The sequence below is a fragment of the Podarcis muralis genome, chromosome 2, assembly GCF_964188315.1.
Source record: "Podarcis muralis chromosome 2, rPodMur119.hap1.1, whole genome shotgun sequence".
NCBI lineage: Eukaryota > Metazoa > Chordata > Lepidosauria > Squamata > Lacertidae > Podarcis > Podarcis muralis.
The window spans coordinates 82,953,758-83,079,482 of NC_135656.1; the positions used below are offsets into that span (position 1 = coordinate 82,953,758).

General features: G+C 43.9%; 1 protein-coding gene across 3 annotated transcripts; it reads left to right on the forward strand.

Annotated features, from left to right (window-relative positions):
- Positions 1–27,478: 27,478 nt before the first annotated feature.
- Positions 27,479–114,319, forward strand: NCKIPSD (NCK interacting protein with SH3 domain). Of its 3 annotated transcripts, XM_028719153.2 has the most exons (14): positions 27,480–27,777; positions 65,150–65,262; positions 67,243–67,438; positions 71,321–71,350; positions 75,105–75,192; positions 79,927–80,525; positions 90,344–90,514; positions 91,987–92,073; positions 94,384–94,522; positions 102,733–102,813; positions 103,935–104,063; positions 108,855–108,947; positions 110,732–110,904; positions 112,619–114,319. In XM_028719153.2, exons 1-14 carry the CDS (start codon positions 27,607–27,609, stop codon positions 112,820–112,822), a joined length of 2,274 nt encoding a protein of 757 aa, XP_028574986.2. In that variant the 5' UTR covers positions 27,480–27,606; the 3' UTR covers positions 112,823–114,319. The 3 variants fall into 3 exon arrangements, with proteins under 3 accessions (XP_028574988.2, XP_028574986.2, XP_028574987.2); XM_028719155.2 differs by lacking the exon at positions 108,855–108,947 and having other exon boundaries at positions 27,479–27,777; XM_028719154.2 differs by lacking the exon at positions 71,321–71,350 and having other exon boundaries at positions 27,481–27,777.
- Positions 114,320–125,725: the final 11,406 nt, after the last annotated feature.

The following is a 125,725-nucleotide window of genomic DNA, read 5'->3' on the forward strand; positions in this document are numbered from 1 at the left end:
GCGTCATCGCAAGCCTCACAAGCTGGGAGCTCCCATGAAACTGTATCGCCGCAAAGGGCTGCGGGAGGCTCCTGGGTCTTCTTAATGGAACTGAGGTAACTAATGGGACCTGAGGTTTCTCGTACGGAACCTCCCAGTTACGAAACCCAAGTTGTTATTATGTTCCACTTGACAGGTCATCCTAGGGAGGAAAAGATCCAGGCTGCTCTGTCAAAACAAAAAGGAGCCAAGAAAGCCTTGCCTCTGAGGATTAATTATACAGACCGTAAAGCACAGATGCAAAAAGAAAAGAATCGGCACTGAGATCCTAAGCACAACGCACTTTCTTGGAATCAGAAAATTGAGAGCAGATTCTCAAATAAGCCTAAGCAGGGTTGTGTTTTCAGACAGCATTGGAAATTGGTAAACAAATTAAAAATGCACCTTCTTACTACCATGGTGCCAAGGGCTGCTCCAGACAGTGGCGGAGCTTCATGCTCTGGCACCGGGAAGGGGGGGGGGCTAGAGCAGGTGTGGACGTGGCTGACGCACATCCCGGGGGCACATCCCAGCGCGGGCAGGGGGGCAGCCATGATGGCACTTCACTGGGACCATAATGCCGGGGACAATGCGCCCCCCCTGCACTCCTCTTCCACTGCCAGTGGCTCCAGATTATTTATTGAGCACTCGTTCTGATCTGCTTGCACAAAGCTTACATGGTTGGACTATAGCCAGTCTTTATTGTACATATACTGTACCACTTTGGTCAGGTCCGGTTGCAAAGTGGTTTGTAAATCTGCAAATAAAGTAAGGGGAAGGGGGAAATGTGAAGGGGGGGGGGGGCTCTGATGAGATGGAAAGATGGGGCAGCTTCAGAAGGTGCTGAGGCCATGGAAAATGAGACTGGACTTGTATAGGATCCCTGAGCCACAGGTTGTCCATCTGGGCTTTATAGCAGGTGTGGGGAACCTTTGGCCTTCCAGTTGTTGCTGAACTGCAGCTCCCATCACCTCTGGCCATTGGCCCTGCTTGCTGGGGCTGCTGGGAGCAACATCAGGAGGACCAAAGGTTCCCCATGCCTCCTTTATATAAACACTGACATCATGGTCTCCTCTGTGCTGGAGAAGTGAACCTGCTTGAATGCTTCCTGTGTAAATAAACAAAGGCACCAACCTCCCCAGCCTGCGGAAAACAAGAACATCATAAAGCAGGCAGAGCTAAAATCCATCTCTTGCATGCAGAAAGAGTTGTTCTGACTGGAGAAGATTAAGGCTCATTGGGCTTCTTGTCCGTGCTGCATATGCTGGACCCATCCTCTGAGTCCCATTGCACTTGTGGCCCTTTCAGGGATAGAGACACACCAGGCAGAATAAAAGTTTGCACAGTTCCATATATATCACAGATCTCAGGTTACTGGTGATTCTGAATGAATTTCAGGCTAGCAAGGATGCAGAGACAGTCCTCCCAGATTGGAAGGGCTAGTAAATTAACCTTGCCCAATAAGAAGAGCCTAAAAGTGCAAGGATTTAATATTTCAGAGCGAAACCTCCCGCCTACTAACTGGTTCTCCTGGCAATCTGATGAACAGCATGCCTTTATGCCTTCCCAATTTCACCAATCAACAATCCAAATGCATACGGGGCACTTTTACTCAGTCCCGATGAGGAGGTGGTAGACCTGTTCGGCGCTTGCCAGTATCTGATGTGTGAAAGTATCAACACTTCCTACATTAATGAATAACCATTTATGGCCCTCCTGAATCCCCAGCGGCTGTTGACATACGTTGGGATCATTCCTAGGCTAAGCAATTAAAAGGAACTTTTATTGCCACATAACGCTGCGTGTTTTGCCAGGGAGGTCTGGCTTTTTAGGTGGCAAAATACCTTCCTCTAGAGTCTAGGTTCCAAACAGTGCAAAGCCAATAAGGAACTTTGGTGTGTCATATTGGCAGTACCCTCCTGTGGGTGACAAAGTAGAAGCTCCTCACTCCCTTGCAATCTGCATAAGACCTGGGTGGAATCTACACATATATTAAAAACACCGTGAAAATGCAGGTGTTTTTTTTTTTTAAAAAAACATTTTGAAAAATACATTGAATTTGGCATAGCTCACTGTCACCATCTAGTGTCACACTTGTATATTGCACATTACACCACATTTAAAAAAGGTAAAGGTAAAGGTACCCCTGCCCGTACGGGCCAGTCTTGCCAGACTCTAGGGTTGTGCGCTCATCTCACTCTATAGGCCGGGAGCCAGCGCTGTCCGCAGACACTTCCGGGTCACGTGGCCAGCGTGACAAGCTGCATCTGGCGAGCCAGCGCAGCACACGGAACGCCGTTTACCTTCCCACTGGTAAGCGGTCCCTATTTATCTACTTGCATCGGGGGGGGGGGTGCTTTTGAACTGCTAGGTGGGCAGGAGCTGGGACCGAACAACGGGAGCTCACCCCGCCGCGGGGATTCGAACCGCCGACCATGCGATCGGCAAGTCCTAGGCGCTGAGGTTTTACCCACAGCGCCACCCGCGTCCCTACAACACATTTAAAACCTTTTATTTGCAGCTGTATAGCTGAGTCCTTGGATGCCTCTTAGTCTGTGCAGGACACACCTTAGGGCTACTCTTCAATTCTGCACAAGCATAGAATTTTCTTGTTTAAAAGAAAAAGCTAATGGGCTTTAGGACTAGGGAATAGCTTAGTTGGCAGAGCATGAGACTCTTAATCTCAGGGTCATGGGTTCAAGCCCCATGTTGGGCAAACGTTTTCTGCATTGCAGGAGGTTGGACTAGATGACCCATGAGACCCCTTCCAAATCTACAGTTCTACGATTTTATGATTCTGTAATAACTTCCTGGTAATAATGCCTCTGAACCCAGAATGCTTCAGAAGAATTTTCAAGCTTCAGAGAGCTATGCTTTAAGTGCCCTAAGCTACCCCTTTACATGAACTAAAATGCATTATTATGCTTTTTAAATGTATAAATGCAAATATATCTCATTTATACAGGTTTCAGCACTTGGCTTTTCTTTGTACAGTTCAGTCACTTGCAGTGCAACATAAACAAAGCCCACCTCAGGGATGGATTACGTCTTCGTCTCCTAAACATCAATCATATAGAAAGCCAAAATTGCAGTGGAAATAAATTTGGGTAAGTAATCAGAAATTCCTGTCACCCGGTTGCTAAGACAGCATGTATTGGACCCATTCCCTAGTTACATTTCCTAAACTGAAAGCAGATATGTAGAAATTGCCACGAGGATTAGCTTGCCTTTTGTTGTTGTTGCCCTTGCAAATATCTCGGCTCAGCCCTGTGCTGTTGCGAAGTGTGTCAGCCTGGCTTGAGAAAACATCTTCTAGGTTGAAAGGAATCATGGGAGATGTGTGTCTCTCGCATGCTGAGCTGAGGATACAAGTTCCTGATGTCATTTTAAGAAAATCATTGGTCTAATCTTGGCTGGGTCTTTTGTTTGTCTGTCATCATCTGGAGTTTGTTAAATCCTTTTGGCTTAGTAGATGTGGATGTTGTTGTGTCATTCATCGCGCTTGCCAGCACAACAGCCCTCAGCCACTCCTGCTTTGGGGTTTTTTACAGATGTGGAACTGAAAGAGGGTGACAGTTTATTCCTTTTTTCCCTCCTGCATTGTTGTGTCAGTCATCTAGAGGCCTTCTTGGTGCAATGAAGACTAGAAGTGACTTAGATCATTTCAGCATTGTGGCCCTGAGGATGTCAGCAGAGAGCTTGGGGTTGGGAAGGCAATTATGTGGTGAGATTCTTGCCCATCCTGGCTTGTTAAGGCCAGTTGAGTGAAGCTTAGGAGCCTACTGGCTGAAACCGTCAGCATTCCACTGCAGGGAGGGAGGGACCGTTCTCTGTTAAAAGAGGTGGTTGTCTGCCCACTCCTGAAGAAACTGTCTTTAGATGAGGAGGATGGAGCCAACCTGTTTTTAAAATCTAAGAAAATCAATCAAATTGATGGTGCCAGGGCAAATTAAGGCGTACACAGACGTTGCATCCTCCCTTGACCCATTTCTGTCAGGTATTGGGCTTGGTTATGGAACTAGGATGGCTTTAGTGGGACTGGTTGTCCTATTTCCTGCCAAAAAAACCCATGACAGGTACTCTTACTTGAAATAAAGAAAGAAAAATGTGAACATGTATTATAGCAGTGTAACTGTACAAACTTGGCATCGAGGAAAAACAAGAATCTCGTCTAGCAGCTCTTAAATGGCAAGGGAACAGCAACCAAACAATCCAGCCCAGGAGCAAGGGCCAGCATTCAGGCATCTGAGAGTAGTAAGAAGGGTTCCAAGGCTGAATGGGAGCCGGGGGGTTGTTCCAACAAGTTTCCCCACCTACATGCCAAATGTTTAATCAGAGGTGGAGAATACCCAGTACACATAAGAATCCCTGCCCCTTCAGGATTTCCTGAACTGTAGACAGGCTTTCTGCCTAGGGGGTTGAGTTCCCTGTTTCCTCTTGATGTGCCAGCTCTCCCTGGGTGGCACCACTGAACCCACTTTCCCCTCCGAATCCCCCTGCTCCATCAGAGCAGGGTGTGCTCCTGAGCCCCCCTCATCTTCCACAGATGAGTAAAAATACAGCCTCTGGTGTTTAGTCAGAATCTCCTTTCTTGTAACTGGAAGCCATAGGTTCAGTTCCTACCCTTTGGAGCAGGAGAGAACAAGCTTTCTCCATCTTCCATGTGACAGCCCTTTAGATACTTGAAGATGGCTATCATATCTCTTCTCAGTCTCCTCTTTTCCAGGCTAAACATACCCAACTCCCTCTACCATTCCTCATAAGGCTTGGTTTCCAGACCCTTGATCACCTTGGTTGCCCTCCTCTGCACACGTTCCACCCAGTTTGTCCATATCTTTCTTAAATTGTGGTGCCCAGAACCAAGGCAGAATAGAGTGGCACTATTACCTCCCTTGATCTGGGCACTAGACTTCTGTTGATGCAGCCTCAAATAGCATTAGTATTTGTTGCTGCTGCACCACACTGTGGGCTCATGTTAAGTTTTGAGTCTACTAGACCCTTTTCACATGTCTAAACCACAGAGCCTAGGGCAGCGGTTCAAATCCCCGCGACAGGGTGAGCTCCCGTTGCTCGGTCCCTGCTCTGGCCCACCTAGCAGTTCGAAATCACGCCAAAGTACAAGTAGATAAATAGGTACCGCTCCGGCGGGAAGGTAAACGGCGTTTCTGTGCACTGCTCTGGTTCGCCAGAAGCAGCTTAGTCATGCTGGCCACATGACCTGGAAGCTGTCTGCGGACAAATGCCGGCTCCCTCGGCCAGTAAAGTGAGATGAGCACTGCAACCCGAGTCGGCCACGACTGGACTTAATGGTCAGGGGTCCCTTTACCTTTACCTTTACAGGCATTGCATTGAAATTCATGCTGTTAGCCTGGGGCTAGTTCGAACACAGAACACAGCAAGCTGACTCACACCGAGTCAGGCCATTTTTCATCTACCTCAATATTGTCCACACTGACTGGCAGGAACTCCCCAGGGTTTTAGACAGGACATTCCCAGACCTATCTGGAGTTGCTGGGGGCCTTCTGCTTGCAAACAGATGCTCTAACCACTGAGCGACAGCCCCACTACTATTGATCCTTTGTATTTAGAAATCTTTGGTTATTTTATTGTCAATTGTATCGTTTTACTTTGGAGAAGCTATCAGAAGTTTTTGAGATGTTGTAAAGGAAAATCTGCTTGACCCAAACAACAAAATTGGCTAGTAATGGATTTGTCTTTGGGGTTAATTTAATGCATAGGGCAGCAAAAATGGAGCATAGGTTCCAAGATTAACCTCTTTAAAAATAAAATTCATGTATTATTTGAAGGATAAAAATACAGTCTCTGTGGCCCTGTGTTTACCCTGCCGTCTTCAGCGCCCTCCAATTATCTCTCCATCTCTCTTACGTTGCTGTATAATTTATACCCCTGCAGTGGAGTGTTTTGAAGTGGGAGGTCAGGACTTGTGAGCTATGAGCCCGGAGCCTTAAAATTACCCCCTTGAGCCCCTTCGAGGTATCATTACGGAGCCCTCAGAATAGACTGCTGCAAAGTCTTGGCTCATCCTTCAATTTATCTGAATTTGCTTTATTTCTGAGCAGCACCCCTCAACAAGTCTACTGAGCGACCATGACTCTTAAATAAATGGTGGCCAGGGAAGAAATCCTTGGAGGAGCTGTGGAGTATCCTTTTGCCTGGAACAAACTGGCTTGTTCCTACATTGCAACAGAGAACCAGGGTATAAGTCTCCCTGTGTTTTTATTCTCTTTGTGTCAGGCTGCTGCCAGCGACTCCCGTGGCTGGTTGCCTAGGAATGTACAAAGCCAAGGAAGGTTCTTACCGTCCGCTTTTTATTCAATATTTACAGAGAGAGGCAATAGAACCCAGCCTCTTGGATAATGCCGTTGTCCCAAGTGAATCTCCACTCCACCCCCTGTCTCTCCCACTTCCTCATTCGTCAATCTCATCATCTCTACGGGTGCTGATAAGTGCTCTCTGCCTTTGAGCTCTTTGCTCTCCTAATTTCAAGGCTTACCCGGTTCTGGGAGAGGGGGGTCTGGAATGCTTTCTAAAGACAGTGTCCATCAGCTGTCTCCCCCCCCCCCCGGTGCTTCCTCCTCCTCTCCCATTATTTCCCAACTTTCCTAAATTTATTTCCTAAATCTTCAAGGATGCACTGGCAGCCTCAGTGTCCTATTTGGGAATGACCATCATAATCATAGAATTGTAGAACTGGAAGGGACCCTGAGGATCATCTAGTCTAGGCATGGGCAAACTCGGCCCTCCAGATGTTTTGGGACTACAACTCCCATCATCCCTAGCTAACAGGACCAGTGGTTAGGGATGATGGGAACTGTAGTCCGAAAACATCTGGAGGGCCGAGTTTGCCCATGCTTGATGACCCTGCAATGCAGGAATATGCACCAGTCCCATAAGGGGATCAAACCTGCAATCAGCTATCCAGGCTCAATTTCTTATCCCACTGTTGAGTACAGACTGAGGAAATCTTAGGCCTCGTCCATCCTCTCCGTTCTGGAGCATCCATGGTATGGGAAAATCCAAACGGAGGGAGGGGAAAGGGTGGGAAGACAGTGATTTGGAGGGGAATGGCATATAGACAGCAGAGAATTAATGGAGATACAGGATGCTCACTATCCACATGGAACAACAATGATGATGGATGAGGCTTTAAACTCAGAGCTGACTCTCCGGCTCTGCCTTTCAAGTATAAGACAACAGGCTTTGCACTCAATTCCACAATCAAGTGGCAAGTGGGTCATGGAAGTGGGAAAGTAAGAGTGCCTCCTCCTTCAGATCCGTCAAGAAGAGCGAAAACAGCCAGCAGGCATTCTTGGGTGTCCCTACAGTGCCAGAAAAAAAAGTGCTTAATTGACAAGAAGAGGCCGTAGCAAAATCAACTGGACTGTTTTTCTTGGGGTAAACAAGCCAAGACGGACAAGTTAATGGCTTGCGAGAGTTTGCCTTGAAACCCTCCATGTGCACATTTGCAGACAGAGAGTCCCTTCACACTCTGCCACCCATCATTCTCACCATTCCCCCCCTTTTGGCTTGCCTTGTTCCCTGGACCTTGTACGACCTTTTGTCTTTTTCCTTTTTTTCACTTCTAGGAATTCCAGCTGTTGACAGCAGCTGAATGTTCCTTCTCTGGGACTTCAAGGGAGGGGCCCTGGGACACTGCCAGGAGCCTCTATAGATTCTCTGCACAACAGGTTATGTAATAGAGCCTTTCGACAAAGAGGGAAATAATACAGAAAGGCAACAACAAAACTCTGCTGCATCTGCAAAGACGAGTGATGCCAGCGAGCCACCCAGATGCAGACAGCCCCTTTTTCTTTGAGTTTCTGTTTACTTCTCACTCGCTGTAAGCCAGGCTGGAGATGAACATGCTGGTGTTTTCAATTAGGTCTCCTCGGCCGGCTCTCTCTCCCCTGCTTCACTTCTTCTTGGCAGCAGGGTGACCTTGTGTTTACATGCCCTGCTAATGGAGCCTGATGTCCTCAGCCAGAGGCAGCGGAGATGATTTATTCTCACTGTACAGGGATTGTCTTTCCCTGCTGCTGGCTGGAGACGTTTGTTTTTGTGTTTACCCCTCGATGGAGATAAATGAATTGAATCTTGCCAGTTGAATTCCAAGAGGGAAAAAGGAAGCTAAGTAGTGACTGGCCTAAGGAACAGCACCAGTGCTTTTGAACTGCAATGAGGAGCAGGACTGGCCTTTCCATGAAGCAGAGTAAGGCAGCTGCCTCTGCATACCCTCCGACATTTCTCCGATCAAAATAGGGACGTCCTATTCCATTATTATTAGTAGTATTAGTATTTTATAATCTTTACCCCACCCATCTGACTGGGTTGCCTCAGCCACTCTGGCCAGCTTTCCAAAATATATAAAATCATAACAAAACATTAAGCATTAAATAAACTTCCCTATATATGGCAGCCTTCAGATGTCTTCTAAAGGTTGTATAGTTACTTATCTCCTTGGCTCGGGGGTCGCATAACTCCATATCCTCTGACGAAAATAAGGACATCCTAAGGAAAAGAAGGCCATTTCTGGATCAAATCAGAAACTAGGATGGCTTCTGTAAATCCAGAACTGTCCTTGGACAATAGGGACACTTGGAGGGTCTGCCTCAGGTAGCAAATTCTGAGAAGTGGAAAGTGGCAAAAGAAAATGTGTGCCCTGTGGTCTGCCCTGCAGCCTCTAAGCTAAGTTGCTGCCTGAGGTTGAGGTAGTCTTTTAAACTACCTGAGATTGTCTTTTAAACTTCATTCCAGAGGTGTGAGAAGATATGTATGACGGACTCAGTCAAATCTCCACTCTTTTCTCCTTTACATCATGTGTATAGCCATCACCTCGGTCCATGGATCTACCCACCTGTTGCTTTATGTTCCACTTTTGCATAGTGGGGAGATTTGTGTTCTGCTCCGGACTCTGAAGCTGGATATGACACATTGTCCTTAATGTCGACGGCATAGTTTTCCCATCTTTGAGTACGAATGCAAAATGCAATTTCGCAACGCTGTGAGATTTCCCCGGAAAAGAATGCTGTGGAACTCTTAGTAGTTTAGGCTGACCCAGCACATATGCTTGCTAGGAAGGACCTTTCCCCTGCATGATTTCCTTTCTATGGTGCATGATGTCAGGGTACCACGTTGTGCAAACATTACTGCGTGTGATCGAGCCCTAAGGATGAGCTGCCTCGCTGGAGAAGGGCAGTGAATCCCTCAGGTTCCTGAGCAGACAATGGCCGGCACTTAAACTTGTTCCCTCTTGTTTGAGAGATTCTCCCATTCTTTGTGTTATCAAAGTAAACTTTGGTAGGGCATGTTTCTACTATCAGTAGCCTCCCTTTGGTCTGAGCATCTCAAAATGGCTGCTTTTTAAACCCTTGTAATGCTAAGCTAGGGACCCTCAACCATTAGCTGTCAAATTAAAGTCTTCCTTGCTTTGGTGTGTGTGAAAATCTGAAGTCTAGAAGCAAAGAGGATATAGCCAGTTTTAAAGGTAAAGGTAAAGGTACCCCTGCCCGTACGGGCCAGTCTTGCCAGACTCTAGGGTTGTGCGCCCATCTCACTCTATAGGCCGAGGGCCAGCGCTGTCCGCAGACACTTCCGGGTCACGTGGCCAGCGTGACAAGCTGCATCTGGAGAGCCAGCGCAGCACACGGAACGCCGTTTACCTTCCCGCTAGTAAGCGGTCCCTATTTATCTACTTGCACCCGGGGGTGCTTTCGAACTGCTAGGTTGGCAGGCGCTGGGACCGAGCAACGGGAGCGCACCCCGCCGCGGGGATTCGAACCACCGACCTTTCGATCGGCAAGTCCTAGGCGCTGAGGCTTTAACCCACAGCGCCACCCGCATCCCCAGTTTTATGCTCCTATAAAACCCTGAAAGAAGCTTGAGGCCAGAGCACAAGACATTTTTTGTCCTTTAAAAGTAAAACCCAAATAGCCCCCATCTAGCATGTGTATTACGATGAACTGCACAGTTCCTGCTCATTCCTATGTGGTCTATAGAGTAGAAGGCCTTGGTGTATGGAGCTCAAAGGTCAGGTGGTCTCCTTCTCAGTCTGCTATTGTGCCCAACATTTGCTGCCTAAGGTTGGCTTCCTGTCCCCTTGTCTTGTGGTCTGCCTGCCTCTGAACACAACCCACCGCCTTTACGCAACATGATCCAGTCAGTATTAATGCTTCTTTCCTTGTTTCATTTGAGAAACGGGGAAGAAACACACCTTCTGTGTTTCATGTTCCCGTTCCAGCCCTGAGGGCCATTAAATCCCATCAAAGCTCCATGTACTTTTTGCTCAGTGCCATATAGAGGTAGAACAGAATAGCTTCTATAAAAAAACAACCACCACGTTTGAAGAATGGTTGCTTTGTTTGTGTCATTTCATCTGTTATGCAAGCAGTCTTAGGATTATATAAAGGTATCGAGAACATGGATGTCCATGTTTATGATACTCTGGAAAATATGGGGCACTTCAGAGAAGCTGGGTGTCAAGGGCAATAGATGCCTGCTTTCTGTGTGCAAGAAGAATCACTTTGTACAGAGGGTACATAGAAAATATTACTGCCGTGAACTGCAGCAGTCTGATGAGTGGTGCCTATATGATCCATGTTTGTTGCAATTTGACTATTAATTCATACTCCCTAGAAGTGCCTTTCATTTAAGAGGCTTATTAAATTGGGTTTTATATATACCATTCCCTGGGAGGGCTCTAAGCATAGGCCTGCAGCAAGGGTTTGCCTAGACCAGGGGTAGTCAACCTGGTCCCTACTGCCCACTAGTGGGTGTTGCAGGATTCCAGGTGGGCGGTAGGGGGTTCTACGGCACATGTTACTGTGGGCGGTAAGAAAGCTTTACCATCAAGAAAGATGCATTAGTGGGCGGTAGGTATAAAAAGGTTGACTACCCCTGGCCTAGACCAAGGGAAGAGAGGAAGTGGGAAACATATGGAAGTTAGATGGTTCTTAGGGGAACTGTGCACAGCTAACCCTAACACATTTTTAGGTGGATATTCATAGTGTCTGAGGTGTACACCAAAAACTGCAAGTAGAATGGGTTGTGTCCAGATTAATGGACACAACTTAGGTCCATTGATTTCAATGAGCTTATTCTGGGTGCGACTAACATTGGCTACAACTCAATGTGCAAAGTGGTCCCAGAAACTTAGCATGTATGCCTGAAGAAGAAGGAGCTGCTGATCAGCCACAGATCAGCTCCAGTTCTAGTGCAAACTACCCATCACCCCCATTTCTGCGTCTACAGCGGTGCAGAGATAGATAGGACAACATGTAGCCCAGCACCCACCCACCTGTCAGACCTGGAAATGAGGTGCCCTCTGGGCTGTGGCAGCAAAATAAAGGCTTACCTCTTGGGGCTGGAACTGAAATGGAGCCCTATGTAGGCCAGCACTTCCACTGAGTCCCTGCTGAATGTGGCATGCATCTGGGAGAAGGGGTAAGCACTCATTCCCTGCCTAGCACCTCCCCTCTTCAAACCACCCTCCCCGCGGTGCTTTCTAGGGTAGAACTAAATGCCATGAAGCAAACATGGGGCTTAAAACCTCAGGTTTGTCTCCTAATGCTCATGTGGGGCTGGAGGGTGTTTGCAGGAGAATCTGTGGGAAGAAGGCGGTGCCTAATGATGATGGCCACCACTCCTCATCCAATGAAAAGAGTATGGGAGAGGGATGCAGAGGAGAGTCAACACCTGGAGGAAGGCTGAAGCATCCTCTTCTCCATTGAGTGAGATTCTCCCCCCGACTCCACATTGCACCTCACCTACAAGCGTGTTTGGGAAGCATGTTCACTGATGTGACATCTATTTAGATGTTCTGCCAAGACCCAGGATCCCGGTCTGGGGTCATTTCCACCCAACGCCTAGTTTGAATCAGAGTGTGGAGAAACTTTTAAGCCAGAGGGAGGGATAGATCAGGCCACTTGCTGTTAGAAGCTGACTCACACTGAATCGGTTTGTTGATCTACGCCACTCACCATTATTTAATCTGGCAGCGGCTTCCCAGTGTTGCAAGCAGAAGTCTTTCCCAGGTCTGCTACTTGTTATGGTTCATCTGGAATTACCAGGATTGAGCCTGGGGCATTATAGTTCCATCACACATGACCTGGGTCACAGCACTTTCTTCCCTCAGAAAAGGCTGGTGTCTCGTTGCCTAGGTGATGGGGCCTGTTTGTCAAATTAGAGGCCATGGCTCTCTTTGCATGCTTCTTGTTTGCTATGGATATACGGTCCTCACCAAGCAATAATTTATGATGTTTGCACAGCACTTGGAATTGCCTAGAAAGCTTTCCTATTGTTACCTCAATAGCCCTTGAACAAAGGTAAAGGTAAAAGGTAAAGGACCCCGGGACGGTTAAGTCCAGTTGAATTCGACTACAGTGGTACCTCAGGTTAAGAACTTAATTCGTTCCGGAGGTCCGTTCTTAACCTGAAACTGTTCTTAACCTGAAGCACGACTTTAGCTAACGGGGCCTGCTGCTGCTGCAGCGCCGCCGGAGCACAATTTCTGTTCTCATCCTGAAGCAAAGTTCTTAACCTGAAGCACTATTTCTGGGTTAGCAGAGTCTGTAACCTGAGGTACCACTGTATAGGGTTGCGGTGCTCATCTCTGCTTTCAGGCTGAGGGAGCTGGCGTTTCTAGACAGACAGCTTTCCGGGTCATGTGGCCAGCTCTGGTGCATGGAGCACCGTGACGGAAGCCAGAGCAAAAAGAAAACGCCATCCCCCCCCCCACTACCTATTTAACTACTCACACTGGTATGCTTTCGAACTGCAAGGTTGGCAGGAGTTGGGAGAAAGAGAAGATGGGTGGGTGGATTGGAACTGTCAACCTTATGATCTGCAAGCTGAAGTGGGCCGGTGGTTTAGACCACAGCGCCACCCACATCCCTCTTTACCTTTAACATAAGAATGTATGAACACAAGCAAAGCCCCAGAGGCCCATCTCATTTGGCATCCTCTTCTCACAATAGCCGATCAAGATGCAGTGCCCTGGGACAAGCAAGGCATGAGAGCTCCTGGCTTTGTCTTCAGTGCTGCAGGATGCGAGGGGTGTGCTCTGCATTCAGCTTGTGGCACTTGCTGCGCTGCTGTCTTCATGGAAACGTGGCGTAATTATCCGGAGTGTAAACAACAGCTGAGCACATTCCAGGGAACAAAAGGAGTTGCCTGAACACCTGGCCCCAGCAGGCACCTGTTGCTGCCATTCTGTGTACAGTATGGAGACAAAGCTGGTGCCAAACACCAAAGCAAATTGCAGCATTATAAGGGACTGCTGGGAGGGGAGGGGATAGGGCAGGCTTCCTCAACCTCGGCCCTCCAGATGTTTTGAGACTACAATTCCCAGCATCCCTGATCACTGGTCCTGCTAGCTAGGGGTCATCGGAGTTGTAGGCCAAAAACATCTGGAGGGCCGAGGTTGAGGAAGCCTGGGATAGGGAATCATCCTTGCAGGCTGTACAGGGTTACCTGCTGAGCCATCGTATTGTTTCTGCAGCCCAGAAAGAAAGTGATGTCTTTTTTATCAGAATCAGGTTCAGAATCAATATTTCCAGGCTAGATAAATTAAGGAAACTTTGCCGGTTCAGGAGACAAGGCAGAGAGTGATAAGAGCCAAATAATTCCAAGATCCGTTGCAACTGAGGTCCACCACTAGACTGGAACTTAGGGGCATAGGAGCTTTATATCAAGTCAACCATTGCTCCATCTAATTTAGTACTGTCAGCAAGGCTAGCCAACATGGTACTGTCAGGTTGTTCCTGCACTACAGCTCCCATCATCCCTGACCCTTGGCTGTGCTGGCTGAGGCTGATGGGAGTCGCAGTTCAGCAACATCTAGAAGGCATCGTGTTGGCTACCTCTGATCACCAGGGGCTGGAAAGGCTCTCTGGGGTTTGAAGCAGGAAGTCTTGCCCTGCCCTATCTGGAGAGATCAGGGGTTGTACCCCGGGAGCCATTTTAAGTGTGCTCTGTGGCTCAGTCCAAAGCTGGGAACAGGTTGAGAAGGCCAGTTCTATGTATGCAAGGGCCAGGAAAGGCACTGAATGAAAGTTACTACTAAAGCTGTGAGGAGAGACAGAGGGTTGGGCAAAACCGTCCTGAACATGCAGCCACAATGTCTCCTATATAGACACATTTCTTTGGTCAGTGTACACAAATTGCTGTCCTCATAGTATGCAGGTATGGACCCTTGTAAAGGTAGGTCTACAAAAGGGCTTTTAGAAACCCTGAACTGCAGTACTTATAAGGCTGAAGTGTACACAGTACACAGCCTAAGCGCAGCTCCTCATTTTTTATTCTTCTTCCTCCTCCTCCTTCTCTCTCTCTCTCTCTCTCTCTGTGTGTGTGTGTGTGTGTGTGTGTGTATGTAGGTAGGAGAAATAATGCATTTTGAACACAGACTTGGTGAATTGTGTCCATAATCTCTCCACTGCTACCTGCCAAAAAATATTCCATCTGCTGAGTCATTTGTGTAGCCTTTAGGTGTTAAAAAAACACCCCAATTTGTCTGAAGAACAGAACATGCTTTGGCAGAGATATCCTTCAGCGCTTTGCTCTTTGGACCTCTTATTTCCCTTTGTTTACAGCGTGTCTTTATTTAGCTTCCATTTGTCAAGAGCCCTGGGCTTTTCCTCACCCTGAGAGGGACACCTTAGCTTCAGGTCACCGGTCGGTACACGTGGCTTTCCCCACCAGCCCTTGAAACGCAACGCTCCTTTGGTGGCTGGGCCCTTATGCCCAGGTGAGGCCTCTGTTCCTTTCCCTTCACAGCAGGAATACAACACTTGGTATTAGTTTACCTCCATGGAGGGATAGCCAGGTAATCTGAGCGTCTTGCCATGGTATCATTAGGCCACTCTTGGTTTTGTAGCCCACACATGACATGTGGAAAACTACCTCAGTCCCATCATTCAAATTTCTCTGTTCCCTCAGTTTTGATTCAAACCGGCATTTGACTTTTGCCTCCTCACTTTCCGAATAATATGGAGGCAACTCTAATGGCATCAGTGCTATAGCAACAGGAATCCCCCACCCTGCTATGGCAGCTACTAAGGCAGAATGAAAGGCAGAATACTTTAAAAGCTAAGAGAAAACCCTATTGCTCATAGTTTCTTTGAACGATCTAGTCCCTCTCTTCACTCTGGAACTGTGCCTTGGCTAATTTAAGATTAGCCATAGTGCAGCCTCAGGGGTGTGGGGGTCTTCTTACAGGAGGAATTGTTAAGAGGTCATTCCTGGACTTCTTCCATATATGGCCCTCTTCTGAACCACAACAATGGCCCCCTTTCTCACACTATAAGAAGAACACAGAAATCTCCTTTCTACCGAGGTCAGACGAGTTATCCATTTAGCCCAGTGCTGTCTACTCTGACTGGCAGCAGCTGTCCTGGATCTCAGGCAAAGACCACTCACATTATCTGTTCTGATCCATTTACCTGGAAGTTCCAGGAACTGAATATGAGGCCCTTTGCAAGGAATGCCATTGCATTCCCCATCTCATAGACAGCAGGCAGATGGAGCTCATAGGCTCTGGGTCCACACCACAGAAGCAGGGATGTCAGAGAATCCTGTAATAAAACAGGGACAGATATGTAAATTGAAACAGATTGAGTGTTTGTTTGCATCCCAGAATGGAAATAAGTCAAGGGAAGAAAAGTGGTATTTACTGACATCATTGTTGTTTCTAAGCCCCCAAATGGTACATCATGGATGACGTATTTTTCACATGGTTTTACATTTCTATTTCTGCGGGGTATAGATGTGTGAAAATGTTCCGCGCATGGAACATTCTCCTGCTCCTGAACTGAAGTGGGACTGAACTCCCTGCATATCAGCTGCTGCATGGGCAGTTTAGTCCTGCTTCCTGCAGAACACAAGTGTGGCAGCCAGCTCTGTGCAGGGTGGCACGCCCAAAGCAAGCAGGATTGAATTCATAGTGTGAAGTCACATAATCATACCAATAATCATCACAACTGAAATTATGTTAAATTCGCAAGGCGAATAACATAGTACTGGGCAGAAGACAAACTGCAGCGGAAAAGAAACAGCGTCGTTTATGATGAATACATATTGGAATGGAAATTGCTACCATCTTATATTCCTGCACAGTGAAATAGCTGCCATCTCCTAGAGGAAAAGAAATGCTGGGTTTACTCATTGTTGGTATATGACCATGTATCATTCTATGCAGAAATGTGACATTTCCTGCAAAATATTGTGGTCAGGCTGAGCCGTGTAGCTACATCCGATCGTAAAATAGCAGCTGAATATTGCAGCAAATGAGAAACAGGAACTACAGCAGGTCAATAGAGGCCGTGCTACCACTCACCACATGCAAGGATGTTACAGTGATCATCATACCATACAAAGTGCAAGCTGGTAACGCTGATCATTGGGCTTCCATTAATTAAGTGAATCTTATAAATGAAATTTGTGGGGGGGGGGAGGTGTTGATGCTTACCCTTTTTTCTCCATTTGCAGGAAGGTGGAATATTTATTTCTTCTTACCCCACTCGTCAGCAGAAATTCCTAGGGCAGTTCTGCATAAAAGGAAAACACACAGAAACAAAATAAATAAATAAAGCAGAACAAAATGGAACTATAATAAAACACAAGCTAAAAAGGCAGCAAGACCTTAAGAGCCAGATTAAAACAACTGGAGAAGAGCCACAGCACAGCGGCAGAGCATCTGCTTTGCATGCATGAGGTCCCAGGTTCAATCCCCGGTATCCTGAAAACCTGGAGAGCCACTGCCAGTATTGTCAGTGTTGGCAATACTCAGCTAGATGGAGCAATGGCCTGACTTCAGTAAAAGGCAACTTCCTTTAGTCCTAACAAGAAGCAGGGACTAAAATTAAGACTGGGGAAAATAGAAAAGGACTCTGCCTGGCACTGAAAAGTCAACAAAGTATACCATAGGAAAAGCATCTCATAATTGGGGGCCACCATTGAGAAAGTCCTCTCCCTGGTTGTTGTTGTTGCTTAGTCGTTTAGTTGTGTCCGACTCTTCTTGACCCCATGGACCAGAGCATGCCAGGCACGTCTGTCTTCCACTGCCTCCCGCAGTTTGGTCAAACTCATGCTGGTAGCTTCAAGAACACTATCCAACCATCTCGTCCTCTGTCGTCCCCTTCTCCTTGTGCCCTCCATCTTTCCCAACATCAGGGTCTTTTCCAGGGAGTCTTCTCTTCTCATGAGGTGGCCAAAGTATTGGAGCCTCAGCTTCACGATCTGTCCTTCCAGTGAGCACTCAGGGCTGATTTCCTTAAGAATGGATAGGTTGGTATCTTGCCTTAAATCAGGGGTGGCTAGGCTGTGGCCCTTCAGATGTTGCCACCCTACAGCTTCTATAATTTCTGAACATTGGCCATGTTGGCTGGGGCTGATGGAAGTCCAACATCATCTGGAGGGCCACAGGTTAGCCACACCTGGCTTAGATTTTGGGGGGCATTCGCAGAAGGTCCTTGACATGGTTGTGCTAAACGCCCCATGACTGCCAAACTGTACTGCCAAATACTCCAGTACTGTAAGCTGCAACCCTAGATGCCGTTCCCATAGAACTAAATAGGACTTACTTTCGAGTAGACGTGTATGCGATTGTTCTGTTAGGCACCGTAGCAGGTGCATTTCAGGCCTCTATGCCGAGTTCTGAGTCATAGCTGCTGTTTTAAAGAAACATTTGTTAAACTCGTAAAACTGTTGACTTTCGTCTGAATTGGATGTATGCTAAGTCACTACAACTGGGGAGCCCTCATCGGTCACTAAAATTCGTCTCCTCTGTGAATATTACCTCCGTTAAGCACCTTTTGAATGAAAGCATTAACAGCAATTGGAAAAAACAAAAACATACTGACAGAGAAATCTTAAGAGAGTTCTGTCTTCTGTCCCTGTCTGGGGAGAAGGGCTCTGCATCTTCATGAGTGTTTCATCTCCCCCAGGAGGCAAAGTGGAGCTGATGGGGTCTGCGCTCAGGCTGTTATTTCATCATTAGCCTAGTAGTTCCTTTGAGAAATAGTGAAGAATATGGCTGTTAAGGTCAAAATTAGGCTTCTAAAATCTTGGCTGTTTTGTTAAGATGGACTTAATACTAGGGATGTGCATTGGCTCTGGATGGGAATAGAATAATGTGGGAAACTGAGGTTATTTGGGGGTCAAGTGTGATGTCAATAATCCCCTGAGTCAGATTCTGTAGTGTATTGTTCAGCTCTAAATTGTCCTATATATCTCTATGGCCCGTGGGCTTTGCAAGGAATGAGGCTCTCCAAAATGCTGCCTGCAGAACACTGGGTTTTTTGTTTGTTTAAGCATAACAGTGTGGGATTTTTAAAAATTAAAAGTTCCATTTAAGTTTGTTTTTTTAATTATATGTTAGTTTGCTAAAACTAACAACATATAAAATGGGGTGAGCTCCCGTTGCTTGGTCCCTGCTCCTGCCAACCTAGCAGTTCGAAAGTACGTCAAAGTGCAAGTAGATAAATAGGTACTGCTCTGGTGGGAAGGTAAACGGCATTTCCGTGCGCTGCTCTGGTTCGCCAGAAGCGGCTTAGTCATGCTGGCGACATGACCCGGAAACTGTACACCAGCTCCCTCAGCCAGTAAAGTGAGATGAGCGCCGCAACCCCAGAGTCGGTCACGACTGGACCTAATGGTCAGGGGTCCCTTTACCTTTACCTGCTAAAACTAAAACACGCAGAACTTGCCAGAACTCTGGTTGTTTGTAAGTTGCTTTGGGCAAGATAAAGCAACTAAGAAATTTAATAAATAATAATAAATGGTGGAAGACTTCTTTAATATAAGACAGTTTATGGAAGGAACAAACCATGCAGCAGGTTGGTGCTGCTAATGCAGAACTGCAAACTAAACTGCTCACTGCCTAAGAGCTGACTGGTATGGCAAGCCAGGAGAGCCAATGCACTATGCAACAGCCAGAAAGGAAGTCTGGAGTAAGGCTGCAAAACATTAAAAAAAAATGTAAGCAATAAGACACAGCATTTCACCACTTCTTAATTATTTTAGGGAAGAGTCAGCCCCCTTCTCCCACCTCCACAAGGAATTCCTGAGAAATTGGATCCCCTTTGCTCCTCATATAAACAGCGCCTGGACTATTTGTCTGCATGGCAGGCTTAATCCCTAGAGACGACTGCTGCCAGCCAAACCACTTACATATGTTTTGCCTGTGTATTCCAATCCTAAACAATTTGGCTGTGCTATATCTAAGCCCTTTGTGTGCTGGAGTATCAAGAGATCATCCCACTACTCACTCTGAAATGGGCTGGCTGAGTTTTTGTGAGCACTTGCTTTGAGCGCTCGATAAAGGTTTATAGGTGCTCAAAAAGCACCCACCTCTGCCATCTCCCTCTTCCTGTAGCTCTTACCTTTTAAGGAAGGGGAAGATGGCAGTACAGCAAGTCCACAATTTACGCACATTTGACTTGTGTGCATTCAGCTTTACGAGTGGCAAAAATAAATAAATAAAAGAGGGAGCAGAAAGGGAGCAAGGTTCTTGGAGGAAATGTCTTTGACAATCCCACCCGCCACTGACCCCAATGTGTTTTGAGTATACGTAATTGTGGCAATCGGAAGGTTGGCGGTTCAAATCCCCACGACGGGGTGAGCTCCCGTTGTGCGGTCCCTGCTCCTGCCAACCTAGCAATTCAAAATCATGCAGTGCAAGTAGATAAATAGGTACCGCTCCGGCGGGAAGGTAAACGGCGTTTCCATGCACTGCTCTGGTTTGCCAGAAGCGGCGTAGTCATGCTGGCCACATGACCCAGAAAAACTGTCTGCGGACAAATGTTGGCTCCCTCGGCCAGTAAAGCAAGATGAGCGCCGCAACTCCAAAGTCGTTCGCGACTGGACTTAACTGTCGGGGGTCCTTTACCTTTTTAATTGTGGCTTTGGGTGTAACACCTGGAATGTAACTCCCACATGAATTGTGGGCATACTGTATTGGTGAAACTTGTTTCCTCACCAACGATGGGATTGGGATTCCCAGTCTCATAATCCCTATAAGGAAACTGATACTATTTGTGTCATTTCCACCAGACAGAGGAAAGGCTGGGGGGGAGGGGTATATCTGCAACATGGTAGCAAAGGGAGGAACTAGATCTCTGACAGGCAAGGATGTTCTAGACACTAGCCAATACAGCCCCACCCCCATTTGCTCCAAAGAAACAGGCTGTATTCTTGCGGCCTGTTTCTTTGGAGAAAAAGGGGTGGGGGTAATGACATTGCTTGAAATAGTAGTGCTTGCAAGGAAGGTGTTTACTGAGCGAGAGGTTGAACAGTCTTCCCAGGAAAGCCCAGTTCCTGAAAAAGGCTCCTGGTGACATACAGTACTTGGAAATTAAAGTGCATAATTCAAGCTTGGGCGTTTTGCTGTTCTGATAAATATGATGAAATCTCATAAGGAAATGAATTGTGTTTTCTAAGAAAACCTTGCAGCATTCATCTGAATCATCTGAATTTATTTTCCGTTTGCCTGTTTCTTTGGCTGTTGGTTCTCTAATAAATATTTTATTATTCTTGTGTGCTTTTAATGTTTTGTGCATTTTTTCTTTATTGTCCCAGACTGGGCCAAGGGTAGCTGTCGTGCAATCACAATCATACCCCATCTCTGGCCTGGTGCTTTATTGTAGACCAAGCAGCATGATAATTTAGGATAGCAGAGAGCTGGCCCCGAAACATTGCATTTGCATCGACAAACATTGCATTAGCACCCAGTGGGAATGAAACCTGTTTGCATCTGTGCAGCCTGCCAACTTTCCATTCCTGTTTGATCCAGAGAGATCGTAAAGCTGGAAAAAGACAATACATTTCAAGAGCATTCAAAACAAGTTGAGAAAGGCAAACCACTTTTGTTGATTTGTCTCTTTTAGTGGAACTCTCCAATACCCTGCAAAACCTGGTTAGTAAGGCCCTGTGCAGGTGCCAAATTGTGGGGATAATGTGGAGGAGTAGGACTGTGCCCAGTGGTCTGGCTCCTGACCACTATATACTGAACATGTCTCTTGTGCATGTAGAAGCTCAGCAAAGAAGATCTGTTGGAGGTGCTGGTGGGGTTCAACCTGCTCCTCCATCCATGCATTGATCATGCCCACATTTTGGTCATGTCCCCAGCAATTAGAGACAAAATTATTATTAATTGCATTGATATACCACCTTTTTCTCCAAGAAATGCAACGTGGTGTACATGGTTCTCTCTTTTCTCATTTACTCCCCATAACAACCCTGTGAGGTAGGTGAATAGCCCAAGGTCACCCAATGAGCTTCATAGCCAAGTGCAGATTTGAACCTTGTTCTCCCTGATCCTAGCTCAATACTCTAACCACTATATCACACTGGCTCTCAACTAGATTACTTGCAACTAGATGATTCTATATGACCATGAGCAGTGATCCCTCTTTCAAATTACCAGAACAGAAAACCTGTCATCTGTTCCCATCCTAGGCAAGTAAATAAGGGTTTAGAATGGACCTTTTCTATAGCTTTAACAGTGCCCAAATGCACAAGTAACTGAAGTAGTTGGGCAACATGACTTTTTAAGATGCTGGTGGAACATCATACAGTCCAAAAGTTGTGCCCTGGGAAGGATTCCTTGAAAACATGAAAGAGCAATGCCAAAACACCATGCCCAGGTAGCATAAGCTGAGAGATGCATGTGCATGGAGCATATATTAAGGGCTGCAAAATGTCTTAGGCCAGCATGAGATCCAAACATAGATTGCTGTTTGCAAGCATCCCTGCAGATTTAAGCATATTTGTATAAATGGTAGCAGTAAAAGCTCTGCTGAATGAAGTACAATTGCCTCCGGTCTATTTTTTGGGAACTCTGCATCGTGTTTAAGTTTTTTCCACCTCTGGCAATGGCATGACAGAGACGGCTCTGGACCTCGCAGCTCCCTGATGAGCCAGAATATGATGCACCTGCTTCCTCTTTTTCCTGCCCTGGTCCTTGTTGCCCAAACAGCCATGACATTGCAATGTGTCTGTACATTTATCGTGCCTCTTTTAGACATTCCCAATAACAGCTGTTATTTTGGGGGCTAACAGCAGCTCAGAGGAGAGTTTTCCTCAGGATGGTGGCATGGGGTGAAAGGGGCATACTCCCCAGTCCCCACAGACCTGCTCCTGCTCATCTCATGCAGTTGCCATTTTGAAAATTAAAGAGAGAGAGTCAGTGTAGTGCAGGGGTCTGCAACCCGCGGCTCCGGAGCCGCATGTGGCTCTTTTACACCTTTGCCGCGGCTCCGGGGCGGATACTAGTGAGGGGAGGAGGCGCATTGTGCGCCCCGACACTCCCCACTGTGGCGGGCGCTGTACTGGCTGTGACATCGCATGGGGCGGTGCGTGTGTTAGTCACACACCATCCCGACGTCACCTTCCCGCCCGCTACATTGTAAGGGGCATGTACGCTGGTCACTGCATTGAAAGGGGGCATGTATGCTGGTCACTGTTTTGAAGGGGAGTGAAGAACACACACACACACAAAAAGGTAACTTGTTAATTTAACGTTTATTTCTATGAGGAAGAGTAATTCTGAGGGGTCAAACAAAGAAATAATTTTAAAAAGTGACAAAAAAGTTATTTTTATAATGACGAGTTTTGCGGCTCCCAGTTTTTTTTTCTTCGGAAACGGGTCCAAGTGGCTCTTTTTGTCTTAAAAGTTGCAGACCCCTGGTGTAGTGTAATGCTGAGACTGTTGGGCTATGACCTAGAAAACCAGGGTTTGAATCCCCGCTCAGTCATGAAGCTCACTGAGGATGACCTTGGGCCAGTCACTGTCTCTCAGCCAAACCCGCTTCACAGGGTTGTTGTGAAGATAAAATGGGGAGCAGGAGAAGCATGTATGGCACCTTGGGCTTGTTGGAGGAATGGGGGGAGTATGAATGTGAGAAAGACATACAAGATCAAGAAGATGACTTTCTCAGCTGGGTTAGGCACAGCCTGTTGGCCGGGAAACATCTAGTGTAAAAAGTCTCAACTCTTGTGTTTTCCTGGGAGATGACTGAGACCTGTTTATCAGATCCCCTCAGTCCTTTCTTGGTTTGGGGCCAGGTCACCATGACTGAGTAATCAGGCAGAATCAATGGGAATTGTCCAGTATGTATTTTGCTTACCATCAGTCAGTCCATGATTTGGCAAAATTGGCCGGGGGAGGGGGCTGTAAAGTTCTTGGGGGTTCCATTTTAGTGCTATGAGCATTGGCAGGGTGTGTTCCTATGACTGGACAAATTCATGGAGAATAAGGCTCTCACTGACTACAAGCCATATTAGCGACATTCTGCCTCCACTGTTGACGGGAGTAGGCTTCTGAATACCTCTTTCTGGGAATCACAAGAAGGGAGAGAGCTGTAGCATTCAGGTCCTGCTTGTGAGCATCCCATGGGCATCTAGCTGGCCACAGTGAGAACAGGATGCTGGACCAGATGGGCCTTTGGTCTGATCCAGCAGGCTCTTCTTACAAGGAGGGAGGGAGGTACCTGTTTATTTCTGGTCTCCTTCTGGGAAAGCTAGCTTTCACCTCATTTGTGCTTTCTTGGCCATCTTACTTTTTTGCTCACCAGACTCCTGCTTCCTAGTTTCACCCACTCTGCTCTCCACCATCCTTTCAGTCATCTACCACTAGATTCAATCCATATCTGTTTGGGGTGAAAATCTCACACACCCGAAAGCTGGCAAATTAGGCCATTGCCTGCAAAAGATCATGCCACAGCATGTTGCCACACTGTTCTAGATCTGTGCATTTTTATATTTTTATTTTTAGCTGGTAGGGAATAACAGTAAACCATGACTTCCGAAAGCAAAACAAAACAGTTCAAAGAAAGCAGAAGGCAGAGCTCGAGGGCTTTTCTATATTTGGTAATTTACGAAGGAATTGGAGAACGAAAGAGCTCTGTTTTGCAAGCTCCGATCGCCCTCTACTGACCTTTTGCTGAACTAAAGCTTCATGGATATTGTTAGCCACACACACACACACACACACAGAGAGAGAGAGAGAGAGAGAGAGAGAGACCGAGAGACCGAGAGACCGAGAGACCAGACACACAAACACGAGAGTTATCAGCAATCTTGGAGGAACCCCAAGGTTTGCAAAAGTACAAACAACTGCCTACGAAAAAATTACAATGGGAACTCTGCAAAAGACTTATGAGGACTCTCTGAAGCCACAGAATGCTGGTTGATTTTGGTCGGGGAGGGAAGGAAGCTCAGAAAAGGAAAAACTCAGTGGGAGTGGAAATGACATTGAGTATCCGGGAAGGGGGGAATGGCTGGCTGGTTGGAATTCTCAGCAGGAGAGCTCCATGCTGCAACACTTCGTTGCAGGTTCCACTTGTGGCAATCTAACAGTCCTTTGTCCTTGGAGCTCTGTACTTGGAGCTATAACACTCTGTGAGGACTCAAGAGCCAGCTTTCAATCTCAATTCAGAGACTGATAAGGTTACATCCATACCATACATTTAAAGCCCGTTTGAAGCACCTGGCTCCCTCAAACAAATAAAATAAATCATAGCAACTGCAGTTTACCTCTCATAGATTTACAATTCTCCGCACCTTAACAAACTACACTTCACATGATTCTTTGGGAGAAGCAATGTGCTTTAAATGTGGGTATGGCTTGAATAATACATGGAAGCCTCTTTTATTTACAGGTCTAAAAAAAAAGTATTCGTGGGGCATTCATGCAGTTGGGGCTGTGGTTAGTCCTAGAATTAATTTTAATGTCTCTACTGTGACCAGGGCCTTGTTAGATACAACTCTCAATCCCCCCCCCCCCCCCGGTGTTTTTACTTGTGTAGCTCCCAAGCTCTGTTGGATCGTTCTGCTTTCTTGCCTCTGCCATAACTCATGAAAAAGACTGTCATAGTCAAGCCTCCTTGAAACAGTTCCTTTTATTCTCTGTTTTCCATTATCAGCCTTTCAGTCTTACTGTGCCTCTCTCTCTGTCCTTGTCAGGTAGCGGAGAGTGAAAGAAGATATGTGCTCCGTACGGTTCATTTTCACTGGGATTGTCATACCAATTTTAGATGCTTTAAATGAATAGAACTCTGTGTTCTGTTTAAAAAATAAAGAAAACTTGGCAAGTGTCTAATCAGTTCTGTTTTGCATGCATTTACATAGTACAGTACCTTAATAAAGGTGCGTCTTGAAGGTGACAGTTTCTCTCAAGTATAAGGTGACTGAACATTTAAATGTTTGAAAGCGACCACATTGCTTACGCTAGAGATGCCTGCAGGCAATACCCAGCCTCCCCTCTCATTCCCTTGTCCTCATTCATCCTCTCCCCACTCCTGGCAACAGTGAAGGGAGCAATCTCTGCTTTCCGCCTGGCTAGCATCACTTCCAGGATGTTAGAAAACTGTGCAGGCAGAGCCAAAAGGGAGTGTGTGAGAACTGGCACTCCGGAGCTTTTTTCAACATAATAGCCAGCAACAAACAAACAAACAAACAAGCCTTGGCCCACTACAGACTGTAAAAACAAAACAAAAAAACCTTTGTATTTTTACAGTGGATTTACATCTAATTGTTCCAATTTGTTTGCAATTCCTTTACTTATTTATTTCATAAAATTGATATGCCTCTCGAATGTAAAAAAAGAAGACGTCTGCACTTGCCCGCAGGTTTCAGGATACAGTGGTACCTCAGGTTAAATACTTAATTTGTTCTGGAGGTCCGTTCTTAACCTGAAACTGTTCTTAACCTGAACCACCACTTTAGCTAATGGAGCCTCCTGCTGCTGCCAGGCCGCCAGAGCACGATTTCTGTTCTCATCCTGAAGCAAAGTTCTTAACCTGAGGTACTATTTCTGGGTTAGCGGAGTCTGTAACCTGAAGCGTATGTAACCTGAAGCGTATGTAACCCGAAGTACCACTGTAGTCTTGTTGTACATAATAAGCAGCTGGTGACACAGTTCAATGTACAGTATGTCTTTACATTAACCAGTGTCACTGGCAGCAGATTGCAGCTGAAAGGGAAAAATTTTTTGGTCAAAAGCATATGAGCAAAGAGTGCAGTAGGGGTGGGTACTGATCTCCACTGCCCCAGTATTTCTCACTAACGGTGATCCCAAAGTCAGCTTAGGACATCATCCCAGTGCTTAGATTCATCACTGTCTTCCTGTGCTGCTTTCACTGTCTGTCTCTGAGATTTCACCTTCCTGCACTAGCTTTGAAAACTTGCCACATGCTTTGCAGTGCTGTCCATATGCTAGGCATTATTCTTTTCTCTTTACATGTTGTTTCCCGCAATACAGGCATTGTCTCCTGCATGCTCCTCCATTAGGTGGCACATCCTATTTATATTGGACAGCATGCACCTGTGTCTCTTGGGTGCCTGCTAATATTCTAATTCTTGCTTTAGAAAGTTCTGCTGACCTGCGTACATCCAGGCAGCGATGTAGTGTTAAACTGGTTTCTCGCAACAGCTGTTCATGCAAATGCTGATCTCTTGTCTCCCAAACAATTGTGAATCTGATGAGTCACCCTAAAATTACAGGTTGATGCTAGTCCTTAACACAGCCACATAAGCATCTGCCTTCAGCACCATGTTCCCTCATAAAGAACTTGACAGTGTCCCACTGTTTCATTTTGTTCAGGTATACAGTATTCATCCAGTGCCTTAAAATATCTCCTCCAGAGTACAGCCAGTGATTAGGCCAAGAGACATGTCCTTCTCGCCCCTTGTCTCCAGTAAGGCAATAGGACAGCTTTACTTTGTGATTTTCTTCCTCTCTCTTCAGAGCAAGAACCAGACAAGAGTTCAAACTCTTCTCTCTACTGCCTCCATGCCTGGGTTAGACTAGCTGCAGTGAAATTTGGTGGTGAAACTACTCTCCTCAATGTGTAGTTATTGTGGATGCATCAGGAAAGAAAGGCCTGTAAGAGCTTTTTTGTTGTTGTGATTGTATGCTTTTAATAGAATATCTATCTACCTATGTTCGTTTTTTAATGAGTGGGGGGCTTTTTTGGCAGTTTAAAAAACCCCTGTAAGTTACCTTGAGACCCATGAGTGAAAAATGAGGGTGCACAGACAAATATATATAAAACCACACTATGGTTTTATATTTGCTGTAAGCCACCCAGCCAGGGTGGGGAAACCCCAGCCAGATGGGTGGGGTAGAAATAATAGAATTCTTATTCTTATTCTACTATTTCTAATAAGAATAAGACTAAGGGAAAATGCAGCGTGAGAGCATTTTAGTACAGTATAGAGGGGCGCCGGAGACGTTCCCCCAAGGCGGGGCGAGGGACGACAACTTGACCCAATAACAACAGCAGCAGCAGCCGCTTGAGGCGCTGTTGCTCTTTCCGCCCCCGGCCGCGCTTCCCGCCTCCCACATAGAGCGGCAGCCCAGCAGGTGGCGCCGCAGCCCCGCGAGCCCGGCAGGGGGCGTGGCTGCGCGCTGACATCGCCGGCGAGGGTGACGTAGCCCGGGGCGGGGGCGGAGCCTGGGGAGCCGTGTTTTGCAGCGGGAGCCGGCGGAGAAGGCGGCGCTGGCACTTGACCGGAGGGTCCCCTTCGGGTCCGCTGCCCTGTAGTGTTTCCCCCCACCCCACCTTCACGGCCGCCATGTACCGGGCCCTGTACGGCTTCCGCTCGGCCGAGCCCAGCTCCCTGGCCTTCGGCGCCGGAGAGACCTTCCTGCTACTGGAGCGGAGCAACCAGCACTGGTGGCTGGTGACCCGGGCGGGCTCCGGGGAGACGGGCTACGTGCCGGCCTCTTACCTGCAGCGCCTACAGGTCAGGCGGGGGGCGGCGACGGGGGCAGGGGGGCGAGGGAGGCGGCGGCGGGGACAGCTGTCTCGAGGGGGGCGCGGCGGGTCTCCGGCCCCTTCCTCCTCTTGCTGCTGCTCCCCGTCTGCCATGGGTGGGGGGGGTGGGCCTTGCGCCCGTGCCCCCCCTTCCAGGTGTGCAAAGCACACGCACGCAGCTGTCCTGGGGGGTTTTCCAGGCGCAGCCCATAACTTCGAGGGAAGGAGGCAAGTCCGGATTTGTTTACGACTGCTTCACCGTTCTGTCGCTGCGCAGGTCCATGGGGCAGGAAGGTGCACCGGACCAAGGCTTCCCAGAGCCTGTGGCCTCTGGGGAGGTTGTGTGCAGCTCCGGGCACTGAAGAAGCACTTCGGTACTGTGGAAGGAAGGGGCGGAAGCGTCCCCCACCCCCGGGGGCTTTGCTGCCTTTAGAGAGCTGCTGGGCACCCGGTGAGAATGGTGCGCGCACCTTCCCCTGGAAAATTAGGCGGCGCTGGTCTCAACGACGCCGTGCCGCTTTGAGTTGTGTCAAGTGGCGCAGGGCCTGCTCCGAGGAGATGGGCTGCTTGGCGTGTCTCACATGGTGTGTTGACAGGGTAGGGGTCAAATGACAAGCCTTGTGAGACTTGAAGGTGACTCTGGGCTACAGAGAGTGTCTCCTTGCTGAAGGAAGCCTCACTTTACAGTGCATCCTAGTAGTGACTGTGTCACTTTCACCTCTCCATTTCAGGTCTTTTTCAAAGCTCTTTTGCGGATGTTTGTCCTTGGTTTGTCCCTCAGTGGCCTGGTATTGCTCTTGCCATGCACTTTAATTGACTGTGATTTCTTATAGTTGGGCCAGGCAAATGGTTAAAAATAAAAAGAATATTTTGCAAAGAACGCTTTGCAATCTTACATCAGTAACTGCTCTCCTGTGCCAAAAGGAGGGGAGGGGGCATTTCTCGTTACTTCCAAATATCACTATGTGAGATGGAAACTGATGGGGATTGGTACATAGGGAGAAATGAAAATATGCAGTCTTGCTTAAGTGGCAAGGAAGAGAAACAGGTGCAGAATGAAAGATGGGATAGTATATCAGATGAGGTGCACCCTAAGATGCTTAGCCTACACCTGCTTCTCGTTGCCCAAGGGATGTGATACATGCATTTCATCCTAACTTTCACACCAGAAAGTCAAGCTCTAATGTGGGCACGTTCAAGGGTGAGTTGCATACAACCCAAGGTATTCATGGTATACTGTATTCAGAAACTGATCGGGGGGGGGGGGGGGCTAACACACACTCCTTCCCTTTATCTCTAGTGTTTGCAAATCCAATGACCCATCTTTCACACCTGATCTCCATGTGCAGAATATATAGTGCATTGGAGCTCGAGTGTATTGATGTGGATGAAATGTGAAGGCATTTGTAATGCTGAAAAGGAAAAGGAAAAGCTGTGTGGCAGTTACTCCCAAAGGGAGCCTGTGTTGGATGATAGCCATTACAAAGGATTCAGAGCTCGACTAATGCATGTATTTCTTGATGTTTATGTATACATTTGTGTGTGTGTATGTACACACACACACAATCAGGCAGCTGTTTAGAAAGTATCTCTGAAGCTGGCTTTCTGTGTCTACTGAGAATACTGTGACTCCTTGAATGCAGAGGAGAGCAGCAGTGGTTTCAAACCTCCTTCTAATGTGGATTATAATAGAGAGAGGCTAATAACAGGCCTGTCCAACTACTGATGAAGGGGCCAGACGGCTAAGCCTGAGCAAATGTTGTAACAATAGTGGCAGTAATTATAGCCAAGTCAGACATGTTAGCAATTATGGAAAGTGAAAGAACAGATTGCTTCAGCCCAAATAGGAATCAGAGTGATGAGTGATAACACCCTCCTCTCTAGTGTGAGGGTGTATTTAGTGGAGAATTCCTAGGGATAGCATAAACATTGAAATGTGAATTTGCTTTGAAACAAACACAGCTTGGCTTAAAGCATTTAGTTCTAATGCTAGAAACTTGAACTTGTGCCTGAAGCAGCTGCATAAAGAAACCATGCTTTTGTGCTTAATAGTTATAATTTACTTACTTAGGAGTCAAACTAGAGGTGATGTTTGTCACATAGTTTACTCTTGCATCGTTGATTCCCTCCCCCATATTTGGGGTGGGGGGTGGCCTCTTTTGGAACAGGCATGGAAGGGGATCATAAGTCTCTAACCCCAACCACTGTCCTAACCTCCCTCACACTTGCCATTTGCAGTGGGAGAAACACTCCCCTCTTTCAATGATGGGAGCATGCAACATACTTCATTGTAATATTTTAATGCACATATGAAGCTTCCAAATTTTTGAAAATGCAAAAATCCTCCAGTTCCCTCCCCCCCAAAACCCCAGAGCACATGTACAAGGCCCTATAATGTTCAGAACATTATACAAGGCCCTATAATGTTCTTAATATAGGCAATTAATTAGTGTGCAAATTTTAAAGAAATCGTGTCTTAAAACAGGTCCATGACTCATCAGAAGCACTGGCCTTTGTGCTTTTCAGGCTTCCCTATGTTTCAGTTGCTTATTTTTGAAAAGGCCTCTTTTGCTTCAGTATCTGCCTGTCTGCCAAGAGAAAAATGGGCCCAGTGTAAGGATGGTGAAGCCTTGCCCCTTCCTATTAGTGGCACTGCCACATCCTGCCAACACCCTCCTCTGTGGGCTGGATAAAGTGGATATGTGGGGTTGGAGCTGATGCAAACCAGCCCTGTCTGCTGTCCCATGCTCCTTATTTACATTGATGTGGACTTAGAACTTGTAAGTTATTAGAACTTGTAAGTCATATTAATTCATGCTCCTTACTTCACGGGTAGCATTTTATATTATGTTGTGTGAAGAGCTCTGAAGTAAATGGGACAACCATGACTGGTTATGGGAAGTTGTGCTCTCATCATAAAATATTTTTCGGCAACTGCTTTATAATGGATATTGGTCTGGAGCCTGTCATTAATTTAATGTCCTGTCAGAATGTAGCTGAAACATTTGTTTTTTCAACCTTGCCTGGTGCATGATTATAGGAGTGTGTGCGAGAGAGTGTGCATACATGTGTGTGTGCAGGGAGCAGAATACATTCAAAACAGTAGACTCCACACTGACCTCTGCAAACTGCTCGATGCCAGAATTCCAGTTTTGTATCAAAAAACTGTGAAAGGATCAGACTGCATTGGGGGTGCAGTCTTCATTGATGATGTGAGGGTAGGAGAGAACAGTATTTTTTTTAATAACCAAATTCAGCCAAACAGGAGTAGGGCATTTTGGAAATAGCTTCAAGCATTTTTAGAAATAACTGCACAAAAAAATCTTCCATAGGGAGATGCTGAGTTCCCTGGGGAGATGTAAACTCCTCTCTGCCCTTGCGTAGCATGGAGCAAAATGCCAGCCTATCCCCTGTCTATGCATGCAGTAAGAAAGGGTGCTCCAAAACTTCTTTATTTTCACAGTTGAGGATCAGTGTCTCAAACTTGTATTTAGCAAGCATTTTCTTCTTCCAGTACCTTAAAATGCATTCTGAGTCCATCTTTTGCCATCTTTTTGTCTGTATACAGAAGAAAAATAACTAGTGGACTAACTCATCCCTTTTGGTTTAGGGATACTCTGTATTGGTTTTTAAGAGGATTTGCTTTTTGAGCAATCCAGAAAAGTGAACTCCCAACTGATGAGTTATGCTTTTGATGATCAATTTCTTTCCAGGTTAAATTGCCAGCATCTATAGCACATACTCAGGGATGTGGTTGGTGCTGTGGTCTAAACCACAGAGCCTAGGGCTTGCCAATCAGAAGGTTGTCAGTTCAAATCCCCGCGACGGGGTGAGCTCCCATTGCTCGGTCCCTGCTCCAGCCAGCCTAGTAGATAAATAGGTACCGCTCCAGCAGGAAGGTAAATGGCGTTTCCGTGCACTGCTCTGTTTCACCACATGACCCAGAAGCTGTACGCCGGCTCCCTCAGCCAGTAAAGCGAGATGAGCACCGCAACCCCAGAGTCATCCGTGACTGGACCTAACAGTCAGGGGTCCCTTTACCTTTATAGCACATGCTCTGTTCTTCATAACACACTATTTTCTCTTTTGTTGTGTTCAAGCACCGGAAACCTAGCTCTTCTGGTTGTTCAGTAACTTGCTGTTAATTTAGTTGTGACTTTTTCCCCCATACGAGTCTAAAGACATTTCTCCCATGAGTTCATTCTGGTAGGTACTTACAGTGGAGTTCAGCTAGCCTAGTTATAGCATCCTGTATTGTAGAATAATTAGCCACTGATTTCAAGGATTTGCTAAGTTATCCATCTATTGATTTTCAATCAAAACAAGGTTTATTTTTTAAATTGCTGTAGCATAGCTAGGCCTAGTGAGCCCAAGGCTTCAATTTCTAGGAGACAGTGTTCTGGTTGTTTACAGTGATCTGAGCAGGTGGTTTCCAGTGTCTCGGTAAATGTAGGATGGCAACCTCTGTCCCAAATATTTCTGAGCTGCTTTCTAACTTTGAGTGTACGTCTATTGCTTCCAGTTTGGTGGTGATGCAAGTGTCGATGGATTGAAGATGCCAATAATAATATTTGGAAATGAACCAAATCTTTTATAGAAAACCCGTGTACCAAAGAGTAGCTTAAGGGTTCAAGAGCTGTCTGTTCTTGAGTCTCATTTAATAAGTGCATTGATGCTAATTAGCAAGATGCTTAAAGGTAATTTATGTTGCCACGCTCGCTGCAAGAACATTGCATCAAATGATAAGTGACAGTGTGTTGAGACGAGAGAGGATGTGTGGTGCCAATGAGAATCACTGTTGCAAAAAGTAACCCAGCAGCGAACTTCATTAATAATGCAGTCAGGTTCCAGGTAAACTCCACATGCTGCAAGAGCTACAGTCAGCGGAAGAAAACCTCCCTCAGCTGATGGAACTTCCCAGTGGGAGTTATGAACTGATATCACAGCATGGCAATTGAAATAATGTAATTTAAAGTGGGATCTCTGACTTAAATTAAGGCATTACACCTGTTAATGCCACCTGCACGCTTCCTTTGAGTTCTTCCGTCACATCTTGGCTTCAAGAGGCAAAATGCACAACCAGCTTTGTTTTAGAAAATGTTCTGCCAGGCCGTGTGTGTTTTCTCCAGCTTAGTGGTATGTCAAGCTATTTTTGTTCTGTGGAACTACAGAATTTATAGTGCTTCAGTGCAAAATGGGGCACTGCTAGGGTTTTACTGTTGACCTGGTTGTAAAGAGCAGCTTGAGAATTTGAGGGCCATATCTGGTGAAACCTAGATTTCAATTGCAAGTGCATACTTGGTGAGGCTTAGTACCCAGTGAACCTATTGATCCCTGTCCCTACAGGTTACCTGGAACAGATGTCCAAATCCATCTTTTCTCTTGCCTTATGCCCTACCATCTTTCTCTTCAGTAAGAAATGCAGATTAATTCATGAAAGAGTCCAATTCAGTTTTACTTTGGTGAATTGTTTTTCTCATGTTCAGGAGCTGTCACAACATATTTGAACCGAAGAAGCTAACAGTGATCCTGGGCTTTCTTTTTTGCCTTCCTCCTGAAATTGTGGCTTGGGTCACCTTGATAATGGGAGAGTTTAATGTAAGCAAGCCTTTAGTGCCTAGAGTTTTGGATACAGGATTTGAGGTCAGCTACACTAGGGAACAATGACTTGAACAGGTGCTACAGCTGAGAGGTATGAGAAGCGCACCTGACAGCATCATCTGGTTAATTGCTTGGAGTTACTTGAGAGTCCCTAGTAAGTGCTGCCAATAGTTTAATGCAAAGCAGATGTTGTGGTAGGAAAACCAGCCTATGAACTTCACAGTGTCTGACTAAACAGGAGGATGCCAGTTGTTGGAAGATCTCAAGAGTGTAAGAGTGATACTTAAATAGGTTGCGCACAGCAAAAAAAAGTGTGGTGGCTACAATGAAAGCTTTCGTCTGAGGCAGAGAATAATTTATTGTAGATAGAAGAGTGAAGTTTTATATGAAGTAATAAAAAAAAAATCAATTTAAAAGCTTCCTCAGGAGAAAGGGATTTATTCTGTGTGTCAAGGAAGTGAATAGTTGCTGAATAGGAAAGAAAGCCCAATGTAACAAATGAGGGCCTTATGGTTAGGTTAAACAGTCCATACATTATCTTAATAGTAAAACATGTAATCACTTAATGGGAATCTGGATCTCTTCCAAGTTTCAGCTTTTAGACCGTAAGGGTTTGGATTGCACCATAGCTGTACAGGATCTTTGTCATCAAAGATGAAAGTGAGAACAACATTGCCTCTGTTGAAATCATGACCAAAATAATAACAATTTATTATCTGTTACTGTAGGACTGTTGTCTTCTGTCTCTGAGAGTGAGATGAGGAGAAGACTGGCTCAGCTGTCACTGTAGCCTGTTTATTCAGTTGCGGGAAATGGTCTGTGAAATATTAATCTGTTTTGAAACCCTCATACGTGCAAGCAGACACATGGGTAACCAGTTGCAGCACAGCTACATGGGTAGAACTCAACATGACCATGAGCAGCTCATCAGGCAGGTTGGATGGATTCCAGCCATGCCAGTGCAATTCCAGCAAAAAAAAAAAGGGGGGGGGGTTGCATTGACATGGCTAATCTATATGAACCATGTAGAGAGCTTCTCTTACATATGGTTCACTACACGTAACTGCTCCCTTGCTATGGCTGTATTTAAGAGCACTTGTTACCAGCTTAATATCACAAAAAATCTCTTAAGTGGCATACAAAGCTCAGAATATAGAACAGTATAAAACCACGCATCCCACATCATTGTAATAATGGATAAAACACAAGTCACAATTGTCAGGTACAGGGGTCCAGCTTCAGTAACCAAATGCAGCGGTCAGGGAATGCGTGGGAGAAGAAATATGTCTTTTAAAGATCTGTAAAACACAACCAAAGTATGGCAGAAGGAAGAGCATTTCAAAATGCAAGGGCACAATAGCCCATAGGACTTGTTGCTACAAGTAAGATTGAAGTGATCTATCTATGGGCAGGCAGTCTTTCAGGTACCCTGGCCTAAAGTTGTTTAGGGCTGTATATGTCAACAGCAAGACAGCCATGGACCAATAGATGAATAGGATCTGTCTTTTGAGCACTGTGGATTTTCGTTGTGGCAGGTTAATTCAGACTTTTATTTCATGTCAAACTCTGAGCATTCCACGCAGCTGATTGTAGAAAGGGTCTTTAAAGGATGAGTGGTGAGGACAGAGCAATGAGAACACAGCAGATGAGTCAGGGCAGGAGGTTAAGGGTAATGGCCAACAGAAGAAGCAGTGCAGGAGTGGGGAACCTCCAGTTCACAGGCCAGACTTGACCTGCCAGGAAACCACAACTGCCACCCCTACACCTGAAATCAGGTGTGCTGCAGGAAACTGGGACTTCAAAGAAAATGGGCTGCCTGTTGCTCCTTGGCTGGAGCAAGATTACTTTGTTGGAATGTGCCTTGCTCAGCAAGGAGAAACAGCAAATATTCTGTTGGAACTGTGTCTCCCTCTCTGCACTTTGAAGCCTCCCTGTGCTTCTTTCCATCCCCTCCGTGCTGCTCAAGGAACAACTGTGCTCCCAAATGTTCTTTTGCAGTGGGGTTTCATTTGGTGCTGGATCCAATCCCTGATGAAAGCAATGGGACTTGCATTTGGTGCTAAATTTTAAAAGGACTGAGTGCATGCTTCACTGCAAAGGGGCAACTGGGATGACACTCTCAGCTGTGCCCTCCCAGTTGTTCTTTGGCAGCAGGGCTTGCAGATGTCACTGTTTAAATTCAGTGCTGAACGCATCTCTTCCACACCCCATTGCTTTTGGCAGGGATCGGGTCCACCCAGGTGATTGGCAGGTGGGCAGACCCCACCCACCTGTCAGAGGTGGCCCACAGAGGGTCAGCCTCCTGGACAAAAGTGGTTTCTCCTTCTGGAGTTGAGGAAGTGCGCAAGTCTAAAAAAACACAAGCCATCCTGTTCAGGTGGCTTCCTGCTTTCAGTGAGTTCTCATTGGAACGGCCTGTGTTCACATGCTCAGGCTGGTTTGCTGCTTGAACGCTGCTTCCATTCTTTAGCGTTGTATCCTTCCTTGTGTGAATTCTCTTGTCCTTCCCCCAACAGTATTGACCATGTTCAAGGGTTAATCTTGCACTAATCTTATCCGTGGTTAATGCTATCGGAGTTCCCTCTGTAAGCAGAGATTGAAACCAAGACATGAACATGGTTTGCAAACCAGGGTTAAAAGGGAACCTATTTAACATAAAACATGCCACTATAAGTCTTGGACTGTATCTGTGTACCTTAGAGTACCTTGGACCTTTATTGGACTGACCTCTGAGTAGAAGTGGACAGGATTGCACTGCACACTGAGAATGCAACTACAAAACGCTAGCCATGTGCCTGTGTGCTCCCTACCTCAACCCATGTCTCCTTGCTCTGGTGGCTAGATTTCTACAGTTGTATTCTCAGTGTGCTAAACTTGAATTTGCAGTGAAATGGTGTGGAAGGTCTACTGTTGCTTTTGATTGGACCCTTCTTCCAGTCTGGGAATAGGATTTTTAATTGCCTAGGTTCACTCTCTAGTGTGATTAATACTGGGTTATTTTAAGCCATGTACAATGGAGCTAATACTCCCTCTCTCAGTGGACTGGAGGATTTTTGTGACAAAGGAGGTACCACTGCAATGCCAATTTTAAAAGGAGCTGTTCTCCTAGTTTATTAGTCTAATTTCGAGTCTTCTCTTTAGAGAAAACAAAGGCATTGCCCATGGATTATAGCAAGGTTTGTAGCTTCTTCCTTGCTCTGATCTCCCTGCCTTAATCAAAGCCTCTGAGGATCAAGCTCAGTTCTGACAGCTCTATTATGCTGGCAGTTAAAACCTTTGTTGCTTTACAGTGCTAAAGAGGGCAAAAATAACTACCTTAGTGGCTGTGGCTAAAATTGCAAAGGCAGGCATTTAACAGTCTTAGATCAGGTGAAGCTGAGTAAGACCAGGTGGTGTTCCTTCCTCCTTTGAGGCTACAAGAGCTATGTGCAGAATTGGCCTGATGTCCTGCTGCAAAAAGTTGCTCATACTTACTCGGAAGTAAATTCCACCGTGTTCTGTGGGCTTGCTTCCAGGTTTTTGTGCGTAGGATTGGAACTCCAATGTAGTAAATACTTACGAAAGATAAGATTTTCTTTGATAAGCTTTTTTATCAGTTTCTGCAGAGTTCTCTAAATGTCAGATTTAGTGATTATCACTGAATCTCAGTGCTATATTTTGTTATATTTTGTGTCTTATTATAGAGCCATAGGAACAGCACCACGGCTAAGGCATCTTGTTTGTCCAGCATTTACAAAGTCTGAAAATCCTATTTTTCTAAAACTGAGGGTTTGTCCTTTCAGTACGTGTATAAGGTTTGGCATGGGCATCTGCTTCATAAGGGATGTAGGTGGCCAGTGTGTGCTTGTGTGTGTTGTGTGTGTGTGTGTGTGTGAGAGAGAGAGAGAGAGAGAGAGAGAGAGAACAAGAGAACGAGAACAGTGCTTTGTGTTTACATGTGGGAGGAGGGAAAGGGGTCGCTGCGTGAGAGAAGGTGTTAGGAGTGAGGTGCTGCATGTGTATGTCATTTGGTCAGGTCTATTTCCTGTTGAAAAATGTGTATGTGTTTTCTACATACCGTATTTTCTCTCTCTCTTTTACTCTTACTCTTACTCTTACTATATACTTTGTCTTGTGACTTCAGTTGTAGCCTCTGGGTTGACTCATTCCTTGAGCCATTGAAATTCCTGCCATGGATTTACTTGATCTGCACTCTGTGATAATAATGGGCTACATTCCAAAGTTGTTATAAACTGCTCGGTCTCTGCATTGGCCCCCACCCCACCCCTTTGGGCCAATGCACAATACTGCATTGCAAAATTGTATGCCTACTATACTTCTGGACCAAATGACAAACGATGAGCAAAACAAAGAGGCAAGGGTGGGGGATAATTAAAATGGCCTACATTTTACAGGGCTGATGTAAAGTGATTTCAACACATAAAAGTGTAGTATATAAGTATTATAAAGCCACAGTGATGTTAAATCTTGCTACTTTAAAGATGGCTCATGCGATTCTGTGAATTGTTTTCAAAAACAAGAAACTGTAGCATTAAAAAACCTCTAGTTTTAAGACTTCAGACTCTTACAGATTCACACATGTACCAAAAAATCACGTAAATTTCACGTTAAAGGAAGAACCTTAAGTTGTATGTCATGCAAACAGCAAGTACTCCATACGTACACTCATTCCTGTTCTGTGCACACTTACAACTACTTTCCTTTGTCTTTCAGCCCCAGGCCCCTTTCTCTGTTTAGGGGAACCACTGGTACTTGCTCTCCCAGCTCCATGGTCCCAATCCAGATTGGCTCTGATGGCTGCTCTTATTTGGCAAAATTTGAAAAGATGGAAGATTCAGTCACAGATCTGTGGTCTCTCTTACTTTGGCATTTAAGATACAGCGCAGGCTTTATTCAATGGTGGTTCTGCACAGCTGTTCCATGCTTGGAAATATTTAATATTGACATCATATTATATATAGCTAAAAGAAAGCTAGGTGTAGCCTTGGTCTCCTGTTACTAGGATGATAAAAGCAGCAGCTTGAACTGGAGGAAGCTCTTCTGAAAGTGACAGCCCTTTATCATATTATGTTTTACAAATGAATAGCTTATTTGGAAAGACTAAACAAATGGAGAACGAATGCAGAAAATGCATCACCTGGGTTATTGGTAAGTTTTCAATTCCTTACAGATAAAAGTAATGATACAAAATGTAGTAGCAAACGTTGAAAAGATGTTGATGGAAAGTTTAACAGTTGGGGTGGCAGGGTTGGGAAAGGAGATATGAACAGAGGAGCTAAAATATTCTAGGCCAGAATAGCTGAGGCTCCCTTTCTCCCTGTCTTCATACAAGAATAACCTGGCATGCAATGAATCGAGAGTAAATACTCTGCCAACAAGCAGTCTGTGAAATTCACACCCACAGCATACTGCTGAGGATATATATAGGAATAACACTGCTGCTTTAATAAAATTGTGAAGATAAGCATTTGTTTTTGTGTTCCAGAGTGCCTGCCACAAGGTTTTCAAGCAAGCCAAAGTTCCTCTAAATATCTACCACACTTGCTCTTGAACTGCAGGATTGGGCTATTTTTTTGGGGGGGGGGGTGCTTAAGAAGACCCTTGATGGATCAGATCAAATACTTACCTGGTCCAGCATCCTGTTATCAAAAGTTGTCAGCCAGGTGATGCTTTGGAGTTCATATTAAGGGTATTCGGCCCCCTAGCAACTGATATTTAGAGAGATACTGTATCTGAACCTGAAAGTTTGATTGACTTATCTTGGCTGATACCTGTTGATAGTTCTGTTCTCCATGAATTTTTCTGAAACACGGGATCTGATTGTTAGGCCAGTTCTTCACCTCCTCCACTCCATGGACCAGCTTTGACACAGATGGGCACAGCCACCCACCTGTCAATTCTCTGACGCTACAATGACGATCAGTCATCCTGCTTTCCTTTGCCCACACAGGCACTGGTGATCAGCTGATTTTCAGCATCTGCAGATCCCTGTGCCTTTGTAAGCAATGTCATGATCATTGGCACTTAAGAGGCAGCACAGGGCTTCACAAGCCTCTGCAGCCAGATGACCTGCTGTGCCTTTGCATGTGGCATTCATTGCAGTGGCTGTAGAGGGCTGTTGCCCCACATTTCTGAACAGCAGATGCATTTCCACTTGATGGTTCTCTGCCTCTAGAGTTGTTGCCAGAGTTTCTCTGCCATTTCAGACAGGGTGCACCCAGAAACGCTTGATGCACAAACTGCTCCCACCAATGACTGCCACTGGGAGAGATGTACTACAACTGCAGTAGTGTCTTAATTGCAGGCAATGGTAAGGGCAACATCCCTATGACTTGCAGTTCCTGTCTTCTACAGATCACAGGGCTAGCCCTACAAAGGTTTGAAAGGTTGCCCTGAATTACCAGTTCTTTCATCCTCTGCCACCTTAGGAAACTCTACAGATACACAATGTAGTGACTGATTGTGGAATGGGGGTACCACAAGCAATACATTGATGTAAAATTACATCACAATACCACTTGGAGTGGTATTTAACAATTTCCCTATCGTGCAATTCTGTTCATAAACCAAATAAAGTAAAAGGAATGTGTGCAGGCAAACGCAGGTGAATTGGTACCTTTTCCTGCTGGGTCAGACTGAGAGTCCATCTAGTCTAGCATCCTGTTTCCAGCAGGGACTGGCCAGATTCTTCAAAAAAGAAGAAGAAGAAGAAGCCCCAAGCAACACTTGAAAAGTAACAGCCCTCCTCTGTTTGCCCTCCAGCTTCTTGGGATTCAGAGCTATACTTTCTCAGAACCTGGAACTTCCCTGTATGCTTTGGCAGCCCTAAGAATTCAAGGAAAACCCAAAAATCTTGGCAGTTTATTGCCATGGTGATGTGTAGTCTGAACTCGTTGATATATTTGGCTATTATGCTGTTAATTGTTTTTAGTTTTTCAGGGGACATTGAAATGGTTTTTTGGGGGGAGGTATTTTGAAATAAGGGTGCTGTGGTGGCTGTAATGGTCTTTGGCTAAAAGCAAAAAAAACGTATTAACCACAACAAACCAGAATGGAGGGGAAGGGGATATTTCCTTCTGCCTGTTAGAATAGCAAAGGTACTCAGTTGGAATTTTATTTGAAATTAGATTGATCAGTTGCTATAATTAGCTTCCACTAATTACTATAGCTATACAGTATTTTTATTGGAAATCCCATTTTTGCACCATTCATAGTAATTAAAGTTTATAAGCTAATGATTTTTGGACCTTTTAAGTGTGAATATGGATAGACTCTGCTCATTTCTGGCATTTTGAGCAGAAATAAATTGAATCCTTGGTACTGAGTAAAATTGACCACTAAGCTTGGATTCCCAAGTGTGAGTGACGTTGGGAGCCAGGGTTGACTGTGCAATCCATTGTTCACACATTCTATCAGGCGACGCCTCTGCACAAACAACTCTTCACATATTCAGACAGCATAGCACTGGAGCATGCTAGGGATGCGTAAACCTCTTTATAGAATTTGCTGTGATGACATCTGTCATCCAGTGTTGCCCTGATCACACAAGCTGACCTCTCCCTTAAGCAGTTGCAGAAGATTCATTTTGAAACAGGTTTCAACCCAGTCTAGAGCTGTGTTTCTAGAGCTTTGGGGCTGGGTTAGAAGCGCTCTATATTCACCCCAAACACTTTCTCTTTAAAGGTTATGCTCAGAAAAGGGTTATTTTAAATCTGTAACATAGGCCACCATACATGGTTCTGATTGGTTGGCATGCTATGATGTCACCAAGACCACCCACCCTCACATTCAGAACAGCTTTGCACTTTATAACTTCTAGATAATGAGGGCATAAATGTGCATGCAGCACTTAAAAAAAATGAAACAGGCAGATCTCAGGGAGCATGTGGAGAAGAGTAAAAGTCAGCTTCATGGTTTGCAAGGCTCATCCAAATTGCAAAGCAAGGATGAAGCCAAGCTTATCTATGCCTAAGGCTCATGTTGTGAATTCTTTTTATATTGGGCTCTGTCTTCAACCAGAGGGGTAAAGTCCACCTTGTGAGTTTTGGAATGCTACACGTTTTGGAAATGGGGAAATGGGTTGATGTCCTTTCTAAGTGTCTGCACATTTGAAAGATGTCTTCATGCTAGCAGTCTGGTTTACTGCTATAATTACCCCTGGAAGTGGCTCTGCCCTGCAGATTTATCCCTTTTCAGTAGCAGATGGGTGTTAAATTATCACAAAAAGCACCTAGCAGAAGTTTCAAGCATGCTGGGGATACATGTTAGAAAACAATTAAAGGGTTTCTGGATAGATAGAAAGTTCTGCATTTGCATTTTTCTGGGCACATGTACTTGTTGGGGGTTTTTTAAGATAGGAAGCTGAAAGTATTCTCTTTATGCAAGGCAATATGAATGGGACTTCTATTGATATTGGGGAGGAGAGTAAAGACTGATTCAGTGCACATGGCAGAGGCAGCACAGACCACTCAGAAATGTGCTCTTACTGCTGAAGTTAATATTAGGTTAGTCTACTGATGTTTGAAGAGGTAAGTGTGAATGTGTCTAATTTTCAATTTGGGCTCCCTTAGAGGTCTTTAGAGTACTTGACGGATGCATCTTAGTATCTTATTTTAGAAAAATAAAAATTCAATAATGCTTCTTTTCCTCGTGAGATTGGGAATTAATGTCTGCGAAACCATGATATGCTGAATTGGGATGGAAAGCACTAAAGAGAAATACAGTTGCCATTGGTACTAATTGAAATGATTTGCATTTGCTGACATGTTGTGTAACAGCAGAGATAATTGAGCCATACTAGAAGAAAAATGCCTGTGTTGTGAGAAAAAGGGTTGCCCTAAGGAGAGGCTGAGATGTAGGGTACTCTGGCTCTGAGCACGGGACATACTGCATAGTGCCCTAGTTGCAGCTATAGCTATTATCATGCCCCTTGAGACATCCAGCCAGTCTGCTTGCTTCTAAGTAGGCATTCACTTCCGTTCAGCAGATGTAAGCTGAGAATCTCTCTCCTATCCTTTACAGGAGCAATACTCAGGGTACTGCTTTCCAGCTTAGCTTGAGGGATCCCTGGAAAGAGCAAGGCAAGTGGTAGAGCAGCAGCTGATCTGTGGCTTGCCTCACTGCAACTCTTAAATGCTCTCTGTAAATAGGATTTTGCCAGTGGTCATCAGATCCACCCATCATGCAGGTGGATCCCAGGTGCCTCAAACAGGATATAGTTCTCCCCTCTTAAACAGCCTACTGACAGTGCCCATCTTACATACTCTCTTGAGGCCAGTCACTCTTCAAGCATGTAATCCATCACCCTTTCAAGTCCTGCACATTTGGCAGGAATTTAAAAAACCAACTTCACCATTCTGTTTCGCTTCCTAGCATTTCTCATTAAACAATCCCTCATAGCAGGGCCTGGAAAAACCTTTATCTGAGACTTCTGGTGCTGTTGGGGAAGACAAGACATGACTGGGTTGGATAGACCACGGGTCAGACTTTCCATATCAAGCCACAACATCAGCATGTGTTTCCTTGGCTGCATGTTTTGTCTCAAGCTACAAAGGTAGAGGGATGTATGTCTCTCTGTGTGTGTTGTGTTGAAGCACAAGTGTTGACACATGGCTTGTGCTCAAACCCATGTCCAAATCATGGATGTTATGGAACGTATTGGAAGGATGCTTCATTATTGCATGTACATAGTTAACCTCTATACACAGCTAAAATGAAGGAATGGCCATGCCCACAGGATTAACGTCAAATAAAATTATGTTAAGGTTGTTCATCTAGGGAAGGAGAAAAGGGGCCCTGTAAAGATTTGGTGGGATAGTTGGAACTGTATCTAGCTAAATCATTGGATACATGGAACAACATCCACAAGAAAAACAGAATTTTGCTTCTGCCCTATGGAGGAGATTTGGGGGTGGGAAGGAGGAGAAGGGGAAGTTCTGTTGCACTCATGGAAGGGATTCTGTGCACAGTGATCTCTTTGGATCCAGCCCAGATCCTCTGAACACAGTCTCCATGTGTGTAGTAGAATGATGGGAGTAACAGCAGAGGCTTGGTTAGAAATCTAGGCCCTTAAAAAGCACTGATAAGCAAGTAGAGATCATTTTTGCAAGCCTCGATATTTGGCAGTGGCTACTCTGACCTTGCTGATAAAGAGATCCTTCCTTTATAGGGCGTGTCAGTGTCTCAGACCTGGGCAAACACTTAGGCCTCTGTTTCTGTTACAGAGACCAATCTTTTCTCTTCCTCTTTTGGTAGAGTTTCAGTGTAAATAAAAATAAACAGAATTGTTAATAATGTCTTGGCGCAGTTCCCGGTGAACAATTTAAGCTTCATTCTGTCTCTAGCTAAGATTATGTATTCAGCAACTGAGCTGTCGGGGAGCTAGTAAAAGGATAAATCCTGAAGGAGTTTTGAAAATTAAATACAAAATAGCCCTGATACACAATCATAGTATCAGTCTTCCAAAAAACAAACAAACTCCTTTCGTTCTCTAAACTTAAACACTGACACGAGTGGTCAGCAGTAACCCAAATTACATAGCCACCAGGTTGCGAAGGATCCACAGTGTGCAAAGTATTAAATAGGTAATTATATTATTCTGTGATTCTGGAGAGGCTAAAATTGCATCCTTTCTTCATTACTGTAGCAATTTCAGTTGTATAATTTGCTTTGCCACCAGATGCATTTTGAATAAATCGTTGCAAATGCCAAGCAACCATTTGGAGCCCCATTGATCCTAACAAACCCATACCAAATCCGAGAGCTTTCCTTTCTGATATATATGATTAGGTTGCATGTTTGTGAAGTGTGTTAGTGCCAGTGAAGGCATCTTCAGAACTACATTGCTGTGGAAAGTGCAGCATCTTGCACAACACCATGTTAAGCATATTTTAACTCTGCTCACGAACAAATGCAGTAAAGCAAGAAAATAAATCTGCCTGACAGGTGACAAACTAGATTCCCTCTTAAAATGCTGATAATCAATAAAAACGAACCTCTTCTAATTCATTGTTGCTGCTAAAATAAAATGGAGTACTTCATTGTAAGTCAGAGAGGCGACCTAAACACTACCAAGAAAACACATGTGTTTCCCCCTGATAGAGACGGTTGCCATCTGTCTGTTTTTGCTTTTGTTCTAGCTGTGGGATGGATCAAGTCTGGAGTCATTTAAGCGTTTAAGAGTTGAAGTTAGTATGATGCAGGCATCATTTTCAATGGTACATGCACTCAAATTTAGGGCCCGCTTTTTTTTTTTTTAATGCATTCCAAAGGTGACCCTGGAATGACTGGACATGCCAGGAACAGTTTGGTATCTTCATCGTGTGTGAACTGTTATGTTATCTTCACTTATAATGGATCTGTTAGCTTTCCTTTTGATTCTCATGGTTTGGTAGAATGTGTTTCCATTTCTATATGTGCTAGCACATATTTTTAGAAAACGATAGTTTAAACTCAACAAGAGTCTTGCTGGATCAGGCCAAAGGACCATTTATCCAGTCTCCTGTTCTTACAGTGGCCAGTCAGATGAAAGCAGGACTTCACCTGCAACGGCCCATTCTACGCTTGTGATTCTCAGCAAGTGGTGTTCAGAGGCATACTGCCTCCCACAGTGGAGTTGGTTGTTGTTGTTGTTTAGTCGTTTAGTCGTGTCCGACTCTTTGTGACCCCATGGACCAGAGCATGCCAGGCACTCCTGTCTTCCACTGCCTCCCGCAGTTTGGTCAGACTCATGTTGGTAGCTTCAAGAACACTGTCCAACCATCTCGTCCTCTGTTGTCCCCTTCTCCTTGTGCCCTCCATCTTCCCCAACTTCAGGGTCTTTTCCAGGGAGTCTTCTCTTCTCATGAGGTGGCCAAAGTATTGGAGCCTCAGCTTCACAATCTGTCCTTCCCGTGAGCACTCAGGGCTGATTTCCTTAAGAATAGATAGGTTTGATTTTCTTGCAGTCCATGGGACTTTCAAGAGTCTCCTCCTGCACCATAATTCAAAAGCATCAATTCTTCGGCGATCAGCCTTCTTTATGGTCCAGCTCTCACTTCCATACATCACTACTGGGAAAACCATGGCTTTAACTATATGGACCTTTGTTGGCAAGGTGATGTCTCTGCTTTTTAAGATGCTGTCTAGGTTTGTCATTGCTTTTCTCCCAAGAAGCAGGCGTCTTTTAATTTCGTGACTGCTGTCACCATCTGCAGTGATCATGGAGCCCAAGGAAGTAAAATCTCTCACTGCCTCCATTTCTTCCCCTTCTATTTGCCAGGAGGTGATGGGACCAGTGGCCATGATCTTAGTTTTTTTGATGATGAGCTTCAGACCATATTTTTGATCTCCTCTTTCACCCTCATTAAAAGGTTCTTTAATTCCGCCTCACTTTCTGCCATCAAGGTTATGTCATCTGCATATCTGAGGTTTCTTCCGGCACTCTTAATTCCGGCTTGGGATTCATCCAGTCCAGCCTTTCGCATGATGAATTCTGCATATAAGTTAAATAAGCAAGGAGACAATATACAGCCTTGCCGTACTCCTTTCCCAATTTTGAACCGATCGTTTGTTCCATATCCAGTTCTAACTGTAGCTTCTTGTCCCACATAGAGATTTCTCAGGAGACAGATGAGGTGATAAGGCACTCCCATTTCTTTAAGAACTTGCCATAGTTTGCTGTGGTCAACACAGTCAAAGGCTTTTGCATAGTCAATGAAGCAGAAGTAGATGTTTTTCTGGAACTCTCTAGCTTTATAGGCTTATCCAGCATGAATCTGCCTTAAGCCCTTTAAAGGCCACTCAGTTTTATAGAAGGCACTAGCACCACTGGAAATTGCTATTGCACCCAGGTAGTTTCCTTTCAGTGCTAGGAAAGGAAAACACTTAAGTTTACAGAATAATAATAATAATAATAATAATAATAATAATAATAATAATAATATTTATGGCCCAGCCACTCTGGGCAACTTACAGCACATATAAAAACATAGTAAAACACCAAACATTAAAAACGTCCTGATACAGGGCTTCCTTCAGATGTCTTCTAAAAGTTGTGTAGTTCCTTGACATCCTAAGGGAGGGCATTCCACAGAGGGTGCCACTACTGAGAAGGCCCTCTGCCTGGTTCCCTGTAACTTTGCTTCTCGCAGGGAGGGCAACAAAGACACATGTGGACAGAAATGCCCATGCTGTTATGCCATTGTGGTATTTACTTATGAGTCAAACTACTCCAGTTTCTCTCTTCTGTAGCCTAGCTGATGTTCTTGCCTTTCTCCCGGCTCCCATTTATGGCTTGCACGGTAATATCGTTTGGGTAGTGCATGAGTACATAGGGGATAAGTACTCTGATGTTTTATTAGAGGTTTATTTTAAAAGATTGAGCTACAAGGCAAGCAAACACCATGTACACACCTGACTTCTGTGTTACCTGGGTGCATAACCTTACATGCCCTCGTTTACTAAGTAGTTTGGTGTAAGTGATGGTGACATTACAAGCACATAATGCATTAGTTGCATTTTTCTAAGTGATCACCAGTTGAATTCACACATGAAGAAACATGGACTGACTCCCCTCCATGGAAAGAGTTAAGTGTTCTGCCATCAGTAATGGTGAAATTTCATGATTATGGTTCTTTTGGTTGTTGATCTCACCACAAAATTGGGCATTCTCTAGAAAGTTGACCCTGAGGGACTTATACCTTATTTATTTGTGTACTTACTAGAGAGTTGCACAGCTATATCTCTGTCATTATGCCATTCTTAAATAACATACTGTATACTGTGTGGATATGTGCATTTTGACAAAACCGTTTATCATATCAAATGTATGTGAAGGCCTATCACACATGAAATAGCTGTATTCTAGACATTTTTCTAGTCCTTCACACCAATTTCCTCCTGTTCTCCTCCTCTTGTGTTAGCAGAGATCCATTTAATAAGCAGTATTAGAGAAGGTTATAGCCTTTTGAATTGTAGTGTCTTGCCTCCTGCATTATAGAAACCTAGGTGGTGTTCCTTATAAAATATAATGCTAGATATAATAAAGGATGAATGCTTTTGGAGGTAACAGCTATGTGAGTAGTAGAAATTTATTACTTACAGTGATGACATAAATATTCATCCTTTCCTTAGCCTGTTGTTCACTGCTGTATTTATTCGCCCAGATTTTAGTGTGATGTTAAAATGCTGCTAACCCTTTTCTTTGTTCTTTGGATATTTAATATATTTATTTATTGGTTGAAGCATAATTGGATCTGTTCTTTTTAAAGCAACGTACAAGAGCTTGCCCTAAAGTGAAGAGAATGCAGACTACACAACATAAAGTCTATTTAAAGGCTGAAAGGCAGAACTTTAAATTGCAACTGAGAAATTTTGAAGGAAGCTGTTTACATCTCACCACTATGCTAATCTATTGGGAAATATGATAGACAGCCTTGCTTTTTCTACCCAAGTTAACAGGCTCCCACTTGATATTGGCTGTGGAATTGTTGCAAACACTTTTAACTGCTTGTAACTCTTAATGCATCTTGTGTTTTTTGAGAGTAGACAACAAATGGCAAGTGAATAGCACATATTAGAAAATGGTGCTTGCAAAATGTGTTCTGAATTAACAGTGAGCCATAGGAACTTGCTGACACTTATCTGACCCATAAAAAATTACTTACTTAGAAGTGTTCCTCTCTGGTGGATATCTGGGCAGCCCATGTATATATTTGAATTTCATATTGTACCTCACTTTTTTAAAGGCTTAGTATAGGCTACAGTAAATTTAAACTGCTTGAATACGAAAACTCATTACACCATCCAAATAAAATGTACCTTAGTCGTCTGGGCAGCCCAGGACCTCCATACTCACTGCCCCATGGAGGTCACTTCTGTGCTGCCAGTGCAGCAGTTTGACTTCACTCCCAAAGGCACACTCCATTGTCTCTTGAAACTGACAGAGACTCAAGGTGGCTTACAGATAAAATAAGAACAAGCTAAAAACATAGGAAGAAATAAGCATATAATAAGTTTATAGTAGGCCGCCAGCCTGATTTTCCTCTGTCTATTTTTAGGGCAATAAATGTGCAGTTGATAACTCCATTTTGTGTGTAGCATTCCAGGTCTTTCTTCGCTGAAATATTTTGTTGCTGGGAGATTTAGGGTTTCCCTCAGGTAGTGTGTATGTTGCAGTTAGGAGTATTGTGTGGAACATGTAAAAACACCCTATTGCATGGACCCTGTGATAAGCGACACAGCTTTACTTCCCTAATTACCTAAAACACTTTGGAAACTTTTTAATTTCATCACTTTTTCCTTGAAGGTTTGACAACTTTTGCTATACAGTAAGTGCACAGCTTATGCAGGGGTTGTGTTCCAGGGATCTCACCTAAAGCAAAAATTGCATATAGTCTGTACACATTGGGTTAAAATGGTGGGTGGGATTGCCAAAGCCATTTTCCCTGGAAGCCTACTTCCTTTCTGCCCCCCTTAAAAAAATGGCAACGCACATAAAGCTGAATGAACACAAGTTAAATGCACGTAAGTTGCAGGCTTATTGTATGGCTCATCTGTACCTAACGTAAAAACAAAATATAAACAGGAACAGACACACCCACACACTCCCCTTAACTGAAGAGATGCTTCATGCTTTTGTGAAACCTCTGTATGGAATGTGTTGTCTTTCCTTTGGAGAGTACCCTCACTTGTCACGAGGGTAACTGAGCATTGTCCATTTTGCTTCTGCTAGTAATGGTTATTATTTGTTAAAGAGGGCAGGTGAAATTTGGCCACAGCCCATTTCATGGTTGCTATGAGACTTGTAACATTTGCATTCCACCTGTTGCTTTTTGCATAGCATGCATTTCCCTGGTAAATCAGGGAGCTACTTGGGCTCTACATGTGAGAGGGCACTTGAAAAGTAATCATGTCCATAGCTCCTTCTACCTCACCATATCATAGCAAGACTAGATAGACCTTTAATGGGAATGCCAGTCATGTCAACCAGAAACATTCTTGAAGTATTCAGAAATCCATTGGATTCTGTAAGCCTGCACAAGTAGAACATCTTAATGGCTCCTACACCACTGCAAAGGGGATTATCTATTTCCAATCAAAACTACACCAGGAAGCAGTCTATCCATGCCCATGAGGTTATTAAAACACACTTAATTTCAGACCATTACCCTCCTGCCCTGTTGAACATACTAGATCCGGAGTCTGTCCTGCAAAATGTTGGACCAGTGATGTTTTGAGGCAGCACTGTGGTTGTTATAGTAGCCATGAAGCTCTGAGCTGGTCCTCCCAAGGCAGGCCCAACATGGATGTTAAAATCCACAGGGCAGCTGTGTGTGGGTTTTCCCAACACTGCAGCTCAAACAAGGAGACTGATGGGCAATGGGATGATTTTTATAACAACAGGGTTTATGTGTGTTACCTATATATCGCGACAAATGTTTATACGTGTAGATTAAAATGGTGGGTGGGGGATGATGCGTGTGAGTCTTCCAGTGTTTTTGTAAAAGACAACATGAGGGGATTCTAGCCTCTCCATACAAACAGAATCCTATGCATGGGAAACAATAATAATATAATATTCCATGCTGAGTAATAATGGTGAGTTTCCTCCATGTAGATAAATGCGGTGCTATAGTGATACCTGAAATCTTTTACCATGTACAAGCCCCCCTCCCCAAAAAAACAAAAAACCCCATATGAAAGTGACTTTTCTGTACATTCCTTGTGATGGAGATTCACCTGATAATAAGCAATAGTAGGAGTTATTTTGAATGCATATGACATTAGAATTTATGTGGGTGTTTTTGTTGTGAGGTGATGGCCCAAAGATAACCCCATTTTAGGAAAACAGCCGTGTGAATGACCTTGTTTAATATGAGCATGTCCCGTACGAGGCAAAGCCTTGTCCTTTAGATCAGAATAAAACGTGTTCAGGGAACATCTCAAGGTCCCTTTAAAGTTTGTGCTGATGCCTTTAAATTTCACAATGACAGCTTTGTAGGAAGAAGTGGAGGCTTCTCTGTCAAGCCCCTGGGTTCTCTTCCGATTGCTGTTAAAAAGATCCTTGGGATTTGTGTCTCTGGTTTACTGTTCTCTTTGTACAATTTCTCTCACATCTGTCCAGGAAGAAAAATGTAACTAGTGGCATTTTCTTTCCAAGTCTGTCCCTTGAGCATAAGAGGAGTGCCTTTCCCTCATTAGTGGCTTTATTAAAGTACACATGGCTTTCCTTATGTAGCTTATACCTGAAAGCTATGTTTTGTTTTTGCATGGGTTTTAAGTCCACAGCTTCCCCACTGGCTTCATTGATCCCCTTCCTTCCCCCTTTGCAGCTGGGCAGCTGGGCTGTTGACTGTAGAGCTGTGTGACTGCTGGCAGCTTCCCTTTTAATAACTACTTGCTGATGCTGGCTATTGATCAAGCAGCAAGCTGAGCTTCAGCTCAGGGGAGCAAGGTCAGTTTATTCTTCCTCACTTTTCCTTTCCTGTCAAGTCAGTGCAGAACTCCCTTTTGAGCTATGAAACTTCAGAACTCATGGCTGGTACTGTGCCTGTGGCAAACAGGCTCTATCTACCTGGCATATGCCAGTCGTGAGGAATGTAACCCGACTGCAAAGGAAGGGAAGGAATTTACCCCTTGTGTACTAAATATCTGCCCTGTAAACTATTTCTGCATGTAGCCGGGGGTGTTTTCAGTGGGGGGAGAAGAAAAGATGAAGACATGGTTATGTTCCCTTGGTAAGGAATGGTGTTTGCTAAGATGCCAGGGTTATCAGCACCTCCGCAGCTAGAGGATAGCCAGGGCAAAGGAGCATTTACCGTATTTTTCGCCCCATAGGACGCACCGGCCCATAGGACGCAACTAGTTTTTTGGGGGGGAAATAAAGGGGAAAAAATTATTTTCCCCCCCAGGTGCGGGGCTGGGGTGGAGGAAGCCCGAGCTTCTCCCGACCCCAGCCCCCAGAACAGGCTGCTAGCCGCAAGCCATGGGAAAGAAGCGTGACTTTGCGCAGCTCTCCCACAGCTAGCGGAGAGCTGCACGAAGCCTGGAGAGCGAGAGGGGTCGGTGCGTACCGACCCCCCTTGCGCTCCAGGCTTCAGCGAAAGCCTGCATTCACCCCATAGGACGCACACACATTTCCCCTTCATTTTTGGAGGGGAAAAAGTGCGTCCTATAGGGCGAAAAATACGGTATTTGTTTATTGCATTCACTCCACCCCTTTCACCAAATGGGCTTCACTGCAGCATACAATATAAAACACTAAACTAGATGGGGGAAGAGGGTGGACTTCATTGGATGTCTAAAAAATAGCAAAGAAAGCACCAGGATAACATTTCTGGGGTAGGTGTTGCATAGTTTGGGCACCATCAGACTAAAGGCTGTGTTACTGTAGTTTAGCCGATAGGTTACTTGTGCATGGATAATTAGCCAGACTGTGGACACAGTCCATGCATTACTTTAAAGTGAGCTGGTGCATATTGCTTGAAAGTCCCTGCAAGCAGCTCCTCTGTACTGTACCTTGTTATTACATGTGAACCAGGCCATTATCAAGAGCTCTGGAAAATAGTTTTAATGGACAAGCCTATGAAAGAAAGTCAATGTGTCTCGACAATTCCATTGAGAGCTGGTACCTACTTGCATAGTATGCCAACCAGCATTCATCCTGTGGACATATTGCTAGAATGTATGAGTAGTTCTAGTTGAATATTTTACTGTATAATTTCATGGCTATTCTGCTATAATTCTAACAATTTTTTCTACCTCTATGACCTTTATTGCTTCTATCGCCGTACTTGTACTCTCAGTGCTTTCTATGTTTATAAGGTTCAAAATTTATTTTTCTCTTCATTTTTATTACTCTTGTGAAAATCCATAAAAATGTAATGAAGAAATGAATCCTGAAACAGGGATGGCTTAAAGCCCTCAGTATGCACTGCCAGGAGTCTGCTTATACAAAAAGGTGCACAACTTGTTTTCGCCTAGGAGAAATCTGAGGGTTGTATCCAATGCTACTCAGAGTAGACCCATTGAAATTAAAATATGTGACTTACATAGGTCCCTTTATTTCAGTGGACAGGATTTGCCTAATGCCATGTCAGCAAAAGCCCTGCTCAAGGACTTATTGCGCAATGGGGCTTCCCCTCCTCCTCCCATGTACCCTTGCCCTTGAAATTGGATAAGCCCCGCAGAACAGGGTTCAGGGGGAGGAGAGTGGGGATTGTTTCATCTGTAAGATGCTTGCACTGGTAGGAGGTTTGTAATAGTACAATATTGAATTCCACCCATTGGGTCTAGCATTAGGTTAGGAGATAGCCCTAATAGGGTTTCTCTCTCTCTCTCTCTCTCTCTCTCTCTCTCTCTCTCTGTGTGTGTGTGTGTGTACTTTTCACACTTAACCCCTAATTTCAACCTTTCATCCATTTAGAGTCAAGAAACACACTCACAGTTCAAGACTTGTTGCTTTTACTTTGCTCCATATAGACATGAGTTTCCCACTGACCTTTTTGTAAGTTTGAGATACTAGTTTTTAAAAATACTGTAATGTGAAATGGAATCTGTAATGTGAAATGGAAGGGCTAAGTAATATCATTTCTGCCCTTGAATTGCTATAGACCTTTACTCATTTCCTGGATTCTAGTTACAGGTAGGTAGCCGTGTTGGTCTGCCGTAGTTGAAACAAAATAAAAAAAATCCTTCCAGTAGCACCTTAGAGACCAACTAAGTTTGTTAGGAATTTTGTTTTGTTTTGTTTCATTTCCTGGAGTCTCTGCTTAATGAACCAGTCCAAATGTGATATGTACAATCTGTTGGAAAGTGGGATTCTCAAATAAAATCTGATTTTGTAGTCCTCTAAACATAGTGTTGGCGGAACAATTCTTCCTGTCTTCATCCAGGAAAAAAATGGCTCACTAAAACCAGAATTTCCACCGTTAGCAAATGTTTATTATAACACAAGGCTTTCTGAAACAGTTCCCTAAGTTTATTTTATTTATTCCCCATGCAAGTCAGCAGCAATGTAAAATGTCTGCCTGGCCCCACTGAAATGCTGTAAATCCACGAACTCAGTAAGCTGGCACTTGTGTGAGTCTACCACATCAAGGCACTAAGAAGCAATCAAAAGCAATTTCAGAGGTATTTGACCCAACTTACTGGAAAAGTGGTCCGTTCAGGCTGTCATATGTTGGCTAACACCATGTAGTTTGTGTCCCCAACTTGTATGGCAGCGATTAGGGCAGTTTCCATGCTTCTTCGCCTATATTTTTATTGCAATGGATGTATTTTTCAGATAAGAGGGGGGAAACATGGATGTATTGATCCTGACAATGTTGAGCTCCTATCTCCTTCATTTTAGCCCTCTGCTATTAGTGTTGGAACTAATGCTCGATAGCCAGATTTGTTTGGGAAGGAGAGGAGCAGCTGCTGATAAAGGAGAAGGAAGGTCTTATTTCTTCCCAGTAGTGCTGTTCTTCTAGGCTCCTCAGGTGGGGGAAGGGAACCTTGCACATTGTGTTATCCAAGGCGATCCAAAGTTGATTGTACTATTAATATGTATATTTTGGTCCAAGTCAGGGGTAGACAGGCTGTGGTCCTCCAGATCTGCCTCAGTGAACCTGACAAATGGGCAGAGATTTGGGGAGTTGGAGTCCAACAACATCTGGAAGATCACAGCCTTCCTATCCCAGGGTAAGAGTAATTCAGTCCATTATAATGGCTTGCCCTATAATTCCTCTGAGGAAAAAACTGTCATTTGGAACAATCAGGCAACCCCTAAGGGAGCAGAATGTTCTGGCCGCTTTTGTCTTGTATTCTTGGGTGCACCTTCTCTATTGAAACAGGATTTTAGAAACAATATAGCTATTTATTTAGGCAAGTTTTAAAAAAAGAATTTGCACTAAATTCTTCCATGGAATCCATATTCACAGTACATGGACAAAAGTTAGGGGGAGCCACATGTAAACACAATGTACCTTCATGCATTACAGTACTGAGATCATGGCTAGCGTAAAAAGTGCAACCATAATCATAGATATGTTTTCTTTTTCTCCATGTGTACATGCAGGTGCACACCAACCTTTTTCCATGTGACTGTGGACACTTGACTATATGATTTCACAGAGGCACGCAACAACTGGCCTTTTGTCTCCACATGTGCAATAAGCCTGGCCCTTGAGGACATAACACTGACCACCATTAAGTGTTGTGTCTGAAAACTTAAAGCTACCTTTATATCCCGCCTTTCCTCTGAGTAGCTCAAGATGGCTCTCCCCCCCCCCCCCATTTTTATTTTCACAACAATACTGTGAGGTAGCTGAGTCTGAGAGACAAAGACTGATCCAATTATACCCAGTTGAGATTCATAGTCCAGTTTGGATTTGAACCTTGGTCTCCCAAGCCCCGATCCAACACTTCAGGCACCACACCGCCACACTCACTTTTCAGTGCTTAAGAATTGGTCACAGAGCAGGTTGTAAGCAATGTTTAGCACTAACCATGGTTAAGCATTTACAGTGGTACCTCTGGATGCGAGCGGGATCCATTCCGGAGCCCCGTTCGCATCCTGAAGCGAATGCAGCCTGAGTGCACGGGTCGTGATATGCCACTTCCACGCATGCGCATGAGGTCATTTTGACCGTCTGTGCATGCGTGAGTGGCAAAACCCAGAAGTAATGTGCTCCGTTACTTCCGGGTCGCCGCAGTGTGTAACCCGAAAATACTTATCCCGAAGCTACTTTAACCCGAGGTATGACTGTAATTTGCACTGAGCAAAGTGTGATTCAGGCAATTTCTTCACCTCACAAGCTGGTTCTGATACTGCCTTCACACTGGCATCTTTTGGGTGGAAAGTATTGAAGAAAAGTGCAGCTAGCAGCAGTGGCAAGCATGATTTCCGTTGCTCCCAAAACCTTACAATTTTGCGGCAACAGCAACAAAAAGGTGAGTGTGTGGTTTCACATACTCTTCTGTTTTCCTGCACTGAGCTGAAGAGTCTCTAAAGACCTTCTGGCGTGGCTCTGATTTTAACTGGGTTAAGTCAGCCAGCCATGGTTATGCAAAATATGGTTAAGCATTATGTCTGCAGGAAGCCACTGTAGCAGAAAACACCTGAACAACATCTTTGTTTCCCCTCTGTCTGCTTCCTTGGGAGGGTATGCAAACTATTGTTGACACTTGCTTGAATGTGGTACATTAGCTTCTGTAAGTAATTCAAATTCCTAACCTTGAATGTAGAAAGCATCTTGCTTCTAATTTAGCATGTGACCTCTGGAATGAAACCATTTCGGGCCTGTGTTGCTGTCCCCTAAATTGGGAGAGACAAGGAAGGAGTAGAATATTATTGTGCTTAATCTAACCTTGCCAAAGGAAAGGAAAAACTTGGTTTGAAAGGCACATTTTTCAGGGGCTTGTCATATCTGTAATAGGCCCATTGCCTTAAATATGTAAATTGCACGCACAGCGCATGCCTGCAGTCCATCTTTGGTTCTGTCAGCAAACCCTATAAGATCCCATTTGTCTAGAAAAATGCTTTTCTGAAAGCTATGATTATTCTAGACTGCTGAACAAGTTTTCCTATGTGACTGGCATTTAAACAACCATGGTGTTTTGTAGAGTGACACTTAGAGAAGTACTCTGCAGGAGTGATATAAGTGTGTTGGAGGGAGGCAGAAAATGGAAAAGAGAAAAGTGGTTGGGGGATGGGGTGTAGAAAGAAACATACTGTACTATCATTACGTCCCCCCTCCCCTTCTGATCAGCACAAAAGCCTGAATCTTCTACAGTCAGAAGATTCAGAGCAATGACTGCAAAGAGATGGATTTTTATGGAGAAAGGGGTGAAGGCAGTTCTTTTGGGAAATGCTGATTAGTAGCTTGAACAGTTGCATGAATATTCTGTAACTGAGTTTAATTAAAAACACTTTTGAAAAGTGAAGATAATCTGTCCTGTTAGTTGTTGGGAAAGGAGCAATTTCTTTTTATGTTGGTCTCAAATGCAGGCTCAAGCATGTTGTATGAAGCTTTCAAGCAGGAAATGTCTTATTTATATTATTTGTTGTCTTAATCCAGCAGAGAAGTAAGAAGGCCTCTGAGATTCAATGATTAAATTGCCTGTTTGCTCATGTTAATAACAGAGATTGGAAATATCTGTGTCTTGATTCAGTTCTATAGCTTTGCCTCTTGCTAGACTATAAACAATTAATGTTTGATGATTCAGGCCTCTTCCAGAGTCAGTCTAACATGTTTGAGCAACATGGACCTCTCGTAGCACCATGAAAACACACCATGGGGTCAATCACTGCTGTAAGGAAAAGCCTCCACATTTATTTGGTTCACATAATAGTTATACCTGCTTTGACTCCTTTGTTTGAAACCTGTTCTATGTTTCTCACATCTTTAAACATGCATGCTTACAAAATTCATTCTATTGTACAAAGACATCTGCATTTCCCAGCAAAGGTTTCTTTGCTGGTAGTGATTGTGCAGGGATTAGGAATGCTAAACCATTGAGGTATCTGTCGGCATTATAAAAGGGTAAAACGCCTACTAGACCCACAGAGGTGAGTGAGTCTAGCATCCTCATTGTATAGCTTCTGTCATATGGTACAGATGCAACTCTTTGCCCTGGTCTTTGACACCTAAGATACATGTTTTAAGGTCCTAACCTTCTGATTTTAAATGGTTTTAACTGATTTTAATATGGTATGTTTATATCATTGTAACCTGCCCTAGAACATTATGGTGAAGGTTGGGTAAGAAATTCAGTTAATACTATATGAAGGTTATCGTTATCATCACCGTCTTCTTTCATGAATTTATTGAATAATGCTCATTTTAAACTCACATCTAAGTCAGACTGGTTTTGTCTCAGGGGCATGTCATAAAGTCCTAATAGCATGGTTTCCTTTTCAAAACAACTGTCGATTGAGGCACTTTGAAGCAGTGAAGGAGCAGAAAGGAAAGGAAGAATGTGCTTACCCCTTTCCCCCCTTCCTATTTTCCTGTTAATCTCCCCATCTCCTAAACTCTGTATAATAATAATAAAAAAACATAATGAATGCATTTTATTTATAAGAATAATAAACCTTTATTGCAGTCCAAAGACCCATCGAACAATTTCAGAACAAAATACAGTTAAGACAGCCAACCACAAAAGAGAGAGAAACCGAGGCGGTCATTTTGTTATGTCTCAAGCATGATGATTGTTATGTCTCAAGCATGACAGGTCTAATGATATTACACTGGCCATGGCATTTTATTTATATGTCATTCTTCTGCTGTCGTACCCCAGAGTGTAGCCAGGGCCGGCCCAAGGCCCTTTGGCACCTGAGGCAAACCACAAAATGCTTCCCACCCCAACCAGGGAAGAAGGTGTGAGTGAAGATCTACATCAGGAGCAAGGGCAGGAGGAGACCAGCAGCCCCTCCCATTCACCAAGAAACCCCTGTAGAAGTGGCATGGGGTTTGATTTGTAATTTACAGTTGCAGTGTACTGGTTTTTATCCCTGAGCTATAGGCAGGGCAAACCCACCCGTGAAGCAAGATAAGGCAACTGCACCAGGCAGCAGGACCCACGGGGGCAGCAGATCCAGCTTCCAAGACAGGAATGCATTGCCCACTGCTGCTGATACAGTGGCAGTGACAACTATGGCACACTCCTTGGGGGTCGGATCTGCTGTCTCCTTGGCCTTTTGGCCAAGGCAGAAGGTGAAGGTTGACAGGGGAGATGCCCCTTTACTGTGCCAGTTCCCAGGCTGGTGCAGTGAAGAGGCCTGGATAAGTTGTTGCCATCAAGGGCCAGCTCCTGAACTAGCATTTCAGGATATTTTGTTGGCTGCTGCTAGCAGAGATGCTATCAACAGTACCTTCCCCTATATTTTGGGTTGGGTGAATTGGGGTGCTCCTTGCTGGTGGGGCTCCCTCACTGATGAAGGCTGGGATGGACAGAGGAACACATCCCACTTCTGTAGGGGCTTGGATGGTTCTGTTAAACAATGGTTTAAAACACTGTTTAAAGAGATCTGTCTAAATCAAGTTTCCACTTCGTCATTCATAGATCCCCTGAAAAGGAGTGCCTGCTACTTGGCTACTATACCAATGGAAACATGATAGTTTACAACTTTTTAAAGGGTTAAAACTACCTGGGAGCATGCTCTAAAACCTCTGGTCTTGCAGATCATGCTTACTTAAGAAACAAGGGGTTAGGACTGGAATTGTGAAATAATAGATTTCTGTCTGGCTCTTCTGTACACACTGAAAGGCAGTAAGCAAGGTCATTTGCCTAAAGGTAACTTTAATTCAGGATAGAGTTCAGTGTGCTGGGTTGTGGGTTTGTTTCCAGAAGAAACTTACTGCTTACCATTTGATAAAACTGTATTTCTCCACGAGATGGAAAGTAAATTTCTGTGAAGCTAGTTATAAATATTCATAATTTGCTGTAATACATTGTCTGCAATCCATTTTAATACAGAATTAAGCATCCTTAAATCCATTGAAAACGATTGGCTTAAGCATACTTTATGTTCTATTTATAATGCTTGACCTGACAACTCTTCTCCATAGAGAAGAGTAGGCTTAAACTCAGGGTGTTTGATGGAGGGCCATGAACGGAGTTTCATGAGCAGCGTAGAATTTTATACGTTAGTATTAAATTCAGATTTTATGTTTAACTGGATTTTTAAAAAAGTGACAATTGATCTAATGTCGGAGGGGAGACTGACCTTTAAAAATATGGGTGTACATGATGGTGGCTTTGCATCAATCATGTGATCATCCCTCCTACTGATCACAGCCCTTTGTGCCATAACCTGTACTGTTTGAGGGGTCCCCAGTGCTTAGAAGAAGCCAGCGGTGGAACGTATGCCTGTGCTGCCCAGGGTGGGTTCACGGGGCACGGAAGGCACCCTCCATGTGCCACAGTTCAGGGTTAGGAGACGGGCGGGGAAGCTGTTGCCCACTCTCCTGCTCTCTACCACCAGGTCAGGCATCAGGCAGAAGCACTACAGCCAAGGCTTAGCTCCTTCTGGCATGGAGCCAGGCTCCGATGAAAGAGTCTGCTGTGGGGGCACCTGTTTGTGCCCCCTCTCAACATTGCCCCCGGGGCCACGGCACCCCCTGCCACGCCTTGGGGAGAAGCAGGCATCCCGTCTTGTGCAAGGAGAAGCAATTCTGCTAGCACTACAGTTTGTTAATTTTTACCCGCCCTGGATGTGATGCTGGTGGCATAATCTGCAGCGCTTCTCTGGAAAGAGAGGTGTCTGTTTGGGGTGGGCTGTCAGTCCCCGATGCAGTTTTTCTACTCGGAAGAACAGGTGGTGCCTAGGGCTAGGAGCTGCTTTTAACAGCAGATCAGCTGTGCTCCTGCTCCAAAATCGGCAATTTTGGCATCTTATATCATGCATTTGTAGTCTTGAGAATCGTTTTAAGATTATGCCATTCTACCAGGGACTGCTTTGAATACGACTTGCAGCTTTAATTTAGTGCAAAATGCTGCATGTTGCCTCCTTGTAGAAGTGTGAATGTGAGGATGTATTCAGCCAGTATTGTGGTCACTGTAGTGGTTCTGTTGGTTTTCTCAGCCCCTTCACAACCTGTTAACAACATATACCACCCGCCTGGGTCGCTTTGTCAAGAACCTCCAATGTAAAAGAAGCAATAACTGCTGTGGGGTGGAATATGGTGTTTGTGCAGCAGCCCCAAGACTTTAAAACTTGTCCCTCCCAAGTTATGCTTTAAAATGATGACATTTTTAGAAACCATTTCTTTAGGTGCTGGTGGTTTTGAGGGCTAACTTGGTGCCGCTTATGACGTAGTATAAGTGCTTTTGTGTGTGACAGAAGTTACTTGAATTTTAAGAGAAGAGGGGGTGCTTTTTTTAAAAGACATGCAACGTTAACATGATAACTGAAGGGCTGTGTGTGTGCATTGCATAGCATTGTTAAAGTCAATAAAGGCACATAGCTTATGTTCAGAAGCTTTTGCTGTGAATTCATAGAAATGATGTAGTGCCTGACTCACAGGAGGGAAGAAAGGAGGAGAAGCCCAGATGAGATGATAGCTGACAAAGATGCTCTAAATGTCTTAATTGTTCAGTTTTAGTTGACACTAGTAAGATGATGTCACAGGAATAAACAACAACCTCTTCTTTGGAGAAGTCTGCACAGTTTGATACTGCTGTTCGGGGGTGGGGGTGGGTGGGAGGGTGAGCTACCCAAAAGGGTAGCTCATAGTTGTACAAGAAGCATTGTTTGTGGTGAAGGGTTCTCAAGGAATTACCTCAGCTGTAAACTGACTTCATCTACATCTCCTGGCCTGGTGTATGGATTAATCAAAGTTGCCCTCATATTTTTCCACTTTGTAGAATTGTTAGTAATTAACTTTGTTAGTAATTTTTGCACATTTTTTAAAAAAACTAAAAAATTTGGTAACATGATGGAATGGACTTGGTGTTAGCATATGCAATGACGCAAACTGGAAATAGACTCTTCCATTTGTCTCTAGGTGAAGGTGTTAACTTGATTTAAGAACTGGTTTATGTGGTGCTCTTATTTAAATGTCATTCTAATAGCTATTTTAAATTTTGGAAATGGGTTGATCTGTTGTAACCGTTGGGCATGCACCCTAAAAAAGTATGTGAGACCTTCATAAAATGATAGTGAATAGTAAACTATTTTAATAGCGATTTTGTTATTACTAGGGCAACATCTTTGGCCTGTTGGTAAAAAGATCAGGGAAGATTCCCAAAATAGCTTCTTCCAAGCATGAGAAGCAATTCTCTCTCTTTTTATATATATAATATTTTTTATTAAGTTTTCCATTTTAACAATCCAATCCAATCACATTAAATATTCCAAATTATACAAATACATATCATAAAGTCCAAATATTTTGCCAAATTATAAATTTTTGTTGGGGCTTCCCATGCTTCAAGTTCAGTGGGGTCCAATCATCTTATATTTCTACTGCCTTCAGTTTCCAAAAGTTCCTTCTTTGAGTCCTCCTGTTGTTATCTTCTGCATGAGAAGCAATTCTCATTTGCTGAGCTGCATTGTCATAGAAGACAAGCTGTTTTTCTCCTCAAGTTTTTTACCAGTCTCGTTGGGGCCATGTCCTCTTCAGCCATCACCATGACTTTAGTGGTCTTGATTGCATGAATTGTTTGGGAAAGGGTGTGGCAGATCTTACAACTTGGGTGGGAGATTAGACCATGTGACCATTTGGATCCTTTCTACTCTGAATTTAAATAGGTAATAGCTTTCCCTACAGAACTTACCCTGCAAATGAGATTGAGTTATCTTCTGCTTAGACTATTAATCACACAGTATCTCGCACTCTCACTCTCCATAGGAAAGGTTTAGAGAGGGCTTTCTCACAGATTTGTATTAAAAACACCAAGGTAGCTTACACCCATTTTTGATATTTTTAATGAGTCCGCAGAGTGTTAATGAAATTCAGACTCTTCTCCCCCATTTCTTCTCCCTATCTTTTCTCTTGTAAGATAATTATTTTGAAAAAACCCCGAAAGTTTCATCTTGACCTAAAAGCTCAGCTGATGGCAGCATAGTATCTAAATTTTGGAGGACTGTGAGGTCACTTCCCTTTGTCATCTTTGAAAGTCTATTTCCATAGTATTCACAGAATTCTTTAAGTACAGATTTGGCATAGTAATGTAATGCCTTCATAATGTACAGTGCTTTATTGGCATTCATATTTCTTTGTATGGGCAACAAAGATCTTAACCCCCTGGGGAGCTGGTACCTTCTGCTGTACAAGAATCCTAAGGCAAAGAAAGTTTCCAAACACTCCTTAACTGAGCAGAGAAGATGGTTGGCATTTAGATGGCATTAACCCATCTAAGCAAACTGGATTTTGCCCACTAAAGACTAATACGTAAAGGCTAATACATCAAATGTCAGTCAAGTACTCTTTCCTTAAATGTGGTAGGGCCACAAAGCTGATCCTGTGCTCTGCTTCATAAAATGAAACATTAGGCTTACAGTACTGGTAAAAGGAATTTTCTAAATATTGCTCTGACTTGGGGAGTTGCCGCAACATCTGTATCTAACAGATTGAGGTTGAATCCTGACAAGACAGAAGTACTGTTTTGGGTGGACAGGAGGCGGGCAGTTGTGGAGGACTCCCTGGTCCTAAATGGGATAACTTTGCCCCTGAAGGACCAGGTGCACAGCCTGGGAGTCATTTTGGACTCGCAGCTGTCCATGGAGGTGCAGGTCAATTCTGTGTCCAGGGCAGCTGTTTACCAGGTCCATCTGGCACGCAGGATGAGACCCTATCTGCCCGCTCTAGTTATCTCTCTCTTGGACTACTGCAATTCGCTCTACATGGGGCGACCTTTGAAGGTGACCCAGAAACTACAACTAATCCAGAATGCAGCAGCTAAACTGGTGACTGGGAGCGGCCGCTGAGACCACATAACACCGGTCTTGAAAGACCTACATTGGCTCCCAGTACATTTCCGGGCACAATTCAAAGTGTTGGTGCTGACCTTTAAAGCCCTAAATGACCTCGGTCCAGTATACCTGAAGGAGCGTCTCCACCCTCATCGTTCTACCCGGACACTGAGGTCCAGCGCGGACGGCCTTCTGGCGGTTTCCTCGCTGCGAGAAGCCAAGTTACAGGGAACCAGACAGAGGGCTTTCTCGGTAGTGGCACCTGCCCTGTGGAACGCCCTCCCACCAGATGTCAAAGAGAAAAACAACTACCAGACTTTTAGAAGACGTCTGAAGACAGCCCTGTTTAGGGAAGCTTTTAATGTTTGAGGACTATTGTATTTTAATATTTTGTTGGAAGCTGCCCAGAGTGGCTGGGGAATAATTATTATTATTATTATTATTATTATATCTGGGTAGCTGTAGCTAGAACTCTGCTGCACTAGCATGGGGAGAGTGGAGAAAGAGTGCTGGGCAGAAGCCTTGGAGCCAACCAGCCACTATCTCTAGAGCTAGATCCATGTCTATCAAATACTGGAATAATTGAGTGATGGCAAATGTAATGGTGGGCTTTGAAGCAGGTTTTAGCAGGGAGTGGACTGCACAGCTCTGCCCCTCCCTACTTTCACAGACTGCCCCTAAAGCTGCAGACTTGCCGTGGGGGTTGGGATTGGGTTTCCCAACTTCATAACATGCTGGCCTTTAGTGGGTCAGAACCCACTACCAGGCCACAGCCTGATCTAAGTTGGGTTGCAACAGCAGCATCCAGCACCATACAGATATATGTAAAATAAAAATAGGAATGGGTCCTCAATTGCATGTTTGGGTTAAAGGTGGGTCCTGAGTTAGGAAACATTGAAGACTATGGATCTTTTGAGCTCCTGGTTGCTCTACCCTTCAGATTAAGGCCTTTTTGTACTACGTAAACACTGATTAGTCAGAGGAAGTTAAAAGAATAGCCATGTTCTTGACCGGCAAGAATTCCTTCTCCTTGACTTCACCTTCACATAATGCTTTCTCCATTTTCCACCTTCCAATTTTATAACTTTCATTTCATTACAACTCCTTCAGCTTTCCAACAGGACCTTGCCACTTCTAACAGCAGCATATATAACTAATCCAAGAAAGGTCGCACACAGTATGTCAGATCATGCAGAGCCAATATGTGAGTGTCAATGATGACTTGTGCCTGCAGTGAAGCGAATGGAAGACTGTAGCCAGCAGTCATCAACATTCATTTGTTTTCAATAAGCATATTAAATGTCTGTGGTAGATAACATTTTGGTGAGTGTGAGATTCATGATTTGCCTTAAAAAGATTTGACAAAAACAAAGCTGGTTGACGAAGGGCATGCCCATTTGCTTGGAGAACAATAGCAATAGGGATAACCTTACCACAAGGTTGCTGTCTAAAGGGGCTATAGTGCAACAGAAGTAGGATGAAAATAAACCTGAATAGTGGCATAAATGATACAGGATTTCAGAAGTAACAGGATACATGCTGACTGGAAATGAAGCAATAGGACCACCCTACAACTTTTGCCAGTGCAAGCAATATTTAAAGTGGGATCATGTATGACTGCCCTGATAACAGCATGAGCACAAATCATCGTGAACGTGCAATAAAAAAAAGCTGTCAGGAGGAGCCTCAAGTGGTATGAATCATGGGATAGCTGTTCTCAGGTGTTTGGTTGCCTGACGCATTTCAAGTCCATGCTTGCGCCTATATTTTTTCAAGATGGGTGTCGGGGGTATGTGGGAATCTAGCCCCTTTGTTCAATTCTAAAGGCAAGCAAAGATAGTGGAAGGAAACACGCTTCAAATTGTCACAACTTGCAGTGGAGGGTGGAAGAGTCACCGTGGCAATTTGAATGTGAAATTGATCTGAAGAGCTGCTTTGCGCCTCTGAAGTCTTGCCATTGATCTTCATGTAATGAATTGCTGGGGCTCCAGGGCCCAAGATGGGTGAGTGGAGTTGTGATGTATCCTCTGCTGCCTCCAAACAAATGTTTTTCTACTCCGCCAATAAATCTTGCACAGACAGAATCCATTTTGTATATTACTTTTTTAAAACACACGCACACACACCCCTTGGGGTTTATTTTTTGTTTATTTTTAAAGAAACTTTTATCAAATACCCATAAGAAACAAAATGAGGGAATTGATTTCTGGTATGAATGTACGTTGTGGTTGAGTACCAAAACAATGAGAGAGTTTCAAAGTCTGACCATAAAACAGAATTAAGATGGCTACGCTTGTCAGTTTCACGTTGTCATTATAAGTGTTGATGGGGAGATGAAAGTGAAGGTGTTTAACACAATGCCTGTTACATTCCTTAGGTGCTGGAACAAGATGTGGTTCTCCAGTCTATTGACAGAGCTATTGAGGCCATTCATAATGCCGCAATGAAGAATGGGGGGAAATACAACTTGGAGCAGAGGGATGTCCTCCAGTAAGTACAGCAAGCAGTAATATTCAAGAAAGTATGGAAATAATGTTAGGGAAGGCACATATGAACGCAAATGACTGTAAGGCATGCAGTTAGCATTCAGGGCCAAGCCAGGTGTTTAAAAGACACATGGAGCGGTGCCTGCTCTATCACTTTTTTGTACTCCAGTCTCATCAGGAATTGTTGGAGCTAACACCTGATTGCTTCACATCTCTGCATAATCACAAAACCTGCTCTCTAAAAAATGAAATAATACTAACAACAATGTTATTATTTGTACTCTGCCCATCTGACTGGTTTGCCCCAGCCACTCTGGGCAGCTTCCAGCATATGCAGGATATGATAAAACATCAAACATTAAAAAGAACCTGGTGCCTCCAGAGAATGGAGAGGGAGGAGGGAGCAACGAGTCCTGGAAGCCTAGAGCTTCCTTAGCTAGCAACTCCTCGCAGCCACTTTGAACCCCGAGAAGCGCAGAGGGCGGAGCAAGGCAGACACATTCAGAAAAATCGGTCTAAGCACAACCCAATAGTGGACAAAGAAACATGGGTTTTCTGGAGAGGGTCCTGGGCAAAAGTAGAAAATGCACACGTGAACCTCAGGATTTTGCTAGCAATTCTAGATCAGCCCTGAGAAACTATCCATTTACTACAGATTTTCTCATGATAGTCCCACCTAGAAAAGGCTGCTGTGTATCTGGGCTTGACATGTGCAGACACAATCTTTCTTTTGTAATATATTTTTATTTGTTTTTCAATTGGTGGAGTGTTATCTGGCACTAATAATGGTGGCTACAACTACTACCCATTCCCTTTCCCAGCCCTGCCCACCCAATAAAGGAAAAGGGGGGGGGGGACAGAAGAAAGCAGTAGGCTACTAGAATAAGCAACCCAATGTGGTAAGCAATAAGGAAGACAAAAGACTTGAATATGCAAGAAGAAGTGGGAAGGGTAGGGAGAATGGGATATAGGAGGGATGTGCAGCAGCAGATGAACCCAGGTAATATGAGAATTACAAAGAAAACCATGCCATATAAATGGGAAGATGTCAGCATGCTTGCCAGTGATTAAGTGATGCTAATCCAGACCCCTCCTGGGGGAAACATGAGGATTTCCAGTTGTAATAAGATGATGCTTTTGGCAACCAAAGCACCTCTATGAATCCAGAGCACCTGATTTTTCAGAAGTGCCCATAGAATTGGTATGTATTCCAGATCAAAGTATTAAAATTTAAGGAAGAGGATAAAGCCACAGTAGTTTCATCACGAATTATGTGCAGGTGCCAAGATACCAAAGAGTTGTGTAATCTTGAAATCAATGAAGCTTTCTTTCCAAGGTGGTAACCAGAGCTTAAAATGCTGCATTCACACTGTTTGCAATCGAGTTTCATTGGAGGGGAATTAAAGAGCTTTGCAGAGTTTCTTCCTCTAAACTGAACTCCTTGGTTTTCTAGGCTAAAAATGTCTGGTGCCTGCAAATCAAAACAGGTTTGCTTTCCAACATTGGTACTTCAGTTTCATGAGAGATACATTCTTTCCTCGCACACATCTTTTTGTCGTCAAATATGTCATGAATCACGAACAAAAGGGCAAGAAATAGTAAACCTTGCACACCATGAGTAGGAGATAGGAAAATTCATTGGGAGGAATTCAGCATTGCACAGTGGAAGCTTTTCAGCTTGTCAGATGGAATGATCCCCTCCCCACTTGCATGTTGCTCTGGGAGTTCTCCCAAGCCCCTCCCAGAGCCAGTTTCTAAGGGCACAGGGAAGTGGGGGAGCCCTGTTGTGAAAGTGGAAGACCTTGTAAAGGCACTCATTAGACGAATCCTGCCCATAGCTCAGTGGAATTGGATTCATTCTGCAGTCGAAGTAAGATCTTCAGGGTCAGTCCATGTTCACAGTTCAGTAATATGACTTCAGCTTTGGAACTCTGGACCAGTCCTGTGAGCTCTACTTCCTCAATATGGTGTTTTATATATCCAGGAAGCTGATACATCATCGGAAGGAAACTGTTTCCCGCAAAAGTCACTCACCATCCACTCAAGGAATGACTCCATCTTCCAGTGATCATCACCTGGACCTAGCCAGGCAACCCAATGGCGTCTGCAGGACTGGATATGAGCGACACCATAGCTTGCCTAACACAGATCCCCAAGAGGAGGAAGTTGGTGTTTACCAGGTGAGATTTGTGGCATATTTAATCCTTTATCTTACAAGATATCTACTCCATGTGGTAATCGTGTCGATTTTTTTTCTTGGGTGGGAAAGAGAATTTCCACCTCTTACACTTAACCATTTACAGCTGGCTGTGAGTGTTGATCCTACAGAATAAGTAAAGAGCTGGGTTTTTTTATTGGACCTGCCAGCTATTTAGAAGCTCAACCTCCATGCGTTATTTTATTGAGCATAGGTGAAAATATGTTACATGCCACCTGCTGTTTCTTGTCAGTGTTCTGTTTTGAGAATGAAGGAGGTGACTGCAGGTGATATTAACTGAACGGCAGCTTGAGATCAGTTCTTAAGTTGTGTTCACTACAGTTGACAAGCACTATAGAGTAGCTGAACCTATGATAGACCTGGCTACTGTGTGTGATGGTTTCATTTGTAAAACTTTGGGGAACTCCCGGGAGAGAGATTTGTGAGAGCAGATTAGGGCATTCAGCAGTCTCGTAACTCGCTTTTAAAGAGATGCTCATTTCTCAGATAAGTAGGAAAAATGTATTTGGGACAGTGTTTCTTGTTGTCTTGCCCATTCTTCGACAGATTAGTTCTTTTAACTACAGTGACTGCTTGTTCCCCAGTTTACTGCATTGCACAATATGCCTTAAATTTTCTGTGCTGATGATAAACTAAGGAAGGAAGCACAGGAAATATGATTTGTAAGCAGAGATTTGTTTATTTAAGGCATTTATATCCTGTTTCTCTAAAAAGACTGTTGGAGCAACTTACAAAAATTAGAACTAGGCTGGTCCATGGCACACTAGGGGAAAAAACAATGGGAGGGACAAAGGAAGCAAAACTTAGTTTTGTAGACATTTAAACATATTCTGAGACTTCTCTGATGCCCGTGTATGTCTTTCAATAGGTAGGCTGAGTTCTGAAGGTGTTAGTACAGTTTGCTGGAATTACTGGCCCAGTAAAGTATGGGTTCCTTTCCCTCCCAAAGGAACAGGGAGACTCTTCCTTCAGAAATGACGTTATTTGTCTTAGTGATTGTTAGGACATTAATATTGACGGGAACTATAAAAAAGGTCGTCTGAATGGAATGGAGCATGTCACTTGCCATAACAACTTGTTTCTTGATCTATTTATATCTACACTCAAGGCAAATTAGATCTCCTTTGGAAGAGGCCAGAGAATGCTTCTCTATAGACAGAAAAATGAATGATGGAAATCCACTCCCCATCTGTATTCTCCATTATGACCCTAAGTGCCAGTGAAGCTCTAGCAAAACATGAAGTGCCTTGACTAATAGGAAGGAAGCTTCCCAAACCCAATTTGGCTATAAATCCTCCACAATCTCTTTTGAGTGTGCTCCTGATGGAATGCGCTTTGCACTGTGATAAACAGATGATGAATTTAGAATCGCTGGAGAGAAGATACTTTTTGAACATCCAAATTGAAGAAGACCAACCTGTCAGCTCTCCTGATTGTTAAGTTTGACTTCTGTTTGGCACCGCCATCACCGTTGTTTCCTAAGTAGAGTTGTTAGCAAAGGTAAACAGGGAATTGCCGCCAAAATGATATTGAGGATGGGGCAATGGGGTTTGGAGGACACGTGTCGTAGGGCACACATCTTGCAGAGCCAATGCCCCTCCCCAGATACTTTTAAAGATCCTTTAAAAAAAACAACACAACCCAGAAACCTTGGACTTGGGGGAAGCATGTTCTGTTAGACTGTTAGGCAGCTTGCTCTCAGCCCCCCATACTAGGGATTTTCGGGGTATTGGGACATGTGCTCCTTTTTGCACAAGAATCTCTAGCTAGCAAGGGTATGCTAAACCTGAAGTGATCAGAACTTATTTAAGGGTGTGACTTGTGATATGGTCTTACATGTGAAACCAGCTTGCAAGGAGAGAAGGAAGATGGAAGTAGATTCACCAACAACAACCCTCCCCCCATTTCTTTTCAGTATTCCCTTGTTATTGTTGGTGCTTCTCTTAGAAAGCATCAAAGCATCAGCAGCGTGAAATTGACCTGATTCTTTGAAATTTCACAGGCTCTCACTTCTGGTCGACATCCAGAAAAACAACAAGCAGCAAACATGTTCAAAACTGGGCTATTCTTGTCATTCTACAAAGCAAGGGTAGATGCAGAGGAAACTCAGGCAGCTTCAACATTGAGAGCAGAATTGTGCTTCATTATGGAAATATGCCGTTTCCAAGCTTGTGTTGCCTGGTAGTGCTAAATAGGGACGGGGCATTTACATGGGAGAATTTGTCAACCACTGAGTGGTATTGACAATGTCCCTCTCCCGACCATTTTAAAAAACTGTTCTGCCCACCATCATGGGCTCTGAGGCGGGAAGAAATCTGGCTGTTGGGAGAAAAACATTCTTGTGGGTATTGACAGGGGAGGATTAGCAGGAGCTGTTGAGCTTTCTTGCCCGCAGGCACACGAACCAGCAGGAATGTGTTTGAGAAATATATATTTATTTGCCTGTGCAAAGCATACTTACAGCTACACCTGCGGCTGAGCTTCCAGCCTTCATAACAATAATGAAGGTGTTGCTTTATAATCTTATGAAGTCTCAGGCGGAAGTTTTAAAAATAACTCCTGTTTATGCAAAACAACAAACTATATTTGTCTTATCTGTGTTGCATCCTGCTTTGGGGTTTTTTAAAAGATTTCCTGAACACCACCCAGGACTAAAGTACAAATTTTCATCGTTTTGTAAAAAAGAAAAGAACAAATAGGGGTCAATTTGAGAAGTTTGATGGAAACCATTGAAAAACCAAGATCCTTTTCTTAGCTGACTGCAATGGAACGTTTAAAATATCTGGCTTATTTAGTTATATTTATTTGTTGGTTTCCAAGTGGCGTGAAGCACTTTTATTTGCAGTTTTGCACACTGCCCTAGAATCCTTTATTGGAGCGCTGCTAAGAAGTAACTTAAATAAATAATATAAAAACAAATTCTGCTGCTTCCTTGTCATACCAAGCAGTTTTCAGAGCCTGTGAAGTTTACAGAATGTCAAGGATTGAAGATTTAAGTTGACTTGGTACATGTGCATATACATAATCTTTTAGGGCAGGGGTGGCCAACTCCCAAAAGACTGTGATCTACTCACAGAATTAAAATCTGGCAGTGATCTACCCCCTTTTTTGGGGTTCAGGTCAAAGTTGTTGGTCTTTTTTAGGGAGGAGGAAAGCCCTGATTTTTGAGAATTCAAGGGGACAAAAGGGAAAAGCGCCACTCACCAACGGATCACTGGCGAAGCAAACAGCCTCACTGAATAAACTCCGTCTTCCATTCTGCAGATCGTGCAACGATGGAGGGTGGGGTGAGGGGGCGGAGACGGATTCTATTTTACCAATGCTAAGGAAAGGGACCCAGCCATCAACCGCAATCTACCAAAACCTCCCAGGGATCTAACAGTAGATCACGATCGACCTGTTGGACATCCCTGCTTTAGGGGAAAGGAAGAGGCATTTTGCCAGTATTTTGAAAGACAGCCTTTATGTCCTTAACTCCCAGCTGTCTGATATTTATTGAGATGGAATACCCATAATTTCTAAATGAACAAATGAGTTGTTGTCTTTCGTTAGAATCATGTTTAAGCATTGCCATTTTTCAAACGAGTAACACTTTTTTCTTTAAACTTAAAAAAAAATAAAGGACAGAGCTTGCGCTTCATCATGGTTTTAAGTATTGTGTTTATGAACCGTAACTGTTAATTCTGGGCTTGGAGTAAAGAATGACTGTGGAAGGCAAACACATATGGTAATGGTAATGTAGTGAATGGGATGGAGCTGTTTAAATAGTATCTTCCATTTTTTTTAAAAAAATCATTTCATTTTATCTATTTATTTATTTATTATTCTGGATTACGACTGTCAGAATGATAAAAGGCCAGAAACAAAGTATGGCGTAAGTTAACATATTTTATGGTTGTAGTTTCTAACTCCATATACCCTAATTTTAACTTTTTAATACTTAAGTGTAAAATGTTCTGCAAAACATAACCATAGGCTATACTTGTTCTGTTCAAAAGCTGCATTTCATTTTAGTTTCCATTTATCTCCTGCCCACTGCTGTTTAACCAATCATGTTTATATATAATTCCTAGTATACCGTTGACATGAAGCTGCCACTTGCAAATCACTATTCTGCAAAATACGCTGCTTACACTAGAATATGCAAACAACTGGCTATTTGGGATGCATGGAGTTCCACAAATAAGCTAGTCTAAGCACATGAAAAGTTCTGAACATTTTTCTTCAAATGAACATCTTTTGAACATCCTTTAAAGCAGCAGCCGCCCCCAACCTGATACCCTTCGGGTGTTGATAGAATATAACCCCCTCAGTTTCCAGCCAGCATGGCCAGTGGCCAGAGATGATACGACTTTTAGTCCCAAACATCCAGTGTAGCTTCTAGAGGAGCCAGGTTTGATTCCTTTTTAGTTTATTTATAAAGCAGCAAACCATAAAATGATAAATTCAACAATAGACTAAAATAATAATTTATAAAACAGTATGTGTTTTAGAGGGGACGCGGGTGGCGCTGTGGGTAAAAGCCTCAGCGCCTAGGGCTTGCCGATCGAAAGGTCGGCGGTTCGAATCCCCGCGGCGGGGTGCGCTCCCGTCGTTCGGTCCCAGCGCCTGCCAACCTAGCAGTTCGAAAGCACTCCTGGGTGCAAGTAGATAAATAGGGACCGCTTACTAGCGGGAAGGTAAACGGCGTTTCCGTGTGCGGCTCTGGCTCGCCAGAGCAGCGATGTCACGCTGGCCACGTGACCCGGAAGTGTCTGCGGACAGCGCTGGCCCCCGGCCTCTTGAGTGAGATGGGCGCACAACCCTAGAGTCTGTCAAGACTGGCCCGTACGGGCAGGGGTACCTTTACCTTTTCTTTTTATGTGTTTTAGATATAACATGCAATTCAGCAAAGCAATAGGACATTGAGCAAAAACAACCTCAGCTTCCACCAAAGGCCTGAGTAAACAGATGTGTCTTAAGTAGATGCCCCAAGCCCAGAAGTGTTGAAGCCACTGGTGTCTCCAAGAGCAGAGAATCACACAATCTAGCGTACATCACCACACAGCAAGCTGCACCTAATGATGGGACAACTAGAAAGGCCCACCAACAATCTCTATGTTTGCACTTTTTAAAAACATGAAAACCAAGACCAACACTTGCAAATCAAAGGAAGCATGCCTAACTCATTGTGCAGTGGATTGGAGCCATACTTGCGAGGAGTGTTAAAGACCTCCCTATCTTCCAAGCTATGTTTGTGATCCAAACTGGGCCGCCTGCACTGGCAACGTGTGGGAAAGAAAGAACCACTTACACATACAAGCACAGCTACATATCTTAACATTATGCGTAGTTTAGCTCTGAGTGGTGCATCCAATAAATCGGCATTCACCAAACCGATGCCCTCCAAAGGTTTTAGATTACAACCTCCATAAATTGGAAAAGGTTGCTACTAATAGAAGACACTGGGCATTCCTTTTGTAAATGCTGTGTCCTTTTCTAAGAGATCACTTTCTGTTTAAGGTGTATCAAGAATGAGGAACCTGCAGCCCTCAGTGCTGTTGGGCTGCAGCCCAGCTGCCATCATCCTTGGCCATGCTAGCTGGGGCTGGTTGATGGTAGGGAGTCCAAGGACATCAGAAAGGCCTGAGGTTCCCCATTCCTGATGCGTATGGTGAGATCTTGTTTCTGTGGTATATTACAGGTCCCATAAAGAGCCAAAGATGGCTTTTTTTAATTGAAATACTGTCACAGAGTTGGAGAGTGTGGAGGACTAGATGCTATTGAGTTGCCAAAGGAGGAACAGATGGATTGGGAGATGGGGGTAAAAGATGGAAGAGCTATGGTGGACTCTTTCTTGGGGAGCTAACCAATAAAAGACACACACACACACACACACACACACACACACACACAGAAGGACAGAACCTCTGGCTCCAGGATATTTGAATCCTCTGAATTTCTGGCCCCCCCTCCCTTATATACTTTTATACTGCCATTTTACAGGGTTTAGGTTGTGTTCTTGTTTTAATGATACATTACCTGTTTTAGACTGTACTCCGCTTATTTGAAATAATAATCAGTATATAAAGGCATTTGAATAAGTATAAGGAAAGGACTGTCCTTTTTTTCTGGGAGGGGGAGAGAAGAGAGGGGAAAACCATAGATGAGGAAGAAGAGTGCAAGAGACAAGTGCTGGCCCAAAGGGTGAGATTTTTGGTCTCCACCATCCAGACTCCTCCAAATAAGCATTGGTGTCAAGAGAGTTGCTTCCAGCTGCCACCTGAGTGGCAAGAACTCCAGGAGCAAAATGAGGCCAAATAGAGGAAATCAGGTGCAGGACCCCTGTGGTGATGTAGCCCCTCAGAGCCTTAGGTTTGGGGAAGTGGGCTGTGTTAAGGAGCCCAGAATGGCGTGTGCCATTGGATGGGAAACTGTTCTCTAGCTGGCTAACCACCTTTGTTATAACAAACACTAATGGGAAGCAGTGTTAGAAACTGAGATATGAAATCTAGGAGCTAAATGGCACCTTAAGAATAGGTTATGGGCACAACAACGGAATGTCTAGGTGCGCTTTTTTTGTAACAAGAATACTAAGCTGAAAATGAATGAACTGCAGCTAAAATAATATGTTAATTTTTCACATGGTCTAATCTTTCCCTTGCCCGTCCCCCTAATATTCTTAAGAGGGTCTCTTCTCCAGTCTTCAGAAAGTAGCTGAAAGTGGGCAGGCAGAAAAAGGTCCTCTTTTCCTTCCATTCTGCAGTTTTAATCTGAAATTGTAGGCACAGTACGGCGCCTAAACTGATCGTGCTAATGAAATTCCCTGTTTCAAAATGCGCCTAGAACAATGGGAGTTTCTAACACGGATGGGAAGTGCTTCTTCTGTATCCCAAAAGAAGGAAATTGAGCCTTAAAACCTAGAGCGACTTCTGTCTAATCCAGATGTCACAGACGGACTATCTAATCTAGCCTCTGTCCCACTCACCTCCCCCCACTGCTGATCAAGCTATGCAATTAATATTCCAGCCTTATCTGCTCACAGAAGAATTGTGTGACTTTGGAAGTGTGCTAGCTGTAGGGAGCTCTAAGCACCGTGCACAAGTCAAAGCTTTCCTTGTCAGGAGCCTCTGCAGGGAATGAATGGCATTGTAAATGGCCTTGTCTAGCCTGAGACTTTTTTCCGGTCTCAGTAAAAAATGCTCTGAATGCATTAATGCGAAGAAAACCTACATGCTTCTCGTCTTTGTCTTTATCCCTTTGCGAGCATCATTTGTTGCATGGATCGCTCCGAATGCATCTAATATGCACATGGTTTGCTGCCTCTGTGGAGGGGCTGAGAGGAAGGCAAAGTGTACGTGTTTGACAGGTCTGTGTAACACAAGCACACAGTGCACTCCTGAACGTAGCAATTAAACATGCTGCTTGTCTTGTCCATGGGAGGGAAGAAAGCGACACGTTCAGACGCTTCCGCTTTGCTCTTGGAGGAAACTGATTATTATTAACATTGCTATCCTCCAGCGGCATCTTTAAGGAATGAAAAGAGCAATATTGGGACAAATTTGTGCACACAGAGAAAAAAAAATGATTTATTTTTTATGCGTCTGTCTTCGCTACTTCCTTTGATTGTTCTAAAACCTTTCTTCTAGATCCCACCACAGCCACGCCGTGCTGCTCCCGTTACTCCGCCACCGCCAGAGAAATACAAAAACACACAGATGGCTGCCTCTGTTAAAAGTAAGAGAAAAGCTTTTTGCGGCTGTATGACAATGAGGATAAGATGCATTGCTCAGCTAACTTATTTGGTTGTCAACGATTAGGAATGTGGAAAACTTGCTTAATAGTATGTCAAGCTCAGTATTGTCTACATCACGGTGGGGATCCTCTGAGTCACAGGCCTCGTTAGGCCCACCAGGCCTCCCTGTTTGAACTGTCAGGTCGTTTTGGCCAAGCCACGTCCACCTGCCCTATAAACATTTGGTGTGGGGTGGGTAACGTACCGCTGAGCTACTTCCGGCTGTGTGTGTTCCACAAGATGGAAAGGAGTATATTATAGATAAGAGTTTATTCCAAATGTTTTGCTTTTGTATTTTTTTGCCATGGAACTTTGAAGAAGGCTTGCAGTCCTAGAACGATTTTTTCCCATTGTTCTAAAACCTTCTAGCAGAAAGCTTTCCAAACTTTTCATGTTGGTGACACACTTTTTAGACATGCATCATTTTGCGACACAGTAATTCAGTTTTACTAGCAAACCGGAGGTTAAACTAACCCCTTTCCAGCCCTGGATGCAGCGTGGGGAGCATTTGTGTGACACACCTACACACTGCAGCCAACACACTAACGTGTCGTGGCACACAATTTGGAAAGCTCTGTTCTAGCATGATTTCAGCTAGTTGAGAACTTCAGGCTGTTCCCATATGTTTTGTTTTTTTACAAAACCACCAGTCCTAGTTATCATGGGAAGATTTTCATGAGTAAGCACACAATATAAACATGCGTATTTTAGAAAGCTCGGGAATGGATTGGTGTATCTTTGTGTCCTTTGTGGCTAGATTTAGGTATTCCAGAAACTGCTGGAATCTTTCATCAGTTAGAGAGATACATGTGCCTAGGGCTCCCATCTTAAGAATTTTGGTTCTGGTAGTAACTTGGAGGGAGAACTTAAGAGATTGATGATAAATAGCTCCATGGGAACCACCATCCCACCTCCTTCCTTTCTAGTCAGTTTCAGATGAGCTGGAAGTGGCAGTGGTTGGTCTTTCCCAAATGACCTGGCAGTATTTGAATGACAGACATGCCTCTGTGCAGTTAGTTGCTTTGGCTAAGGTGCATAAGCACTTCTTGTTGTTCTTTGGAGTACTGCAACCAAGTGTACTGAGAATCCCAGCTTTCCCCTGACCAGGATGTGATAATTCCATAGATCACCAGGGGGAGCCCACTAATAATGCAATGATGAAGGGCTCAATTAAGAACGAGCTTTCTGGGAACAATCCATCCTGCTCTTTGTTCGGAGCTAAACATTGTAGAAGCGGTGCTCTCGGGAACCATATTCTTTCAGCTTTTACCAGGAGGGTGTGTCAGTTATGTAACTGCTGCCCGTCAATGATGTATGTTCATTAAATCTGAAATGCCCAGTGTTGTTGAGAACAAAGCAGATAATTCTCCAGTGCTATGCTTTTTAGAAAAATGGATTATCCAAAGGGTCAACCTTATTCAACGGGAACTATTTTCTTCAGGAATGCCCAGTGCAGACATAAAACATAGCCATGGTTAGAACCAATCAGCATTTGTTGCTTTAACCCTGGTTAAGGTTCCTAAGATAAGTGTTGCCCCTTTAAGTCACCAGTGAGACCCACTTGTCACCTTGTAATAAGAAATGTTTGAGTGTCGGAAGCTGAGCCTAAGTCATAGACCAGGGTTGCTCATTGTGGATTTCAGTCAGTCCTGACTACTTCTAACCATAGTTATAATAGCTGTACACACAGCCTCTTTGCCCCTGCTTCACTCTTCCTTTCATGCACATAGTAAAACAAACCAGGAAATTGCAGTTAATCAAAGCTTCCCCTTATGTCTGAAATGGGCAACTGTGGTTAATGCCTTCCAAACAAGTCGGGGAACTAGAGGTGAATTTTAAACCATAGATCCATATCTGGCTTGCTTCTAAGCCATTAGTTTGGGTATGTTACCATCGGCTTTCTGCCTGCTTCCCCTGCTTATGCAAAGGGAGGAGTGAAGAAGGAGCAAAAGGGTCTTTTTAGGTGCATGTGTAGATTCAAGCTGAAATTTTCAATAACAATAACTCCAACACATCTAGAATCAAGGGCACCAGGAAGAAACTGTGTCCAAAAATTTTTCTGTCTGTTTTCTCTTCAGAGATAGATAGCTAAAAATCCAAAAAAGTTTGAAGGAACCATGAACCTTACTAAACTAGGCACATAGTGAGGCAAATACAACAAAAGCAACTCATATTGCTTATAGGAGGCTTGAGGTGTGACGGTCAAAGTATTGGATTGCATGTAGGTACTAATAATTTACTTAGTACAGTGGTGCCTCGCAAGACGAAATTAATTCGTTCTGCGAGTTTTGTCATCTTGCGATTTTTTTCGTCTTGCGAAGCACGGTGTCGGGAAAGTTTTGGAAAAGCTTCAAAAATCACCAAAGTCTTTAAAAACCTCAAAAAAGGCTACCACATCACGTTCTATGAGTTGCTCCTCGAAGTCAAGTCGCAACTGTATTAACGGTGTTAAGAAAAAGGAAACAAACTTGCAAGACGTTTCCGTCTTGCGAAGCAAGCCCATAGGGAAAATCGTCTTGCGAAGCAGCTCAAAAAACAAAAAACCCTTTCGTCTAGCGAGTTTTTTATCTTGCGAGGCATTCGTCTTGCGAGGTACCACTGTACCAGATTGAGCACATACAATGAGTTTCATTATTTAAAGTTTAATCATGCTGGATTATTAGGTGCAAAGGAATTATGCTAGATCAGCCCTAGTCACCCAGGGAAAATTTATACTTTGTTGAAGCAACCAGGCAAATGATAGCATTGAAAACTTGGTGTAAAGAAAACAAACATTGGTTAAGCATTATGACTTAGGCCAAAAAGAATAAAGTATAGTACTTAAACTTGTGCGTTACTTGAGTCCTCCTGGTCTTTGACCGTAAGAAATTATCTGAATCTGAGTCCTACTCTGTATAGAAAAGAGATCAGTAGGTATTGAAGTTACCAATGTTTCTTTTAAATAAATAAAGGAAATATTCTGGAGCCAGATCCTGCTAGGCGTGTGTGCGGAGTACAAGGCAATGAGAGCGTGTTAGTGATTCATTAGCAATTTAAAAAATCTTTTTGGGAATTGAGAATAAATCTGTTCCCCTTTGGTTTTTAAGAGTGGTGGGTAACATAAGGGTGATACAGTTAATCAAGAATTAGAATCAGCGTTGTTGCCATTTGAAAGCACTGCTTCTTTCCTTTTACAGATAAGGTTCTCAAGTTGTTCATCTATGTCACTATTTACTATATATACTCTTTCTTGTCTTAGCAATGAAAGACTGACTGTGGGATATATAGTAGCCTATTTTGGGAAGATAAGGAATAAAACTTAGTACGGAAATGCAGGCAGAATCTTAAACAAGACATTCCAGCGGTTGGACTGTTGGTACATATATGCTTGATTTGCCTTGAGTATTCGGGTTTGTGAAGGTATGAGTTTACTGCTGCAAAAATAGCATGGTACTTAGAAAGCCTTAACCAGCAGGATTGCTGAAGAAAATAAATTACGCAAATCTAATAAATTTATTTATTTATTTTACTTATTAGGTAGAAACCTATCCTATTATCTATAAAAGTTGCAACTGGTTATTTCCACTTCTTAACAACGCCAGCCATGCAAGAGCGAATCGTAATATAATGCAAGGTTTTTTTGTTACTGAAAACGAAAGGGCATCCAGAAATTCCATGCAGGAGGAAGATCTCTGACCAATTTTAGGATAAACCTTGTGAACCAACATCCCATTGTGTTGGTTAACAAGCTAAAGGTCAGAGATGCAGAACTTTTTGGCCTGGAGGGCCAGATCTTTATCTCCACCCCACGGGCCAGTTTTGTCAGGCGGATGGGACCACATACTGGTCAGTCATATTACAACATAAGCATGCCAGGTGATTGACACCTGTCTAAACACAGTGCTCTTCATAGTACTTTCCAAGCATCCAACATCCAACTGATTGTTGGGCACTTCTGAAATGCTGCGTGAAGCACTTTGTAAGCCGTGCACTTGGCGACTGTCAGCCAGCCAGCAGGGCCTGCAAAGCCCATCAGTCATCATCCTGTGACCTCACTTAACGTCCTATGACTTCAGGCGTATGTTAGGTGGGCATGGCTTACCTGAAATAGCCTTGTGGGCCAAATGGACAGCCCTGGCAGGCTAAGTTTTGCCCATGAGCCACAAGTGTTATAGATGGGTGGCGGTCAGTACCTTTTAGCCAATGATCTCTGTTGTTGACTTCTGTAGATAGTACATTCTCAACTGGTACTTGAAAGTAGCTGCAGAAAGGAAAAGGGGGATGCTTCAGCAATGGGCAGTTTTCCTCTTGTAATTTGAAATATGTAAGAAACATTATTCAAAAGTAATAGCTGTATGCTTAAAAATGAAAGAGGAAAAAAAGTGCATCTATTCCTGTGGGGAAAATCTCTTCCACCCGCAGATTAATGCTTTTTAATAAAAACACTGGGATCTTTGAAGAAAATTCATGTCTGCAGAGCAGCTTTTTCTCCCTTGTTGGAAAGAGGTTAGTGATCAGGAATACTCAAGAGAGAGTTAATACAATTTTGCTTTGAGATAAGTGAACCAGGAAGGCTAGTTAAACTACTTTGGAAGCATGCACAATGAGCTTCTTAATGGACTCTGCTGTTGCAGTTTGTTTTTTCCCCTCCTTTCCTTTGATGCTGTTGCTAAGACATTTTAATCGTTGCCTTTCAGACGCAGTTGAAATCACCTCTCGGTCAGTTTCTAGTGCCTCCTCTGTAAGCACAACTTCGCTGGATACCTTGTACACTGGCTCGACAGAGTCGGCTCTCCCAACTGCTACTCCCAGCCCCAGCAACACCCCTCCCCCTGTTCCCAGCAGAAGTGCCCACACGATGGCATCGCACAGCTTGGATATTAGCCCGCCAGGGCAAAGAAAGCATGGGAGTGCAAGCAAATCACCCCAGACCAAGAGGGCTGCCCCACAAGTGCCTGTGCAAGCAGGGGCTTCAGGTGCAAATGACGAGAAGACCGTACAAGCCAAGGAGACTGTGCCAGTTGCTCCCGCGGAGGCAGAGGATTTTGACTCCCTTTGCCCGGAAGATAAAAAGCCAGCTGATCTAGAGGATGCAGATCATGAATCACCGAGCCTAGCAGTATCTGTGCCAAAGACAATAGGCGCCGAATTGATTGAACTCGTCCGCAGGAACACGAATCTCAGCTATGAGCTCTCCCGGGTTGCCATTGGGGTAGTAATTGGCCATATCCAAACTTCTGTTCCTGCCACTAATAGCATCATGGAGCAGATTCTCATCTCGTTGGTGGAAAGCAAGGTAGGAAAATACATAGGTTGAAAAGCATTTTTTGTGGCTTGCTGGCTGATGAACTTTGTTTTTAGAAGGCATGGGGTTTTTTTTGGTGGGCAGGCAGTAGTAACATGAGTTGGGAGCTCAAGTACGTAGGTGACTGAGGCCGCGTATATCATATTCTGTCCAGCATAAGAGTGGACATATCCCCTTGAGGATATGTCGGCTCCTTTAGAGATGGTTGAACTTCAGACTAGCAGGATGTCCTTGATTTTTTTTTGTTCTAGAATCCCAAGATCCACCAATCACAGCCAGGTGCAAAATACATTGAATAAGAATTACCGTATTTTTTATAAGACGCACCAGACCATAAGACGCACCTAGTTTTTGGAGGAGGAAAACAAGAAAAAAAATATTCCGAATCTCAGAAGCCAGAACAAGAGGGATCACTGCACAGCGAAAGCAGCGATCCCTCTTGCTGTTCTGGCTTCTGGGATAGCTGCGCAGCCTGCATTCGCTCCATAAGACGCATACGCATTTCCCCTTACTTTTTAGGAGGGAAAAAGTGAGTCTTATAGAGCAAAAAATCAGTAAATAATTTTGAGCCCAGAAATTTGATTCCAGAACCGGAGCTGAATTGAGGTCACAGTCCTTTCAGACAAGAATCCGCTCCTAACTACCCCTACCCCCTGGTGTGTCAGAAGTATAATTTGTGGCTGGGAAGGGGGGTGTTGTTATTATTAAACAATTGGGAGTCAATAATCCTTGCCAATCTGCTTCAAATTACCGAGATCTACCAGTATATACTGCTTTCTGCCCATCCCTACTCTATGGTGTATTTGTCACCTCAGAAAGTAGCAGAATGCATGTTCAGTTACTGGGCTTTATTTATGAAGAGATGGTAGAATTACTGAACACTTCATATGCCAGAAGAGCAACAGAATAAAAAGGGAATGGGGTCATGCGGTCTTGTTGACATCCTTATTGGTAAATAATACACTGGCAATGTAGGGTTAAGGCATACAGAGAAAGAACTGCATAAATTTGGCCTGCATAGATTGGAACCCTAAATCAGAGATGATTTAGGCAGCAACTTAATGACCCTGGTTGGTATAGACTGAGTTAGTGTTATAAAAATAGCAGTTGTCTAAAAAGGGGAAAAATAATACAGAATCTGCAAAGAGGTGGGAGAACCATAAGCAACATTGGTTCATTACGAGGTCCTGTTCAGATTATTTTATCCAAAACCACATTTCCCCCCCTAAATTAAGAGTTCTAGAGATAATGCTGTTACACTGCTTTGCATTCATATGGCCCCAAAAGTCAAATCCTTTGGTCTCTGTCAACATGGGGTACGATGTTTTCTTTTTCTTTTATTTATATATAAACTAGTTTTGTTTCTATCCTGCTACATCTTTTATTTACCAGTGTATGGTCTGAGGTCACTGCCTTGCTGAAGCTAAGCAGGCCTGGATCTGGTCAGTGCCTGGATGGGTGTCTGCCTGGGAACCATGTGTAAAAATTAGTGTAAAATAATCCTAGCAATGGGACGCGGGTGGCGCTGTGGGTAAAAGCCTCAGCGCCTAGGGCTTGCCGATCGAAAGGTCGGCAATTCGAATCCCTGCGGCGGGGTGCGCTCCCGTTGCTCGGTCCCAGCGCCTGCCAACCTAGCAGTTCGAAAGCACTCCCGGGTGCAAGTAGATAAATAGCTTACCAGTGGGAAGGTAAATGGCGTTCCGTGTGCTGCGCTGGCTCGCCAGATGCAGCTTGTCACGCTGGCCACGTGACCCGGAAGTGTCTCCGGACAGCCCTGGCCTCTTGAGTGAGATGGGCGCACAACCCTAGAGTCTGGCAAGACTGGCCCGTACGGGCAGGGGTACCTTTACCTTTTAATCCTAGCAACATTATCACAGGACAGAAACAGCATCAAGAGCATTGCCATAAAAAGTGTGTTTGGAGAGGGCTCTTGGTTTCCTTGCTCAGTGCGCTCAATGACATGGAAAGCCAGATCTCCCACAGCTATGAATTACATGATGTGAGCACTGATTATGAGAAGGTCTGATCCGTGTCCTCTACACCTCACAGGTAGATGGATGCTTAACACAGATTCTGATGGGTGCAGCATGTAGGGCCAGGTTTATGCTTTGTTCACAGTTTCCAATTCCCTCTTTAACTCACCAAGTGGCATCTTCAAGCCACTTGAGCTATGCTGGAACTGCTCGTTCCCCCAACATTAAATTGCGCACTCTTGCCACTGACTCCATAGTCTGTCTGGCTAACTGGCTTTAAGTGGAAAAATATTAAATTCAGTTCCTTTCTGTTGTGTGGTAGTGGAGAAGGAAACTTCCTACTGACCTCTAATAGGAAAGCTTTATTGATGCTGGCAAGATTACAAAAGGGTTTAGCGAGGCATACAGATATGGAAAACTGTTTTGCTCAAAATTCAGATCAAATCGTAATCCAGTTAGCTGTCCATAGTGAACACAATCGCTAGATGCAGCAGCGGAACTTCACATTTCTGGGATCATGTGACCCACTGGGTAATCAAGATAATTGCTTTTTAACTTGATAAAGATGGCGTGTCAATACTCAGCCTCAATTCAGCAGAAACCTATAAGCAATTTCATGCTGCAGCCTTTTCTCCCCACAACCTGTCTCCAATTTGGCTTAGACTGTTGGTTTCTGTTCCTGTTCTGTGGCTCAAAGGAAACAACTACAATACTTTGAGCTGACCGTATCCTGATAAAACATTAACAAAACCAATTTTTAATTGAAGACTGGAAATGTGTGGAGTCTGTGCACCAACTTCTCGTGTAAGGATAATTTTAAAGGGCTGTATCCAGTGCTAATGCTACTCAGAGTTGCCCCATTGAAATTAATGGGCATGACTAGCTTAGGTCTCTTAATTTCAGTGGGTCAACTCTAAGTAGGACTAGCACTGGATCCAACCCCAAATGTGCAACCTCTCTTGTCACTTTTTCCCTACTCAGAAAAACAAGACCGTGGTTTTTCCCCCATTTGGCAGCGTATGGCAAAAAATTATCAATATTATTAATTCCATTTCTGTACCGCTTTATATTTTAAAGAAAATTTCCAAAAGTGTTTTAGAACACATTAAATAATCAAATGAAACAATCCAGAATAAAACATTACTGAAGAAAGTCAAATATAAAGTATACAGTCAAAGCAACAGGGCAGCCAAGAGTGTCTACGAACCCAGGTAATTTCCTTAATACTTTAGTGGGAGTGAAGAAACCACCAAAATCTTAAAAACAGAGCTAAACCACAATCCTAGAAGTTTTGTTCTGAGTTAGAGGGGCGGCATGAAACAGTATTACTTCATGATTCATCTCAAGGTCAACCCCATCCCAATTACCTTTTTTTTAGCTGACTATAACAACCTAATTGCATAGTGTTTGGGTGAACTAATTCAGCACTTACTATATAATAAAACCTACAAGCATGAAATTGTTGACAAGGGAAGCCATGTGCATAAAAATTATTCGGGGCCAGCAACAAATTTAAAAAACAAAATTAAAATTGCGATGATAAAATGTTGGGGCAAGCAAAGCCTTAGAGCCCACATATTTTCACAATTGCTCTGAAGCGCTTTCCCCACCTTTTAACAGTCCACTTTATTTCCCTCCCATCTCCCATCCACAGGGTTTCCACTGTGAACCAAGCCGTTAATGGACTTGAACGAGATTAATCTATTAGCAAAGCTCTCTAATCTGACTAACTTCTTGACATATCATGCGCCTCCTTAATGCGATTTCATCACTAACTCCATTTCTTTCACTCGCACTGCTAGGGTCAGATCTGCTCTTATTAAGTAGCTAGCAACTATTACTGCTGTATAGCCACCCCATACAGTTGTTTCCAGGAACCAGACTATGCCTTACAAAAGCAGCAGCCAACTAAAATGATTTACACTACAGTATTTGTAAGATGTGCCTTAAGCTCATCTGTGTTTGTCATTCTGCATTTGGAGGGCAAAATTATACGCGGGAAACATCCAATCGCAATCTTTTCCGCTGAAGAGAACATGGTTATTTTGGGAAAGTTCCCTCTGCCGCTATCTCGCCTCCACTGCTAACAGATGGAATGACAATTGTGCTGTGCAAGCGTGGCTGCACTTCTGCAAAAGCTGCTCCGCTCCTTTCCCCCTAAGTCCTGGCTATCCATTCTAGAAAGCCAATGGCACTCTCAAAAAAATGTAGGCAATATTTTTAAAGGGGGGGGTGTTTCTTTGTTTTTTGAGTGGGTGGGTGTGCACAATCATCTCCCCCGAGCCCTAAATAAATAAATAAATAAATAGGTATCATTGTATATTACTCCGTTGATGACTGTGTGATAAATCCCTGTACTAACCTATGCTTAATGCAAGAGATGGGGCTGCCATCTCAACAGCACACCCTAGGAGACTCCAGCCCAGATTAACAGTGCCGAGTGAGACAGACACTTAATTCAATTTATTGAGCCTCTCTCTAGGGTAGAGCCTTTGGAAACTTAGTGTTTCATTTAGGAGCAAGCTCAGCTCCCTGAGCTGAGTGTGTAGTAATTACAGGGTGTTTCCTTCCTCCTCCTTCTGGAGTTATAATCCTCTTACAGAGAAGGCTATTTTGCAGCGCAATGGAGGCAAGTGCTTACAGATGTTCAGCAGCACTGGACAGCAAGAGGAGTTTTTTTGGCTTCTCCTATTGCAATAATTATGCTTCCCCCACTTTGACTGTCAGGTATTCCCATCACCACCTGTAGGCCAGTCACTCAAGCACTCCTTCCACAGAGTTATTGGGCCGCAAGATATGCTTTGGTGACTGCAGTCAAGGGACTTAAGGCGCAGCCAGGTTTCCTGATCCCAGAAGGATCCCAATGTTTGTCTTGCAAAACTGGAAGCGCTGAACAGCACCAAACACCAAGCTTGGTTTCTTTTATTTATATGTAAACTCACATTTATTTCTATCCTTGTGTGTGAATCCCCACAAAGTCACTTCTGCTCCAAATGTAGTAACTTTCCCTGTACAACTAGTGATGGCTGTCAAATTCCGGTGCTTGTTTCAGCTCTGGATCTGGCTCTCCCATATTTATAGGAGGAGGCAATATCATGAAGCATTTTCAATGGAAGACCCCATAGTAATGCAAGGGGCATAGGCCCCAGCCAAGAAAAAGCAAATCCTGTAGCTGCTTATAGATCAGATCAAACTCCTACAAGAGGATGTTTGGAGCTATTTAGTCTAGGGAGAATTTTTTAAAAAAATGAGTAAGTGGGGATGCTATGGAAGTTCACAAAATTACACATGGTGCAGAGAAAGCACACTGGGTGATTTTTTCCCCTCTCCCCTCCTGTCATAATAGCAGAACCCAAAAAGCCATCCAATGAAGCTAAACGGTGGGAGATTCAGAACAGACAAAAGAAAATACACAGTGCATCTTTGCGCAGTGCATAGTTAAACTATGAAATTTGAAGTCCAAAGACGGCCAACATTAAAAGAGGATTAGTCAAATTCCTGTAGTATAAGGCCTATAAAGACCATTATTCATTTGTGATGGCTATAGATTACATTGAGTGTCAGAAAATCAGTACCTCTGGGTACCAGTTGTTGGAGATTATGAGCAAGAGAGTGCTGCTTCCCTCACCCCCTGCTGGTAGGCTTCCTGCACAGACATTTGGTTGGCCACTGCAGAAGCAGAATGCTAAACTTGATAGGCCTCTGGTCTGATCCAGAAGGGCTGCTCTTTTGATCTTATGGATGAATGCATGTTTGCCACACTTGGATATTAAATAAAATGTACAGAGGGCATGTGTGCAGGGGCACTGAAGTTACCACAGGAGCAGCTTACACAGTGTGCGAGTGGGCCTTCAGCAGCCTGTCATTATGAGGATGTATGTTCTCTTACATTGCCCAAATGGGCAATATGTTAAAAGGCAATTTAGAGAAATAAGTGGAAACCCAAAGCTCAAGGGAAAGCTAGCTTCTACTGACATTTTAAAAAGGAGTCTCTCCTACATCAAAGGAGGCCTGAATTACACCTTTGGCTAGATTCTCTCCCTTCCTGCCTTATTTAGGTATATGAGAGTACCTGAGAGGTACAAGTTCCTTCTTTTTGAAATTGCTTCCACTATAAAATAAGTGCAAGGACACCCTGGCAGACTATGTGCAACATCAGAGGTATGAGTATATTTCTTTTCCCTTGATCCTTGTATTGCATGAACACAGCAGCAAGGCAGACCTGAATGAAAAATACCACAAGCAATTCATCCTTCAAAAGAGCACATTGGGAATAAGTCTGTGGTAATGGATTCTAAAATTGATTTAGTAAAGCAGTGCTTTGACTTTTAATTTAAAGTAGGAGGACAGAAGAAAGGATACAACTAATTAAAGAATGTAATATGAAGCCTGAAAAAAGGTTGAGAGATTTAGTATAGAGCAGCAGGAAGCTTTAATCAATGATGATCTCTTATTCCATTTGGGAGGAAAAAATTCTTAGAAAATCTTTCAGCTCCCTCCTCCAATTCTCACTTTCCCCAGAGAGAACATAGTTAAAGTTGTTTGAGAAAGAAGCACTTAACTTCATGCTGAAGCTAGCACTGCTGTCCATACACACTTCATGAGTTTGGGGGAAAACATGCTCACATTCTCAGAAACACTACTTATACTCAAAAAGCTTGCTTATACTCAAAAATTAGTCAAGCACCATTTTAGCTTGAGGCACCCTGATGGGCTGCACAGAGGTTCCTTGAAGGAAAGACCCTCAAGACAGGGAATTGCCCCCACCCCCAATAGCACAGGGACCATGCTGCCTTGAGTCAACCCCTTGGGGCTGTGAACAACGTCTCAGTGTTGCAAACCTGTGAGGCCACTGCCTCATCACTATGCCCAGTGTTCAAAACTCCCATTGCTCTAGGCACATTTTGTGACGGGCAATTTCATTAGCGCAAGCAGTTGCTGAGCTCAGGGCGCCGTACTGCGCCTAAAATTTCAGATTAAAACTGCAGAGTGGAAGGAAAGGAGGACCTTTTTCCGCCTGCCCACTTCCAGCTACTCTCTGAAGACTGGAGAAGAGACCCTCTTAAGAATATTAGGGGAGTGGGCAGGGGAAGGACTAGACCATGTGGAAAATGAACATAATATTTTGGCTGCAGTTCATTCATTTTCAATATTGTTGTTATAAAAAAGTGCGCCTAGACATTCTGTTGTTGTGCCTGTAGCTTAGGTTTTTGTTGTTGTTGTTGTTGTTTAGTCGTTTAGTCGTGTCCGACTCTTCGTGACCCCATGGACCAGAGCACGCCAGGCACTTCTGTCTTACACTGCCTCCCACAGTTTGGTCAGACTCATGTTTGTAGCTTCGAGAACAGCTTCGAGCTTAGGTTTAAGGTGCCATTTAGCTCCTAGCTTTCATATCTCAGTTTCTAAGACTACGCTGCTCCCACACTGCTGTTGACTAGTCTAAAGGTCATCTTATATGGCACATTAGTTAAGCCCTATCTTGCTGATTACAAAACAAAGTTAGTTATTGTACTAAGCAAATAGCTGACTTGGATCTTGAATCATTATAGTTCCGTGATAAGTTACATCAACCCAACTTTCAATCCATATACACCCAGGGCACACATAGTGGCTCTTCGGGAAGAAGGACTGGATATAAATTTAATAAATGCACAAGTAACATAGTGGGACTGCAATTATGGCTGCCCAGCATGGATAGAGGGGAAACAGTTTTGAATGTGCAGCTGCCCAAATACACTGACCTTTGACTTCTTTATCATCATGGAGAGTCTGGTCATGATCCCTCAAAATGACAGTGTAAAACTGGGGTCTAACTTGTCTTCCAGCAACACAGTTTATTTGCACACCTTTGCTCGCAAACATCTTTTGTTTACACTCTAGCAATGAAACACTTTTGTTCTGCACTCTTCAGACTACCAACTCTTAAATAGTCAGCCAGCTACAAATCTAGTTTATTTCTTACCCAACTGGCAATATTTCACTTCCATGCTCTCCTCTATCCATACTTCTGGATTAAACGTTTGCTGTTTGGGAACTTGTGTTGGGAACTTGTCTGATCACATAATGGTTCTGCATGTACCTTAGCATCATACAATGCTTCTCCTCTGGTTTTGGTCATATTATGGTCTGAATTGATCTGTTTGTGGAAAATCCTTTTCTCAGACCATAGGGCTGGATAAAGACCTCCATCACTATAAGTCTATGTGAAGATAAAAGCATAAAGTTTTATCTTGGTCCTGAACAAATGTTGCATGAACCATCTATAAGGCTCAGTCAGTGTGGATGCACAGAACAAGGACTTATTTATTGTGGCATCACTTGTTTGGGGACACCCCTCCAGGAAAAGCCTGGTTTTTGTTTCACCAAGCTTTTGTGGTTTTCAGAGCCTAGTATCTTTTGTCCTTATTCCACTCTCCCACCCTCATCCTAAATATAAGGCCTCGGGTTCAATCTCTGACATTTCAAGGAACTGCTGGGCATTCCTCCCATCTGAAACTGCTGAACTACGGCCAGCCACTGTAGTAGGGTCAGCATGCAGCTAAGTGAACTTATGGTCTGACAGTATAAGGTGGCTTCCAATTTCCTTCCTTGCAAATTGCTTAGATACTGAGAGATGACATTTCAAGGTGCTGATGGCAAATTCTAGGGCATGTTTTGCATGGAAATCAGGGCTCTAGAGAAATCATCTTGCTCAGTTCCAACCATGTGTTATCCTTTCTACATTAATTACTTTTCAAAGATCCCCCCCATCCACACTGCAAGTTAGCCAGCTAAGGAACTCTTGGCTGCATCTAAGCAACTGCCCCTGTATGGTTTTTGTTGTTGTGGGTGGTGGGGAGGCACCCCAAAAAACATTAGCATGATCCTTTACCTATTCCCAATATAGTACCAGTAGCGCTCCGTCTAAGGAAGGGAGAGAAAGGGTTGGAGAAATCTGATAGAGTTAACGGTGCTTCTGTTCTCACAGTGTTGATTTAAAATGAGGTTGAATGAACAGTGTGATGGGAGATGGAGATTCTTGCCATCGTAACTCTAAAATGATGCAAGGCTCTTTTAGTTGGGTTCCTAGGGCTATGATTTTCATCACATTTTGCAAGCACATAGGGTCACTTTCATGCCTTGTGACAAAACAAAAGTTGCACAAATAGGGAGAAATAGATTTCTAATCTTCAATAGAATCACAGTTGCTTTATACACCCCCTCTGCCAATGTGAATTCATTTGTTTAATCAGGTTAATGGCATAGTTGGCAGGTGCAAAAACCCAAGAGTTGTAAGATTCCCAAACTGCCTCCTTCCTTACAGATATGATTGTGCCCAATGAGCTGTATTGTGTTGACACTTCTGCTCCCCAGGTTATACACATCTTTGAGGAATATCGTTTTCTGTGTACCAGCTGAATTAACTAATTGTTCAAGCTGTTTGCCATCCGTTTCCCAGGACACTGAGCAGAACAGACATTTCAGTTTTGAGAGTACTAATTCATGCTTATGACTGTGAGGGTATTCTCATAAGTGATACTAACCCCATTCAACCTCTTGTGGCCAGTTCAAATAAAACCTTTATTATTATGACCAATAGCCATTAAGAAACCAGGGTAAGAAACAAATAGAAGACATTATCCGGATATGGAATAAAATAAAGTAAAATAAGTCACTTGTGGCATTTATGGATGCCTGTGCATGATTTGCAAATGGCAGTTCATTGAAGGCCTTCACTTGGAAGGTGCACTTACCTTAGCCATTTAAATCTCAGTTGAAAATTAAATTATAGTTGAAAACAAGTGCTTTTCCAGTAAGTGCTCACTGTTAAAGCGGTGCATATTATTTTTGTTGCAGGATCTTTGTTCAGGACTGCCTTCTGGTCAGATCTGCCATGACGAACAGAGGCTAAAGGTTATATTTGCAGATCTGGCCCGCCATAAAGATGATGCCCAGCAACGCAGCTGGGCTCTCTATGAAGATGAAAACGTCATCTGCTGTTACTTGGAGGAACTGCTTCGTATTCTGGTAATTTCCTGCTCTGGCTTTTGCATGGCTGGAGACTTGGTTACTTTCTCAGACTTCTGTTCAGCAGAAATGTAAAATTTGATTTATGTATTATTTATTGAGTGACGCGGGTGGTGCTGTGGGTAAAACCTCAGCGCCTAGGACTTGCTGATCGCAAGGTCGGCGGTTCGAATTCCTGCGGCGGGGTGCGCTCCCGTCGTTCGGTCCCAGCGCCTGCCAACCTCGCAGTTCGAAAGCACCCCCGGGTGCAAGTAGATAAATAGGGACCGCTTACCAGCAGGAAGGTAAACGGTGTTTCCGTGTGCTGCGCTGGTTCGCCAGATGCAGCTTTGTCACGCTGGCCACGTGACCCGGAAAGTGTCTGCGGCCAGCGCTGGCTCCTGGCCTATAGAGTGAGATGAGCGCACAACCCTAGAGTCTGGCAAGACTGGCCCGTACGGGCAGGGGTACCTTTACCTTTTTATTATTTATTGAATTTATACCCCCACATATCCTCCCGGAGGAGCCCCGAGTAGCAATCAAGACAGGGTAACTTAGAGCTTTCCAAACTTTTCATGTTGGTGACACACTTTTTAGACACGCATCATTTTGCGACACAGTGATTCAGTTTTACCCATTAAACTAACCCCTTTCCAGCCCCGGGAGGAGCACGGGGAAGCGTTTGCTCAACGCAACTACACACTGCAGCCAACACACTAACATGTTGCGACACAGTTTGGAAAGCTCTGGCGTAACTTTTTAGCTGGGGTGGGAGATGAAAAAAAAGAATGATACAGATGCATTTCTGTTATGTATGTGGCATGATAACCTTGTCTTGATCCATATCTCTCTCGAGAGGCCAGCATGTGTACGAACATGAATGTGAACTGAAATGTGAAATTGCCTAATGTTGCTTGTTTTTAGCGTGTTCAATAGCGTTTCTAAAGTAAGGAGTCTGCAGGTGTAAATTTACATTAAAAGGCTGACTCTTTCAGAAGAAGCATCTATTAGCAAGCGGAAAAGAAGTCCAAAACAACTTATAACTCTCATATTTGGTGCATTTTAGTGAATGTTCATTGTTTAAGGATGTGATTGGCTTGAGGGGGTCCTTTTCCTCTTCCAGGCCTGAAATTAAATTGGAAATTTGGGGTTTGGGGGAAAAAACCCTTATAAGCTATTTTATCTTCCAGAATGAGAGAGATATTACTTTATAGGTAGCAGCATGCTCTTGTTTCAGCAGCTTGCATAGCTCTCTGGAATTATATGTGGGGTTTTTTGTTTGGACCATACATCTGTAGACTGTTTTTGCTTCAGGACAGAGACTTGTTTTGGTACTGAATATAACTTTAGTTTGTATTATATTAGTTTATGTTTGGGGAATGGAAAGATTGTGGTTTGGGACAGATCTGCAGGTTCATTTTGCATGGCTACTGTCAGAAACAATACATTCTTGGTTCCCCGGCGAAACTGATTTTTTCCATCCACATTTCCAGACCGATGCGGATCCTGAAGTCTGCAAGAAGATGTGCAAGAAGAATGACTTCGAATCGGTTATGTCCCTTGTTACATATTATCAGATGGTATGAGGCTGCAGTCAATATTTTTTTTGTTTCCAGAGAATGATAGATAATGTTTTATCCCATGTTGATGGCCTTTCAGCTGATTCCCTGGTGGCCCGCTGGAATGCAGAGTTAACCAGGGCTATTGACTGTCTGGCTCCAAAGTGCCCTCTCCGATTGCATGGAGCCCAGACAGCCCCGTGGTTTTCCCCGGAGCTGAGGGTGATGAAACAATCGTTGAGACGGCTAGAGCACCAGTGGTGGAAAACTCCCTCTGAATCTTACCAGACATGGGTGTAGAGCTCCAGAGTGGCTGAGAAAACCCAGCCAGATGGGCAGGGTATAAATAACTTATTATTATTATTATTATTGTTATCATCATCATCATTGCAGCTGCATGTAGGGGGCACACTGTTTTTATGTAATCCTTGTTCACAAATCAAAACTGATGGAGAGTTTTTGGGGACAGGAGTAAGTGAAAATGTGAACACAAGTTTACAACAGTGTTGTCAAGAACCTTAACCTCCTCCTGGCATTCTCGGTTCCAGGAATATTTCCAATTGGTTTGTCTAGCCTGTGAATAGTGAACCTTTAGCCATCCAGGTGCTGTTGGAGTCCAACTCCCATCTGGCCAGTGGTTAGAGATAATGGATGTTGTAGTCTGGCAACATCTGGTGGGGGGCACAGTTTCCCCATGCATGGGCTTGCCAGTTAAATCAGGCAACTATGAAGGCTGTAGTATTCCACACTACGATCAAGTAGCCAAACAGTAAGAGCAAAGGAAGAATATGAGCATGCTGAGTGTGAGCTTAACAGTGTAAATCTAGAGAGCGTAAGCTGTAAATGAACCCATAACAAAGGACTGCTTATTTCCAAAGTTTATTTGTGGCATCAGGAAAAGTGTGCCTGAAAACAAGCCTTATATCTGGGTCATGGACACATCTCTGCTAGCAGCTTGGAAGATAAATCTAGCTGCCCCTTATAAAAACACACAAAAGCACTCCACTCAGGAACAGAGGTAGCAGCTTTGCTGTCATCGAGAGGAAGGATTTCTGAGAATGCCTTGGGAACATTGGCAGGCTGTTCCTGCTCTTCTCTTAATTGATGCACATCTGTGCATTCATAAACAGCTTTGGGTAGGAAATTAGGTTATGAAGATACTTCTCTGGGACAAAGGAAGGAAATCAAGTATGCGGAGAAACATGTAGGTGTTTCTCTTTAGTGCCTGCAAGAATGCTTCTTTGCTCCATCCCTTTCCGAGGGCTCACTGTTACAGCCATCTGCCCTAGATAATCCACTCTCCTATGATTGTCATAATTAATTCATTTCATTTTAAATATGTTTTTATTTTAAAAAATCCAGCGCATGGAAAGTAGGGGGAGGTCTGTAGTTTACTGCTGGAGCATCTTCTTTGCATGCAGAAGGTTCCTGGTTCAATGCCCAGCATCTCCAGGTAGGGCTGGGAGATGGAGATAATTCCTGTCTAAAACCCCAGACAGCCACTACCAGTCATTGTAGTTGCGTCTGAACTAGATCGACCAATGGTATGACTTGGTACGAGGCGTGTCCCTGTGTGGTGGGAGTTGCCATTGTGATAGATAGTCAACTTGTATGGATCAGAAATTAGTTGTACAAGTGTAATGTTTCCTTTCTGTGATGAAATATCTGAAAGGATCTTCACACACAAAAAGAAGTTATAGAGGAGTTGGAGTTATTTATTAGTGGATAATTCATCTGTTCCCAGTTGTATCAATTAGGAGACTCTCTCTTGAGGAGTAAGCTTACTTTCCTCTAATCCCAAACAATGCTTGGATTGCACTCTATCACAAAACTTGTGTGATGCTACAAATTGATGCAGAAGGCAAATTGGAAGGTGGTAATAAATGGGTCTGCCTCAAGTAGGAAGAGGTTATCTGGCACTGTCTTTTAGTGTTTAGAGTTGGTTTCAACAAACCAGGAAGTCTAGGTTAACTGTCATTTCTCTGTACTTCGAGTCCAGGAAACTGTGGTTAATAACTCCCAAACAAGCTGTAGCTTCATTTCTGGCTTGTCACTAACCTTGGTTTCTTGGTTTCTTGATTATCTTATTCATAAAGAACTAGGCAAGAAACACTAATGGTGAAATTCAGTTCACCACCATTTTCCATACCCTGAAAGGCCAGCTTCCATGTGAGCTCACTAACTTGAAACTGTTCCAGTGAAGATAAATGTACTCGCTTTGCTGAGCTCAGTTCTTAAACTAAATACTTAACCTTGGTGAGTACTGATAAAAAACAGGAAGTATTTGCCTGGCATTTTGTCATTTAAAATTTGTCGTTTATAACTTTTTAGGAGCACAGAGTGCCATTACGGCTACTGCTTCTGAAGTGTTTTGGAGCAATGTGCAACTTGGATGCTGCTATTATCTCTGCTCTGGTGAATTCGGTCCTGCCAATGGAGCTAGCTCGAGACATGCAGACTCATACCCAAGGTAAGGCAAGCTTATAAAATGGCTCTTGCTACATCTCTGCTGCTTGTCATGGAGATCTTGAGGTGGTATTATTATTATTATTATTATTATTATTATTATTACTACTACTACTACTACTACTACTACTACTACTACCTACCCACCCATCTGAACTGACTGGGTTGCCCCAGCCACTCTGGGCAGCTTGTGAGGTATTGTGGGGTTATGAAGATTGGGCATCCAAAATAATTGTTACAGGTATTTGGACAGCAATCTAATCCACCATTGCAAGAGTCTCTGAGATGGGTGTTAGTAGGAAATTAAGACTGATGGGCACAGTGGAGTTATGCCACCAAGTTGAAGCAGAGGCAGGAAGCGAAGAGTGTGAGGGAAAGTAGATCTGAAAGTACATTCTCTTACCCGTATCCTTGATCAATTGCCTGGCATTTCTTCCATGCTTCTACATCCTAGAAATCCTGTTGCAAGCTGAGGAAGCAGCTCACAATAGCCAAAGAGAGAGTGCTTGAGTTTTAGTTTGGTTTGGGTTTTGCAAGCATCTCCCGCGTAGCTGAGCAAGTAGTAAGGTGCTGGTCTATGTGTTTTGAGTTTATTGGCCTCCTTCTAAATGATCATTCAAGTAGCTTCTGTTTCCATTTCCCCAGCTAAACCTTCAAATCTTGCTCATTCTGAATTGTCATGAATTTGGGCCCCTGGGATTGTAGCTGAATGTTCCGTTTTGAGTATTTGGCTTCACTAGCATTTCATTTAAGTGACTGCATGTCTCCCAGGTAAATTTTCAAGTGGCTCAGAAGATGGCTTGGGTGAGTTTGGGAACCATTGATAAAGGTTTTTTGGGGGAACGATACCTTGACCGTTCTATGATGGAAAGTGTATGTAAATCTTGGCGAAGGATGGCCTTGTGTATTTCTGATTTAGATAGCATGGATATAGCGGGGGGGGGGGTGAACTTGCCTGGTTCAGGCAGTTTAAAAAGGGACGGTAGATCTTGATCTCATGGGTGACCTCGTGTGAAGCCATGTCTTTGAAAGCAAAGTTTTGCAGAAGAAAAAGATTGGAAGTGCTTTCATTAGACAGAGAACATTTTTTATTAACTAGGTTTAGCAGAGCCAGCTACTTCTGCTCTTCGATATGTATAAAATATGCAGCAGGCTGAATAAATTAATTCTGCAGTTTGTTTATTGCTGCCAAGTGCCGATTTAAATCTCTTGGCTTTCTATCCGTTCCATGGCTTTGATGGGCAATGCATACATATCTCGAAGAAAGAAGCCCATGGTGTCTTTCTAGTGGGCTGTATCTTGTTTCCTTTTACCTTTTTATATTCAGCTGCTGAACATGGAATAGTTAAAAAAAAGAGTTGCTGTCTTTGACTTCGCGGTGTTGTCACCTGTTGCCATATAGTACACTGGCAAAAGAGTGGGAGTTTTATTGGGATTTAATGGGCTATTTGATTTTTTAAAAAATCAGTTAAGTATCCCTTAAAAATTATCTGGCTTAGTATCACACACACACACACACACATGCTGCAACAGACTGCCACCATGAGAACTAGTTTAATTAGAACTCTGAAACTAATGCAAGCGCACATGATAAAGTCTAGACCCTTAATCTTTTAAAACTGAATCCATAATCCACTATCAAATGTGGCATTAACAGCCTGCTTTTCTATACAAACGAATAACCCTTTGAAAGTAAGCATTATAAATGATGATTATATGACTACCCATATTTGCATCCCATCCTTTGACTGTGCTCAGGGTAGTGAGCTACCTGTACAGGTGAACGAGCTCACTTTATCCTCATAGCCTACTAGTGAGAGGTTAGACAGAAGGTGTTAGCTGTGTAAGCTTAACTCTGATCTTCCCACTCCAAGTTCAGCGCTAACCTTTGCACCCCACTGCCTCCTGCGATACAATCCTATTCAGGTCTGCTCAGTAGTAAGCTCCTCTGAGTTCAATGAGACTTCCTCTCATCCAGGTGAGCATAGGATTGCAGCCTTACCAGCTCTGGGTGGGATTCAGCTGCACAGCATACATCCACACAAACATTTCAGCTTGCCATATGGAACAACCCACCCCTTTCCTCTGTGTAGCTATATACAGTGGAACCTTGGTTGTCAAACGTAATCCATTCCAGGAGGCCATTCGACTTCCAAAACTTTTGACAACCGAGGTGCAATGGGCGGGCGGAAGATTCCATTGAGAAACACGTCTCGGAAGCCGTTCGACTTCCAAGGCACATTCGAAAACTGGTTTTCAGCATTTGAAAACCAAAATGTTTGGCTTCCAAGATACCCAAAAACCGAGGTTCCACTGTATCTAAAACGAGGTTTGCTGTCAGACATCCCAAGTCTTCTGATAAAGGATTTGGAAGCTTAATGGCTTTAATCTAGAGTTAAGGGTTAGAGGGAAGAACCGGACATTTACCAAATGGGTGCAACATAGCTGTGGTAATGAAAAACTGTGTTCCGTCTGTCTAGGGTGCAAACAGATCTGTTTGATAAGTCCAAACAGAGGCTCACTACACGGTTTCTTTGAAGGACAAAACTTTGAAGAGAATCCATTGGCCATCTTTAAGAAAACCACAGTTCTGTTTTGTTTCATTTGTCGCATTCAAAAACCATTTGAGGGGTACACTCGGGTGCTAAGCATAGGGTTGATATATACCAGTAAGACGGCCTTTCCTCAGTGCAAGCAGCAAACAAGAGAGAGGGGATTAATTAAAGCCAGCAGAAGCACAAGGTAGGCTAGAGAACATGAATGCCCTGCGCTTGATCGGATGCAACTCTAAGCCTTGCTGAGCTGCAAGGGGATGAGAGGGAATGCCAGGCTGCCGTTATCTGCATACAGATAGCCAAGATTGTTCTGCCCTGAAGGTATAAAAAATCCGACAGTCACACTTAACACAAACAAAATGGGAAAACTACAGAGCAGAACTAGCATGGGGAGCAGGCAGGCGATGTGTGCTCTTGAGTGGGTGGGATGGTGATCTGGGAGATGGCAACTGGCTTCTGACGCAACGACCCAGCTATGCTCTGTGATACATTCATTCATTCCCTGTGTTGCTGCAATGCAAATATGATCCGTCCCTGCACTTTATACTTGTTATGCTTATAGATGTCTGAGCTTTCTCTTTATCACAGCAGTTTATTGATTGTCCACAGTGTCTGAAGTTGTTAGCATTTTTTATCTTGGCATGCAAAAGTCTCTGTAAAGGGTGTTTATTTCTGCTGGTTAAGATGGCAGTACTTGAAGCTGTAGTTCTCATTGTTCACTCTAGCGGGAAGCTTGCCTGGATTTCAAGATTAGTCCTAGCTTGCTGGCATCTAAAAATAAACTTTCGGCTCCATACATCACTAATTTATAAGTTCGTCTACAGGCAGATGTTTTTATTCTATACTCCGTATTTCTCACAAATGGATTCCTTTTTTCATCTACTGCTTGGATAATTCAGAGTTCAGGTGCCCTTTTAGACCTCTAACTTGTCTTTGCTGGGGGCGCTGAAAAAGAAGGTCTTTTTTGTCTCCTGTTTCTTCCTTCCTCCTACAAGTCTATCCTGCCAGAGCTGTGTGGTAGCACCTGCACAACCTTGCCAGCCATTTTAGCTGTCACCAAATGTGCAGACCATGTTCTCCTGGTAGCTGCCCTGGGCTGTTCCTTTGTGATCTCCCTACAGATAGTACCTTCCAATCTTGTAGAGTCAGCCTTTGGCTTTGCAGCCAGTAGTTGCTTGTTTTTCAATTCTGCATGCTTCAAATACAATACAAATAAGCTGCTAGGGGAAGAGACCATAAGGCTAGATTATAAATATTACATATGCTTTCGTTTGACTGAAGCATCTGCTTCTGGAAAGGTATTCTGCCCCATGCCCTCCTGTCACGTTTATTTTCAGCTTACCATTTTCTATCCCCACACAGCACATCTGAGGAGCATTCATCTTGCGCACACACTATTGCTCATGTGTTAGCAATGGCAGACCTTGACAGGTATGTGATTTTGACAGCCAAAACTATCCAGCGCTTTCCCTTCATGTCAGTTACCAGTTCATTTGAAATAACACTTCACAATGACACAGGACTGATCACCGAGACAATGAAAAAGTGGCAAGGGGCAGTGAATACTTTGCCACTGGTCCATGTCAGCCATTTCTTTCTTTCCAGGGGCCATTTTGTGCAACAGTGCTTAGATGATTTCTTTTTCTGCTGTTGCTGTCACAAAACTGTAAACAGATTCTCTCATGAAAAATGACCTTGAGTGCTGGAGTGATAGAGGCTTACTTTGTTGCTTGGAACTTGGGAATCGAGGCTGATCTGTCTTCTGATAGACTGCAGAGCATCTAATCCCTTTTGCGGATGGCAAAGAGCAGAGCTATCCATGCCAACTCTCAGGCGGCTGGGGATTGTTGTCAAGCCAGAAGCAAGCGTTCCATTGGATCCTGCCTGGTGCTTAAAGAGGAATACTGGAGGCTAAAGCTCTCTGCATGGATTCTGGATGCTTTTGATGAAATAATGCTTTCCCCTTGTGCTGATGCAAGCACCTTGGCTGCTGTCCAACTTTTTCTGCTAGATGCTTCTTGCCCCTGGACAGCCACTTTCCTGTGGTGCTTCTAGTCTGCAAATCTTTTCCACATGGTATTTTTGGGGGGAAGCTTATTATAAGACGCAGCAAGGCAGTATTAACTAGAACAATTCTGTTTATAATCCACTCCTGTAATCAACTGTCCCTTGCCATTGCTACATAGAGACACAACACTGCTGTCAGTTCTACATTTTTCTTCTGCTCTCTCCTTTTTTATGAGCTTCACTTTTTGAGCCCTTCCAAAGTCCTAATCTTCCTTTGTTGCATTTGTGGTCCAGAGGATTGGCTTTGTGGTTAAGTTCAGAAAACATTCAAGTTGACTCAAAACTCTGGGTAATGCGGTTTTCATTTCCTCTGCCCTTCATGAACTGGCCTCAGCTTTGTGTGTAGTGTCAGTCATCAGAGGTCCCCCCTCGTGAATTGTGTCTTCAAAGTGAATTGGGTTGAATTGTGGTTTTTTAGTCTTCGTAAGAGCTACTGGTAACCTTTTCCCCTCCTCCTTTAATATGCCCAGGATGGAAAAGTGACTGGTCACATTTGCTAAGGACGCACCATTTTGCCATGGCTTAAGAGAAATGAACTAGGTGCTCAGAACAAACCTTAAGGTTTTGTATCAATGAATTTAGCATGCACTGAATAATTGAATTAGCTTACATATTGCATTCAGCTTCTAGCATTCCAGATATATTTCTTACAAAGCTTTAATTGCGTTAGCTCTTTTCATTCCTCTGCGAGTAACTGCTACCCTGGTACAATACCAGAGAAGATGGTAGCAGGGGCCAGTGGCAGCTTGTATGTTGCCACTTGCCACTGCTGCCCAGTGCAAAACCTGCTGCAGTGATGGCTTGATATCTTTAGAAGGCCCATCAGCCCCAAATAGTTCCTTGCCTAGAATCCCCATACACTGGTGGGCGTGCTATTTGAATAGCAGAGACCCTATACAGCACAACATGTTTCATTGTTCTGCTCTTTCCTTGTTTTAGTTTTAGGGTGCTTTTGAGTTGTTGACATGTTGTCAGATCATGTATCGTTTCCCCCAGTTTCTTTATCCTTTCTCTTGGCTAACTGGGGCTTCTGCTCCTTGACTCCTTTCCCAGGCAGCCAAAGGCCTTCTCCCAGGCAGCTGCACCCATAAACAAAGCTGATGGTTTCCCCTAGGATGGCACATTTGCTGGTAAAATAACAGAGCGAGGTACATATGAAACATTGGCGCCCCCTAACCTGTTCTGGAGCTTCAGGGAAGCCTGTGTCCAACCCTGCCACAAATTCTTATGTTCATCTGCCTGACTGGCGGTCACATCCAGCGGAGGGGGATGGTTGTGCCAGATGAAAGTTGGGACCCACCTGGGAAACAAAACATGCTGAGAGAGAAATGGACAGATCCACACTTTCGAAGTCCAAGTACTTTCCTGCTAATCGTCACATAGAGTACATAACCCAAGTATTGGCCTATACAGAAATGAGCCAACTTTTACTGGGTTATTCATCGCTGCACATAATAACTAGGCTGTGTAAACCTCTCCATGCTTTAATGATCTCTTGTAAACAGTGCAGTGCATATTTCATTGTGGCCATATGCCCTATCATGTGGCGTTTCTTATTTAAACCCCTACTGGAACATGCCAACTAATTAAGATTCAGGAAAGGCAGTGGCTGTGGTTCTGTGGAGCGCTCATGTATAGATGCTGCCAGTGAAAATTGTGCTATACTAGCAGCCTGCAGGACAGGTTGATGCATGAGGTACAAATGTGCCCTGGAAAGGAAGCGAAAACGCACACCTGGAATAGTCTGAATCTCAGGTGACTTGTAGCCAAACTATTGCTGATTTATGGGAAAGAAATGTGTTCTACAGGAACGGCTGTAAAAAACCCCACACTAAACCAAATTAGAATATATGTGAGATCTTGAAATACTATTTGTGGTAGGGGAAGCTGTTTAACCCAGTTGTATTATATATTTTTAAATTGTCCTGCTTTTCTTTCACTTAGGAGTTCAACACAATTAACAGCAAAGCAAACAAACAAATCCATATACAAAGGGCAGAATTTAATGTGTGAGCAAATTTCCAATCGTGCCCAGAACCTCCCCTTTCCCTCTTCCCCCTTGCAGCCCCTCCCCCACTATCCCAAAATCTGTTCCAGAGGCTCCCCATACCTTTTGGAGAAGACTCTGAGGTCCATGGAAGGCTCTGGGAAGTGGGGTGGGGAGAAGAGCGGTGAAATTCCTCTGGGCAATCAGAAGTCTGTTCTTCTCCAGCACAGCATTTGATAATGTGCCGTACCCCCTGTTTTATTAAAAAGCAAATGAGAATTTAATACTACAATAATACAATTAGCAGTCAGAGAAATAGGAGAAGAGGTCCTGTCCCGATGTGCATCAGTAACGAGTTAAGACCAGGAATTTTTATTAAATCCATTTTTCTTTAAATGTGTGCTCTAATGCCTTAACCAACCTTGTTTTTCCTTTAAAAAGCAAGTTTATCCTCCACAGTGAACTTCATATGTGTAAAATTTACTTCCGCTTTGGTCTAGTCAATTTCACCAATCTGAAATGTATTGGGCAAGAGGTGATTGGAATTAGGAAATATGAAAGCAGGGACTGAATAGACTCTTTCCTCTACTGCCGATTATGTTTGTGCTATTAGAGCCAATGGATGGAGGCATCCTTTGCAGTAAGGAGTAAGTCACTACCATTTTGCTCAACAGCAGGGGTGGCTAATCTGTGACTCTCAGATGTTGATGAACTCACATCGTCCTTTACCATTGGGGCTGGTGGGACTTGGAGTCCAACAACATCTGAAGGGCCACAGATTTCCCATCATTGCCCTGCAGAAATCAAACTCTGTTGCCTTAACCAGACAGAATGGATATATGAAAGCTCAGTTAGACATAGAACAAGAATTGTAGAAAAAAAGAAAAATCCAGCAGACATGACATGCTGGTCTTTGGACCAGAGATGAGGAACCTGTGGACCTCCAGATCTTGCTCAGCTCCAAGTCCCAACAGCTTTAGCCAGCATGGTTGGGGATGGTGAGAATTATATAGCAACATCGGGCAGTAGGCAAATTCCCTATATTTAAACTTAATAGCTCTTGCATACTCCACTTCAAGACTCAAGACTTTGTTGACGGTATCAAATATCGAGAGAAATGTACCGTATTGCCCCAAATATAAGCCACACACCCCAATTCAACTTTGTAAAGTTAAAATGTGGCTTAAATTTGTGACCTTACAAAAATTGGCTGTTATGATATCATTGCTGAAACACATACGGTAAAATGGAATGGGTGTGAGTGCCCGCGGAATTTTAAGGGAGCGGCTTATATTTGGGTATTGACTTTTTTTTCCTCCCCCCCCCCCTTGAATTTTAAAGGTGCGGCTTATATGCGGTTGCGGCTTATATTTGGGGCAATACGGTATCTGTTTAAGAGCTGACACCATGCCGGAAATGTAACACATATTTTCTGATCTGCTGCATTCATTGTATAATCTCTTCTTCTATCTTGACTTTTTTCAATGTGGCAGAAATTTTGCCTTAGGGGAGAAAGAGAGCAGACCTCCAAGCAAGCCAGCTGCCTTCCTTCAATGGCATGTGCCCTGGCGCAGGTGTAACTAAACTCGTGGCTTTCTTTTCCAGACCATCAGAAGATGTGCTACTCCGCTTTGGTGCTGGCTATGATATTCTGTATGGGAGAACCACTGCCATATCATCACTATGGTGAGAAAAAGCTCCACCGCAGGGGGTGGGTGGCAAGCTGCCACTGAGCAGAGGATTTCTGCAGTTTTTTTTAACCTATAATTAAAGAGAGACAGCTTGATCCGAGATTGCTCTCCACAGTCTGGAAAACGGCTCATCAAAACGCTTACAGGGAATATGAGAACTGGATGGAGCCCAGATGAGTGAAAACTTGCTTGGTCTTCCCTTCAGAACTGTGTGTTGAATTCAGCTTCCCTGAGATCAGTCAGGACATTTGTTGGAGGGCAGCCATATCTTTCTTATTAGCTGATAAATGGCCCTAAGCCTTCAACTCCGTCCTTCCACAGTCTGTGTCTGTCTATTTCATTTATACCCCACCTTTCCTCCAAGGAGCTCAAAGTAGCATACATAGTTCTCCTCCTCATTTTATCCTCACAATGACCCTGTGCAATAGGTTATGATGAGAGCAGGAGAGATTGGCCCAAGGTCACCCAGTGAGTTTCATGGCTGAGTGGAAATTTGAACGCTGGTCTCCCAGATCCTAGCCAGGCACTCTGACCACGACACCACACTGGCTCTCAGTAAACCACCCTTGCAGGGCAAACAGCAGCTTGGGAGGAGCAACTTTTCAAGGGAAAATATGCAAGAGGAAAGGGGTGAAATCTCCGTCTCCCAGCACCATAGCTACCAAACCTAGTCCCTCTCTCCAAGAGCTGTGTTTAACCAGCAGGTGGGTGGGGCGAGGGCATAACAGGGATCCATACTTGGATTACCCCTCTTTTATCATCTAGTTTGGGTCCTCAGTTAGTGGAACTGTTTGGCCTTGGTGACTGCTGTGCACCTACTTAATACGAATACAATACAATATGATCCATTTAATGCGCATCAGATACAGACTTCCTGTCTTTATCAAATGGACATGACTAACATAGTTTCATTTATTTCAGTGGATCTACTCTGAATAGGACTTAAATACAACCCAAAATGAATAACCCCAGTGTCTCATTTGCTACTCAGCTTTTTGAAATGTAGTGGCTGGACCTATAGTTTTGCTTCGCATACCAGAAATCACGTCCCCTGTGGAGTCTTTTAAAAACAACAACAGAACAAAAACATTTCTAAACATATTTTATTTTGCACAGAGCACCTCAATTCCCAGTTTGTCCAGTTTCTGTTGGATGTGATTGAAGATGGGTTGCCATCAGACACCACAGACCAGCTGCCTGACCTGTTCATTAATGTTCTTCTGGCTTTTAACCTTCACATTCCAGGTGAGTAATAAAAGTTTTCCCAGCTGAGATGATGCCAAGGTTTTCAGTGAGCTGTGGAAGACTTTTCACTGTACTTTCTTTAAGTTGCAAGAAGCCTCTGTCTAGGTTTTGGAATGGGTAAGATACAGATTTAAATAAGACACTTGGCCATGCTCTACAGGTGGAAAGGGAGCAGATTTACATTTCTGAAAATATGAGCTCAGGTATTATTAAGGGAGATTTAAACTGCTTCTGGACTAGCCAGCAAGCTCTCATTTCTGCACCTCTTCCTCGAAAGGGAACACTTTCCTGCCAACTTGGTAAACAAGGTTGGCAGTTTTCCCCTTGGAACTTTACACTGACCTATCAGAGCTCTCCTTTTGCGCTGTGATTAGTATTTCCAATTGGCTCAGCAACATGCACACATCTTGGCACAGTTCAGGATTAAATCTGCAGTCACCTCCTTTCTAGCCAGTTCCATGGCCAGCTCTTCTAGGGCACCGTCATTTGAGGTGTCTAGAAATTTTGCCTCTTTGTCCGAGTCAGAACACACACTTGCCCAGTCTCTGTGAGGCACATTGAAGTCATGCATTATGATCATGCTTTCTATGTAGGATGCTTCCCAGGTGGTATGTCTTCAGTGCGGAATTAGTTTGAGGCTGGCACTGTCCCCTAGAATTATTCTGTGGATGAAGTTGTTCCATTGGTTTGTTTGGCACTGTGCCCTCTTTGATGTCCACAGTATGCCCTTCCCCCCCATTTCTCTTTCCACTCGGTTTCCTTTTTGCCCACTACATCTATGGCCCCCTTTTAAAAATGAGCACGCCTATTCTACTGTCTTGACTTGGAGGCTTCTTTTGGTAGCATATAAATACCGATACATGTTTTCCCCTACACCCTTTAGCTTCCTTGACTGGCTGTATGCTCATTGTTTAATATTAACCTGTCAATAGTAACCTGTGCACAATCAAAAACAGTTTCATCCTCCTTCCCCCTGCTTTCCCCAATAGGTAAAGTATGCATGTGAGAACTGCACTTTCATAGTTGTGCTCCATGAAATGTGGAGACTCAAAGCTGGGGTGCTGGGAGGAAATTCCAGTCTGAGACTTTGTTGTAACAAGTACTGGGTCCTTAGCAATGCAGTTAACTGGGCATCTTCCTCCTTTCGGTGATTGGCAGCTGTTCTGCTTATCCCTTGCTGTGCCTTGTGAATTTCATTAGCTGTAGATGCATTGTAGGTTATTCCTTATAATGGTATTCTGCTGGGCAGCACTTTCTCCAGGAAGACTTGATCTCCCCTTGTTCCTGCCAGGCTGAGCCTTTTGGGAAGCAGCTTAGCTTAGCCTTGCTGTTGGTGATTGCAGGCACTTTTTAATGTAATTTGTTGAGTGGGCAGTCATAAGCAGGTCAGAACACACCGTGGTATCAGGCTGCATCTTGTTAATCCTGAATATCCTGGCAAATTATTACGCTGCCAAGTTCTCATGGCCTTGCCTTAATTGCTTTCTGCTTTTGCATGGGATGCCTTTCCACCTTGGCTTCATGAAGTGGAATGGATTAAGCAGCTATAAACACATCCAGTAATTTGCCACCTAGTATTTAAGGGATAACATCATTAAGATATGGGTTATAGTAAAGTGTGTGTGTGTGTGTGTGTGTGTGTGTGTGTGTGTGTGTGTGTTTGTAAATAAATAAATCTGTTGCATTATTAATCACCTAATAGAAACGGATTTAAGTCTATTTTTTCTTCCCTTTTATTCATTACAGTTTTATTCTTTCAGTGCTGGCTAGTTTGAGTAATTACCTACACTGTTTCACCTGACGGGCAGAGTATTTATATGAATTATTTTGTGCCCACCTGGGGTACAGTGGGAAACTGGAACTTAGTCAAAACTTACAAACTAATGCTCAGCCTCTTTTTGGACTGCATTTCTTTTTGTGTGGAAAAAAGCCTATGTCTTTCAAGCCACCAGAGTGTGTAATGCAGAAAAGGCCACAAATTCTGCTTCTCTGAAACCTGTTCAATGTGTGTGTGTGTTGTCTTCGGCATGATGCTTTCTGAAATGTTACAGATATTTCCCGGCATGTAGAGGTTCTACTGTTTTCTTCCCTGACACATCTCTGCCTTTCTGTTGACTTGCTCTGATTAGTCCTAAGAGTGCCAACTAGTATTAGACACAGCATTCAGTAAGTGCAGATGGAGGGAGCAGTAATGGAAGCAAAGACGTCACCATGGCAAGTTGAGGTCATTTGCAAATTGCAAGGGATGGCAAGACAGAATCAGTTGCCTTCTTCCATCCTTATGGGTTTCCCTCCCCACTTCATATATAGCCATATTGTATGGTTCTGAAACAAAAACAAATAAGCCCAAATTCTTATTATAGCCATGTATCTCTTCCATCCTAGGCCTTCCAAAGCAACTTGCAGTTGAAAAAGCATAAATAATGTAAAAACCCCAAAAACAAATCATGTAAAAGTGGCAGCACAATCTTAAGGAATAAGATTCTTTATTTAAGGAATAAAGCACAAAAACATAAAATAAAACAGAACAGAAAGGAATCCTTAAAAATATTCCTCCCTATGCATGAATAGTAATGAGATTGTTGTCCATGAAACAAGGGGTGGGAGGTAGCTGGCGCAAAGTCAGGTGACTCAGACAGACCAATGGTAGCCCCGATTGGGCAGAGGCTATGGCATCTCAATGTTGTTATTGTTTTTTTTGGGGGGGGAATCATTTGCATTCATTTGCTGCCTTCGTTACAAGTTGTTCAGGATGGGAAATGAAACTTAAACCAGACTGTGAAATACTGGCTTTTTCACAGGGGGGGAGGGAGCTGTTGACTACTTACTCCTGTCTCTTCCTCCTGCACTTCCATGCCCATGCTGTGTGATAGAATGGCATCAATTATGGAATGTGCCGAAATAGCGGTGGGCCTCCACTGCGTGGCATTGTCTGAGCCTCTTTCTGGCTTCTTCCCATCCCCTGGGGTGGTGTAGCGTAAGAAAGCTCAATTTTCTATATGGTTGTCTGAATAATCTTGGCTTCTTAGTTGAGCAGGTGTAGCTTGCTGACTGGAGAGCAGGGAGCTTCACATTACCTAGCAAGACATATTTCTGCAGCTGAATTTTGCAGCACAAACCCTGATGACTATTTCAGGAGCAAGCTGTGAGCCCCTGTTTTGAAACAGGGCCTGACGCAGTGACTAGATGCAAACGCACACAGTAGAAGTGAAGAAGTGTGTATTGTATAAGTTAAACATTTGTTCTAGAATCTTCGGCCAGATTATGAATATGGGCTTCCATGGCTTTAATGCTTGATAATGGCTAGTAGCAAATTCAGTAATTTCATGTATGAAAATAACAAAAAACTATATTTAAAAAAAAGAAAGTAGTGGTATTGATTTTTTTCCCCTCAGGTGTATAAAGTAATAAAGAAAACTAGTAAATGGAGGATACAGGTGACAGCCCAAAGATTGCGGTATAAAATGAAAATGGCATTTTTAACAGACAACTACATTACAACACTGGTTGCATCATAACAAGGCTTCATACAGCAAGGGTTTCTCCAGATGACATATTTCTTGAGCATTCATCTTGACACGCTTACAGAAAGTTTATACAGAGGTTATGCAGTGTCAGTTGTTTACTGAACATTGGTCCTGATTGGTTTGCGAGGAAGTTATAGGACAGTGATTTGCTTGCACCATGTCTTTGTTAGTTCATTTCATTTCATTTGTTCATTTATTTATACTACCCTTCGTCCAAAGATCTCAGGGCAGTTCACAAGGTAAAAATACAGGATCAAAGTGCAAATAAATACAGTGGTCCATCAGTTTAAGAGCAGTCTGGTTTAAGAACGATTTGGTTTACAAACTCCGCAAAACCGGAAATAGTGTCTTGGTTTGAGAACTTTACCTCGGTCTAAGAACGGAATCCAAACGGTGAAAGGGCACTGGCGGCGGGAGGCCTCAGTAGGGAAAGCATGTCTCAGTTTAAGAACAGTTTTGGTTTAAAAACGGACTTTCGGAATGGATTAAGTTCATAAACTGAGGTACCACTGTAGTTAGAACAAAAACAAAACCATAAGCCACCCCCAAACACGTTTAAAAGGCCATAGAATATTAATCAGCTTTATATCTAGTATTATGCGAGAGCGAGAACACCCTTTCCCTATCTACTTTCTCCACACCAAGCATAATTGTATACACCTCTGTCATGTCTCCTCTTACTTTCCTTTTCTCTAAACTAAAAAGTCCCTTGCCTCCATTCGTTTGATAATTTTGGCAACCCTTTTTATTGTGATCTTCCTTCAGCTCTGCAGTGGCTGTACATGGCATTCCTGGTGCAGTCCCATCTTAGGCAACAGCATTATGATATTGATATGTTTGTGTTTGTGAGACCTGATGGAAGTGGGATGTGCATCCGGGTCGAGTGATCACTGTGGGGTAAACAACACTAGCCCTCTTCAGTCATTCTGCTTGGCTGCAAGCCTTAAACACGATACAGAGCCTCCACCATTACCCATGTCGCTATCCCCATTGTGGAGGATGACTATGAAGCAGGGAGCCTCCTCTACTAATAAAAGATTCCCACACACTGTAGGCTCCTGAATAAGTGGCGTTTTGATTGGCACAGAGACCCTCCACTTACAGTGAGAGACCCCTACTTTGCATCGCGACACTCCATAAGTTGGGGGTGGGCAGTGGAGATGTGTCTTCGCCCCAGCTCTTTTTCCCCATCACTGATAGCTATTGTAACTAAGCCAGTTATAGGCAGCTGGTCACTTCTAATAAAGCCTGTTTTATTTCTTAGTGCCTGAGCATAATGTGATCATGGTTACCGTGAGCAAGCACTCCAATGTCAAAACCTTCACAGAAAAGCTTCTTCTTCTCTTGAATCGTGCGGGTGAGTTTGTCTGCAGGTTTCTATTACTGTTTCGAGATAACGGCAGCACTAATGGCCAAGTAGATCTGAAGAGTGGCACCTGCTGACATTGCAGAGGAGGAATAATTGGCAAACAGTTTCTAAGCTCCCGTGAAGTTTTCTGCCTTTTAAAGTTTCTAGGCCAGGGGAGTCGGTTCTGCCTCTGTGGTAGAAGGAGATTGACCTGCTGGAATGCAGGTAATTGCTCAGTTAGTGGCAGAACGGCATGCAGTGACCTTATCTGGCCAAAGAGCTGTATTCCAGGTGTGTAGAACTAGACAAAGCACCGTATGGAGTGCAGATCCCCCAACATCTTAACCGTGGTGTCCTTAGAACTGTATTTTGGGGAACTGAATTTTTAATAGCTGTTTGCAATCACTTTGGAGTGTCTTGGTTGCGAAGCAGAATAAAAGTATAATAAATATTTAGTGCAAAGCTCTGTGCAGCTGTTTCTCAGGGATTTTGAGATCTGTATAACCAGGGAAGATGGTACTGAGTAAAGGATCTGGTAGCTGATGTGAAATCCTAATAACCCACCCCACTTCTTAAAAGCATGCTTCCTAGCCCTGGTAGTCACTGTAACAAACCCAAGGGACCCCCACCTTTGTTCTGTATTTTGCTTCCACTTTTCCCTTCCCTCCTTCAAAAGGATTTTTGCTTCGACAAACTGGTCTTGTCATCAGCTTTGGATCTATGCTGATTCTCTTTGCGCCCAACCTCCAGGGATATTTTGAAGCCAGGATGTGTGAGTGGTTGTGTATGTCTCAACAACTGGATTTTCTTCCCCCACTGGCACACTCTGTGAACCAAAAACCTCCAGAGTCTAGCTTCTTAGGGGATCTTGTTGTGTTTTCTTTCTCTCCCAACCCACCAGCTTTTCAAGTAGCCCACCTATAGAATACTTTGCCAGCGCTGAACATTGTGTTGAGTCTGCTGTGGAGCCTGTTGTAAAGCACTTCATTAAAGCAGGAGAGCTTTCCCCCTACACTCTCTAATTCCCTACCTATGCCTTCCTAACAAAGGATTGTGTGGACTAATGTATTTAGGAGCATGGGGGGTCCTGCCTGCTTATGTGTGTGTGTTCAGGCTCCCTTTACTTTGTTGATTTGCTCTTAAATGACTTCCTGTGTTTCATGCTTCTACTTTATCCCTGGTTTAAGCCCTTTTCCAGACTGAAAATGATGTTCTTAGCACTTCAGGCTGTTTTTAGCTTTTGAATCTCCTTCCCTTGGCCTCCTTTCAGATCCTTAGTTGTTGCTAGAAAGCCTACTCTTGACATCTCACTTTGAGTTTATTTCTCAAATGCCAAGACTTAAGCAAGGTTCTCCTTGAACGCCTCCCTGCAGCCACCGTCTTTGTCCCTTGTGCAGGAGTATATGTCCTGCACTTACACTTTTTCATGTACGGAGCGGCAGTGAAGTGGTCCATGGAAGAAGTGGGTGTCTTAGGGGGTAAGCTAAATGTTACAGTTGTATGACCCATGCGTCACAATACAGTTTATGCCAATTTTCTATAAAGAGAGGCGCTGATAGAGAATTCAAGGCGAGGGTAATGCACTTGTGGAAAGCTTTCTCTCTCCTCCTAGGGCAGTGCTGCAATGGGGAGGAAAATCTCTCTGCTCTTCAAGAGACTGGTTTCTTTGCTGCTCAGAAACTAGCTAAGCCTCTCCGTCCACGCACATTGTGTATAAATTGCTTCCTTCGGCTAAAGGGAGCTCGTGTCTATGCATGTCACAACAAGCTTCTTTTTCTCTGACCTGTGATCAGACGACCCCGTGTGCATCTTCAAGCACCAGCCGCAGCCGCCTCACTCCGTGCTGAAATTTCTACAGGACATCTTTGCCAGCAAGGACACGGCAAACATCTTCTACCACACAGACATGATGGTGATGATTGACATAATTGTGAGGCAGATTGCAGATCTCTCCCCTGGAGAAAAGGTACTTACAGAAAGAAAAAGAAAGCCCATGTCTCCTCTTTGAAAAAAGAGAGGCAGAACTGAACATGAGTGAAGAGGTAGAAGCTTCCTGGTGTGTGTCTGAATGGATAGGCAGCTCTTCCAGCTTGCAGGCATTTGCCACACACTTAAAAGCATATCTTCGCATCCAGCAGGATTAGAAAGATGCTTTTTTTTTAATTTTAAGAAAAAGTAAAGCTCTTAAGAAGCCAAAAGGGACAGCCAATGCTACAGCTTCTACCTTTTGTCGGTGGGGTTTGTGTACAGGCTCTGAGGCTACACTTGCTGTATAATGAAGGTGCATCTCCTGGTCATGATGGAATGCTAGAAGCACATTATGCCAATGCTCTAGAACTGCAGTCTTCAACCTTTTCAGACACAGGGCCCATCTTCGACCCAAACATGCATTTGGGGACCCACTGCCATATATTTGTGTGGTGGAAGCACTGCTGTTGTGACTCACCATAGATCAGGCCACAGCCCAATACAGTTGTACCTTGGAAGTTGAACAGAATTAGTTCCAGAAGTCCGTTCAACTTCCAAAATGTTCGGAAACCAAAGTGTGGCTTCTGATTGGCTGCAGGAAGCTCCTTCAGCCAATTGGAAGCCGCGGAAGCTCTGTCAGACATTCGGGTTCCAAAGAACGTTCACAAACCAGAACACTCACTTCCAGATTTGTGGCATTCGGGAGCCAAAACGTTCAGCTTGCAAGGCGTTTGGAATCCAAGGTACGGCTGTATTAGGTCCTGAACCACCTGTTGAAGACTAATGGTCTAGAGTCTGCATTTGCCTCCTAGGACCAATTCAATGTGCTCCTGTTTTGCAATGAAGTTCTGATGGGTTTGGGGCACCAATATTTTGGCATCTTTATTCTGAAATCACTTTAATATCATCCTGATAGCATTTGTGCTCCAAAAGCTCAAATGGGCACAAAGGTTGTGTTTTGTTCTAGTCTTTCCATTGCTGAACTACTTTTTCTAGTGATTCACTAAAAGCCTGAATTATGCATGCATAAGATATATTTTTATATTTCATAGTTGCAAAGAACATCTGTTCTTAAAGCTGTCACCCATCTCAAACTTTCTCCGATAGGCTAGACTACAAGACCAATAAATATGCATGGCTGACAGGATCTTTTCAGAGGAGGGCTTCTCAGTTTATTGGGCCTTTGGCTGGTCAAGGTTGGGGATTTTAGCTGTCTCACTTTTTGGATTCACACAGTGAGCCTGAAACCTAGAGGAATGTTTCTCTAAAGCATTATCTACCATCTCCTTTCTCCCCTGTGTAAAGCAATGAGGCTGTATATTCTAGAGTCTGCATTCTTTCTGGCCAGGGTTAGTTGAGTAATTGTTCTCATCCCTGAAGCTGCTTGAAATGGAAGAGGCACATCTAGCACTGGGATGTTGTTTATTGAGCCACCTGAGTCCGAGTCCAGTTGACTAGTATTTGAAAGCCATTCAGCTAATTCGATTGGTTGGCTAAATAGATTTCCAGAACTCCTCTGAAAGTGAGGGCCCCTACAGACCAATGGGGAAAACAAAGATTGCAGAGGAATCTTTCACTTATGAGCCTATTCTATTTGCAATTGCTTGTGCTGCAGTCTTGCGCTTGACGAACAGATTGTTTTCCAATGTCTGTGTTTCCGCTTGTGTTTATCTTGCTGCTAAAGCCCTTTTCGATGTCTTCTGTTCCCGCAGCTGCGAATGGAATACCTGTCTCTGATGCATTCTATCATCCGGTCGACGCCATACCTGCAGCACAAGCACCGTTACACTGACTTGCAGAGGACCTTGCAGCGCATCATGGTGGAAGAGGAGGAGAGTCAGCAGTGCCAGATGGACAAAATGATAATCCAAGAGATCTATAAGGAGTTTCCAGAAATATCTCCTGGAGACAGCTAACTGGTGCGGGGAAAGGACAGTTTGGGATAAGAATGCCTCTTGTGGTTGTATCCTTTCCATCCCTTTTTCCGGTACCACTCGTACCTTATTGTCCCTTCAGGTGAGCCCTAAGGTTTAAGTGGAGTGCCATAAGACCCTACAGAAGAAATGTTCAGCATTTATGCAAGTCAGTGGGCAGTTAGCTAAAGTTGATTGTTGTCTGCCCATTTCTAAGGGGTGGGGCAAAACAGCTGGAGACAAAAGAGGTGTCTTCACAGATGGAGTGCTTTGACAAGTCTAGGAGAATATCCCTCCCTAGTGACCTTTGCACAGGAGAGAGGGCAGAGGCCTGTGACCTTGAGGGTCTTTGAGCTGCACCTCGGATCCCAAAGCAAGAGGTCTCTGCTGTCAGCATCCATTTCCACCGGCATTTCTTGTCCTGCCGCTACCCAGTGGAGTAGGCCAGTGTTTGCGGCCAGCTTTTGTAACATCTCGTCTGCTGTGTCTAGTGCTCAAGTGCTGCAATCCTAGCCAAGGAAGCTGCTGCTTGCTACTGTCTTAGTCCTGTGTCCAGTGAGCCGTTCAGTCCTTTTTAAACCCCGCTGCTTGATCTCTGGGTTAGAGACGGGCTTATCTGGAGTCTAATACAAGTAAGCACCTGCTTCTGTTCCTGTTCTATGCCGTGGTGTTTGCGCTTAAATTTCTCTCCCACGGCGGCAGCAGAGAGATAACGATGGTCCAGGCAGCAGGAGTTCCTTCGACAGATCTTCTGCCTGGACTCACTGCTAAGGTGTGTCCTTTTTGAGAGTTGCTGCTTGTCTCCTGCGATGTACTGGCCTTGTTGCCTCTGGCACTGCACACACAAGGACCATGTATCTGTAGATGGCAGTGCACGCTCTTCTCCCTTCAGCCTGGGGGTGTTTCTTGCCTTGAGCTTAATAGCAATTGGTTCTGCCTAGCTTTACCTTTTTATGTCCTGAAGGCTGCTTGAGCCTGGTATCTGATAGCTCTGCTCCTTAATATGCACAAATCGGGAGAGCTCCCTTTTCTTTATCTATTTCCTCCAGGTCTCCTGCAAAATGGATTTGCCTGCTTTTTTCCTATTTAGATCTTTCCGACAGGCTCACATACTAATACGGGTCTGTAATATCTTAATAAACATGCACGCTGCCAAAGCTCTTTGCAGAGTGGGTAAACAAGAGCTTTGCAACCTTCAGTGTAGAAGTAGCTTGAATTAAAACTGGAAGTATTTGGATAACCTCTGAACCTAATGTGAACCAAATAAATTAAGGAATTGCCTTGGGCCAGGGCATCTGCTTTGGTATGATGTCAGTGCCGGGAGCCTCTAGAATTGGCCATCAGGTTTGAGCTGGTGAGCAAAGTGTTAGTTTGGGGGTCACTGTCTGAGACGAGTGAACAGCCCTGTTTTTAAGTGAAATGCTTAAAATAAAAACCATTGTGAACGTTGAAAGGGATTTGTATTTTCATAGAATCAAATAAACGTAGTCAATGGATAAATATTTGTGTGTGTGTTTTTAATTTGATAATATTTGCATATTCTGTATCAGTTGCAGGATATTGGAAGTGTGTTTTTACAAAGGGCAAGACAACACTGCAAAATTGCTATCTAAAGCAGTCTGCACATGTTGCTAATGCTTTGCTTTATAGCCTTGGGCCTGGTGAGGCCTGGTGACTTCAAAACCTGGTTGCCCCTGTTCTCCCTTGCCTGCTCCACTTCACTCCCAGAACCAGCTCAACAATGCAGATAAAGTGGATATCTGGGGGGTCCCAATGCAACAGGCACCCAGCCGTACAAATAGGAGCACATGAACTTAGACCATTGCACTGCTTCTGGTCCGGCAAACTCCCAGTGTAAATGGAGAGAGTACCCTAGCATTCTCTGCAATTTGAGCAGGGACAGCTCTGCCCTGTCTAGGACAACCATATAATGCTTGCAATTCTCCCTCTCCCTGTCCCCACCTCAAATATGGAAGGATAAACAAAATGAGAACCACCACTCCAACAGGGTTTGATTCTGTTCGTTTTATTTTAAATGATAAAAAACCTTGCAACTTTCCTCCTCCACTTTGGCATACAACTTTTGCCAGGGGAGGCGGGTAGGAAGCACCAAGAGTTTCTGTTTGTTTGTTTGTTTGTTTGTTTGTTTGTTTGTTTGTTTGTTTGTTTGTCTCATCCCAGCAGTGAATGACGTAGGTGGCTGGCATTGAGGAAACTGTCAAGAGCTTCTGCAGCCCTGTGTGTTCATTTGATTATCTTAAAATGATTCAATTACAGTTGCTTCCTAGCTTTGGGAGTTTGGGCAATTTCAGCTAGTCAGTGAGAACAAATAAGCTCCAGATGTCTTTACTATTGGTGGGGATTGTTTAAAACACCATCTTTTGCTTGAGAAGTGCCTTAAGTGAGGTTCATTGAGCTTCTCTTCTCCAGTCAGGATATTATGTCCCGTGCCGGATTTATGTATAAGCTAAACAAGTTGTAGCTTAGGGCCCCACTCTCTTGGAGGCTCCCAAAAAAATTAAAGGGAAAAAAACTGGATGTACATTTCCAAAATATAAGATAAAAAACCAAATAAAGTAAAACCTACATACAGTTAGAACTTAATAATTATATCACTATTAATATACTTCTTAATTGTATTGCACAATTAATATACTTCTTAATTGTATTTCAGTTCAACAATTACTTTGATAAAATACATATTTTGTTATGTGCAAATGGCCTTAGATACCTATTAGGTCCATAAATTACCATATAGCATATATTCAACACACAAAAACAGCAACAATTTGTCAGCCAGCCAGTCCTTTGACAGCCAGACATATAAAGGGCCCCATTACCTTCAGTAGCTTAGGGCCTCATCAAACCTAAATCCGACCCTGATCATGTCCTAGTGTGGTCAGATAATTGCTTCTCCCATCTTTGGTTCTGCAGATCATGAAGAAGTCTTCTTCCTTTTTTCTTCATAGATTAAAACCACTCCTCCTGTGTGACACAGAGCACTTAAGTCAGGGATGGCAAACCTGTGGCCCTCTGTTTTGTGTTGGACTGCAACTCTCATGATCATTGTCTATGATGGCTGGGGGCTGCCACCCAACCCCCTCAAATATTTTATTGGGGGGACCAAAGGGACCTCGGTCGCTAGGAGTTGGCTCCTATGCTCCTGACTTCCTACCTAGTTCAGTATTTTGTGAAACCTTTTAGAACATCAAGAGGACATTAACTGAATACTTCATTCCTTGCTGTAGAGGCCAAATTTGCTGGGCTTATAAACAACCTATGCATGATAATACATCAAAATTAAGGTAGAGATAGATCTGTCACCCATGAATTGCATTTTGTCTGCATTTAAAATTGCAGACCATCACATTTTTGCTTGCAGGGCTGAATTCTTTTTTTTTTTAAGAAAAGCAATGCATGATGGCAGTAGGTACTGCTGACTGCTCCCTACACAATCTCTCTCTCTCTCTCTCAGATTGAAAATAGGTGTAGTGCAGTTAGGCTTGTCTGCCAATCTCTGCTCTTCTGTGGCAGTGAAATAACTTCAATAAATTGAGAAGGAACTAATATCTCCAAGGTGCTTGATAAGGCCTTTCCAGGATATTGTACAAGGAAGATGAATAGCTTTTGCAAAGCCTTCCTCATATTGTGATAAGGCCCATTATGTAATAACGGTGTCCTATAAACTGAAGGAGACATCTTGTCAAAGAGTCTGATTGGAACGGAGCAGGCCTGGCATTTAATGAGATGCCTTTGACCCCTATGTCTGCCTAAACGCCTTTCCTAAAAGAGGGTAAGGGGAGGGGGATGCTATAAGCAGCCCCCTAGCAAGGCTATCTTTGTTCACTTTTGCATGTATGCCTTGTGCTGTAACCACTGTTGGCCCTAGAAATTTCAAAAATTGTGTGTATTTTTGCTTTCATTTTTGACACTACCATAAGAGTCCCTTAATCTTTTTATACATTTAGTTGATGTCTTGGAAGGCTCACAAAAAGTGAAATGGGCAAGGTTGTTCCTGGTGTCTGTAGGAGGGGTATGCCACTCTGAGGACAGTTTTGACAGCATGGGAGTGAATTGTTGGATAGTCTGCAGTGGGGGAATCAAAACTACATTTATGTATATCTGATCGTACAAGGATATTCCTACACAGTGCAGAAGAAAGGATGTACATATAACATTTTTAAATTCATTTTGCTAGCTGATCCTGGGTGAGTGGCTCCCCCCCCCTTCCTACTGATACTAATTTTACAGATGAGCAAGATGCGCCCTTTGCTCACGAATTTCGTGGAGGAATTCAGAAATGTGATGTCTCCCAGGCCCCTTAGTCCTTGTTCCACTGAGAATGTTTGGCTTTCCCTTCCCCCTCCCCCGGTAGGTATAATCGGCATTCTTTTTTTTTTTTTTACTTTGCATTTTCTGAAAGAGGCAAATCAGGAGTTGAATCAATTCTTATTTACTAGAAAAAATGGAAGTGGGTGCAGGATTACCAACTAAAATTCTAGGTTGGAACTTAATTGTTCTTATTCTTGGAGTGTGCGTGCATGCACATGTCTGTGTGCAGTTTTTTTAAAAAAGTACAATGATTTTAAAAAGCTGACTATTAAGCAGTATATAAATACTTGAAATAAATAATAAATGTCATCTTCTCTGTAAGATACATCTCACAAAGGAAATCCTTGAGTGGTTAGTTGTTGCCAGAAGATTCACTAACATTGTTGAAAATGTATTCTTAACCACCTGTTGTTAAATAACAAGGCTGCTCTGGTAAGAGGGGGCAGTCTGTGTTTTGATTTGTTTGAAAGACACCTGTCAGGCAGAATTGCAGACTTGGAAAGTTTGTAAACCAAATTTTTATTTTTTAAAAAATTATATATAAAAAGTGGTTTAAAATGTGATTTTAATGCAAACATAGTGCAGATGCCATTCATGGGCTGCTGCCAGGCTGACTCTATCTTCGGGTGAGATTCAGTCACATATTGGTAAATTGAAGTTGTGCAATTATAGTGGGCTGGGAAGTCTGGCCCAACAAATGAATCAGAACGAAAGCTCATTAACTAGCCAGGGTTGTCTAAATTTCCTGCAAGAACATGTAATCTTCTTGCAAACATATCACAATGAATGCTCAACAAACAGGTCAGCTAGAAGTGTCCGTTGTCTCTCAAAGCCGAATCCACAAACCTTTACTGAACACAAAAGCTGAATGCTGCTCTTTCTGCAGAAAGAGAATCTGCTCAGTGCAGGCAACGTTATGACTTAAATCCAACCAAGAGTTAGGTATGCATTGAGTTTAGTAGGCTTGAGAATGCCCCAAGCTGTGCTCGGTATAGGCCTAAAAATATTGCCACAGCAGGTCTCCTATTATTTTACCCTGAGCTTAAAAATGGGGACCAGAAACTAGTTAGCCATCACAGCATCCAGGCCCTGCTTCAGAAGATGCTCTCCTCAACCATCCCTTGGCCACCTGCATGCACTCACACTGTGGTGCAGCTAGGGCTCAATCTTGGGGCTGAAGTCCAGGGGTCTACAACTTGGAGGGGGCACAAATAACCACCCAGAGAGCAGCAGCAGATAGCAAACTGGCCAGTATCAGCCCCTAGGACTGTCATGGGCATGTTGGAGCTATTGGGGTTGATGCTGGTCCCCACAGCATCCTTTCAGAACTATCTGAGGAGACGTACAGGGTTACAGAGCCTATTTTTATCGTTTGTACTTTTAGAATATATTAACCTTGTCTACAGCAACATGGGGGGCAACAAAAGCAGCCATCTTATCCCTGTCGCCAGGATGGTGCTATGATTTAAGTGAGGCTTTTTTAAAAAATGGGAAATTGCACGTGCTCAGAAGGCTTTTTCTTACTAGGGTTGGCAAGCTGCTTTTTGCTCTAACACATCAGGAAAGTAGAAGCAGTTGTATGGGGAGGTGTGGAGGGAGGTGTGCACAGCATCACATAAATTTGCAGCTGGGTTCTCTCCAATTCTTCTGTAAAAAGCACGTTCACTGGTCCCAACACAAGAAAGTGTAATGTTGTGACGGCAATCTGCCCCAGTTACAACTTTTCCATCTATCCCTTCTTAAGCCACTAATTCGGCCACCGCATTCAGTAGATTGCAGCTCCTCTAGATACAGCATGGTAAGAGGGAGGAAAAATGGAACCTAAGATACTGATGAGCAAGGGTTAAAAATACTGATTAACCAAAAACAAAACCCTTCCTCCTCTCCCTCCACTCATCGCCACATCCCTGACGGTTTGTTTCCATAAAGATAGTCATCTTCTTTTTCTTTTTAACTTCCTTATCCCAACATCTTTTAAAAATGTGGTTGCCCGAAAGGGAAGCCTTGTTGTGGGTCTTTGGAGCTGAAACTGTGTGCATTGTGGTCTTGTGTAAGGCTAAAACAAAGGCAGCTTTGGGAGTTAAATAACGAAGCTGATGACAGGTTTGCAAATGGAACAAAGCCTAGGTTAGCGGACAGCCTCTTGCCTCCATTTCTACAGGTGATTGACTCTGAACTGCCAGCTGAGATAATGGGCATAGGACTGATTGCTCTTTCCATTCCAGGTTTCTTTCATACATTCAATAACCTGCTTTTCCCTAATAACAGGCAGGCTGTGTCCCACAAATGCTAGGTGATGGGTGAACCACAGATGAAATACCCATTACGTCTAGGTTATGTGCCAGTTCATTGAAAGAGCTAGAAAAGCAACCTTTTGCAAAAGGTCAATTGTATATAGTTTCCCATTATATGAATAGTGCAATCCGCAGGAAGTTTTTAAGCCAGCAGATACGCACTTAGAACGGGTTCTGTCGCTCTTGGAAGTCAGCTGGACTCAACTTCCTTGAGTGTAGCTACCTCTGCTTAAGCGCTCAGGTGCACTAAACATGCCCAAAGAACAGCATGGATTACTTACAGGTCTACAGACCTTGAAAATGATGGGCAACCTTGGCCTTCTTAATGTAGTACATGGTGACTTCATCACCAGCTATCGTAACCCTCAAACCTATCTTTTCTGTAATAGGCCAACTCCTACCAATGTGAACCACTCTGCACCATGCTGCTGGTTCAGACTAGAGCATCTGCATCAATGCTTGGACCATCCATAGCTGCTGGAGCCTCTGTCTGGGGAGAGATGCTCAGCTGTTGAACTCACCTGTTTTAGTTTTTGGTTTATGAACATGCTTATATCCTTGCCCTGGAGCTGTAATGCTGTTGAGCAAGTTACATCTAGTGTGTTTGCTGCCTGCCAAAGGGCATGAATTTGTGGCTTGTATTTCGTGGGGTAGCCTAGGAAATGTGAGTTTTCTGCTGTGCTACAGAAGAGACAACCTTGACTTCAGCTCTTTTGCACAGCTTGATTTAAGTTTAGCTTGGCCACAGTGACTGAACTGTCAGTGTTTCCTTGGCTACTCTTTTTCTTAGCTCCTACCTGTTCCTTTTTTATATATAATCGACCCTTCTCTGTGCTGCTCGCCTCTTATCCTTTCCTGCTTCTAATATTTCCCCCTCTGCTCTCAACAGGTAAGCAGGCTCTAGCCATGTAGCAGCCCACTGTTTTCTTTTGTGCAGAACTTCCCCAATTGTACTTGCTTCTTATACCTAGTGCTGAACATTAATGAGGCTGTAAACCCCTGTTATTCCTAAGCCTATTAGAGGCTTCAGTGGATTATAGTATGATATTAGCTTTATCTCTATCAGCTGATGGCAAAAGTCACAAGACTGATGTAGTCATCAGCCCTCGCTACTCAAAGAGCAGCTTCTCTTCCCTCTCCCCCCCCCCAATTTTTTTTATGAAGGTGGGGAGGGCATTTTGACAATGCCCCGTTTCCCTCCCTCAGATGCAAAGATTATTTTTTGCTTGCAGTGCACGAGAACAGACTTAAATCCATGCATACATGTAAATAAGCCCACACACGAAAAGGCAAGTGCCTGCAGCTAGGAGCTACATAACCAAACATTGTGTTAGCACTGTTCAGGCAAATCTTTGCTTATATGCATATTTGAGGGGCTCCTTTGGACCTGTGACTGGATTTTAAAGATCTGTCCCTGCAGAGAGAGAGTGTGTGTGTGTAAAGCATGTGTTTGCACAGTTACAAGGACAAGCAGGATGAGTGCTTTTGCATTCAGCGCCTGTTTGCACATTTTCCTGTGGGATATGGTTGGTGACTGAGACCAGAATGTTGGAATGCAGGGGCCTTTGGCTTAATAGTGCAGGGCTCTTCTTATGACTACACTTGGAATTAGGGATATCCAACAGATGGCACTTCTTCGCATGAAAGGAAAGGGTCATTCCAGACCCTCCAAGTGTCCCTATTCTCCAGGGACAGTCCCAGATTTACAGAAGCCGTCCCAGTTTCTGATTTGATCCAAGGATGTCCCACTTTTCCTTAGGACAGGCATGTCCAAAGTCCGCTGGTCGGTTTAATCCGGCCCCTGTGGTAGTTTATTTCCTGGGGTAAAATCCTTTAAAAACCTCAACAATCAAAAAAGCTTGACAACTTTGGGGTAAAATCATAAAAAAGAGTTAACAACTTCAATCCTAAAAAAAGTCAACAACTGTGATTGGCCCTTTGGTCGGCCCTCATGGCCCTTGACTTCATCAAATCTGGCCCTCTTTGAAAAAAGTTTGGACACCACTCCCTTAAAGGTAAAGGTAAAGGGACCCCTGACCATTAAGTCCAGTCATGACCAACTCTGGGCTTACGGCACTCATCTCGCTTTATTGTCCAAGGGAGCCGGTGTACAGCTTCCGGGTCATGTGGCCAGCATGACTAAGCCGCTTCTGGCAAAGCAGAGCAGCACACGGAAACACTGTTTACCTTCCCGCCGGAGCGGTACCTATTTATCTACTTGCACTTTGACGTGCTTTCGAACTGCTAGGTTGGCAGGAGCTGGGACCAAGCAACAGGAGCTCACTCCGTCGCAGGGATTCGAACCGCCAACCTTCTGATCGGCAAGTCCTAGGCTCTGCGGTTTAACCCACAGCGCCACCCGCGTCCCATACCACTCCCTTAGGACGTCCCAATTTTAATTGGAGAAATGTTGGAGGGGATAGAGTTATGCAACCCCCGAGCCCAAGGAGATAAATAACTATACAACCTTTAGAAGACATCTGAAGGCAGCCCTGTGTAGGGAATTTTTTTTAATGTTTACTGTTTTATTTTATTTTTTATATGTTGGCTGGGACAACCTAGTCAGATGGGTGGTGTGTGCCATCATCCACACCTCTCTCATCCAGGCAAGCAAGAGGCATGATCACATTCCACCCAGGCAAAACCGCTTGAGAAGGGGACACGGCTGGAAAGAGAGGTCTGGAGGTGGGCCAAAGGCTCTCTACCTCGGCTATGTAGGAACGGTGGTAAATTTGCCCCCCAGAAGGCCTTGGGGCTGGCAGCATGTGCTTCTTACCCCACTGAGCTCTCCAACAAAACTGCTCTTCTCCTCGCCCCCACCCCCCTCAGATCAGTATGCAAGAAGAAAAGCAACATTGCAGCTACAGGCAGAATAGAAAGCAAAGGCTTCTTTCTGTTCTGCAGCTTCCCTGAAATATCTGCACACCTTTATGTTGTCGGCCCTTTTGATCTTGGCTTGCAGTCCATGTAGCTTCTGGTGCCAAAGGCTTGGGGCTGCACTGTGCAGAGGAAGGCTGAAGAAAAAGTAGGACACCTGAGCTTACAGAAGAAGAAGGAGGAGGAGGAGGAGGAGAGGAGGAGGAGGAGTTTGGATTTTATATCCCGCTTTATCACTACCCGAAGGAGTCTCAAAGCAGCTAACATTCTCCTTTCCCTTCCTTCCACACAACAAACACTCTGTGAGGTGAGTGGGGCTGAGAGACTTCAAAGAAGTGTGACTGGCCCAAGGTCACCCAGCAGCTGCATGTGGAGGAGCGGAGACACAAACCCAGTTCCCCAGATTACGAGTCTACTGCTCTTAACCACTACACTACACAGACTCAACGTCCATCTTAGTATTGATGTAGAGCTGTGTATCGGTGTTTGAGCATCTCTTCCCATTCAGGTGGGTTCATTAACCTAACTTTCAAGTCCATTGGGATGGCTTGCTCATGCGCAACACACTTTGCCAGGCTTGCCTGTTACATATTTGTTCCATGGAGTAGCCACTTTAACTATAGCAAGATACAATGGGAGGTTGGTCAACAGGAGCCTGGGATCAGAAAGCTTCTGGTAAAGACCCTAAATTGGCACTGTTGTTTGGCTTGCTCACTTGAGCCAAGAAAAGAACCTGATAAGCTCGGCTCCACCTTAGCCAAATCTACTGGATCACAGCTTTTGCCAATCTGTCTGTTCCACAAACAGAGGCAGGTTGTTCAACTAGATGACCTCCTCCTCCTATTTTAATAAATACTTATACAGTCTCTACAATTTTCTAAGTTCTCTTTCTCTCATATGTTGGATATAGATATAGATATAGATAGATGATATAGATATAGATATAGATATAGATATAGATATAGATATAGATATAGATATAGATATAGATATAGATATAGATATATAGATATATAGATGTAAAAGGCAGCTCCTGCCCATGCAATCACAGTCTAAGGGACATGAAATGAAAGGGGAAAAGGAATGCAGAGGGAAGAGGAAAGCGAGCATTGGAGCATCTGAAAGGTAAAGGTAAAAGGACCACTGGACGGTTAAGTCTAGTCAAAGGCGACTATGGGGTGCAGTGCTCATCTCACTTCAGGCCGAGGGAGCTGATGTTTGTCCACAGCTTTCTGGGTCATGTGGCCAGCATGACTAAACTGCTTCTGGCGTGCCGGAAGCCAGAGTGTATTGAAACGCCGTTTACCTTCCCACTGCAGTGGTACCTATTTATCTACTTGCACTGGTGTGCTTTTGAACTGCTAAGTTGGCAGGAGCTGGGACAGAGCAGTGGGAGCTCACTCCGTCATGGGGATTCAAATCACTGGCCTTCCGATCGGCAAGCCCAAGAGGCTCTACTCCTTCCCTGGCCAACAGATGGGGTCAGTGTCTCTCTCCCTTGCCGTGTTTCAGTTCTCCTTTAAGTGTATCTGAGGCATAGAAACTTGGATGGAAATTCCAAGTTTGCAAAGGAATGAATCACTAGTGCAGGGACTGGGAAACTGGCCTCCCTGGTGCCACAACTACCATCATCACTGACCATAGGCCCTGTTGGCTGGGGCTGATGGGCATTGGAGTCTAACAACATCTGGAGGGCCACCTGTTCCTTGTCCCCCTGCACTAGGGTAAACAAGTCAATATGAACATATCAGTAGAGATAAATAACGTTTTAATTATGGAAATATGTAGAGTACCCATTAGGATAATCAACAAACAGCATGTGGTGTGAACTAATAAAATACACTTTATAGTCAAAACAGGAATTGCTGAGATTCAGTTCTCAATTTATGGACAAGGGCTCAGATTCTAAAGATTGTATAGAAGAAGTCCACTCATATGTGTATGGAAGAATCCAGGGCCTCAGCAGGTCACTCCACTGCAGGAAGCAAGCACCAATCTGCATGTTGGTCTTCAGCAGTCCTCAAGAACCTGCCAAAAGAATCACTAGACCCGGAGAATAACTTGGCAGAATCCATTCTCCGAAGTTAACAAAACACATTTGAGGAGGTAAGCCCACTGAAACGTTAGAAAAGGCAAGCTCTGTGCCGATTACTCTGCTACAGCCTTTCCCTGCCCCCATTTGGTGGTTTTAGATTCTGACTCTCACTTGACTGTTTGGACGGTGGTCAAGGATGATACTAGTTGTAATCCAAAACATCTGGATGGTGCCCGACTGTGAAAGGCTGTTCTGCTACATGAACTTGCAAAGAGTGCCTTTAAATGTAAGGCTAATTGTAAGAATGTGTAAAATACATTGACACTGCCACATCATCTGGGCAGCTTACCAAAAACCAAAAAATAAAATAAAAACCTCAATAAAATGTAAATGATCAAAGCAATTAAAACAAATCAGTGCAACTACCCACATAAACAGCATAAAATAATCAAAAACAGCACCAGAACACAGCTTGAGGAAAAAAGCTTGTACCACAGACAGAAATAAAATGTCTGGGAGAATAAAAAGGACTTTGAACTGATGCTGAAAAGATTTTCATTAAGGTAGGTGCTAGGCAAGCTTCCCTGGGGAGGGCATTCTTTAATCAGGGAACCAACCCTCCCCTAAAGGCCCTGTCCCTATTGGCTTGTTGTTTAGTCATTTAGTCATGTCCGACTCTTCGTGACCCCATGGACCAGAGCACGCCAGGCACTCCTGTCTTCCACTGCCTCCCACAGTTTGGTCAAACTCATGCTGGTAGCTTCGAGAACACTGTCCAACCATCTCGTCCTCTGTCGTCCCCTTCTCCTTGTGCCCTTCCTCTTTCCCAACATCAGGGTCTTTTCCAGGGAGTCTTCTCTTCTCATGAGGTGGCCCAAGTATTGGAGCCTCAGCTTCACGATCTGTCCTTCCAGTGAGCACTCAGGGCTGATTTCCTTCAGAATGGATAGGTTTGATCTTCTTGCAGTCCATGGGACTCTCAAGAGTCTCCTCACCCCATTCAGGGAGGGAAACTGGAGAAGGGTCTCTGATTAAGATGCATCAGGGTTTCTGCAGGCAACCTGTTCATTGAGCATTCATCCTGATTTGCTGGCACAAAGTTTGCATGGAGGTTATACGATCTCCTCTTGATTGAGTTTTTGTTCTGATTTGTATGCGGGGATGTTCTAAGCCAATGAGAATTCATCCTGATTCATTTGTGCAGAGGTTATACAATGGCCCATCAATTGAACGTTACCCTACTCTCTCTCTTTTTAGTGCATTTCCCCTTCACTTTCTGAACCCCAGATAAGTTTGTGGGTTTTTTAAAGAGGACTTGTTGCAACAGAGCACCGACAGAATGAATTCAATTGCACAAACCTACATTTC

Bases quoted from the DNA above. Each gene is read 5' to 3' on its own strand.
- NCKIPSD (XM_028719153.2), top strand. From the start codon at position 27,607: ATGTACCGGGCCCTGTACGGCTTCCGCTCGGCCGAGCCCAGCTCCCTG. The intron at 71,351-75,104 runs GTAAGTTAACAT...CCTTTCTTCTAG, and splicing joins GGCCAGAAACAAAGTATGGC to ATCCCACCACAGCCACGCCG. The intron at 104,064-108,854 runs GTGAGTAATAAA...TTTATTTCTTAG, and splicing joins TTTTAACCTTCACATTCCAG to TGCCTGAGCATAATGTGATC.